General features: G+C 37.9%; 5 protein-coding genes across 6 annotated transcripts; 1 reads left to right on the top strand and 4 right to left on the bottom strand.

Annotated features, from left to right (window-relative positions):
- Nucleotides 1–1940: 1940 nt before the first annotated feature.
- LOC128244368 (uncharacterized) lies at nt 1941–37938 on the bottom strand. The gene is made up of 44 exons (XM_052962382.1): nt 37850–37938; nt 36367–36553; nt 35729–35870; nt 34317–34544; nt 33361–33592; nt 33032–33150; nt 32621–32833; nt 31701–32051; nt 30645–30902; nt 30209–30431; nt 29702–29786; nt 29086–29229; nt 28560–28707; nt 27916–28062; nt 27170–27304; nt 24400–24435; nt 24046–24163; nt 23398–23537; nt 22717–22831; nt 22145–22284; nt 21504–21645; nt 20843–20849; nt 20513–20540; nt 19715–19829; nt 19248–19450; nt 19017–19131; nt 17409–17560; nt 16930–17037; nt 16424–16538; nt 15944–16092; nt 15575–15689; nt 14924–15117; nt 13897–14011; nt 13422–13636; nt 13049–13201; nt 12408–12419; nt 11030–11053; nt 10669–10770; nt 7291–7416; nt 6956–7066; nt 6442–6559; nt 4406–4518; nt 3476–3599; nt 1941–2129 (listed from the first exon to the last, which is right to left on the bottom strand). The coding sequence occupies exons 1-44, from the start codon at nt 37936–37938 to the stop codon at nt 2003–2005; spliced, it is 6033 nt and encodes a 2010-aa protein (XP_052818342.1). The 3' UTR covers nt 1941–2002.
- Nucleotides 37939–40476: 2538 nt separating this feature from the next.
- Nucleotides 40477–76198, bottom strand: LOC128244835 (uncharacterized). The gene is made up of 42 exons (XM_052962928.1): nt 76117–76198; nt 75384–75618; nt 73167–73353; nt 72521–72662; nt 71109–71336; nt 70153–70384; nt 69821–69939; nt 69410–69622; nt 68490–68840; nt 67434–67691; nt 66998–67220; nt 66491–66575; nt 65875–66018; nt 65349–65496; nt 64696–64851; nt 63950–64084; nt 62820–62855; nt 62466–62583; nt 61818–61957; nt 61137–61251; nt 60566–60705; nt 59929–60066; nt 58935–58961; nt 58113–58227; nt 57646–57848; nt 57415–57529; nt 55809–55960; nt 55330–55437; nt 54825–54939; nt 54345–54493; nt 53976–54090; nt 53325–53518; nt 52298–52412; nt 51823–52037; nt 51450–51602; nt 49070–49171; nt 45185–45310; nt 44883–44960; nt 44336–44453; nt 43029–43141; nt 42099–42222; nt 40477–40749 (listed from the first exon to the last, which is right to left on the bottom strand). The coding sequence occupies exons 1-42, from the start codon at nt 76196–76198 to the stop codon at nt 40623–40625; spliced, it is 6189 nt and encodes a 2062-aa protein (XP_052818888.1). The 3' UTR covers nt 40477–40622.
- Nucleotides 76199–83189: 6991 nt separating this feature from the next.
- Nucleotides 83190–88389, bottom strand: LOC128243166 (probable malonyl-CoA-acyl carrier protein transacylase, mitochondrial). The gene is made up of 5 exons (XM_052960751.1): nt 87644–88389; nt 87281–87368; nt 86461–86681; nt 83954–84156; nt 83190–83505 (listed from the first exon to the last, which is right to left on the bottom strand). The coding sequence occupies exons 1-5, from the start codon at nt 88307–88309 to the stop codon at nt 83283–83285; spliced, it is 1401 nt and encodes a 466-aa protein (XP_052816711.1). The 5' UTR covers nt 88310–88389; the 3' UTR covers nt 83190–83282.
- Nucleotides 88390–88609: 220 nt separating this feature from the next.
- LOC128243167 (transmembrane protein 143-like) lies at nt 88610–101696 on the top strand. 2 transcript variants are annotated; one of them, XM_052960754.1, is made up of 7 exons: nt 88610–88689; nt 90399–90553; nt 91145–91300; nt 92007–92166; nt 92688–92882; nt 96322–96943; nt 98076–101696. In XM_052960754.1, exons 1-7 carry the CDS (start codon nt 88624–88626, stop codon nt 98396–98398), a joined length of 1677 nt encoding a protein of 558 aa, XP_052816714.1. In that variant the 5' UTR covers nt 88610–88623; the 3' UTR covers nt 98399–101696. The 2 variants fall into 2 exon arrangements, with proteins under 2 accessions (XP_052816714.1, XP_052816715.1); XM_052960755.1 differs by having other exon boundaries at nt 90399–90541.
- A 1730-nt stretch (nt 101697–103426) lies between these two features.
- On the bottom strand, nt 103427–106048 carry LOC128243887 (cytochrome P450 2U1-like). The gene has a single exon (XM_052961873.1). The coding sequence runs from the start codon at nt 105951–105953 to the stop codon at nt 104424–104426; it is 1530 nt and encodes a 509-aa protein (XP_052817833.1). The 5' UTR covers nt 105954–106048; the 3' UTR covers nt 103427–104423.
- Between the last annotated feature and the right edge of the window lie 6629 nt (nt 106049–112677).

A 112677-nucleotide genomic window follows, 5' to 3' on the forward strand; every position in this document is an offset into this window, starting at 1 on the left:
TGCTGACAAAAAATCAGATCGCAGATCTTCATATTTCCATTCCAAATTTAATGTTTTATGGCTTAAACCGTTACTAAGAAAAATGCATAAAACATCAATTTTGGGACGGATCTTTAGTCAGCAGTCTTTTACCATTAGTTTGCAGATATTTACGCAAAGAAAATTCTCGTTCCAAGACAAAAAAGGTGTCAAAACGTTCAATCTGTGAGAGTACAGCTTTAAAGCTTAGCTTCAGATTTGAAAGGTAGGGTGTTTCTAGCACAGTTTCGAATTTAAATTGGCCCTATATAAGAAACAGTCGTAACATAGTACCTGTTTAACAAAAACAATAGCTTTATATTTTTTAGAGACAGATATTGCCGAAATTTACCTTCAATGCCTTATAGATAGAAATTTGGGATCCCCGATTCGCATCTTACGATGAACAATCGAATGATGACTAAACGATTGACTGCTACCGAACATCCGTATTAACGGAGGGTACACAGGGGTAGCATTTTGGATGGTATAAGAGGTGCAGGAGAGAAAACAGTGATTACTTACAGGGGAAAAGAGGGCTTTTCGTTTAGCAGTGTTGTTGAGTATCCAATATGTTTACTTTTAGATAAAGATAAGTAGCATTATCTTTATGTTTAGGTCTATAAACGTATGCTACATATATACAATATATTTCTTGAAAGAATTATATTTAAAAATATGGTAACATTTTGTAAACTTATGAATGTGTTAGTATCCTTTCCTGAATGTGGCCATTTGAAGCGGTAATTTATCAAAGCCTGTCATTAATAAGCATACTTTCGAAGTTAAAAAATGCGCCAAAACTGCGAAAGATGCAAGTGTCGTTTGCGATGTGATAGATCAGTAAGTTAGATTCAATACGATGTTTAAACGATGTCAATGTTATGTAAGTGTTCGACTATTTTCTTTTCTTCTTGCAATTGTATCATCTGGTGTCTAGTCCCTTTAATCTTATTTTTAAAAAATGCGTACGAACCTTTGACCTACAATGACCGACATTTACTGACAGTGTACAACATAGAAATCCTTTGTGTTTTCGCTTATTCGCCTGTTTCTTTTGCTCCCCCACCACCCGCCCCAACCCCACCCAGGACCCAGGACCCCGTCTCTCATGTACGGAGACATTGTTGTTGTTGTGAAACTGAGTTTAAAATATAATGTTGCAAACCGTTTAAACACCTCTTAAGTATAAACTTAACTATGCGTCATCTCATAGCGTTTTGTCTATTTGGGAGCCTAACATTTGCAAATAACTACTGTGTTGTTCCCTAAAAAATAATTATCAGTATACAAATAACTTACAGAGTTTGCGCTTAGAAGCCTATTTTATAGATGTATGTGAAGTAAAAAAGATATCGATGAAATCTATGCATTTGGTAGCATTATTCCGCAACTGGAGTTGTTCAGTCTCGTTAAAGAAGCACTCTTACACCCAAATAAGATTTACCCTAGTTAATACAATTGATTAAGTAAACCAAAAATGATGAATACATGTGAAAAAACAAAAACAATGGTTCTTATGAAGGATATTGAGTTTAATTTGAAAGAAAGATGCAGAAAACACGGTATTCTACCTTATGAGATGATAGAATTTCATGGTAAATCTTTGATCACTCATTATTTTTGCCTTTGTTAGCTTTCAAATACACGGTTACAATCTTGTTATCAGTAAGTTATATTTTCCATAGAAGAATTATTAATTAAGTAGATAAAGGTTTATCTCTCATGTTTGTTATACATGTATATGTATTGATTTTTAACAAGAGTGTCGCTTTAATCGAACCAACACCCAACGCAAAGTAACATTATTAAAAGAATAAACAAACAAACAGAACAGGAACATTTCAACATCTTGTAATTTATTTACAAAACACAATGAACAAATATTTCAAGAAAAATCTCAGACAATTAAAACCCATAACTTTTGTACAAGAAAAACTTTATAAAGGTGACCGAACGTCTTGAAAACGTCGTGAAGCGTTTCTTATTCCACCGTATAGCCTGGTGGGTAACTTAGGACGACATCTGAAGGGCAGTTGGGAGTCTGGCAGCACTTTCCGGGGGCTGGAGCGTCCAAGTGGCAGGTCGGGGGAAGGTTCCACACCACACATCTGTTAAGAGAAAAATGTTCATTTAGCAAACTGAAGGACGTTAATGATATAAGACTTGAAGAACAGACATATCCATGGCTTACAATACACCCAAGCACGTGTAAAGAGACATAAAATAAATAATAGGAGTCCAGGAAACTTGGGATAATATTCAAAGATATGATCTACCGTGAAAGTAAAGTTTCTAGCACTTATCAAAATGACACAGGGGTTGTATTCATTATGCATATCAAATCAATCTTACAGTCATTCATATTTGACATAATTCACTCTATTGGTTAGTTATTAATAATCATTAATCCGATTAGCTACATCGTTCTTAGATCCAACATTGAATACCAGCCTGATCTACATGTGTATTTAAGCATGTCAGTAAAGGTTCTTGTTACACGTTAATGGTGAAGAAATAAATATTAAATTTGGTCAATCATTTTTGCATTTGGAAAGTTCACGCGATTAAGATCAGATTTAATCCATGTATGCCGCAAATAATGATACTAGAAGGGCAAGAACGACGACACAATTGTTCATGGATTTTGCGGTGCGACATTCATAGGAGAACATAATGTCATGGATAAGTAGTTAATTCGAGTTGTCTTTCTTGTGTAAATAGTGCCGGATATGGCGGAACAATGGTCGTTTATGTTAAATTTTGAACTAAATGGAAAGTTGTCCTTTTTTCAACTTGCATTTTAAGGAAAAGAAACTAACAATGTTTGTATACAAAATATGGACACGAATAGATGCATATGCATAAAGTTCATAAAAATATACCCTTTCTTAAAATAACATTCTAATATTATATTGATTTTCTTACAATTACTCACTAATATGCTTTGTAAATACAGCCCGAGGGGATCGTATGCATAATGCATCTTAGTGACAATTTTTAAATTAGTGAAAAATAGCCTTTTTGTTGAATTGAAAGAAAACAGACAACATTTGTACATGAAAATATGAAAATAAGCAAGAAAATGGTTTAAACAATATAATGTATATGAATAAATTTCATGTAAAGTAGAGTGTGTTTTAAATAATCGTTGTCAAATACTACGAAATGTTCACTAACTTCGAAATATTCACAAATTTGCTTGATCAATGCGGCCCCAGGCCCTAATGTTTCGAAACTTCTTAAGTCCCTTATATCTAAGTATGTATATTGGCATATTGATATAAGCTATTTAATCCTGTTAAGCTTAAGAAGTTTCATGAAATTGGGGCGGTCTTCATTTCTTAAATTTTAATGGCGGAATTACTTAAATTCTCATATACTTTGTATTAAGACTTGGGTTCTATAAAAGTGCTGCATTGCCATTGCCTTTGAAACCAGCAGGTGACCAACTTACAGAGCAGTGCATCTGTAGCGTCCCATCGAGGCGTCGACACATTCACATTTATAGTCGCACCCGTCCCTCCACGTCTGGCTCTGCGTATACACGTTGTTCTTGTAGTAACAGCCGGTCGTCTGACCTGTAAGACCACAGGCCAACTCAAAATACAAACTACACAGGTGGTGTGTAAGCTTATTTATTCTCACACTTGGGCAAGGCCCATTCGGCGAGTGCTCCGATAAGATTGTTAGTCATATTAGGTTTTTGGAGCAAAGTGCACTGACAGAATGTAGCCCTGGTTCTTTAACGTGCACCAGTGTATAGCACTGCCACACGTGACCTCCATTGAACGTCCCTGGCGGAAGACGATTAGAAATATTCTTAGTGGTGCGGCGGGGAATCGAACCTACGACCTCTGGATTGACAGTCGAGTGTGTTACAACTAGACCCCGGATCTGCCACATTCCGTAATTTCTTATACATGTTCTACATACGTGCAATAAACACTATCAATAAAATGCAAGATTTAAATATAAAGTAAATGCGAAAGATAATGTTATGACGTTAAACTACACAGCTTTTAAAGGTATTACGGAGTGATTCTTCTTTTCCGTGCAAAATCGTTCAAACTGCATAAAGGAAAAAAGAATAAGCATCGATGCTTATATTTACATTTCCCCTTTTCACAAATTTATCATTTTATTTCTCCGCGATTTAATTACAATAAAGGAAAGAATACTTTCGAGAGTGTTTTTAATTTGTGTTTTACATATGCATGCCCCAGGTCAGTAAGAGGTCACGAAAGGTCGAACGGATCATGCAAAAAGAACGCAAAATTTATCGTTCAAAAAATCGAGTGCGAATGTAGATATTTTCCTATATATGGTGCTCATAGTACAAAAGTAATAGTACGTATCCAAATTCCGGTAATGTTGCAACACGTACCGGTCATGGTGCCTGTCCCTGTGCCCGTGGCTCCCGTGCAGTCCGGTACACCGCAACACTGTTCAGCAACCGTCCTCAATACGCAGCCCGCCGCCAAATTATACGTGGGACACCTGATTGTGATAAAGCATGTCAATATTGGGGTTTAAAAAGTCATTGGCTTAATTGTACATACAAGACGAAACATGTTTTGTCCGTCTGCCAAATTGCATTAACATATAAACATATTTAAGAAGCATGAACAAAACTTGCTTTAAAATCTCCTTAGTAATAACTACCAAGCCCTCACGGTTACTAACGCAATTGAATTTCACCAACTACCATTTATTATGCCAATATTGTAATCTGATTCTATTGGAGCAACCTAGCCTGAACCACATCAAACAGGAACTTGTTTTAGGAATCCCTATTCAAGACAAGCCCCTCCCGATGACCCAGTCTGTACTAGTTATACATTCCCTATTGAATACAAGCCTCTCCCGATGGCTAAGTCTGCACAATTAATACATTCTATATTCAAGACAAGCCCCTCCCGATGGCTCAGCCTGAACTATTTATACATACTAGCCTGAATTAGTTAAAACACATTCCTTTTTCAAGGCAAGCCTCTCCCGATGGCCCAGACTGTACCAGTCATACATTCTCCATTCTAAACAAGCCTCTCCCGATGGCTCAGCCTGTACAAGTAATTCATTCCCTATTCAAAACAAGCGCCTCCCGATGGCTCAGTCTGTACTAGTAATGCATTCCCGATTCAAGACAGACCTCTCACGATGGCTCAGCTTGTACAGGTATTACATTCCCGATTCAAGACAGACCTCTCCCGATTGCTCAGCCTGTACAGGTATTACATTCACTATTTAAGACAAACCTTTCAGGTAATACATTCCCTATACAAGACAAACCCCTCCCGATGGCTCAGCCTGTACAGGTAATACATTCCCTATTCAAGACAGGCCTCTCCCGATGGCTCAGCCTGTACATGTAATAGATTCCCTATTCAAGACAGGCCTCTCCCGATGGCTCAGCCTGTACAGGTAATACATTCCCGATTCAAGACAGACCTCTCCCGATTGCTCAGCCTGTACAGGTATTACATTCACTATTTAAGACAAACCTTTCAGGTAATACATTCCCTATACAAGACAAACCCCTCCCGATGGCTCAGCCTGTACAGGTAATACATTCCCTATTCAAGACAGGCCTATCCCGATGGCTCAGCCTGTACATGTAATAGATTCCCTATTCAAGACAGGCCTCTCCCGATGGCTCAGCCTGTACAGGTAATACATTCCCTATTCAAGACAGGCCTCTCCCGATGGCTCAGCCTGTACAGGTAATACATTCCCTTTTCAAGACAGGCCTCTCCCGATGGCTCAGCCTGAACTATTTATACATACTAGCCTGAATTAGTTAAAACACATTCCTTTTTCAAGGCAAGCCTCTCCCGATGACCCAGACTGTACCAGTCATACATTCTCCATTCTAAACAAGCCTCTCCCGATGGCTCAGCCTGTACAAGTAATTCATTCCCTATTCAAAACAAGCGCCTCCCCATGGCTCAGTCTGTACTAGTAATGCATTCCCGATTCAAGACAGACCTCTCACGATGGCTCAGCCTGTACAGGTATTACATTCCCTATTCAAGACAACCCTCTCCCGATTGCTCAGCCTGTAAGGTATTACATTCACTATTTAAGACAAACCTTTCAGGTAATACATTCCCTATACAAGACAAACCCCTCCCGATGGCTCAGCCTGTACAGGTAATACATTCCCTATTCAAGACAGGCCTCTCCCGATGGCTCAGCCTGTACATGTAATAGATTCCCTATTCAAGACAGGCCTCTCCCGATGGCTCAGCCTGTACAGGTAATACATTCCCTTTTCAAGACAGGCCTCTCCCTAACGACTCTTCAGCCTGTGCTAGTTATATATACATGTATCATATACATACCATATACATCTCCTATTTAAGACAAGCCGCTCCCGAATGGGACAAATTAAAAAGAACCTATCCCTTGGTTTTCTCTTACCTATCTCCACACCTGTAGAAGCCCGTCTGTCCGTTCTCACATGTACAGTTGTAGTCACAGCCGTCATACCAATGGTCACCAGCTCCGTAATACCGACCCTTATATACGCAACCGCCACCTGAAAATACAACAAAACACTGCTGACTCTGTCCAAATGTCATTAAAATCAGATCCCAAGTAATCGTTTTACGGCGGCTATGGCCTCCAAAGTCATGTTCTCTGATCGCATACTTCGTAGTGAAATAAAGCGAACATCACGATATGATTTTAAAGAAATTGATATTGTCTGAGAATATCATTGAATGACCTCGGGCGAATAACTGCAATGGTGAAGATATTGTCGCTTTAACAATTACTCTCAATGAACAGTCAGAAATTTAGACTGCTTTTGTAATACTTTAGATATAGTTTATGTTTTATAATCATGCCATTAGAATGTATAAAATGTCAGGAAGTTTCAGCCTTATTGATATAAGAAGTCTATTAAAATGAAGGAGGAGTTTAAAATACTCACTGTATCCCACATATCCAGAGCCAGTGCCGGTGCCGGTTCCCGTTCCCGTCCCTGTCCCAGTGCCCGGTGCCGCGGTACCGGATCCGGTTATTACACCACCAGAACCTGTCGCTGAAACAGCGGTTACAACAAATGTTTTGTCAATTACTTTACATCATATGCAGAGAACAGAATATAACACATTTTCTTAACTTAAAACACCTCTTAATTTCTTAACGACGACGCCAACGACGGGCGACGGACAATGACTAATTGTCTACAGTAACAGTGGGTGTTTGGAAGATGGTTCTCACGAGGTCTTAAAGCAAGTGTATGTACAAACAGGTACCAATTACCTGGACAGAGGTTACAGTAGTGTGCGCAGTTGTCACGTGCCCATTGCTCGTACAATCCCGTGCACGCATCTTGAGTGTAGGCAGCGCAGTTGGATAACTTGTCCATACAGCTACCAGACCCAGTTCCTAAGAAGAGTAAGATTACAGTTCCAAGTTAATTTGCAATATCGGCAATACATAAGCCTTTGGCCATAAACATACACATAGGATGAAATGTACACAAATTTAAAAGGTGACAAATACAAAATAAACTAACAAAAAACATTTCACACGTACATAGTATAGACACAATAACAATTTACTTGATTGTACTATCTAACTATGAAGCAACTGCGTCAATACTGGCAGAACGTCGTTGAAAAGCATTGTAAATGTATTAAGATACATGTCTTATATTGTTTGTGCTTTTGAGGATATTAAAACCCTAAATTTATTCAAGGTATTCCACGAATTGAAAACATTGAATTGTAGACGTAAGTCATAAAAAAGGACAAGCAAGCAAAAAATTAAATTCAGATTGTAACTTCCAACTTCAATTTCAAGAATGTGAGAACATAGTCGCAACCCCGTTAATGCAATTCTATATTTCTATGAAATCGAGATTCTTTTCAAATTCAAAATTTAACTTGAGTTGTTTATAATAATTTAACTTCGGTAGTGAATGAATGGTGTCAGTCCAGTGTTTTACATATTGATCGTGGCGGCGTTGTCTTAACGATATAAAACAACAATTTGATATATGATCAGAAGACCAAACATTACTAAAACCGAGGGTGTCTAACACATTCTTCATATATTTAGACCAGTTATCCTTAGCATTGCAGTAAACAAAACTAACATCATTAACTTTTCACAATATATATTATTTATAAGCGAGGTTGGGGAAGATTTCATATTGCACCAAACTTTAAGTGCTCTGAATCGTCCTTGCTCTCTTAGTAGAGCAGCATTAGAAGTTTGAGAGCGAACTCCAAGAATGTTTTTACAATATTTAAGGTGGAGTTTATCCACCTATTTCATGTCACATATACCCCAAACCTCACAACCATACATAAGAATAGGAGCAATCATAGAGTCGAACAATAAGAGTTTAGTCTAAACGTCGTGTTTAACTCTACCAAAAATTGATACAATGTGATTATATGCTTTCAAAGCTTGATCTTTCAGCGCTTTAACTGCATTTACAAAAAGTTCCATTGTAATTGAATTTAATACCCAAATAACAGAAGATATCCATTGTTTCGACAACATTATTATCAATGGACCAAACAAAGCGATTCAATGTTTTTCATTTTTCAAAAATACATATTTTAGTTTTTTAGATTAATTTTCAAGACCCAACTTGCATAAATATCTATGTATTGCATCAAGTTGTGCTTGAAGACTATTAGGGTCAGTTGTGAACAGAGCAATGTCGTCAGCAATTAGTAACGTGTATAGAAACAGCTTAATTATATCGTTCTGGGTTAGATTTTCAAAATCTAAATACTCCCGAATGTCATTAATAAACAAAATAAATAAAAGAGGAGAAAGAGGTTCCCCTTGTTTCACTCCAAGAGATATATCGAACAGTTCTGAATAAAACATATGTTTTTTTTTATAATTTTATCACCACTTTTTCTTCCATGTATAATGATGGTTTTTAATGAGATAAAATAAGTTGGTAAATGATCCATCTTAAGTTCTATGAAGGGTTTTTAAATAATTCAGACTGCACGAATTGGTGTATATTTCGTGACTTTTTAAATGTAATATAAAAACAACGTTTTTACAAAAATGATAGGTTACACAGAGTGCTTAAACAAATAAAGTTATGTCATTTCGCTTGATAAAAAGGTATGTTATATTCTAAATACGTATTACACAATTTCATCAAAATTTCCTTAAACTTCCTTATGATTGCACAGATAATGCGTGTGTAATCTACGTAGCTTACAATTGTATTTTGCACAACAACGATTCATCCTGATAAAGCACTAATACTTTTTACAAATTAAACACTGTAGTTATACGCTGTTTTATTCCTAATTTAAACCACTAGTATAACTTACGTAACCATGATTTTGTTACTAAAACAAAAGTGTTGAATGTTAAAAATTATGTAAAAAACGGGTTAGATCAAATAGAATAGCAAACTATTAAATGTAAAAACACAATTACATAAAATATATGTATTTGTTCAACAGAAATTGTAAAATGGCATATAAAAGAGATATATTTTATTCATACTCTATACAGCGTCCATATTTATTACTACAATTTACAGATGCAATGTTATATCCGTTTAAAATGTAATTGTGATATTTCTATTCCATTAACATAAAACATTTAGAAGTGTTGTGTTATCTAGTCAACATGTCAAGTGATGTGAAAGAAATTTGAAGTAACGTATTTAATATGAAAATTGGTGTTTTTTGTCGTATGTCTTTAAATTTTAGAGTCGCTCATTTTTTGCAACTAAAACTTGCATAATAGAATATAACATGATGAGAAAAGTGTTAAGTCAATAAATTTTGTCCTGTTAACATTAAAGTTGTTTGTAAAGTTGTTTTTTTACAAAGTAATGTATTCTACATGCACATTTATCACAATATGTGATTGGTTTTCTTTATTATTTGTGCACTTTGCTTTTATGCCATGAACAAGGAGCATTGTATAGATAGCATTGCAAAGTGACATCAAATGCTCACTGCAGGCCTTATTTGTAAAATATGTATAAACAGGTAGTTTTCTTTTCTTATGATGTGACGTCATACACGTAAATTTATTACAGTGAAACCATACTTGAGTTTATGTCTTATTCATCAGTTATGTCTGAAGTTTAATGTTGAATTAGTCTTCTCCGAAAAATCGATGCAGATTATTTTGTAGTTTATTGTTCATCATAAAAAATTGCAAGTTTGGAAGTAACGTAAATAACAGTTTTTTCAGACATGAAACATCTTTTTTCGCTGAAAAAAAAATATGATGTTTTATTACGTCATGTATAATTAAATTAAAACAGTTTTCTATACGTTTTCTTTCATAGTTTTTTTACAAGTAAACATTATGTTCAAAAGCTGATAATTATTTAGTAACGATTTTTTAACATGGTGCTTTAGTTTCCAGACGCCCCAACGGCCAAGGCGTAAACATGTCTTAAAATGTTTATATGATGATACACTTTCATAAAATCATGTTCTACAAAATTGCCCTTGGTGGGGAGCAAAACAAGTTTCCCTTATAATCTAATACAACTCCATTGGATACAATACTCTGCAGAGTCATAGAAATAGCAGAGCGCGGAATTCGACAATGTTTTATTGATAATTCCAAGGAACTATCGTGTAAAATGTCCCAACAACCATTTGGTACGCTCCAAATCCCTTGTATCATTACCTGTGATAGTGCCAGTTCCTGTACCGGTACCAGTTCCCGTACCTGTACCAGTGCTAGTTCCCGTACCAGTACCAGTGCCAGTTCCCGTACCAGTACCAGTGCCTGTTCCAAAAATCAAATAAGTATAGTCTATATATTCATTATATCCTTATTAACAACAAAATATGTGGAACGACAGCGTTTTGGTATAAAGTCAAACATACATACAGATAATTCTGAATAAATCATCAATCCCGGCGTTTATCCATAAGCAAGCTGGTCGTCCCCGGCTTAAAGATTTAAGGCAAAGCCCGAACTAAACCTAAGATAAGCAAACGCACATATCAATAATAAAAGCCTTGCAAACTATGAACATGCTTACCAGTGATTATCCCCGTCCCTGCGCCTATGGACATCAATGTTCATCCTCGTTATTAACTTTCAAAACGATTATGCATTACTTTGGTTTACAACTGTTTTCAAATCGGAATCATAGGGGCAAGGTGCGATGTTTTGACAACCCCCTATGACCACGCCCCCATTGTTTTGAAACAATCCAAGGCTTATAGGTAATGCTGGGAGAACTGTTACTAATGATAAATTACAAATCAAAGATTATAGAATAAAAAATTTAAAAAAAATGTAACAGATCTCCCATCATTATCAATAAGCTTGGGATTAATTCAGAACAGTGGGGTGCGTGGTCATAGGTTTGTGTCAAAACAATGCACCCTGTCCCTGTGATCGGAATTGATTATTCATATCATTAATTTTAACTTTTAAAATTCAAAAAAAAAGTTTACTTTAACCTACAAATCTGACTAAAACCTTATCCTGAATATACTCTCTGTATCATTCGGAACTCCTCGGCCATTTTTATCGAAAACAACCTCGGATGTATTTGGACGGTTTACATACTCAAAAAGTGGTACGTTAATGTCCGCTGCAAGTAGATCGCGTAGTAATTTTATTTAGCAGTTAAACTTTCTGACTTAACTCTTGGGAATCTTAATTATGTTTTCAATAATACACTTCACTGACAATCAATTTAAACTTAGATCAATAAATACAACTCTAAAACACTACATTTAATTAACGATATAATTAAAAAAAATACGAACTACTTCAACTGATGTACCGGCATACATCCGAGGTTGTTTTCGATAAAAATGGCCGAGTAGCTCCGAATGTCTCTGTATAAGGTTCTGAAGTCCACACAGAGGAGGTCATCTTCAGGCGACCTTTTCGTCAGCCTATCAGAGGCTCACTTCCGATATAGTGTAAGTCAGCGGGAAGTTGAAATTGACCGATATATTGTAATTCGGTTCAAATTTCAATGATATGAGCTTTGCATTCGGAACTCATCGGCCATCGAAAACAACCTCGGATGTATATGGACGGTTTGCAATGAAAGAAATCTTAACATTTAACTACGCTGCAAGTAGATCGCGTAGAAATTTCAATTTAGCAGTTATACTCAATGATATTACTATTTCGAATCTAAATTTTATATGCAATAGTTCACATCACTGGCAATCAATTAAAACTAAGATATACAAAATACACGTTAAACACTTTAATTAATTTATACTTTTACTTAAAAGTTTACGAACTACTTCCCGGAAACATCCGAAGTTGTTTTCAAGGAAAATGGCCGAGGACTTCCGAATGAAGATTTTTTTGAAGTTTAAGTAGACTGTTTTCATCAGAAACTCGCGCAAGCAAGATCGAGCAATAGTTAGATAGTAAAACCTACGTACCAGTCATGCTCCCTGAAATAGAATACGAACTGGTGAAAAATACACTGAACGATGAATACAACTTATTTATCTAAAATATGTCAAACTCGAATAAATGTTTAATAGTAAATAATGGGAATAAATATCTTAACAAAATAAAATATATCATTGTCTTATGGGAAAACCTATACATAACTTGTTCGTACTTGTACTAGTATTCTTGACTAGAAATGCTTGCAAGGGGGTGGATTTCAATAAGCATCTTAGAAACACTTTTCAACTTAGAGAAACTTGCTATTTTCTTATTTGAATTATAAGAAAAAGAACAATCTATGTACACCAAAACTATGAAAATAAGCAAGAAAACGGTCGGAACAATATATGCACATGAATAGATCTGATCAAAAGTAGCGGATATTTAAAAAAAATTGTCGTGAAAAATTACGAAAATCTAACTAAGTTGAAAATATTCACTAAGACGCTTATTGAATACGACCCCAGGTAAACATAGATGCTTTGCCCGTGACTAGAAAAAAGGTGTCAAAAATTGACGTGGAATTGAATGAACATTGATATATTTTTCATTTTATGCATTAATCATATTTTCTTGGCGCTAGCAAAAAACAAGTATGCATTCCATTGCTTAAATTGTTTCCACATACCTCCACACATGTTGCAGTGTTTTGGGCAATTGGCGACGGCCCATGGACGGTACTGGGCGTCCGTGCACACACTGACATCGTATTGGGCACAGTTCGGGATCGCGTCCACGCATGCGCCGCTAGGTGGCGCCGTCGCCAAGTACGGGTTGGTACCTATACGTAAAAATAAACAAAAGAAAGTTGACGGTCACAATCTAGCGCTTGGAAACCACTATTACATCCAACAATAAAGTTGAATAGTATAGAAGAAATACAAAACCTCCATTAATACACCATACGCGACAACGTGTTTAAAATTCGGAAATTAGCAGCCGCAAATCTATCTATAGCCTCATGAATAACCAATTTAAAAAACAAACAAGGCAGCCCGTACCGCCACCGCAGTAGCCACAGAATTTTCCGCAGTTCTCCCTCGCCCATCCTTCATACTGCTGTCCACATACGTAACTGCCGTACGATTGGCAGTTGACCTTGTCCTGGCACGTGCCGAACGTCTGGGCCGCGTCACACTTCAGTACCTGGCAACACGCGTCGCGTGGGTCCTGGCCGAAAGAACAGCCAGTTGGTACGGACGCGATTCTTGCGCATCTGCGTAAAAGGAAACGTATTGAGTCGAACGGCGTACATGAAATAGTTAAAGTAATTTCATAGTTCCAAAGGCAATAGCGATTAAAAGCTTTCGTTATAAACGATGGAGTTGTTCTAATTTCATATTTTCATGAAGCGTTCTTTCAGTATTTTCATTTTATAACTAAATATGTCAAAATCTTTCCTGCGTGAGGTATTGCACTAACTATCTCACTGCGTGAGGAAATGGATCCCCTCACACTGGAAATGACGTCACTCACCTCTCATTACACCTGTACATTCCCTTGCTGGCGTCAACACATTCACAGTCGTAGTCGCAGCCGTCCTGCCACGTGGCGCCCTGGGCGTACACCTGACCCTTGTACAGACATTTGCCTGAAGGATAAAAAACATATGTACAGGACTGAGCAATTTAGCAGTATTCGATGCCGTGAACTGGGAATTGCAGACCAGATCGAGGTCCTTGAATGTCATACTACTGCGATATTGATATGTGTCTAGTGTTATGTAACAAGATAAGATAAATCCATAATAATATGGAATGTGTCCACAATCCATAATAATATGGAATGTGTGAACAGTCAACATTCGGGCTGATATTATTTTTTAACTACTTAAATGACAATCGGATCACCTCGGCCAGTATCCAATAGGAATTGGCTCGAAGCTTGCCGGAGATGGCCGAGTTGTTACGATTGCTTAAATAAACATATTTTAAAGAGGAGCTGTTTTTTGTCGGCACTTTTCTTTATTCAATTTGAAAGTTTGAAAGGGGGCTTATGAAACTCATTATTCATTATCCATGCCTATATACACATACACTGGCCGAAGTCACAGAGAGTTTGGCTTCATAAATAGGATGCAAATATGTGTTGGTGCATTTGGGCATATTTTATTCATTTTTGCCATAAAAAACCCGGACGATGGACGTTTTTAGCTCCCCCCCCCCACCCTTAAGGTGTTAACTGAGGCAGGTGTTAAGGTATATTGAAAATCATCATATCATTTTTTGCATGAACTTCATTTTTGAGTAACACCAGAATGATGCTACGATTATGATATATAAATATATAAGAGAAGTAATGAAATATAATATCACTATGATTATAAAGCAATTGTGTTAATTTATTTCTTAAATAGCACAATATCTATATAAAACAGCACTCGGTTAAAACATTAACAATATTCAAATTTAACATTTTGTAACTTAAAACTATACCACATCTGTGTTTGAATTAATGATTGGTTGATCACCTTACACAGCGATAAAAAGAACTCCGTTCTTACTGTTGTAACTGGTATGGCTGATCTGCCCAGATATGATGCTGGTTGGGTGGCCATATCCGGTGAAGGCGCCAACAAATCCCGTTGTTCCTACATTTCCGCCGGCGTTCTGACACTGTGGTACCCGGCAACACTGTGGGTCCTTGGGGTCGGCGACGAATGTGCACGTGGAAGGCACGTTGGTGTACTTGGGGCACCTGTAGAGGGTTATATTTAGAAGTGAATCTGATTTTTGGACACAAATCAATCTAAAGACTAAAAACTCCATAATAGGGTTACAACGAATAGGGCAGGGAAAAAAGAATAAGGGAATCCAAATGAAAACAAATAAAGTTACTTGTAAGGTCATGGTCGTGTCCATCGTAATATACGACTACAATAGATCCCCGCTGGCTCAAACTCACAGGAACCGGCAAAAATACCACGAAATTCGAGCCAAGCGGTATTGCTTAACTACAGTTTAATGAAATCGGTCCTTTACATCCAGTTCGAGCCAACGAGGAATTCGAGCTAAGCGAGTTCGACCAAACGGGGTTCGACTGAAGTTCAAACGATGTCTACATGTTTTTCCGAACATCATCCCGTTTACTACTTAATAGATATTTTACGACGGTTAAACAATCATTGCCATCATGGTTGGGTGTCCATGTTTACCTGTCCGTGCACTGGTAGTAGTGGTTCAGGGCGTCCTCACAGCGGCACTGGAGTCCACATCCGTCATACCAGGACTCGCCCTGTCGGTAATACAGGCCCTTGTAGTGACACAGGGCTGAAACAGTTATTTAAGCAACGTAATATTAAAGCATGATAATAATGTAATAAAATCATACTTTCAGACCTAGTCACACGTTCAATACATTGAAGTACAAGGCAGCAATGGAGGCAAGCATCACAATGTATACTACTTCAGGTTCATTATAATAAATAAAAGAAAATCCGTCGGAAAAAAATGCAGCCTTTTCCAGATCGTTGCAAGATGGAAACATAAAATAAAAGTAACATGTCTAAAATGCAGAATGTTACCATCTCCAGTGGGCGGTGTGGTGACGGCGAAGATGGGGGCGGGCGTGGTGACGACCATATTGTAGTCACAGTGGACTGTCTTGCAGCAGTGGTCGTGTGGATCCGTCTGTAGGCTGCACTGGGGAGGCAGGTTCACGTACGCCGGGCACCTGCGCAGGAGTACAAACTAGGTCATGAAAGTCTCATTCTAAACACATTATACTACATGAAATATAAAATTTCCATTTCAAAACAATGTCATGTTCACAAAATTATGGCCAAACTTCAATGTGTGTACGTCACAAATGTAGCCGCTACCCAGGACGACGACTTTACCAAGGTTAAAACGCTACCTCCATTGTAATTTAATGTGGGGAAAAACTGCGCAAATGCCGCCTTAAAGTTAGTATAGTTTTAATGTCAACATAAATGCAACTCATCAATTTACAGTTCTTGTAAATGGAAGAAATAAAATTGCAGAATCGCCTATGTGTTTCTCACCTTTCGGTACACCTGTACTGTCCGGCGGTAGCGTCAAGACACTCACATCGATACTGACAGCCATCGTCCCAGGTGGCGCCTTGTCCGTACGTGTTACTCTTGTACACACATCCGCCTGGATATTTAAAGAAAATTGGTAGAACTCGTTTTTAGAGCGTATGTGTCTTAAATGAAGTAATCATGGCAAAAATAAGATTTATTAAAATCTTCAAAACAAAACAGAGACGGGTTAACTAGCTGCTGATGCATTCATTAATCTTCAGAGATCTTCAGATCTTATCCCATGCCACTTTTTTCAGATGGAACGACTTCTATGGTGACTGATTAATGCCATTTCATGTTTTCGCATTTTCGCAACGAAAGGCGAAAATACGCCCCATGACGAATTGTCACCGTATGTATGCATACCAATGCAGGTTCATATAAGACCATAAAATCGCCCGAAATGGCAGAAATCAGCCAAAATGACTTCATGTCCTCGGGTTTATGTGTCATTAGATACTTACGACCACTTCCGGTAATGACGGTGCCTGTGCCGCCGCTACCTGGGGCGGGGGTAGTGTTCATACCGGAAGTCTGGGTGCCGGCTTGGGGCATCACCGGCTGACCATATCCTGCAAGTTATTCAAATAAGAAAGTGTAGACTTTTTTCTTCAAGTTTCGATAAATATTGCATTTGTAAAAATCAATTATTAAAATTAAAACACATATCTAACATTACGGCAGTGTATTATTATTTTTCACACAATAAAACTTAAAAATTTTAAGTTCAGATATAAGTTCCTATTTTATTATCTGTTTAGTCATATGAAATAAAAAGTAAAGGATTTCCAAAATACATTTTTCCTATTGACGTTTTTGCAAAAACATACTTTTATGTTAAAACACTTAAACATTTCTGTTCATTTGACAAAGAAAAAATTAAGAAATGTGATAAAGTAAGGAAATGACTTAAGAAGTTTTATGAATACCGCCCCAGTCCTACCTGTGAATGCATTGCCATAGGTAGGCACGATGACCACGGGCTGACCATTGGAGGTGACAGTTCCGACGGGACAGACGGGCTGCTGACAGCACGGGTCATTCGGGTTAGACCGAAGGGAGCATCCCGTGGGAAGTGTGCCGAATGTAGGGCACCTGCGGAAAATACCGGCGATCATAGTATACTAGTATCACACCTGTCACCAAAGATCTCAGTGAATTTGAATTTATATTTCGAGTTGTAGGTAACCGAACATGACGTAACCTTTTGCTTATGTTGTAATTACTTGTGTCCTGACCCATGTGTGATATGAACGAGTAATACACCAGTCAATTGTAACCACGCCCCCCCCCCCCTCCAAGCTCGGGGGAATAGCGGGGACTTTGACTTCCGGTTCAGCCAAGCCCGGGTAAAATATCTCCCCTGCGGGAAACGAACTATTGGTAAAATCCCCCACCGAATGCCCCCGAACTCCAGGGACCCTAGGTAAGGCCCAATCTCCGCTTAATTTGGCGCTATGACAAAACCACTGCGGTCACCCGGCCCTGCGGGGCCACCTGGAAAGTAAAAGCACGGCCAGGGTAAAATATCTGCCCTGCGGGAACGAACTATTGGTAAAATCCCCCACCGAATGCCCCCGAACTCCAGGGACCCTAGGTAAGGCCCATTCCCCGCTATATTTGACGCGAAGACAAAACCACCGCATTAACCCGTCACTCTGTGAGGCCACCTGGAAGGTAAAAACACGGCCCATGTCCCCAGCTATCCCCGGTATACCCCCGGACCTGGGGAGGCCATGGTTACAATTGACTTGTGCATAACGGTATAATTTATACAATGAAATATGGTTAAATCAACTTGACGTAGCGGAACGTTATAAATAAATCCCAAGTCCCCGGATGTTGTCCGCGACCAAAGCGTGCATAAATGTATACGTCTATATAATATATAGATTGTGAATGTAACTTCACACTGAGGTTTTGTAAAATCGTGAGTATTTAATGCACAGAATTTATAAATGTTATACTTTGAATTCATTCCTTTATCTGCAATCAGATAAAGAAAAAATCATGAATATCTTAGAGAATATATTTTTTGGCTGGAAAAAGAACATGGAAAAAATCCGGTCTTCGAAAATTAGCGGTGCCTTACTTCAAAGTAAGCGAATTTTCTTAAGAGAAATGTCACAAACCTTTTTGTATTGTTTAAATAATTTGACTTTGAACTGAATTTTAAGAAAATGCATGGTTGTCATATACGTGAAACCCTACACATAGCATCTTTATCCGATCTGAAGTTTTGCCCGTTAACACTGAAAAGTATAGGGAAATAGTAGTGTGTAACCATTAACCCCGGTTTGAGTGAAAATATCATTCGGAACCCCTCGGCCATTTTTATCGAAAAAAATATAATGCGTAATAGGCCACTACCGTATTCAACTAGCTATCATTCATATTAATCAAGCAATTGTGATTTAACATCACTTCGGGTACCTTGTTTTATTCTTTACTATTGTCTTTTCAAACTCACGATACATGTACAAGCAACCCCCATTCTAAAATGTGTATAGCATAATATATCAATATGATTATCTAAAACGGATTTACTTACTTGGGTGAACATTTATACTGCCCGGTAGATCCATCCGCGCACACACACGTGTAAGAGCATCCGTCGTCCCAGCGACGACCAACCTGGTACAACGCTCCCTTGTACAGACAACCGCCTGATAAAAAGTATAGATGATTATTTCACCTGTTTGGTGTTAAATATTCACTGCTATTCATTGGTATATGTATGAAACATAATTTAAATGCAACAAAATCCAATGAAAATTCTTACTGAGCGCTCCAGTTATCATGCTTCCTGGGTTTCCGGTCGCCGTGCCTCCTGGCTGCGGGGCCGGGTTGCCACCGATGGTTCCGGTGATGGTTTGGGAGCTCGTGAACGTGCCGGTGTTACCCGTGCACTGGATCGTGGAGCAACAGTCGCCGGTGTTCTTCACCAGCGAGCATCCCAGGGGAAGATTGACGACATCAGCGCACCTGAGATGAACAGCAAGAGTGGTGTTTAACCTTCAGTTCTGCCACAATCATGCGCAAAGTGGTCCGAAAATTGGTTTAAGGAGAACAATATTTAATAAGCATATAGAGAGCTTTTAGAGCGATTTTTCGACCGTCTGTACCCTGTGCGTAGGAGTGCAAACAGCATTTAACTAAAGGTAAATAAAATATTTTCATACAACAAGTAAGCATGCTTCGTAAATTTGTCCTCAGTTGCATACCTTAGCAATGGTCAAATAATCTTACTTTTTCTGACATCTGTAGAATCCATAGGCGGCGTTATCGCATACACATTCCAGTTCACATCCGTCGTCCCATCGCTGGCCTTGGTGGTAGGCCACGCCGTTGTATATGCACACGTCTGTACAGAAAATACAGCGAGACGTCAACCGTAAGTACAATAAACGTCAACCGTAAGTACAGTAAACGTCAACCGTAAGTACAATAAACGTCAACCGTAAGTACAGTAAACGTCAACCGTAAGTACAGTAAACGTCAACCGTAAGTACAGTAAACGTCAACCGTAAGTACAGTAAAAGTCAACCGTAAGTACAGTAAAAGTCAACCGTAAGTACAGTAAACGTCAACCGTAAGTACAGTAAACCGTAAGTACAGTAAACGTCAACCGTAAGTACAGTAAACGTCAACCGTAAGTACAGTAAACGTCAACCGTAAGTACAGTAAACGTTTTAAATGGTAATATTTAATTCCATGTCATTTTTGGCATGAAAGTTGCAATTGAAATTACTCCTCACTTCAAAATGGTGAAATGTATAAATAACCATATAGATATGCCGGCGTTTTCACAGGGGCAGGGTGCGCTGCTTTGACACAACCCTTTGACCACGCCCCTCCCCCTATTTTTTATAAAAAATCCCAGGCTTATCAATAATGATTTGGGAACTGTTACTAATGATATTTTTATAACTTTTTATTCGATTATCTTTGTAAAAGAGCCACGTTTTAAAAGGGATGTTATTATTGAAATATAAGTCCACAGCAATAACACCAAGTTTATTAACTTAACAAACGGTTTACACTCACCGTTTGGTCCCGGGGTCGGTTGTTCCATCTGGAAATCAAGACGTTAAACGTTAAACACAGACCACGCCGTCGATACAGTCTCAAGTCAAGGGTGTAAACACTCTCTCAAACGAATTGTCGTGTATCTTTTACGATATGTTGATCAAATCATAGCGTATGGATTCGCCAAAACTCATACAAATTTTACTATGGATTCTCTATGGCATTGCATCTCAACGTAACCTGGCCCAAGTCGCCAATGCTTCTTGTTTATATGAATAAGTTCACTACAGTTAATTGTACAATAGTGTTGTGTGTATATAAGAAGGACATTATCATCGTAAACAATACCTTTATACTGCCAAAAGAAAACAGCAACTGTCAATAACTTCGACAATATTTGTGTTTGTGTTAGTGATCAAAATTATATTCAGCCAAAAGAGAAGAAGGTTTTTCTCAAGTTTTTCAATTCATTTATTTCAGAAATCTGCGGTCAGCCGTTAATGATTTTCAGGAGGTGAAGCGGTAAATATAAACAGAGGCTGGCCCAGTATTATTAGTATATACATTCACAAAATATATGGCAATGTAACTGCGACGCACCAAACTGTTTTTGTTAGTACATAGTTTTAAGCATAAACCATAAATTGGTTTCAATATACCAACCATTCAGAACTCCACGGCCATTTTTATCGAAACCGACGGTGCCTCGGATGTATGCCGGTAAATCAGTAAAAGTAACTGTAGTTCGTTACATTTTGAATTTAATCATTAATTAAATGTAGTGTTATACCTTGTATGTGTTGGTCTTAATTTAAACCGATTGTCCGTGAAGTGTATAATTGCAAATATTATATAGATTTCTAAGAGTTAAGTCATTAAGTTTAACTGCTAAATTAAATTACTACGTGATCTACTTGCAGCGGACTGAAACCCCCCGGATTTCTGACATTGTTAACCGTCCATATACATCCGAGGTTGTTTTCCGATAATAATGACTCCAAATGTATACCAACCACAGAATCCGCAGTAATGGGTACACTGATCATGTGCCCAGGCCACATAGTTCGCATCGGCGCATGTTGCCTGGCCATAGGACGCACAGTTAGGAATCTTATCGGTACATGGCACCGGCGTTGTCACTTGAAGGGCCCCTGGAAAAGAAACATGTGATATAAAGTAAGTTGCATCAAATTGAAACTCTTATTCAAAATCAATACAAACACATGTCTAGCAAACATAAATTTTGACTGATTAACCTCAAACTACTTACTAAATAATGCATTTATGGAAATTATTAATTACAGGTAACAAGATTGTAACCGTGTATTAAATAGCAGAAAGCGCAAAAATATTAAATGATTGGTGAATGCTTACTGAGGTCTACTTAAGTTTTATAAGGTAGAAGTTTTGCGTTTTAGGCTCATTGCTTTCAAATTCAGGTATCCTTCATAAGAACCATTGTTTTTGACATTTATTCATCCTTTTTAAATATTAAAACAATATTATTTATTGTGGTAACTCTTGATTGGGAGTAAGAGTGCATCTTTAATGTTTTATCAACAAACAAACTATTTTCTATCAATAAAGCGCTGAGGGTATGAACGATTACATTGCAGATGCATTCCTTGCATTTATTATGGAAATATATACCTGTTCCCTTGCCGGAAACCGTTCCTGTTCCAATGAAGTGGCCATATTGTTTGTTGAAGGTGCAAACCGGTTCCGCACAGCACTTGCCGGCCTGTGTCTCCAAGTGGCATTCCGATGGCACAGAGTCGTAGTGGGCGCAGCTAGATAAAGGCAAATCATTTAAAGAACTTTCTAGGTGGTGTCGAAGTGGCATTGAGTATATAGAAAAAAGATTTATATTTACAGCATAAGCGAGACGGTTCGGTTTCCTTTTAGATAATAAATTTTGATAAAATTTAATAAGTATCAAGGGAGAGTATTCTTCTTAGCTTTACTTAAAAATTGAATTACCTAACCTTGGCTTTCTTTGTTGTTGTTTTAGTTTTAATCCGGAACTGTCAGCCGTTTTTTTTCGCCCCAATTAAACATTATATTTACATTTGTTAATTATTTCTTATAAAAAAGTCATGTTATTTTCGGACATCTCTCGGTTTTCCCGCCTTTCAATCAGAACAATCTATTCTGACGGGTTTTGCCTAAATTGATCTGCAAAGCGGTTAATGGCAAGTATACCAACATTATGCTATACATACACCGACTGGCAGGTGTACAGTCCGACCTCGGCGTCCTGGCAGTAGCAGGTCTTGTCACAGCCGTCCTGCCATGTCTGGCCCTGGTAGTATGGAATGCTTTTGTACATACATACAGCTGCAATAAAAAAATGAAACATAATGAAACCAAATGGCATTTGCTCGGCGTGCCGTCAGTGATTACTTTAAGAAAGGTCAAGTTGAGTATTAGAATGATTTCTAACTGATAAATTTAAATATTCCTTTAATAAAATGCCAATTGTTTATGTGTGTAATTGCTACCAATCTAATTTAGGGACATTATATTGCAGTAATTTCAGAAATATAATGAAACAAATTAGAATATAAAGAATGTGTTTAAGGACATAATTTTCAAGGTATCAGCTGAAATAGGAGGTCATATCTTTGAACGAAATGTTTTGGTTTTTTTAAAGAAAAGCCTCCATGTTGATTTGCCTCGTCTAGTCCCGTTGGCATTTGCGTTTATATGCACATATTTTCCCCTAGTGTTCATTATCCGCGGGTACAACTTTGCCCCCAGGGTAAACTTTTGTCATATAAAAAGAGCTTAAGTAACCTGGAAGAATAACAATAATCCGCACACGTTGCTTGTAAAGTTTGCAGTATGTAACGGAGGTGAGCGTTCCCGTATATAATTTTTATCAACATTAAGAACCAACGCACCCATTCCATTGTATGTTCCGGTTGACTGGCCGTTGGTTGTGAGGTGGGTTCCCTTGAACTGGCAGACGGGCTCTAAACAACAGCCGCCGCTCTTCTTCACCAGCGTACACTGGGGTGGCATATTGTAGTAAATAGGACACCTGTTGAGGCAGGGGGGAGTGTTAATATTAAATACAGAGTCTTATTTTCCCTAATATGAACAGAATACAGAAGAATAGCACAAAGCCGAAGCCAGGTCGACCGCTTAAGCGGACAAGGACAATTTCGTAACTCCGGAGTACATTTTAAGATATGACTTTGTCATCGGACTGGGTCGAGAATGTATGCTTATAAACAATTATTTTAGTTTGACAAACATTGTTCTTCGATAGTTTTACCACCGCGTTGCGTTGCCTTTACCAAATTTTGATGAATACAAATGATGATAATGGTCTTGTGGAAGAGTTGACCGCCTGTCATAGAGGAGGTGGTTGGATCCTCACTCGGGTTGTTTAAAAAATGGTATATGAAAAATGGACACTAGTACTTGTTCTTACCAGGTAACTAGAGTTTGTTACCAAAAGCTATCAGCTTTCGTCACAATCGAGCTTAAATAAATTCGTATTCACTAGAAAATTGCGTCCCGCACGGGAACACTGCGAAACGTACTTGTTGTAGCAGCTATATTTGCCCATAGTTGCATCGTCACAGGTACATTCGTACATACAACCGTCGTCCCAGGTCTGGCCTTGAGTGTACGACTTCCCATTGTAGTAGCATCCTCCGACTGGAAACAATAAACGACGCGTTTAGGCCCACAGCCTTTAAACTATATACTAAAATAGGTTAAAGAAGTATGTTAAGTTTAATTAGGAGATATAGCAATTACGTTTTGTAACATATGGAGCACTTTGGTAAACAGAAATAAAGAATTTCTTTATGTAGACGTGTAATTTCATGCCACGGACCAAACCATGTTAAACGCTGAATCTCAAAGCTCGAAAGGAACGAATGAGTACTCACAAAACCCTGTAGTGACGACCTGTTGATTGTTGATCTCTGCAAAACCGAAAACACACGTTATAATAAAACAAAGCAAAGCATCTGGCCCCGATTTCTCGAAACTTCTTAAGTCCCTTATAACAGGATAAAGCTAAGCTAACTATTTTTGGTTTTCAATAAATTGCGTAACATTCACTTCTTAAGGAGTTCTTATACTTTAGAATTACTTACTTATAGGAATTATCATTATAATAATCACAATAAACCATTTTCCATTTATCAAAATTCAATTAAAGTATGTATTTTGGCTAATTGAAATAACCAACTTAAGCCTGTTAAGCTTAAGAAGTTTCGAGAAATTGGGGCCTGACTGTCAGTATGTGCATCTGACTAGTTTAAAGGTAAAACTACCATTGAATTGTAATAAATGTTTCAGACTCAAAGGAACCCGCATTATTTGATGTATTTATTTAGATCATATGAAAATTGTAAGTTGTAGGTACCTTCGCATCGACAAGACTTTCAAAACAGATAGATAGATAGATTTATTTCGGCATAGGAAGCATATACATAGTTAACAACATAACATAGGATAAAATAATGAGCATTATTAAATACTATATCACATACGAGAAAACTATGACATACACACCAACACCAAGGATAACACAAAAAAGGGCAAGCCCTTATTTCCATTGTGGTCCTTTGTATTGGCGGCATGACACAGAGAGGCGAACCTAAATATAATCATGTGTAAAAGTACTATTGAGTCATAAAAATGTATATCACAGTCAAATCTTGATTTAGTGACACTCCTGTTTGCAGCTAGGATTTAAAACACATTTCTAAAATTGTAAAAAGATATTAGCAAACAATTTAAAATCCTGAGCCGAAATAGGTAAAAACAAATTTAAATACTGTTCATAAGATGCCTTTTGATGGCAACCTTAAAACTTTGTAACCTGTTGATCTCCGTTAACTCTACAGGTAAATCATTCCATAGTTTAATTCCAGAGAAAGCAAAGGACTTAGAACCATGACTTTTGACTTTAGGTAGACAATACCCACCCTTTTGACTAAGTCTTGTACTATAATTATGTACGGAATCTTGCGAAATAAAGTGTTCACCCATGTAATCCGGAGACAGGCCATTTTTTATCTTAAAAACATGACACAACATTATCTGTTCAACTCTTCTGTGGACCGGTAACCAGCTAAGGGACTTAAAGTGGGATGGGTCAATATGGGCTCTGGAATCTAAGTCAAGTACAAATCTCATTATTTTATTTTGACAAGTTTGTAACTTATTTTTTAAAGACTGTGTCAAGCTATTATACCAAACAGAGCATGCGTACTCATAGTGACACTGAATTAGAGACATAACCAGAAGTTTCTTGGTATGCTGAGTAAGAAACTCTTTCTTGCGGTAAAGAAATTTTAACCGAGAGTTGGCCTTCTTAAGAACAGACTCGGCCATGGAGCAAAATGACAGATTTTGGTCTATAGTAATCCCAAGATACTTGATAGATGAAGTTGATTCAATGGATGTACCAGAACAGGTTATATGCAGGTTAGATTGTGACCTAAGCTTTTGCTTGGACCCAAATAAAATTGACTCGGTTTTACCCAAGTGCAGTGACAACTTATTGTCCACTAACCATTGGCTGACCAAATCCATATCATCTGTCAGCGCCTTTTCAACAACAGATAAACTTTTACCAGATACCAGGATACCAGAATCATCAGCATATAAAAGCAATTTATTTTTTACCACAGCTGACATATCATTTACATAAATTAAAAAGAGAAGGGGTCCAAGGATTGAGCCCTGAGGAACCCCACATGTTATTTTGGAATTGGAAGAATAAGTACCAGAGACATCTACAAGCTGCTGTCTATCTGATAAATATGATTTGAACCAATTTAGGACGTCAATACTAAGACCTGATGCTTGTAGTTTCATTAAAAGAATGGAATGGTCGACTGTGTCAAACGCTTTCTGCAAATCCAGCAGCACCATACCAACAACATTACCTTTATCGTTTTCATACCTGATAAAGTCTGTAAGGTGAACTAGACAAGTATGTCTTATGACAAATTCCCGGCGGGCAATCATTGGAGCCATAACATTTTGTTTTGCAATGAAAATGCTCTAACGCGTCTAGTGTTTCTTAATTTTATGTTTTGGATGAAATTAAAAAAATGGGGAATGAAATTCCGCATATGATAAACTATGTGGTTCCACAAAGCATTGCCGTGACCATGTCTTGTGTAAAATGTTAAAATTCTGAACAAAAATCAAAATCTACCCTAAAACGTAACGTGATTCGTAAACGAAATCAGTTAAAGATGCACTCTTACTCCCAAATAAGATTAACCACAATTAATAATTTTGTTTTAATATTCAAAAAAAAGAGAGAATATATATATATATATATATATATATATATTTATATATATATATATATATAATGGTTCTTATGAAGGATAACGGGCTTAATTAATAAAACACGGTATTTCAACCTTATGAGACTATAGTAGATCACAGTAAATCTTTTAGCATTCACCAATCATTTAATATTTTTTTGCGGTTTCTGCTATTAAGTACACGGTTAGAATCTTATTATAAGTAGTTAACATTTTCCATAAATGTATAATTTAGTAAGTAGTCAAAGGTTTATCAGTCAAAATTGATGTTTGTTATACATGTGATTGTATTGATTTTGAATAAAAATGTCACTTTCATATGATGTCTTATGTTTTCATCGACATCGACTATTGGAATACTCACGACAGTATCCGCAGTATCGCTTGCAGTTTTCGCGCGCCCAGGGCTCATACTGGCCAGTACAGGAAGTGACTGGGTATTGGTTACAGTCCACCAGCTTGTCAAGACACGGCGGGGGAGCCGTCACCCCAACCTGGGCTACAATACACATTTCAAATTTTGGTATTACTTATAATACAGTGTAAATACGCGTGTTTATTTTATCAAAAATAAAAGTGAATCTAGTCTTAGTGATGTTCCCTACATGATATTAGCTAGTATATATACAAGAATGTATTAAAAACAACCTGCTCGATGGCGGTGCACTTCATTTGTGTAATCTTGGACATCGGCATTGAGCTTTAAAGCTGCACTCCCACAGATTAAACGTTTTGACATTAATTTTATTTTATGTTTGTCTTGGAACGAGCCCATTTTTGCGAAAATCCATTGACACCAGTTATATAAGACTGCTGATAAAAAATCAGATCGCAGATTTTTATATTTAATTTCAAAAAAATGATGTTTTATGCATTTTTGTTTAACCGTTAAGCCATAATATATTAATTTTCGAACTGATTTTTGTCAGCTATCTTATATCATTGGTTTGCAGATATTTACGCATAAAATTACAAGACAAAAAATAAAAAAAATAATTCTAAAATGGTCAGTCTGTGAGAGTGCAGCTTTAAAGTGTACGCAAAAGGTCTAAATTAAACACAATGACTCTAAATGTACATATTAACATGATATAGTCATTTATTACTTACGACAAAAGCCACAGCTTGCAGCGCAGTTGCTGTGCGACCACTCGGCGTAGCTCGTGCACACCCCGGGTAATTCATACGCTTTGCAGTTTGGCAAGTTGTCCTGGCATGCGTGCGGAGGAATCGTTGTCTGGCCAGTTGGGGGGATCGCTAATAATTTGATAGTATTGAGTCAGTCACCCATCCGCCAAAATTTAGTGTCGAGTTTAAACAGTTGTTATTTTTCTTCTATTTTTGTCATTCGAATACTTTAATACCATTTATATAATCTTTGGATTTGTAAAAGATATCAACACGGTTAATTCTTCTTCATAAGTAATAGTTAAATGACACGAATTAAAATCCTTGTGATTAAGAATCGGCGGAACGAGCGTCGCGAACGAGCCCTTCTTAATCATTTAGATTTTAATTCAGGCTATCTATGTGACTTAGACTACAACCTCGTTGGCTGATACATTTTAAACGCAAAATCTGACGCAGGGAGAGTGTATCGGATGAGCGGCAGTAGGCGGACATTTAAACACCCGCGAAAGTTGAAATTCTTAATGATTAAGCCTAGAACTAAATGATTGCCTATCTTAAATTCCATTGGCTGAAAATGTAGGTTATATTCTAATGATTTTAACAAACTGGCACCCAAAACCTACCGGCGCATGCCTGGCTGTTGAGGGAGGCGGTGATCGAGGCAAGCTGGCTGAAATCCTGCACGGTAAGCACATGGGAACTGTCCGGGTCGCTCGCGATTGCGTTTAGCTCCGACGTATCCACACCGCCACCTACACCGACAGCAAACACCTGTATCATAGAAAATAAGATGTTTTAGGTTCCCAATACACTTTTTACAACATCAACGAAGTTCACCTACATCAATGTTAAAAGGACGATGCACGTGCTTTGATGCCCGTCTATCATATTACATGTTCTTCGAGATACAGGGATCGATTAATCAAATAATATGAGAGGATATTTGACAATACATATGGAATGGAGTATAGTGAAATCTTATGTAATCCGTCTTCAGAATTACCCCATAAATAACTGCCTACAGGTGGAGTATAAAAATCGTACCTACTCGCGATATAGAATAAATCAAAACGCATCAAAGCTGAGTATCTTCAATAAACAAAACATTCAGGTTACACGAAGAATACTGTTTCCACAAAACTGCTGTACCTGAACGCCAGAGTTGCGAAGTTTCTGTGCCTCAGCCAGAGTGTTAGGTCGGTTTGTCGACCGTCCGTCTGTAACTACGATGGCGATGTTGGGTATGCCAGGACGGTCACCGTTGTTCTGGTTGAATATCGTGGTGTAGGCGTCCTGTTACACAAAAGGCGAACGGGTGTGAAATAACAACAACAACCTCTACTACTACAACTACAGCAACAGCAATGATATAATTATCACCATAATTACCGGAATGGTCTTCAAATTACAGAGCTTTGTCCCTATCTCGTCAACACCGTTATGCCAACGCCATTTTATGTGATTGTTTATATTAAGGCCGATGTCCCATAGTAACTTTTAAATGACATAAAAATTAATACTTTTACGATAACCGTGCGTGATGGTATATTGTGAAAAAAGAAGGCAGCAAGTCATGTTAATTATATAACTTCTTTCGTGTCAATCAGAGTCCAATCAGAACGAATTGCTGAAATAAACAATAGCGTCATTATCGCTAGCGGGATATACAATATGACCCTGTATTTTCTATACAAAATATTAGGCGAAGGTAAATATATGACTTTAAACACTGAACATGGACGTGTTAATACTAATATACGCGTACATGGAGAGCCTGTCCCGTGTTGGTGGTTCCCTGCTTGTACGGGATGTTGGCGATGGCCTGGTCCACCTGCTGCTGGGTCGTATACCTGGACAAATGGGAACGAGGGTTGAGTTATTTCCCATTGATGCCAGGTAATTTGTGTTCATAAAACATAGATGCCACTAAATATAAGTGTCGTTAGTTCTTACCCGGGCTGTAGTAAACGCCCCTTACACATTTTTATTGAATACGAGAGTACCAGCTAGACAGACTCAAGGTTTTATAGGCACAAAATACCAGACAAAGTGTTCACGTTATAATGTGTTCTCTATCAATTCAGTCCGTGCAAGGAATTCATTTTACTCGTGCAATAAAATCGCGGTTATCAAAACTTACCCATATTTACGAAGACGAGTGCATATAATTCGGATATTCTTATCGGACATACTTTTTTCGGACTGTCGAGGTGAATGTAAACATCTGAACAAGGCACATACGGGCAAATATGTTTCAAATCTCAATATTTACCTGTTCAGATTAAATTGTGGGAATGTTCTGTCGCTGAAAATCTCCGTTGCAATGCGCACCTTGTCTGGACCGACGTCAAACTTAGATGTGACGTCACGAACGAACTGGAGCATTTTTTGGTAGTTGGTGGCACCAATACTTCCGGAAGAATCGAGAATGAAAGCGACGTCGGCCTTGGCCGCACAGTTAGGGGCGGTATGCGGCTGTGCATGAGGTTTCGATACTGTATTGAACAAAAGAAAATTGATATGAAAATATAAGAAAAACGGCTAGAGAAAACCTTGGAATTCAATACCATTCAAAAATACACAACCATTATACAAACTATTCTTCAATCACCAAGAGATAGAAAGGTAGTGAACATGGCAAACACTTGTTAACCGAAGACTCATTATACAGTGTGTTTATGTGTTTAGACTTATGTTTAGATCGTCACCTTCACACGCTTTTGTAGACAGGAGGGCATTCAAGGAGCTCAGGGCAGAAAACGAGTCGGCAGTAAAAACGTGGGTACTGTCTGGGTCAGAAGCGATCTCGTTGAGCTCCGACCGCTCCACACCGTGGCCGACACCGATGGCAAGGATGGTTATGCCGGCGTCCCTGGCCGCCTTCGCTTCCGCAGCCGTGAGGGTCGGGTTGTTTGACTGTCCGTCAGTGACCACGATGGCGATGTTGGGTACATTGGCTCTGTCACCTTGATGTGGGAACATGTTATATTGTAATGTACTATCGTTTTCAGATGATTTTTTTTTCGGTTACCTAAACATTAACTAATGCCGATAGTTTAATAATGAGTTCCTCGTTTAGTGCATGTATGGTATTGATTGATGTGCTTTTAAAGCTGCACTTTCACAGATATACCATTTTTACTACTTTTTTTTTATTTTATGTCTGACATGGAAAGAGCATTTTAGCGTAAATATCTGCAAACGAATGATAAAAGATTGCCGACAAAAAATCAGATCGATCGTAGATTTTCATATTTCCGTTCGAAAATTAATGTTTTATGGCTTAAACCGTTACCAACGTTTTTTTTTTGAAAAATGCATAAAACATCATTTTTTTAATTGAAATATAAAAATCTGCAATCTAATTTTTGCCAGTAGTCTTATATAACTGGTTTCCATGGACTTTCGCAAAAATTGGTTCGTTCCAAGACAAAAAAAAATATAAAAAATGTCAAAACGTTCAATCTGTGAGAGTGCAGCTTTAAAAGGGATCTTAATTACTTGTATATTTGGCTTCAGCGATCATAGAGTTTCCATTATTTTTCTTAATCTCAGTGTTTATGATTTTATTTTTTTAACAGACTGCAAAATCAAAAAAAGTATAGATATTAATGCACGCAGTATCGTCCAGTATGCATGCTAACATGACACAGTGTTTACATTCGAAATACACAAACTGTCATTGTGTGAAAAGCCAAACTTTTTATACTGTTGTCTGAGAGGACAATACAATTAACTTGCATAAAAACGTTCAACTGGCATACCGTGCGCGGCGGAGAAACTGTCAGTGTGCATGAATCGGAGAGCCTCGCCAGTGTGGGTCAAGCCGGAGTGATAAGCGATGTTGTTGATGGCCTGTTGGACGCTCGTGCGGTCTTGGTACGTGTTCATGTAGAACTCTGCCTTGACGCTCGTCTGGAACGTGTCCACGCCCACCTGGACGGCGTTAGGCCCGATGTTGAAGCTGTTCATCATGTCGTGGACAAAGCCCTTCATTGTCTGGAAGTTGGGGGAGCCCACGGAACCGGAAGAGTCCAGCAGGAACATAATGTCCGCCTGGGCTTGGCAGTCCGCCTTCGGAGCAGGCGTCGTCGGCGGCAACGTTACCACTTTGACTATTTAAAAAAATCTATATTAATAAAAACATTAGATGTATATGTGAGCGTACCTACTGTGACGTTGACGTTAACTGTCACCCAAAAAGGTAAATACTTCATAGCTTAAGTATCATCAATTAAAAGGTGATGCAATGGTTATAATTAAAGTGGCATTCTTATTCAAAATCAATTTATACACATGTATAACAAAAATAATTTTTGATTGATAAACATTAGACTTCTTACTAAATAATGCATTTATGGGAAATATTAACTACTGAAAACAAGCTTGTAACCGTGAATTTAATATCAGAAAGCACACAAATATTAAATGATTGGTGAGTGCTAAAAGATTTACCGTGGTTTACTATAGTCTCATAAGGTAGAGAGAGCGTCTTTTATGCTCATTTCTTTCAAATTAAACTCGATATCCTTCATAGGAAACCACTGTTTTTGACATTTATTCATCCTTTTTGGAATGTTAAAACACAATATTATTACTGGTAGTAAATCTTATTTGGGAGTGAGAGTGCATCTTTAAGATAACACACAGAATAAGCCAATTCGGATTGTTGAACGCTACAAACCTTCACACGCCTGGTGTGACAGCGAGGCCTTGATGTTGGCGAGGTTGTTGAAATTGTCCACTTGGAACACGTGGGAGCTGTCCGGGTCCGTTGCCATTGAATTCAGCTCGCTCTGTTGGGCGCCAGCCCCAACACCTACCGCAAACACGGTGATACCATGTGCGCGCAGGCTGGCTGCCTCTGAAGCGGTGGCAGCGGCGTTGTTGGATTTGCCTGCGTATGAAGATCATCAGTATAAAAGTGCTGGATATGTTAACGCAGCAACATATATCGATTGGTAGACAAATACCTTCTCTATTTTTACATTATGGACAAACGCTCGTTTTAAGTAAATGAAGAAATACTCCTTTTAAACTCAATCGAAACCCACAAGTTTTAAGCCATAGATCAGTGTAATCAGATGTCACGAACCGTCAGTGACGATGATAGCGACCTTGGCGACATTGGCCCTCATGCCGTTGGCGGCGGAGAAGGACGTCTCCCGGGCGTACTTGATCGCCTCAGCCGTGTGCGTTGTGCCAGATGTGTACCTGGTGAATTAATGATGAATATTATTCAGACGAAATCTCAAGGATCATCATCATCATCATCATCATCATCATCATCATCATCATCACCATCATCACCATCATCATCATCATCATCATCATCATCATCATCATCATCATCATTTTTTTTGGTTGCATATTAAAGTGTGACGTCATTTTAACGTTTAATACAAATGTATGAGTAAAACATACTGAGTGCTTGTAACTGCGTTCTTGATGGCGGTCTTGTCGTTGTACTTGTTAAGATGGAACTGGTTGTAGACCTTCGTGTCAAAGGTCAGCAGTCCGATGTGAGTCTGGGTGGGGCCGATCGGGAACCCGTCTACCAGGGTGTTGACAAAGCCCAGCATTTTCTGGAAGTTCGAAGCCCCGACGCTCCCGGAAGCGTCCAAGATGAACACAATGTCCGCGGGCTCAACACAACCTAAAATGAGCAATGTGTGAGATTGTCTATTGTTTATGGTATACTAACCAGCGTTTTTGAGGAACTTTGTCAACAACTTAAGATTCACAAACGAGTTCGTATACGTGTATTGTTTATGGTCTTATTGCCATCGTGTTAAAGGATTTTCGAAGACAACTGTAAGATGTACAATGCACTTTTTCGTATACATGAATTGTTTATGGTTAAAACTTTTATTGCCTTGATGTTTAAGGAACTTTGCCAACAACCATATAAAAATAGTTATGTCCTGCTAAAAATAAAACGCCGGGATACAGAAATACAGCGCGGAAATAGCCAAACAACCAAGAACTCATACTCGGAACGCAATACAACTAATCTATTTTTATGATTTTGTCGTCTTTCTGCTAAACATAGAGCGCATTGAGAGAAAAAAATGGGTTAACATGAATAGAAGTAGTTCTTTGGAATTTGCGGTCTTAAGACTACCTGCGCGCATGCGCAGATAGTCTAAAAATGAGCAATGCATGAGAGTGTCTACTGTTTATAATGATCATTGAGTTTTTGGAACTTCGTCTTCATAACATCAGTTAGAATCGATATTTGAATATCCCTGTCGATCAAGGGAAGCACGTGTCTTTATTTTCAACGAATATGCAACTCGTAAGACCGTTAATAAAGGTTAAGCATCGAGTATCAGGATGCATGCCTACACGTATGCAGAGAACTTTGAACAGATGCGTACCAGTAGCCATTGTGGCTGGAGGGAGCGTCTGAACCGTGGTTGTCGGTGGAGGTGCCGTTGGGCAGGCGGCCGTGTTACACGCGTGATTCTCTCTGGCGTTTCCGGTACAGTCTGCTCCGCCGTTAGCCGGGCGCGGGTTGGTGCAGGAGCGCTCACGGAACTGAGTGCCGCTTCCGCAGGACTTTGTGCACGGGGAGTATGATCCCCACGTTGTCCAAGCTCCGTCAACTGAAATATGTTTATCAATACTAGAACACTATGATTAACGGGCAATTTTAATATATAATTTTACTACCTTATTAAGTACTGTCGAACCGTTCCCGTTGGCTATAACTGAATGTTAAGGACCGATTTCTTAATAATGAACGTAAGCATTCCCGGTTGGCTCAAACTTTCTGAGGCTCGAGGTATTTTCGCCGGTCCCGGGGAGTTCCGAATTGTTTATAATATACGTAAACGATATATTATAAAAACGGTAGGAGCACAGTGCCGCGTTAGCTTGCACGACTACTGTACTTTCAAAGGTCATTGAGTCTCTATATCGCTCAACTGTATATACAAACACACCATCAATGTTATTTCTCATTAATATGAACAAGACTGAAGCAGAAAATATGGCATTTAAAACGTTAACAAGATTGTTCTAAACACGACATTGTGACCTACTGTTTACTCAGCATGACATCTGCCCTGGTTAACAAGCGCTCACGTTTGTTAACTGTTTTGTTTTGTATTCCAGGTATATGTATATTTGTTTGTTTATCCATTGCAGCCCATACACTAAAACCGCGGAACCAACTCGCAAACATTAGGACCATGTAGTAAGCCTTCACTGAACCAAGGGGTAACCTTGAACTTTGTATAGTCAGCTAACCTTGAACTTTGTATAGTCAGCTTACCTTGAACTTTGTATGGTCCGCTAACCTTGAATTTTGTATAGTCAGCTAACCTTGAACTTTGTATAGTCAGCTAACCTTGAACTTTGTATGGTCCGCTTACCTTGAACTTTGTATAGTCAGCTAACCTTGAACTTTGTATGGTCCGCTAACCTTGAACTTTGTATAGTCATCTAACCTTTAACTTTATATAGTCCTTCAATGTTTAATTGAATAGAAATGTGGCATCTAAAATTAACGTGGTGTTCAATGTGCAACGATTGAGTATGTGATCAGATATAACCAATAACCACACTTAATCTTCTGGTCAAGTGTTAAGTAAGATCGGTTTGACACTTGAGTATATACTGTAGAGTGCAAACCCGGTTGTTGTTTGTATGATTTCACCTAGTGACCTACTTTTTACCCCAACACAGTTCATACTCGTACTTGACCTAGATTCAATTAATACACACATTCCGACCAAGTTCCGTGAAGAGTGTGTGTTGAGGTTATCTTAAGGTAGACGATACGTACTTCTGCACGCTGTTCTCTTCAACTCGGCCTGTAGGGTGTTGAGGGCATCGAAACTGCTCACTTCGAACACGTGATGGCTGTCCGTGGCGATCGTCTGCAACTCTGCTTTGTCCACGCCGGATCCAATACCGATCGCGAAAATCTGAAATCCGCGATCTAACAGTTAAAGCATAAGTTTTTAGAATACTTATTTATATTTTGATGTCTTTAACAATGTCGAGTTAAATGTGAATGTTTTTATAACTTGGAGCTGCAAAGTAAAGACCCAAAATGTAAAGTTCTTTATGCACCAGCCAATTGTACCCCCCCCCCACACACACACACCACCACCACCACCACCAAGTCCGGGGAACAACGGGGACTTTGACTTTCGGTCCAGTCAATCCCGGGTCAAATCCCCGCCCTGCGGGAACAAACTGCTGCTGCCCGCCAAATGCCCCCGCACCTCGGGGACATCCTAGGTTAGGCCGATTCCCCGCTATATTCGGCGTAAAACCAAAATTACCGCCTTCGATCGGCTCTGCGGAGCCACCTGGAAGGTAAAAACACGCCCCCGCTAACCCCGGTATACCCCCGGACCTTTGGGGGCCGTGGTTACAACTGACTGATGAATAACAAGATTGTATCCATGTGCATACCTTAGCGTTCAAGTGACTATGAATGCTTGCAGCCTCTTTGACGGTTTCCACCGGCACGTTCGACTTGCCGTCTGTCATAACAATGAGGATGTTGGCGACTCCCGCTCTGTCGCCGGCGGCGTGGGTGAAACTGTTCGCCTCCACATACTTGAGGGCGCGGTCAGTGCGGGTTCCGCCAGATATGTAGCTGAAAGGTGGAATAAAATAGTTCACATGAGTAACCAAAACACTCAAGTCATGTATGAAACAGGGGCGGGTCCAGAAATTTACGTTAGAGGAGGCGTTACTTAGTGGCACAACCTTTTGACATTCGCCCCTCTCTCAGAACCGAACTTGAAATAGTTTAATACGATGGGAGGGGGAGGGGGGGGCGATATGGTGCTTTTGAGCTTTTTTTTTTCTCCTTCAAATTCAAAAATATTACAGTATAGAGAATTTTTAATTTTGTCAAATCTCGTTTTATGTTTATGGCAATGTATTATTTTGGTGATATACATGTTTAAGTGTGTATAAAATATAATTTTGGCTAGTTGAAATTATTTATTGTGACTTAAATGAGCCTTTGTCATCAAGCCACTGTGATTCAGATAAGGCTAAGGTCCGCACTATTTTTATATTGACGTAATTTCGTGATAAAGGTAACTCGTATATCTGTCATAATTTTGTACATAAAACAAAGAAGGAGTGAAGCTAAGGCTCGCCTCGCCCCAGCCGCCCCACCACACACACACGCACACCATTACAAAATCGGAAACAACCCTACATTTAAGACTTCTCTCCTTATTTATATCATTTAAACATGTGCGTGAAGTTAGCACCGTAGCACCGTATCCCCGTATCACCGCGGTGATGCGGTGCTAGCACCGTATCACCATCAAAATCTATACAATAAGAGGACATGCAATATTCTCGAAGAAACATGTAAGGCTCGTTCTCGCAGAAACGAGCAAGGGGACCATAGGGGCCTATGTCACTGTGTAGCCGAGACCTGGCCCTAGGTGATGGCACATGTGAATACCTTAGGATTTTAGGCAGGCTATGCGGGACAGGGACATGAACTCGATCCCCCATGCCAATTTGGCCCATATTCAGACACTGTTATGGTGCGGATGCCTTAAAAACGAGCAAGGGGACCAATGGCACTGTGTCCAAGGGTTACCTGGCGGTGTGATACATTCGGGGAAACTGTTAATACTACGAGGATTTTAGTCTGGCCCCGTCCTTAGCCCAACATTGTGCGTATATGGGCAATATAAGCCCTACTGACCCCTACCATACATGTAAGGCTCGTTCTCGCAGAAACGAGCAAGGGGACCATAGGGGCCTATGTCACTGTGTAGCCGAGACCTGGCCCTAGGTGATGGCACATGTGAATACCCTAGGATTTAAGGCAGGCTATGCGGGATAGGGACAAACTGACCCAAAAATTTTACCTCGGGGACATAACGATAAGTGTAGGGATGAACTAGGCCACGAGGCTTACTTTATGATCAATTTTATTTCGCTGGAGCTGCTGTACTGAATAGCCGAAAATAGAGCTCGAAAATTGAACTTTGCTGCTGCAAAAGCCATTTTTGGGACGAACTGACCCGATTATTCGACTAAGAGGTCCTTAACAGAAAGTGTAATGATAACTAGGTTCAGGGCCTATAATGTGAACTATAGATAATAATGATACTCTTTCATGGCTCATGTTCTAGGCATTGACACGTTTGCTTAAAATTATCATGGCTATTGCCACTATGCAAGAGTGGTCGGCATTTGGAATCTCTTCAACCTCAAATATACCATTGTATTCGGAAAAGTCTGGTTTGAGCACATTAACATGTGAGCATTGCCTTATACCTCAATATGCTGTGATGGCTCATGTTCGAGGCATTCACGAGTTTATGTTCAATTAACATGAATATTGCCAGAGTGGTAGGAATTTGGAATCACTTCAACCTCACATAGGCCATTGATCTGGGGAAACTCTGGTCTGAGCATAATGAACGAACACATGAATATACATCGCTAAGGTGTTTGAGCACACAACATGAAAATCCCGTGTCAATAGAAAAAAACGTTATTTTGGTAAATGAAATGTAAATTATTGAGAACACTGCGTTGGAGATTGATTAACACCGGGTTGCAGACATCAGGTTTAAAACTGCCCTCTCACAGATTTACCGTTTTTTCCATTTTTTTTAAAAAAAAAAATTGTCTTGGAATTGGAAAATATTGCGAAAATATCTGCTTACCAGTGATTAAAGACTGCTGACAAAAAATCAGATCGCAGATCTTCATATTTCCATTCCAAATTTAATGTTTTATGGCTTAAACCGTTACTAAGAAAAATGCATAAAACATCAATTTTGGGACGGATCTTTAGTCAGCAGTCTTTTACCATTAGTTTGCAGATATTTACGCAAAGAAAATTCTCGTTCCAAGACAAAAAAGGTGTCAAAACGTTCAATCTGTGAGAGTACAGCTTTAAAGCTTAGCTTCAGATTTGAAAGGTAGGGTGTTTCTAGCACAGTTTCGAATTTAAATTGGCCCTATATAAGAAACAGTCGTAACATAGTACCTGTTTAACAAAAACAATAGCTTTATATTTTTTAGAGACAGATATTGCCGAAATTTACCTTCAATGCCTTATAGATAGAAATTTGGGATCCCCGATTCGCATCTTACGATGAACAATCGAATGATGACTAAACGATTGACTGCTACCGAACATCCGTATTAACGGAGGGTACACAGGGGTAGCATTTTGGATGGTATAAGAGGTGCAGGAGAGAAAACAGTGATTACTTACAGGGGAAAAGAGGGCTTTTCGTTTAGCAGTGTTGTTGAGTATCCAATATGTTTACTTTTAGATAAAGATAAGTAGCATTATCTTTATGTTTAGGTCTATAAACGTATGCTACATATATACAATATATTTCTTGAAAGAATTATATTTAAAAATATGGTAACATTTTGTAAACTTATGAATGTGTTAGTATCCTTTCCTGAATGTGGCCATTTGAAGCGGTAATTTATCAAAGCCTGTCATTAATAAGCATACTTTCGAAGTTAAAAAATGCGCCAAAACTGCGAAAGATGCAAGTGTCGTTTGCGATGTGATAGATCAGTAAGTTAGATTCAATACGATGTTTAAACGATGTCAATGTTATGTAAGTGTTCGACTATTTTCTTTTCTTCTTGCAATTGTATCATCTGGTGTCTAGTCCCTTTAATCTTATTTTTAAAAAATGCGTACGAACCTTTGACCTACAATGACCGACATTTACTGACAGTGTACAACATAGAAATCCTTTGTGTTTTCGCTTATTCGCCTGTTTCTTTTGCTCCCCCACCACCCGCCCCAACCCCACCCAGGACCCAGGACCCCGTCTCTCATGTACGGAGACATTGTTGTTGTTGTGAAACTGAGTTTAAAATATAATGTTGCAAACCGTTTAAACACCTCTTAAGTATAAACTTAACTATGCGTCATCTCATAGCGTTTTGTCTATTTGGGAGCCTAACATTTGCAAATAACTACTGTGTTGTTCCCTAAAAAATAATTATCAGTATACAAATAACTTACAGAGTTTGCGCTTAGAAGCCTATTTTATAGATGTATGTGAAGTAAAAAAGATATCGATGAAATCTATGCATTTGGTAGCATTATTCCGCAACTGGAGTTGTTCAGTCTCGTTAAAGAAGCACTCTTACACCCAAATAAGATTTACCCTAGTTAATACAATTGATTAAGTAAACCAAAAATGATGAATACATGTGAAAAAACAAAAACAATGGTTCTTATGAAGGATATTGAGTTTAATTTGAAAGAAAGATGCAGAAAACACGGTATTCTACCTTATGAGATGATAGAATTTCATGGTAAATCTTTGATCACTCATTATTTTTGCCTTTGTTAGCTTTCAAATACACGGTTACAATCTTGTTATCAGTAAGTTATATTTTCCATAGAAGAATTATTAATTAAGTAGATAAAGGTTTATCTCTCATGTTTGTTATACATGTATATGTATTGATTTTTAACAAGAGTGTCGCTTTAATCGAACCAACACCCAACGCAAAGTAACATTATTAAAAGAATAAACAAACAAACAGAACAGGAACATTTCAACATCTTGTAATTTATTTACAAAACACAATGAACAAATATTTCAAGAAAAATCTCAGACAATTAAAACTCATAACTTTTGTACAAGAAAAACTTTATAAAGGTGACCGAACGTCTTGAAAACGTCGTGAAGCGTTTCTTATTCCACCGTATAGCCTGGTGGGTAACTTAGGACGACATCTGAAGGGCAGTTGGGAGTCTGGCAGCACTTTCCGGGGGCTGGAGCGTCCAAGTGGCAGGTCGGGGGAAGGTTCCACACCACACATCTGTTAAGAGAAAAATGTTCATTTAGCAAACTGAAGGACGTTAATGATATAAGACTTGAAGAACAGACATATCCATGGCTTACAATACACCCAAGCACGTGTAAAGAGACATAAAATAAATAATAGGAGTCCAGGAAACTTGGGATAATATTCAAAGATATGATCTACCGTGAAAGTAAAGTTTCTAGCACTTATCAAAATGACACAGGGGTTGTATTCATTATGCATATCAAATCAATCTTACAGTCATTCATATTTGACATAATTCACTCTATTGGTTAGTTATTAATAATCATTAATCCGATTAGCTACATCGTTCTTAGATCCAACATTGAATACCAGCCTGATCTACATGTGTATTTAAGCATGTCAGTAAAGGTTCTTGTTACACGTTAATGGTGAAGAAATAAATATTAAATTTGGTCAATCATTTTTGCATTTGGAAAGTTCACGCGATTAAGATCAGATTTAATCCATGTATGCCGCAAATAATGATACTAGAAGGGCAAGAACGACGACACAATTGTTCATGGATTTTGCGGTGCGACATTCATAGGAGAACATAATGTCATGGATAAGTAGTTAATTCGAGTTGTCTTTCTTGTGTAAATAGTGCCGGATATGGCGGAACAATGGTCGTTTATGTTAAATTTTGAACTAAATGGAAAGTTGTCCTTTTTTCAACTTGCATTTTAAGGAAAAGAAACTAACAATGTTTGTATACAAAATATGGACACGAATAGATGCATATGCATAAAGTTCATAAAAATATACCCTTTCTTAAAATAACATTCTAATATTATATTGATTTTCTTACAATTACTCACTAATATGCTTTGTAAATACAGCCCGAGGGGATCGTATGCATAATGCATCTTAGTGACAATTTTTAAATTAGTGAAAAATAGCCTTTTTGTTGAATTGAAAGAAAACAGACAACATTTGTACATGAAAATATGAAAATAAGCAAGAAAATGGTTTAAACAATATAATGTATATGAATAAATTTCATGTAAAGTAGAGTGTGTTTTAAATAATCGTTGTCAAATACTACGAAATGTTCACTAACTTCGAAATATTCACAAATTTGCTTGATCAATGCGGCCCCAGGCCCTAATGTTTCGAAACTTCTTAAGTCCCTTATATCTAAGTATGTATATTGGCATATTGATATAAGCTATTTAATCCTGTTATAGAGCTTAAGAAGTTTCATGAAATTGGGGCGGTCTTCATTTCTTAAATTTTAATGGCGGAATTACTTAAATTCTCATATACTTTGTATTAAGACTTGGGTTCTATAAAAGTGCTGCATTGCCATTGCCTTTGAAACCAGCAGGTGACCAACTTACAGAGCAGTGCATCTGTATCGTCCCATCGAGGCGTCGACACATTCACATTTATAGTCGCACCCGTCCCTCCACGTCTGGCTCTGCGTATACACGTTGTTCTTGTAGTAACAGCCGGTCGTCTGACCTGTAAGACCACAGGCAAACTCAAAATTCAAACTACACAGGTGGTGTGTAAGCTTATTTATTCTCACACTTGGGCAAGGCCCATTCGGCGAGTGCTCCGATAAGATTGTTAGTCATATTAGGTTTTTGGAGCAAAGTGCACTGACAGAATGTAGCCCTGGTTCTTTAACGTGCACCAGTGTATAGCACTGCCACACGTGACCTCCATTGAACGTCCCTGGCGGAAGACGATTAGAAATATTCTTAGTGGTGCGGCGGGGAATCGAACCTACGACCTCTGGATTGACAGTCGAGTGTGTTACAACTAGACCCCGGATCCGCCACATTCCGTAATTTCTTATACATGTTCTACATACGTGCAATAAACACTATCAATAAAATGCAAGATTTAAATATAAAGTAAATGCGAAAGATAATGTTATGACGTTAAACTACACAGCTTTTAAAGGTATTACGGAGTGATTCTTCTTTTCCGTGCAAAATCGTTCAAACTGCATAAAGGAAAAAAGAATAAGCATCGATGCTTATATTTACATTTCCCCTTTTCACAAATTTATCATTTTATTTCTCCGCGATTTAATTACAATAAAGGAAAGAATACTTTCGAGAGTGTTTTTAATTCGTGTTTTACATATGCATGCCCCAGGTCAGTAAGAGGTCACGAAAGGTCGAACGGATCATGCAAAAAGAACGCAAAATTTATCGTTCAAAAAATCGAGTGCGAATGTAGATATTTTCCTATATATGGTGCTCATAGTACAAAAGTAATAGTACGTATCCAAATTCCGGTAATGTTGCAACACGTACCGGTCATGGTGCCTGTCCCTGTGCCCGTGGCTCCCGTGCAGTCCGGTACACCGCAACACTGTTCAGCAACCGTCCTCAATACGCAGCCCGCCGCCAAATTATACGTGGGACACCTGATTGTGATAAAGCATGTCAATATTGGGGTTTAAAAAGTCATTGGCTTAATTGTACATACAAGACGAAACATGTTTTGTCCGTCTGCCAAATTGCATTAACATATAAACATATTTAAGAAGCATGAACAAAACTTGCTTTAAAATCTCCTTAGTAATAACTACCAAGCCCTCACGGTTACTAACGCAATTGAATTTCACCAACTACCATTTATTATGCCAATATTGTAATCTGATTCTATTGGAGCAACCTAGCCTGAACCACATCAAACAGGAACTTGTTTTAGGAATCCCTATTCAAGACAAGCCCCTCCCGATGACCCAGTCTGTACTAGTTATACATTCCCTATTGAATACAAGCCTCTCCCGATGGCTAAGTCTGCACAAATAATACATTCTATATTCAAGACAAGCCCCTCCCGATGGCTCAGCCTGAACTATTTATACATACTAGCCTGAATTAGTTAAAACACATTCCTTTTTCAAGGCAAGCCTCTCCCGATGGCCCAGACTGTACCAGTCATACATTCTCCATTCTAAACAAGCCTCTCCCGATGGCTCAGCCTGTACAAGTAATTCATTCCCTATTCAAAACAAGCGCCTCCCGATGGCTCAGTCTGTACTAGTAATGCATTCCCGATTCAAGACAGACCTCTCACGATGGCTCAGCTTGCACAGGTATTACATTCCCGATTCAAGACAGACCTCTCCCGATTGCTCAGCCTGTACAGGTATTACATTCACTATTTAAGACAAACCTTTCAGGTAATACATTCCCTATACAAGACAAACCCCTCCCGATGGCTCAGCCTGTACAGGTAATACATTCCCTATTCAAAACAGGCCTCTCCCGATGGCTCAGCCTGTACATGTAATAGATTCCCTATTCAAGACAGGCCTCTCCCGATGGCTCAGCCTGTACAGGTAATACATTCCCTATTCAAGACAGGCCTCTCCCGATGGCTCAGCCTGTACAGGTAATACATTCCCTTTTCAAGACAGGCCTCTCCCGATGGCTCAGCCTGTACAGGTAATACATTCCCTTTTCAAGACAGGCCTCTCCCTAACGACTCTTCAGCCTGTGCTAGTTATATATACATGTATCATATACATACCATATACATCTCCTATTTAAGACAAGCCGCTCCCGAATGGAACAAATTAAAAAGAACCTATCCCTTGGTTTTCTCATACCTATCTCCACACCTGTAGAAGCCCGTCTGTCCGTTCTCACATGTACAGTTGTAGTCACAGCCGTCATACCAATGGTCACCAGCTCCGTAATACCGACCCTTAAATACGCAACCGCCAACTGAAAATACAACAAAACACTGCTGACTCTGTCCAAATGTCATTAAAATCAGATCCCAAGTAATCGTTTTACGGCGGCTATGGCCTCCAAAGTCATGTTCTCTGATCGCATACTGCGTAGTGAAATAAAGCGAACATCACGATATGATTTTAAAGAGATTGATATTGTCTGAGAATATCATTGAATGACCTCGGGCGAATAACTGCAATGGTGAAGATATTGTCGCTTTAACAATTACTCTCAATGAACAGTCAGAAATTTAGACTGCTTTTGTAATACTTTAGATATAGTTTATGTTTTAGAATCACAGCGTTAGAATGTATAAAATGTCAGGAAGTTTCAGCCTTATTGATATAAGAAGTCTATTAAAATAAAGGAGGAGTTTAAAATACTCACTGTATTCCCCAAATCCAGAGCCAGTGCCGGTGCCGGTTCCCGTTCCCGTCCCTGTCCCAGTGCCCGGTGCCGCGGTACCGGATCCGGTTATTACACCACCAGAACCCGTCGCTGAAACAGCGGTTACAACAAATGTTTTGTCAATTACTTTACATCATATGCAGAGAACAGAATATAACACATTTTCTTACCTTAAAACACCTCTTAATTTCTTAACGACGACGCCAACGACGGGCGACGGACAATGACTAATTGTCTACAGTAACAGTGGGTGTTTGGAAGATGGTTCTCACGAGGTCTTAAAGCAAGTGTATGTACAAACAGGTACCAATTACCTGGACAGAGGTTACAGTAGTGTGCGCAGTTTTCACGTGCCCAATCCTCGTACAATCCCGTGCACGCATCTTGAGTGAAGGCAGCGCAGTTGGATAACTTGTCCATACAGCTACCAGACCCAGTTCCTAAGAAGAGTAAGATTACAGTTCCAAGTTAATTTGCAATATCGGCAATACATAAGCCTTTGGCCATAAACATACACATAGGATGAAATGTACACAAATTTAAAAGGTGACAAATACAAAATAAACTAACAAAAAACATTTCACACGTACATAGTATAGACACAATAACAATATACTTGATTGTACTATCTAACTATGAAGCAACTGCGTCAATACTGGCAGAACGTCGTTGAAAAGCATTGTAAATGTATTAAGATACATGTCTTATATTGTTTGTGCTTTTGAGGATATTAATACCCTAAATTTATTCAAGGTATTCCACGAATTGAAAACATTGAATTGTAGACGTAAGTCATAAAAAAGGACAAGCAAGCAAAAAATAAAATTCAGATTGTAACTTCCAACTCCAATTTCAAGAATGTGAGAACATAGTCGCAACCCCGTTAATGCAATTCTATATTTCTATGAAATCGAGATTCTTTTCAAATTCAAAATTTAACTTGAGTTGTTTATAATAATTTAACTTCGGTAGTGAATGAATGGTGTCAGTCCAGTGTTTTACATATTGATCGTGGCGGCGTTGTCTTAACGATATAAAACAACAATTTGATATATGATCAGAAGACCAAACATAACAAAAACCGAGGGTGTCTAACACATTCTTCATATATTTAGACCAGTTATCCTTAGCATTGCAGTAAACAAAACTAACATCATTAACTTTTCACAATATATATTACTTATAAGCGAGGTTGGGGAAGATTTGATATTGCACCAAACTTTAAGTGCTCTGAATCGTCCTTGCTCTCTTAGTAGAGCAGCATTAGAAGTTTGAGAGCGAACTCCAAGAATGTTTTTACAATATTTAAGGTGGAGTTTATCCACCTATTTCATGTCACATATACCCCAAACCTCACAACCATACATAAGAATAGGAGCAATCATAGAGTCGAACAATAAGAGTTTAGTCTAAACGTCGTGTTTAACTCTACCAAAAATTGATACAATGTGATTATATGCTTTCAAAGCTTGATCTTTCAGCGCTTTAACTGCATTTACAAAAAGTTCCATTGTAATTGAATTTAATACCCAAATAACAGAAGATATCCATTGTTTCGACAACATTATTATCAATGGACCAAACAAAGCGATTCAATGTTTTTCATTTTTCAAAAATACATATTTTAGTTTTTTAGATTAATTTTCAAGACCCAACTTGCATAAATATCTATGTATTGCATCAAGTTGTGCTTGAAGACTAATAGGGTCAGTTGTGAACAGAGCAATGTCGTCAGCAATTAGTAACGTGTATAGAAACAGCTTAATTATATCGTTCTGGGTTAGATTTTCAAAATCTAAATACTCCCGAATGTCATTAATAAACAAAATAAATAAAAGAGGAGAAAGAGGTTCCCCTTGTTTCACTACAAGAGATATATCGAACAGTTCTGAATATAACATATGTTTAACACACGCCTCAACATTTGCATATAGGGACATAAGCATGGTTATCATTTAACTACTTGTACCAGACGGAACTAATTTAATCCGCAAAGCATCGTGTATAACAGGGTCAAAAGCATTTTCATAATCAATAAAAGCACAGTACAATTTCTGTTTTGCGCTGAAACCTTCTAAATAATAGTATGAAGTAAAGGATTTTCACCAAGCATGTTCTTATTAAATGCATTTTTATACATTCATACTTTGTCTGCTGCATCTTTAATTTCCTTTACATGTGTCCCTTCACTTTACAATTTCTAGTCCTCTGCATCCTCGGTACCCGATCCATCCATAATAGATAGACCTTAAGCTGCCAGTTGACCCTGCTCCCCAGCCCCAGGGGCAATTATGAAGGATATAATTTTCCCAAAGCTTAAGCAAAACGCCACAAAATGAGATATGTTTACGCTCTGAGGGAGGGGGCATAAGTGAGCAACGGACATTTAAACTACGTTACCCTACGGTTTTTTTATAAATTTTATCTCCACTTTTTCTTCCATGTATAATGATGGTTTTTAATGAGATAAAATAAGTTGGTAAATGATCCATCTTAAGTTCTATGAAGGGTTTTTAAATAATTCAGACTGCACGAATTGGTGTATATTACGTGACTTTTTAAATGTAATATAAAAACAACGTTTTTACAAAAATGACAGGTTACACAGAGTGCTTAAACAAATAAAGTTATGCCATTTCGCTTGATAAAAAGGTAGGTCATATTCTAAATACGTATTACACAATTTCATCAAAATTCCTTAAACTTCCTTATGAGTGCACAGATAATGCGTGTGTAATCTACGTAGCTTACAATTGTATTTTGCACAACAACGATTCATCCTGATAAATCACTAATACTTTTTACAAATTAAACACTGTAGTTATACACTGTTTTATTCCTAATTTAAACCACTAGTATAACTTACGTAACCATGATTTCGTTACTAAAAGATAAGTGTTGAATGTTAAAAATTCTGTAAAAAACGGGTAAGATCAAATAGAATAGCAAACTATTAAATGTAAAAACACAATTATATAAAAAACAACAACATGTATTTGTTCAACAGAAATTGTAAAATGGCATATAAAAGAGATATATTTTATTCATACTCAATACAGCGTCCATATTTATTACTACAATTTACAGATGCAATGTTATATCCGTTTAAAAGATAATTGTGATATTTCTATTCCATTAACATAAATCATTTGGGAGTGTTGTGTTATCTAGTCAACATGTCAAGTGATGTGAAAGAAATTTGAAGTAACGTATTTAATATGAAAATTGGTGTTTTTTGTCGTATGTCTTTAAATTTTAGAGTCGCTCATTTTTTGCAACTAAAACTTGCATAATAGAATATAACATGATGAGAAAAGTGTTAAGTCAATAAATTTTGTCCTGTTAACATTAAAGTTGTTTGTAAAGTTGTTTTTTTACAAAGTAATGTATTCTACATGCACATTTATCACAATATGTGATTGGTTTTCTTTATTATTTGTGCACTTTGCTTTTATGCCATGAACAAGGAGCATTGTATAGATAGCATTGCAAAGTGACATCAAATGCTCACTGCAGGCCTTATTTGTAAAATATGTATAAACAGGTAGTTTTCTTTTCTTATGATGTGACGTCATACACGTAAATTTATTACAGTGAAACCATACTTGAGTTTATGTCTTATTCATCAGTTATGTCTGAAGTTTAATGTTGAATTAGTCTTCTCCGAAAAATCGATGCAGATTATTTTGTAGTTTATTGTTCATCATAAAAAATTGCAAGTTTGGAAGTAACGTAAATAACAGTTTTTTCAGACATGAAACATCTTTTTTCGCTGAAAAAAAAATATGATGTTTTATTACGTCATGTATAATTAAATTAAAACAGTTTTCTATACGTTTTCTTTTATAGTTTTTTTACAAGTAAACATTATGTTCAAAAGCTGATAATTATTTAGTAACGATTTTTTAACATGGTGCTTTAGTTTCCAGACGCCCCAACGGCCAAGGCGTAAACATGTCTTAAAATGTTTATATGATGATACACTTTCATAAAATCATGTTCTACAAAATTGCCCTTGGTGGGGAGCAAAACAAGTTTCCCTTATAATCTAATACAACTCCATTGGATACAATACTCTGCAGAGTCATAGAAATAGCAGAGCGCGGAATTCGACAATGTTTTATTGATAATTCCAAGGAACTATCGTGTAAAATGTCCCAACAACCATTTGGTACGCTCCAAATCCCTTGTATCATTACCTGTGATAGTGCCAGTTCCTGTACCGGTACCAGTTCCCGTACCTGTACCAGTGCTAGTTCCCGTACCAGTACCAGTGCCAGTTCCCGTACCAGTACCAGTGCCTGTTCCAAAAATCAAATAAGTATAGTCTATATATTCATTATATCCTTATTAACAACAAAATATGTGGAACGACAGCGTTTTGGTATAAAGTCAAACATACATACAGATAATTCTGAATAAATCATCAATCCCGGCGTTTATCCATAAGCAAGCTGGTCGTCCCCGGCTTAAAGATTTAAGGCAAAGCCCGAACTAAACCTAAGATAAGCAAACGCACATATCAATAATAAAAGCCTTGCAAACTATGAACATGCTTACCAGTGATTATCCCCGTCCCTGCGCCTATGGACATCAATGTTCATCCTCGTTATTAACTTTCAAAACGATTATGCATTACTTTGGTTTACAACTGTTTTCAAATCGGAATCATAGGGGCAAGGTGCGATGTTTTGACAACCCCCTATGACCACGCCCCCATTGTTTTGAAACAATCCAAGGCTTATAGGTAATGCTGGGAGAACTGTTACTAATGATAAATTACAAATCAAAGATTATAGAATAAAAAATTTAAAAAAAATGTAACAGATCTCCCATCATTATCAATAAGCTTGGGATTAATTCAGAACAGTGGGGTGCGTGGTCATAGGTTTGTGTCAAAACAATGCACCCTGTCCCTGTGATCGGAATTGATTATTCATATCATTAATTTTAACTTTTAAAATTCAAAAAAAAAGTTTACTTTAACCTACAAATCTGACTAAAACCTTATCCTGAATATACTCTCTGTATCATTCGGAACTCCTCGGCCATTTTTATCGAAAACAACCTCGGATGTATTTGGACGGTTTACATACTCAAAAAGTGGTACGTTAATGTCCGCTGCAAGTAGATCGCGTAGTAATTTTATTTAGCAGTTAAACTTTCTGACTTAACTCTTAGGAATCTTAATTATGTTTTCAATAATACACTTCACTGACAATCAATTTAAACTTAGATCAATAAATACAACTCTAAAACACTACATTTAATTAACGATATAATTAAAAAAAATACGAACTACTTCAACTGATGTACCGGCATACATCCGAGGTTGTTTTCGATAAAAATGGCCGAGTAGCTCCGAATGTCTCTGTATAAGGTTCTGAAGTCCACACAGAGGAGGTCATCTTCAGGCGACCTTTTCGTCAGCCTATCAGAGGCTCACTTCCGATATAGTGAAAGTCAGCGGGAAGTTGAAATTGACCGATATATTGTAATTCGGTTCAAATTTCAATGATATGAGCTTTGCATTCGGAACTCATCGGCCATCGAAAACAACCTCGGATGTATATGGACGGTTTGCAATGAAAGAAATCTTAACATTTAACTACGCTGCAAGTAGATCGCGTAGAAATTTCAATTTAGCAGTTATACTCAATGATATTACTATTTCGAATCTAAATTTTATATGCAATAGTTCACATCACTGGCAATCAATTAAAACTAAGATATACAAAATACACGTTAAACACTTTAATTAATTTATACTTTTACTTAAAAGTTTACGAACTACTTCCCGGAAACATCCGAAGTTGTTTTCAAGGAAAATGGCCGAGGACTTCCGAATGAAGATTTTTTTGAAGTTTAAGTAGACTGTTTTCATGAGAAACTCGCGCAAGCAAGATCGAGCAATAGTTAGATAGTAAAACCTACGTACCAGTCATGCTCCCTGAAATAGAATACGAACTGGTGAAAAATACACTGAACGATGAATACAACTTCTTTATCTAAAATATGTCAAACTCGAATAAATGTTTAATAGTAAATAATGGGAATAAATATCTTAACAAAATAAAATATATCATTGTCTTATGGGAAAACCTATACATAACTTGTTCGTACTTGTACTAGTATTCTTGACTAGAAATGCTTGCAAGGGGGTGGATTTCAATAAGCATCTTAGAAACACTTTTCAACTTAGAGAAACTTGCTATTTTCTTATTTGAATTATAAGAAAAAGAACAATCTATGTACACCAAAACTATGAAAATAAGCAAGAAAACGGTCGGAACAATATATGCACATGAATAGATCTGATCAAAAGTAGCGGATATTTAAAAAAAATTGTCGTGAAAAATTACGAAAATCTAACTAAGTTGAAAATATTCACTAAGACGCTTATTGAATACGACCCCAGGTAAACATAGATGCTTTGCCCGTGACTAGAAAAAAGGTGTCAAAAATTGACGTGGAATTGAATGAACATTGATATATTTTTCATTTTATGCATTAATCATATTTTCTTGGCGCTAGCAAAAAACAAGTATGCATTCCATTGCTTAAATTGTTTCCACATACCTCCACACATGTTGCAGTGTTTTGGGCAATTGGCGACGGCCCATGGACGGTACTGGGCGTCCGTGCACACACTGACATCGTATTGGGCACAGTTCGGGATCGCGTCCACGCATGCGCCGCTAGGTGGCGCCGTCGCCAAGTATGGGTTGGTACCTATACGTAAAAATAAACAAAAGAAAGTTGACGGTCACAATCTAGCGCTTGGAAACCACTATTACATCCAACAATAAAGTTGAATAGTATAGAAGAAATACAAAACCTCCATTAATACACCATACGCGACAACGTGTTTAAAATTCGGAAATTAGCAGCCGCAAATCTATCTATAGCCTCATGAATAACCAATTTAAAAAACAAACAAGGCAGCCCGTACCGCCACCGCAGTAGCCACAGAATTTTCCGCAGTTCTCCCTCGCCCATCCTTCATACTGCTGTCCACATACGTAACTGCCGTACGATTGGCAGTTGACCTTGTCCTGGCACGTGCCGAACGTCTGGGCCGCGTCACACTTCAGTACCTGGCAACACGCGTCGCGTGGGTCCTGGCCGAAAGAACAGCCAGTTGGTACGGACGCGATTCTTGCGCATCTGCGTAAAAGGAAACGTATTGAGTCGAACGGCGTACATGAAATAGTTAAAGTAATTTCATAGTTCCAAAGGCAATAGCGATTAAAAGCTTTCGTTATAAACGATGGAGTTGTTCTAATTTCATATTTTCATGAAGCGTTCTTTCAGTATTTTCATTTTATAACTAAATATGTCAAAATCTTTCCTGCGTGAGGTATTGCACCAACTATCTCACTGCGTGAGGAAATGGATCCCCTCACACTGGAAATGACGTCACTCACCTCTCATTACACCTGTACATTCCCTTGCTGGCGTCAACACATTCACAGTCGTAGTCGCAGCCGTCCTGCCACGTGGCGCCCTGGGCGTACACCTGACCCTTGTACAGACATTTGCCTGAAGGATAAAAAACATATGTACAGGACTGAGCAATTTAGCAGTATTCGATGCCGTGAACTGGGAATTGCAGACCAGATCGAGGTCCTTGAATGTCATACTACTGCGATATTGATATGTGTCTAGTGTTATGTAACAAGATAAGATAAATCCATAATAATATGGAATGTGTCCACAATCCATAATAATATGGAATGTGTGAACAGTCAACATTCGGGCTGATATTATTTTTTAACTACTTAAATGACAATCGGATCACCTCGGCCAGTATCCAATAGGAATTGGCTCGAAGCTTGCCGGAGATGGCCGAGTTGTTACGATTGCTTAAATAAACATATTTTAAAGAGGAGCTGTTTTTTGTCGGCACTTTTCTTTATTCAATTTGAAAGTTTGAAAGGGGGCTTATGAAACTCATTATTCATTATCCATGCCTATATACACATACACTGGCCGAAGTCACAGAGAGTTTGGCTTCATAAATAGGATGCAAATATGTGTTGGTGCATTTGGGCATATTTTATTCATTTTTGCCATAAAAAACCCGGACGATGGACGTTTTTAGCTCCCCCCCCCCACCCTTAAGGTGTTAACTGAGGCAGGTGTTAAGGTATATTGAAAATCATCATATCATTTTTTGCATGAACTTCATTTTTGAGTAACACCAGAATGATGCTACGATTATGATATATAAATATATAAGAGAAGTAATGAAATATAATATCACTATGATTATAAAGCAATTGTGTTAATTTATTTCTTAAATAGCACAATATCTATATAAAACAGCACTCGGTTAAAACATTAACAATATTCAAATTTAACATTTTGTAACTTAAAACTATACCACATCTGTGTTTGAATTAATGATTGGTTGATCACCTTGCACAGCGATAAAAAGAACTCCGTTCTTACTGTTGTAACTGGTATGGCTGATCTGCCCAGATATGATGCTGGTTGGGTGGCCATATCCGGTGAAGGCGCCAACAAATCCCGTTGTTCCTACATTTCCGCCGGCGTTCTGACACTGTGGTACCCGGCAACACTGTGGGTCCTTGGGGTCGGCGACGAATGTGCACGTGGAAGGCACGTTGGTGTACTTGGGGCACCTGTAGAGGGTTATATTTAGAAGTGAATCTGATTTTTGGACACAAATCAATCTAAAGACTAAAAACTCCATAATAGGGTTACAACGAATAGGGCAGGGAAAAAAGAATAAGGGAATCCAAATGAAAACAAATAAAGTTACTTGTAAGGTCATGGTCGTGTCCATCGTAATATACGACTACAATAGATCCCCGCTGGCTCAAACTCACAGGAACCGGCAAAAATACCACGAAATTCGAGCCAAGCGGTATTGCTTAACTACAGTTTAATGAAATCGGTCCTTTACATCCAGTTCGAGCCAACGAGGAATTCGAGCTAAGCGAGTTCGACCAAACGGGGTTCGACTGAAGTTCAAACGATGTCTACATGTTTTTCCGAACATCATCCCGTTTACTACTTAATAGATATTTTACGACGGTTAAACAATCATTGCCATCATGGTTGGGTGTCCATGTTTACCTGTCCGTGCACTGGTAGTAGTGGTTCAGGGCGTCCTCACAGCGGCACTGGAGTCCACATCCGTCATACCAGGACTCGCCCTGTCGGTAATACAGGCCCTTGTAGTGACACAGGGCTGAAACAGTTATTTAAGCAACGTAATATTAAAGCATGATAATAATGTAATAAAATCATACTTTCAGACCTAGTCACACGTTCAATACATTGAAGTACAAGGCAGCAATGGAGGCAAGCATCACAATGTATACTACTTCAGGTTCATTATAATAAATAAAAGAAAATCCGTCGGAAAAAAATGCAGCCTTTTCCAGATCGTTGCAAGATGGAAACATTAAATAAAAGTAACATGTCTAAAATGCAGAATGTTACCATCTCCAGTGGGCGGTGTGGTGACGGCGAAGATGGGGGCGGGCGTGGTGACGACCATATTGTAGTCACAGTGGACTGTCTTGCAGCAGTGGTCGTGTGGATCCGTCTGTAGGCTGCACTGGGGAGGCAGGTTCACGTACGCCGGGCACCTGCGCAGGAGTACAAACTAGGTCATGAAAGTCTCATTCTAAACACATTATACTACATGAAATATAAAATTTCCATTTCAAAACAATGTCATGTTCACAAAATTATGGCCAAACTTCAATGTGTGTACGTCACAAATGTAGCCGCTACCCAGGACGACGACTTTACCAAGGTTAAAACGCTACCTCCATTGTAATTTAATGTGGGGAAAAACTGCGCAAATGCCGCCTTAAAGTTAGTATAGTTTTAATGTCAACATAAATGCAACTCATCAATTTACAGTTCTTGTAAATGGAAGAAATAAAATTGCAGAATCGCCTATGTGTTTCTCACCTTTCGGTACACCTGTACTGTCCGGCGGTAGCGTCAAGACACTCACATCGATACTGACAGCCATCGTCCCAGGTGGCGCCTTGTCCGTACGTGTTACTCTTGTACACACATCCGCCTGGATATTTAAAGAAAATTGGTAGAACTCGTTTTTAGAGCGTATGTGTCTTAAATGAAGTAATCATGGCAAAAATAAGATTTATTAAATGTTCAAAACAAAACAGAGACGGGTTAACTAGCTGCTGATGCATTCATTAATCTTCAGAGATCTTCAGATCTTATCCCATGCCACTTTTTTCAGATGGAACGACTTCTATGGTGACTGATGAATGCCATTTCATGTTTTCGCATTTTCGCAACGAAAGGCGAAAATACGCCCCATGACGAATTGTCACCGTATGTATGCATACCAATGCAGGTTCATATAAGACCATAAAATCGCCCGAAATGGCAGAAATCAGCCAAAATGACTTCATGTCCTCGGGTTTATGTGTCATTAGATACTTACGACCACTTCCGGTAATGACGGTGCCTGTGCCGCCGCTACCTGGGGCGGGGGTAGTGTTCATACCGGAAGTCTGGGTGCCGGCTTGGGGCATCACCGGCTGACCATATCCTGCAAGTTATTCAAATAAGAAAGTGTAGACTTTTTTCTTCGAGTTTCGATAAATACTGCATTTGTAAAAATCAATTATTAAAATTAAAACACATATCTAACATTACGGCAGTGTATTATTATTTTTCACACAATAAAACTTGAAAATTTTAAGTTCAGATATAAGTTCCTATTTTATTATCTGTTTAGTCATATGAAATAAAAAGTAAAGGATTTCCAAAATACATTTTTCCTATTGACGTTTTTGCAAAAACATACTTTTATGTTAAAACACTTAAACATTTCTGTTCATTTGACAATGAAAAAATTAAGAAATTTGATAAAGTTAAGAAATGACTTAAGAAGTTTTATGAATACCGCCCCAGTCCTACCTGTGAATGCATTGCCATAGGTAGGCACGATGACCACGGGCTGACCATTGGAGGTGACAGTTCCGACGGGACAGACGGGCTGCTGACAGCACGGGTCATTCGGGTTAGACCGAAGGGAGCATCCCGTGGGAAGTGTGCCGAATGTAGGGCACCTGCGGAAAATACCGGCGATCATAGTATACTAGTATCACACCTGTCACCAAAGATCTCAGTGAATTTGAATTTATATTTCGAGTTGTAGGTAACCGAACATGACGTAACCTTTTGCTTATGTTGTAATTACTTGTGTCCTGACCCATGTGTGATATGAACGAGTAATACACCAGTCAATTGTAACCACGCCCCCCCCCCCCTCCAAGCTCGGGGGAATAGCGGGGACTTTGACTTCCGGTTCAGCCAAGCCCGGGTAAAATATCTGCCCTGCGGGAACGAACTATTGGTAAAATCCCCCACCGAATGCCCCCGAACTCCAGGGACCCTAGGTAAGGCCCAATCTCCGCTTAATTTGGCGCTATGACAAAACCACTGCGGTCACCCGGCCCTGCGGGGCCACCTGGAAAGTAAAAGCACGGCCAGGGTAAAATATCTGCCCTGCGGGAACGAACTATTGGTAAAATCCCCCACCGAATGCCCCCGAACTCCAGGGACCCTAGGTAAGGCCCATTCCCCGCTATATTTGACGCGAAGACAAAACCACCGCATTAACCCGTCACTCTGTGAGGCCACCTGGAAGGTAAAAACACGGCCCATGTCCCCAGCTATCCCCGGTATACCCCCGGACCTGGGGAGGCCATGGTTACAATTGACTTGTGCATAACGGTATAATTTATACAATGAAATATGGTTAAATCAACTTGACGTAGCGGAACGTTATAAATAAATCCCAAGTCCCCGGATGTTGTCCGCGACCAAAGCGTGCATAAATGTATACGTCTATATAATATATAGATTGTGAATGTAACTTCACACTGAGGTTTTGTAAAATCGTGAGTATTTAATGCACAGAATTTATAAATGTTATACTTTGAATTCATTCCTTTATCTGCAATCAGATAAAGAAAAAATCATGAATATCTTAGAGAATATATTTTTTGGCTGGAAAAGAACATGGAAAAAATCCGGTCTTCGAAAATTAGCGGTGCCTTACTTCAAAGTAAGCGAATTTTCTTAAGAGAAATGTCACAAACCTTTTTGTATTGTTTAAATAATTTGACTTTGAACTGAATTTTAAGAAAATGCATGGTTGTCATATACGTGAAACCCTACACATAGCATCTTTATCCGATCTGAAGTTTTGCCCGTTAACACTGAAAAGTATAGGGAAATAGTAGTGTGTAACCATTAACCCCGGTTTGAGTGAAAATATCATTCGGAACCCCTCGGCCATTTTTATCGAAAAAAATATAATGCGTAATAGGCCACTACCGTATTCAACTAGCTATCATTCATATTAATCAAGCAATTGTGATTTAACATCACTTCGGGTACCTTGTTTTATTCTTTACTATTGTCTTTTCAAACTCACGATACATGTACAAGCAACCCCCATTCTAAAATGTGTATAGCATAATATATCAATATGATTATCTAAAACGGATTTACTTACTTGGGTGAACATTTATACTGCCCGGTAGATCCATCCGCGCACACACACGTGTAAGAGCATCCGTCGTCCCAGCGACGACCAACCTGGTACAACGCTCCCTTGTACAGACAACCGCCTGATAAAAAGTATAGATGATTATTTCACCTGTTTGGTGTTAAATATTCACTGCTATTCATTGGTATATGTATGAAACATAATTTAAATGCAACAAAATCCAATGAAAATTCTTACTGAGCGCTCCAGTTATCATGCTTCCTGGGTTTCCGGTCGCCGTGCCTCCTGGCTGCGGGGCCGGGTTGCCACCGATGGTTCCGGTGATGGTTTGGGAGCTCGTGAACGTGCCGGTGTTACCCGTGCACTGGATCGTGGAGCAACAGTCGCCGGTGTTCTTCACCAGCGAGCATCCCAGGGGAAGATTGACGACATCAGCGCACCTGAGATGAACAGCAAGAGTGGTGTTTAACCTTCAGTTCTGCCACAATCATGCGCAAAGTGGTCCGAAAATTGGTTTAAGGAGAACAATATTTAATAAGCATATAGAGAGCTTTTAGAGCGATTTTTCGACCGTCTGTACCCTGTGCGTAGGAGTGCAAACAGCATTTAACTAAAGGTAAATAAAATATTTTCATACAACAAGTAAGCATGCTTCGTAAATTTGTCCTCAGTTGCATACCTTAGCAATGGTCAAATAATCTTACTTTTTCTGACATCTGTAGAATCCATAGGCGGCGTTATCGCATACACATTCCAGTTCACATCCGTCGTCCCATCGCTGGCCTTGGTGGTAGGCCACGCCGTTGTATATGCACACGTCTGTACAGAAAATACAGCGAGACGTCAACCGTAAGTACAATAAACGTCAACCGTAAGTACAGTAAACGTCAACCGTAAGTACAATAAACGTCAACCGTAAGTACAGTAAACGTCAACCGTAAGTACAGTAAACGTCAACCGTAAGTACAGTAAACGTCAACCGTAAGTACAGTAAAAGTCAACCGTAAGTACAGTAAAAGTCAACCGTAAGTACAGTAAACGTCAACCGTAAGTACAGTAAACGTCAACCGTAAGTACAGTAAACGTCAACCGTAAGTACAGTAAACGTCAACCGTAAGTACAGTAAACGTCAACCGTAAGTACAGTAAACGTCAACCGTAAGTACAGTAAACGTTTGAATGGTAATATTTAATTCCATGTCATTTTTGGCATGAAAGTTGCAATTGAAATTACTCCTCACTTCAAAATGGTGAAATGTATAAATAACCATATAGATATGCCGGCGTTTTCACAGGGGCAGGGTGCGCTGCTTTGACACAACCCTTTGACCACGCCCCTCCCCCTATTTTTTATAAAAAATCCCAGGCTTATCAATAATGATTTGGGAACTGTTACTAATGATATTTTTATAACTTTTATTCGATTATCTTTGTAAAAGAGCCACGTTTAAAAGGGATGTTATTATTGAAATATAAGTCCACAGCAATAACACCAAGTTTGTTAACTTAACAAACGGTTACACTCACCGTTTGGTCCCGGGGTCGGTGTTCCATCTGGAAATCAAGACGTTAAACGTTAAACACAGACCACGCCGTCGATACAGTCTCACGTCAAGGGTGTAAACACTCTCTCAAACGAATTGTCGTGTATCTTTTACGATATGTTGATCAAATCATAGCGTATGGATTCGCCAAAACTCATACAAATTTTACTATGGATTCTCTATGGCATTGCATCTCAACGTAACCTGGCCCAAGTCGCCAATGCTTCTTGTTTATATGAATAAGTTCACTACAGTTAATTGTACAATAGTGTTGTGTGTATATAAGAAGGACATTATCATCGTAAACAATACCTTTATACTGCCAAAAGAAAACAGCAACTGTCAATAACTTCGACAATATTTGTGTTTGTGTTAGTGATCAAAATTATATTCAGCCAAAAGAGAAGAAGGTTTTTCTCAAGTTTTTCAATTCATTTATTTCAGAAATCTGCGGTCAGCCGTTAATGATTTTCAGGAGGTGAAGCGGTAAATATAAACAGAGGCTGGCCCAGTATTATTAGTATATACATTCACAAAATATATGGCAATGTAACTGCGACGCACCAAACTGTTTTTGTTAGTACATAGTTTTAAGCATAAACCATAAATTGGTTTCAATATACCAACCATTCAGAACTCCACGGCCATTTTTATCGAAAACGACGGTGCCTCGGATGTATGCCGGTAAATCAGTAAAAGTAACTGTAGTTCGTTACATTTTGAATTTAATCATTAATTAAATGTAGTGTTATACCTTGTATGTGTTGGTCTTAATTTAAACCGATTGTCCGTGAAGTGTATAATTGCAAATATTATATAGATTTCTAAGAGTTAAGTCATTAAGTTTAACTGCTAAATTAAATTACTACGTGATCTACTTGCAGCGGACTGAAACCCCCCGGATTTCTGACATTGTTAACCGTCCATATACATCCGAGGTTGTTTTCCGATAATAATGACTCCAAATGTATACCAACCACAGAATCCGCAGTAATGGGTACACTGATCATGTGCCCAGGCCACATAGTTCGCATCGGCGCATGTTGCCTGGCCATAGGACGCACAGTTAGGAATCTTATCGGTACATGGCACCGGCGTTGTCACTTGAAGGGCCCCTGGAAAAGAAACATGTGATATAAAGTAAGTTGCATCAAATTGAAACTCTTATTCAAAATCAATACAAACACATGTCTAGCAAACATAAATTTTGACTGATTAACCTCAAACTACTTACTAAATAATGCATTTATGGAAATTATTAATTACAGGTAACAAGATTGTAACCGTGTATTAAATAGCAGAAAGCGCAAAAATATTAAATGATTGGTGAATGCTTACTGAGGTCTACTTAAGTTTTATAAGGTAGAAGTTTTGCGTTTTAGGCTCATTGCTTTCAAATTCAGGTATCCTTCATAAGAACCATTGTTTTTGACATTTATTCATCCTTTTTAAATATTAAAACAATATTATTTATTGTGGTAACTCTTGATTGGGAGTAAGAGTGCATCTTTAATGTTTTATCAACAAACAAACTATTTTCTATCAATAAAGCGCTGAGGGTATGAACGATTACATTGCAGATGCATTCCTTGCATTTATTATGGAAATATATACCTGTTCCCTTGCCGGAAACCGTTCCTGTTCCAATGAAGTGGCCATATTGTTTGTTGAAGGTGCAAACCGGTTCCGCACAGCACTTGCCGGCCTGTGTCTCCAAGTGGCATTCCGATGGCACAGAGTCGTAGTGGGCGCAGCTAGATAAAGGCAAATCATTTAAAGAACTTTCTAGGTGGTGTCGAAGTGGCATTGAGTATATAGAAAAAAGATTTATATTTACAGCATAAGCGAGAGGGTTCGGTTTCCTTTTAGATAATAAATTTTGATAAAATTTAATAAGTATCAAGGGAGAGTATTCTTCTTAGCTTTACTTAAAAATTGAATTACCTAACCTTGGCTTTCTTTGTTGTTGTTTTAGTTTTAATCCGGAACTGTCAGCCGTTTTTTTCGCCCCAATTAAACATTATATTTACATTTGTTAATTATTTCTTATAAAAAAGTCATGTTATTTTCGGACATCTCTCGGTTTTCCCGCCTTTCAATCAGAACAATCTATTCTGACGGGTTTTGCCTAAATTGATCTGCAAAGCGGTTAATGGCAAGTATACCAACATTATGCTATACATACACCGACTGGCAGGTGTACAGTCCGACCTCGGCGTCCTGGCAGTAGCAGGTCTTGTCACAGCCGTCCTGCCATGTCTGGCCCTGGTAGTATGGAATGCTTTTGTACATACATACAGCTGCAATAAAAAAATGAAACATAATGAAACCAAATGGCATTTGCTCGGCGTGCCGTCAGTGATTACTTTAAGAAAGGTCAAGTTGAGTATTAGAATGATTTCTAACTGATAAATTTAAATATTCCTTTAATAAAATGCCAATTGTTTATGTGTGTAATTGCTACCAATCTAATTTAGGGACATTATATTGCAGTAATTTCAGAAAAATAATGAAACAAATTAGAATATAAAGAATGTGTTTAAGGACATAATTTTCAAGGTATCAGCTGAAATAGGAGGTCATATCTTTGAACGAAATGTTTTGGTTTTTTTAAAGAAAAGCCTCCATGTTGATTTGCCTCGTCTAGTCCCGTTGGCATTTGCGTTTATATGCACATATTTTCCCCTAGTGTTCATTATCCGCGGGTACAACTTTGCCCCCAGGGTAAACTTTTGTCATATAAAAAGAGCTTAAGTAACCTGGAAGAATAACAATAATCCGCACACGTTGCTTGTAAAGTTTGCAGTATGTAACGGAGGTGAGCGTTCCCGTATATAATTTTTATCAACATTAAGAACCAACGCACCCATTCCATTGTATGTTCCGGTTGACTGGCCGTTGGTTGTAAGGTGGGTTCCCTTGAACTGGCAGACGGGCTCTAAACAACAGCCGCCGCTCTTCTTCACCAGCGTACACTGGGGTGGCATATTGTAGTAAATAGGACACCTGTTGAGGCAGGGGGGAGTGTTAATATTGAATGCAGAGTCTTATTTTCCCTAATAAACACAGAATACAGAAGAATAGCACAAAGCCGAAGCCAGGTCGACCGCTTAAGCGGACAAGGACAATTTCGTAACTCCGGAGTACATTTTAAGATATGACTTTGTCATCGGACTGGGTCGAGAATGTATGCTTATAAACAATTATTTTAGTTTGACAAACATTGTTCTTCGATAGTTTTACCACCGCGTTGCGTTGCCTTTACCTAATTTTGATGAATACAAATGATGATAATGGTCTTGTGGAAGAGTTGACCGCCTGTCATAGAGGAGGTGGTTGGATCCTCACTCGGGTTGTTTAAAAACTGGTATATGAAAAATGGACACTAGTACTTGTTCTTACCAGGTAACTAGAGTTTGTTACCAAAAGCTATCAGCTTTCGTCACAATCGAGCTTAAATTAATTCGTATTCACTAGAAAATTGCGTCCCGCACGGGAACACTGCGAAACGTACTTGTTGTAGCAGCTATATTTGCCCATAGTTGCATCGTCACAGGTACATTCGTACATACAACCGTCGTCCCAGGTCTGGCCTTGAGTGTACGACTTCCCATTGTAGTAGCATCCTCCGACTGGAAACAATAAACAACGCGTTTAAGCCCACAGCCATTAAACTATATACTAAAATAGGTTAAAGAAGTATGTTAAGTTTAATTAGGAGATATAGCAATTACGTTTTGTAACATATGGAGCACTTAGGTAAACAGAAATAAAGAATTTCTTTATGTAGACGTGTAATTTCATGCCACGGATCAAACCATGTTAAACGCTGAATCTCAAAGCTCGAAAGGAACGAATGAGTACTCACAGAACCCTGTAGTGACGACCTGTTGATTGTTGATCTCTGCAAAACCGAAAACACACGTTATAATAAAACAAAGCAAAGCATCTGGCCCCGATTTCTCGAAACTTCTTAAGTCCCTTATAACAGGATAAAGCTAAGCTAACTATTTTTGTTTTTCAATAAATTGCGTAACATTCACTTCTTAAGGAGTTCTTATACATTAGATAGGAATTATCATTATAATAACCACGATAAACTATTTTCCATTTATCAAAATTCAATTCAAGTATGTATTTTGGCTAATTGAAATGAGCTACTTAAGTCTGTTAAGCTTAAGAACTTTCGAGAAATTCGGGCCTGACTGTCAATCTGTACATCTGACTAGTTTAAAGGTAAAACTACCATTGAATTGTAATAAATGTTTCAGACTCAAAGGAACCCGCATTAATTTGATGTATTTATTTAGATCATATGAAAATTGTAAGTTGTAGGTACATTCGCATCGACAAGACTTTCAAAACGGTATGTCTTATGACAAATTCCCGGCGAGCAATAATTGGAGCCATAACATTTTGTTTTGCAATGAAAATGCTCTAATGCGTTTAGTGTTTCTTAATTTTATGTTCTGGATGAAATTAAAAAATGGGGAATGAAGTTCCGCATATGATAAACTATGTGGTTCCACAAAGCATTGCCGTGACCATGTATTGTGTTAAATGTTAAACTTCTGAACAAAAATCAAAATCTACCCTACTCCCAAATAAGATTAACCACAATTAATAATATTGTTTTAATATTCAAAAAAGAGAGAATATATATATAATGGTTCTTATGAAGGATATCGGGCTTAATTAATAAAACACGGTATTTCAACCTTATGAGACCCTATGAGACTATAGTAGATCACAGTAAATCTTTTAGCATTCACCAATCATTTAATATTTTTTTGCGGTTTCTGCTATTAAATACACGGTTAGAATCTTATTATAAGTAGTTAACATTTTCCATAAATGTATATAATTTAGTAAGTAGTCAAAGGTTTATCAGTCAAAATTGATGTTTGTTATACATGTGATTGTATTGATTTTGAATAAAAATGTCACTTTCATAAGATGTCTAATGTTTTCATCGACATCGACTATTGGAATACTCACGGCAGTATCCGCAGTATCGCTTGCAGTTTTCGCGCGCCCAGGGCTCATACTGGCCAGTACAGGAAGTGACTGGGTATTGGTTACAGTCCACCAGCTTGTCCAGACACGGCGGGGGAGCCGTCACCCCAACCTGGGCTACAATACACATTTCAAATTTTGGTATTACTTATAATACAGTGTAAATACGCGTGTTTATTTTATCAAAAATAAAAGTGAATCTAGTCTTAGTGATGTTCCCTACATGATATTAGCTAGTATATATACAAGAATGTATTAAATACAACCTGCTCGATGGCGGTGCACTTCATTTGTGTAATCTTGGACATCGGCATTGAGCTTTAAAGCTGCACTCCCACAGATTAAACGTTTTGACATTAATTTTATTTTATGTTTGTCTTGGAACGAGCCCATTTTTGCGAAAATCCATTGACACCAGTTATATAAGACTGCTGATAAAAAATCAGATCGCAGATTTTTATATTTAATTTCAAAAAAATGATGTTTTATGCATTTTTGTTTAACCGTTAAGCCATAATATATTAATTTTCGAACTGATTTTTGTCAGCTATCTTATATCATTGGTTTGCAGATATTTACGCATAAAATTACAAGACAAAAAATAAAAAAAATAATTCTAAAATGGTCAGTCTGTGAGAGTGCAGCTTTAAAGTGTACGCAAAAGGTCTAAATTAAACACAATGACTCTAAATGTACATATTAACATGATATAGTCATTTATTACTTACGACAAAAGCCACAGCTTGCAGCGCAGTTGCTGTGCGACCACTCGGCGTAGCTCGTGCACACCCCGGGTAAGTCATACGCTTTGCAGTTTGGCAAGTTGTCCTGGCATGCGTGCGGAGGAATCGTTGTCATCACTGTCTGGCCAGTTGGGGGGATCGCTAATAATTTGATAGTATTGAGTCAGTCACCCATCCGCCAAAATTTAGTGTCGAGTTTAAACAGTTGTTATTTTTCTTCTATTTTTGTCATTCGAATACTTTAATACCATTTATATAATCTTTGGATTTGTAAAAGATATCAACACGGTTAATTCTTCTTCATAAGTAATAGTTAAATGACACGAATTAAAATCCTTGTGATTAAGAATCGGCGGAACGAGCGTCGCGAACGAGCCCTTCTTAATCATTTAGATTTTAATTCAGGCTATCTATGTGACTTAGACTACAACCTCGTTGGCTGATACATTTTAAACGCAAAATCTGACGCAGGGAGAGTGTATCGGATGAGCGGCAGTAGGCGGACCTTTAAACACCCGCGAAAGTTGAAATTCTTAATGATTAAGCCTAGAACTAAATGATTGCCTATCTTAAATTCCATTGGCTGAAAATGTAGGTTATATTCTAATGATTTTAACAAACTGGCACCCAAAACCTACCGGCGCATGCCTGGCTGTTGAGGGAGGCGGTGATCGAGGCAAGCTGGCTGAAATCCTGCACGGTAAGCACATGGGAACTGTCCGGGTCGCTCGCGATTGCGTTTAGCTCCGACGTATCCACACCGCCACCTACACCGACAGCAAACACCTGTATCATAGAAAATAAGATGTTTTAGGTTCCCAATACACTTTTTACAACATCAACGAAGTTCACCTACATCAATGTTAAAAGGACGATGCACGTGCTTTGATGCCCGTCTATCATATTACATGTTCTTCGAGATACAGGGATCGATTAATCAAATAATATGAGAGGATATTTGACAATACATATGGAATGGAGTATAGTGAAATCTTATGTTATCCGTCTTCAGAATTACCCCATAAATAACTGCCTACAGGTGGAGTATAAAAATCGTACCTACTCGCGATATAGAATAAATCAAAACGCATCAAAGCTGAGTATCTTCAATAAACAAAACATTCAGGTTACACGAAGAATACTGTATCCACAAAACTGCTGTACCTGAACGCCAGAGTTGCGAAGTTTCTGTGCCTCAGCCAGAGTGTTAGGTCGGTTTGTCGACCGTCCGTCTGTAACTACGATGGCGATGTTGGGTATGCCAGGACGGTCACCGTTGTTCTGGTTGAATATCGTGGTGTAGGCGTCCTGTTACACAAAAGGCGAACGGGTGTGAAATAACAACAACAACCTCTACTACTACAACTACAGCAACAGCAATGATATAATTATCACCATAATTACCGGAATGGTCTTCAAATTACAGAGCTTTGTCCCTATCTCGTCAACACCGTTATGCCAACGCCATTTTATGTGATTGTTTATATTAAGGCCGATGTCCCATAGTAACTTTTAAATGACATAAAAATTAATACTTTTACGATAACCGTGCGTGATGGTATATTGTGAAAAAAGAAGGCAGCAAGTCATGTTAATTATATAACTTCTTTCGTGTCAATCAGAGTCCAATCAGAACGAATTGCTGAAATAAACAATAGCGTCATTATCGCTAGCGGGATATACAATATGACCCTGTATTTTCTATACAAAATATTAGGCGAAGGTAAATATATGACTTTAAACACTGAACATGGACGTGTTAATACTAATATACGCGTACATGGAGAGCCTGTCCCGTGTTGGTGGTTCCCTGCTTGTACGGGATGTTGGCGATGGCCTGGTCCACCTGCTGCTGGGTCGTATACCTGGACAAATGGGAACGAGGGTTGAGTTATTTCCCATTGATGCCAGGTAATTTGTGTTCATAAAACATAGATGCCACTAAATATAAGTGTCGTTAGTTCTTACCCGGGCTGTAGTAAACGCCCCTTACACATTTTTATTGAATACGAGAGTACCAGCTAGACAGACTCAAGGTTTTATAGGCACAAAATACCAGACAAAGTGTTCACGTTATAATGTGTTCTCTATCAATTCAGTCCGTGCAAGGAATTCATTTTACTCGTGCAATAAAATCGCGGTTATCAAAACTTACCCATATTTACGAAGACGAGTGCATATAATTCGGATATTCTTATCGGACATACTTTTTTCGGACTGTCGAGGTGAATGTAAACATCTGAACAAGGCACATACGGGCAAATATGTTTCAAATCTCAATATTTACCTGTTCAGATTAAATTGTGGGAATGTTCTGTCGCTGAAAATCTCCGTTGCAATGCGCACCTTGTCTGGACCGACGTCAAACTTAGATGTGACGTCACGAACGAACTGGAGCATTTTTTGGTAGTTGGTGGCACCAATACTTCCGGAAGAATCGAGAATGAAAGCGACGTCGGCCTTGGCCGCACAGTTAGGGGCGGTATGCGGCTGTGCATGAGGTTTCGATACTGTATTGAACAAAAGAAAATTGATATGAAAATATAAGAAAAACGGCTAGAGAAAACCTTGGAATTCAATACCATTCAAAAATACACAACCATTATACAAACTATTCTTCAATCACCAAGAGATAGAAAGGTAGTGAACATGGCAAACACTTGTTAACCGAAGACTCATTATACAGTGTGTTTATGTGTTTAGACTTATGTTTAGATCGTCACCTTCACACGCTTTTGTAGACAGGAGGGCATTCAAGGAGCTCAGGGCAGAAAACGAGTCGGCAGTAAAAACGTGGGTACTGTCTGGGTCAGAAGCGATCTCGTTGAGCTCCGACCGCTCCACACCGTGGCCGACACCGATGGCAAGGATGGTTATGCCGGCGTCCCTGGCCGCCTTCGCTTCCGCAGCCGTGAGGGTCGGGTTGTTTGACTGTCCGTCAGTGACCACGATGGCGATGTTGGGTACATTGGCTCTGTCACCTTGATGTGGGAACATGTTATATTGTAATGTACTATCGTTTTCAGATGATTTTTTTTTCGGTTACCTAAACATTAACTAATGCCGATAGTTTAATAATGAGTTCCTCGTTTAGTGCATGTATGGTATTGATTGATGTGCTTTTAAAGCTGCACTTTCACAGATATACCATTTTTACTACTTTTTTTTTATTTTATGTCTGACATGGAAAGAGCATTTTAGCGTAAATATCTGCAAACGAATGATAAAAGATTGCCGACAAAAAATCAGATCGATCGTAGATTTTCATATTTCCGTTCGAAAATTAATGTTTTATGGCTTAAACCGTTACCAACGTTTTTTTTTTGAAAAATGCATAAAACATCATTTTTTTAATTGAAATATAAAAATCTGCAATCTAATTTTTGCCAGTAGTCTTATATAACTGGTTTCCATGGACTTTCGCAAAAATTGGTTCGTTCCAAGACAAAAAAAAATATAAAAAATGTCAAAACGTTCAATCTGTGAGAGTGCAGCTTTAAAAGGGATCTTAATTACTTGTATATTTGGCTTCAGCGATCATAGAGTTTCCATTATTTTTCTTAATCTCAGTGTTTATGATTTTATTTTTTTAACAGACTGCAAAATCAAAAAAAGTATAGATATTAATGCACGCAGTATCGTCCAGTATGCATGCTAACATGACACAGTGTTTACATTCGAAATACACAAACTGTCATTGTGTGAAAAGCCAAACTTTTTATACTGTTGTCTGAGAGGACAATACAATTAACTTGCATAAAAACGTTCAACTGGCATACCGTGCGCGGCGGAGAAACTGTCAGTGTGCATGAATCGGAGAGCCTCGCCAGTGTGGGTCAAGCCGGAGTGATAAGCGATGTTGTTGATGGCCTGTTGGACGCTCGTGCGGTCTTGGTACGTGTTCATGTAGAACTCTGCCTTGACGCTCGTCTGGAACGTGTCCACGCCCACCTGGACGGCGTTAGGCCCGATGTTGAAGCTGTTCATCATGTCGTGGACAAAGCCCTTCATTGTCTGGAAGTTGGGGGAGCCCACGGAACCGGAAGAGTCCAGCAGGAACATAATGTCCGCCTGGGCTTGGCAGTCCGCCTTCGGAGCAGGCGTCGTCGGCGGCAACGTTACCACTTTGACTATTTAAAAAAATCTATATTAATAAAAACATTAGATGTATATGTGAGCGTACCTACTGTGACGTTGACGTTAACTGTCACCCAAAAAGGTAAATACTTCATAGCTTAAGTATCATCAATTAAAAGGTGATGCAATGGTTATAATTAAAGTGGCATTCTTATTCAAAATCAATTTATACACATGTATAACAAAAATAATTTTTGATTGATAAACATTAGACTTCTTACTAAATAATGCATTTATGGGAAATATTAACTACTGAAAACAAGCTTGTAACCGTGAATTTAATATCAGAAAGCACACAAATATTAAATGATTGGTGAGTGCTAAAAGATTTACTGTGGTTTACTATAGTCTCATAAGGTAGAGAGAGCGTCTTTTATGCTCATTTCTTTCAAATTAAACTCGATATCCTTCATAGGAAACCACTGTTTTTGACATTTATTCATCCTTTTTGGAATGTTAAAACACAATATTATTACTGGTAGTAAATCTTATTTGGGAGTGAGAGTGCATCTTTAAGATAACACACAGAATAAGCCAATTCGGATTGTTGAACGCTACAAACCTTCACACGCCTGGTGTGACAGCGAGGCCTTGATGTTGGCGAGGTTGTTGAAATTGTCCACTTGGAACACGTGGGAGCTGTCCGGGTCCGTTGCCATTGAATTCAGCTCGCTCTGTTGGGCGCCAGCCCCAACACCTACCGCAAACACGGTGATACCATGTGCGCGCAGGCTGGCTGCCTCTGAAGCGGTGGCAGCGGCGTTGTTGGATTTGCCTGCGTATGAAGATCATCAGTATAAAAGTGCTGGATATGTTAACGCAGCAACATATATCGATTGGTAGACAAATACCTTCTCTATTTTTACATTATGGACAAACGCTCGTTTTAAGTAAATGAAGAAATACTCCTTTTAAACTCAATCGAAACCCACAAGTTTTAAGCCATAGATCAGTGTAATCAGATGTCACGAACCGTCAGTGACGATGATAGCGACCTTGGCGACATTGGCCCTCATGCCGTTGGCGGCGGAGAAGGACGTCTCCCGGGCGTACTTGATCGCCTCAGCCGTGTGCGTTGTGCCAGATGTGTACCTGGTGAATTAATGATGAATATTATTCAGACGAAATCTCAAGGATCATCATCATCATCATCATCATCATCATCATCATCATCATCATCATCACCATCATCGCCATCATCATCATCATCATCATCATCATCATCATCATCATCATTTTTTTTGGTTGCATATTAAAGTGTGACGTCATTTTAACGTTTAATACAAATGTATGAGTAAAACATACTGAGTGCTTGTAACTGCGTTCTTGATGGCGGTCTTGTCGTTGTACTTGTTAAGATGGAACTGGTTGTAGACCTTCGTGTCAAAGGTCAGCAGTCCGATGTGAGTCTGGGTGGGGCCGATCGGGAACCCGTCTACCAGGGTGTTGACAAAGCCCAGCATTTTCTGGAAGTTCGAAGCCCCGACGCTCCCGGAAGCGTCCAAGATGAACACAATGTCCGCGGGCTCAACACAACCTAAAATGAGCAATGTGTGAGATTGTCTATTGTTTATGGTATACTAACCAGCGTTTTTGAGGAACTTTGTCAACAACTTAAGATTCACAAACGAGTTCGTATACGTGTATTGTTTATGGTCTTATTGCCATCGTGTTAAAGGATTTTCGAAGACAACTGTAAGATGTACAATGCACTTTTTCGTATACATGAATTGTTTATGGTTAAAACTTTTATTGCCTTGATGTTTAAGGAACTTTGCCAACAACCATATAAAAATAGTTATGTCCTGCTAAAAATAAAACGCCGGGATACAGAAATACAGCGCGGAAATAGCCAAACAACCAAGAACTCATACTCGGAACGCAATACAACTAATCTATTTTTATGATTTTGTCGTCTTTCTGCTAAACATAGAGCGCATTGAGAGAAAAAAATGGGTTAAAATGAATAGAAGTAGTTCTTTGGAATTTGCGGTCTTAAGACTACCTGCGCGCATGCGCAGATAGTCTAAAAATGAGCAATGCATGAGAGTGTCTACCGTTTATAATGATCATTGAGTTTTTGGAACTTCGTCTTCATAACATCAGTTAGAATCGATATTTGAATATCCCTGTCGATCAAGGGAAGCACGTGTCTTTATTTTCAACGAATATGCAACTCGTAAGACCGTTAATAAAGGTTAAGCAGCGAGTATCAGGATGCGTGCCTACACGTATGCAGAGAACTTTGAACAGATGCGTACCAGTAGCCATTGTGGCTGGAGGGAGCGTCTGAACCGTGGTTGTCGGTGGAGGTGCCGTTGGGCAGGCGGCCGTGTTACACGCGTGATTCTCTCTGGCGTTTCCGGTACAGTCTGCTCCGCCGTTAGCCGGGCGCGGGTTGGTGCAGGAGCGCTCACGGAACTGAGTGCCGCTTCCGCAGGACTTTGTGCACGGGGAGTATGATCCCCACGTTGTCCAAGCTCCGTCAACTGAAATATGTTTATCAATACTAGAACACTATGATTAACGGGCAATTTTAATATATAATTTTACTACCTTATTAAGTACTGTCGAACCGTTCCCGTTGGCTATAACTGAATGTTAAGGACCGATTTCTTAATAATGAACGTAAGCATTCCCGGTTGGCTCAAACTTTCTGAGGCTCGAGGTATTTTCGCCGGTCCCGGGGAGTTCCGAATTGTTTATAATATACGTAAACGATATATTATAAAAACGGTAGGAGCACAGTGCCGCGTTAGCTTGCACGACTACTGTACTTTCAAAGGTCATTGAGTCTCTATATCGCTCAACTGTATATACAAACACACCATCAATGTTATTTCTCATTAATATGAACAAGACTGAAGCAGAAAATATGGCATTTAAAACGTTAACAAGATTGTTCTAAACACGACATTGTGACCTACTGTTTACTCAGCATGACATCTGCCCTGGTTAACAAGCGCTCACGTTTGTTAACTGTTTTGTTTTGTATTCCAGGTATATGTATATTTGTTTGTTTATCCATTGCAGCCCATACACTAAAACCGCGGAACCAACTCGCAAACATTAGGACCATGTAGTAAGCCTTCACTGAACCAAGGGGTAACCTTGAACTTTGTATAGTCAGCTAACCTTGAACTTTGTATAGTCAGCTTACCTTGAACTTTGTATGGTCCGCTAACCTTGAATTTTGTATAGTCAGCTAACCTTGAACTTTGTATAGTCAGCTAACCTTGAACTTTGTATGGTCCGCTTACCTTGAACTTTGTATAGTCAGGTAACCTTGAACTTTGTATGGTCCGCTAACCTTGAACTTTGTATAGTCATCTAACCTTTAACTTTATATAGTCCTTCAATGTTTAATTGAATAGAAATGTGGCATCTAAAATTAACGTGGTGTTCAATGTGCAACGATTGAGTATGTGATCAGATATAACCAATAACCACACTTAATCTTCTGGTCAAGTGTTAAGTAAGATCGGTTTGACACTTGAGTATATACTGTAGAGTGCAAACCCGGTTGTTGTTTGTATGATTTCACCTAGTGACCTACTTTTTACCCCAACACAGTTCATACTCGTACTTGACCTAGATTCCATTAATACACACATTCCGACCAAGTTCCGTGAAGAGTGTGTGTTGAGGTTAGCTTAAGGTAGACGATACGTACTTCTGCACGCTGTTCTCTTCAACTCGGCCTGTAGGGTGTTGAGGGCATCGAAACTGCTCACTTCGAACACGTGATGGCTGTCCGTGGCGATCGTCTGCAACTCTGCTTTGTCCACGCCGGATCCAATACCGATCGCGAAAATCTGAAATCCGCGATCTAACAGTTAAAGCATAAGTTTTTAGAATACTTATTTATATTTTGATGTCTTTAACAATGTCGAGTTAAATGTGAATGTTTTTATAACTTGGAGCTGCAAAGTAAAGACCCAAAATGTAAAGTTCTTTATGCACCAGCCAATTGTACCCCCCCCCCCCCCCACACACACACACCACCACCACCACCACCACCAAGTCCGGGGAACAACGGGGACTTTGACTTTCGGTCCAGTCAATCCCGGGTCAAATCCCCGCCCTGCGGGAACAAACTGCTGCTGCCCGCCAAATGCCCCCGCACCTCGGGGACATCCTAGGTTAGGCCGATTCCCCGCTATATTCGGCGTAAAACCAAAATTACCGCCTTCGATCGGCTCTGCGGAGCCACCTGGAAGGTAAAAACACGCCCCCGCTAACCCCGGTATACCCCCGGACCTTTGGGGGCCGTGGTTACAACTGACTGATGAATAACAAGATTGTATCCATGTGCATACCTTAGCGTTCAAGTGACTATGAATGCTTGCAGCCTCTTTGACGGTTTCCACCGGCACGTTCGACTTGCCGTCTGTCATAACAATGAGGATGTTGGCGACTCCCGCTCTGTCGCCGGCGGCGTGGGTGAAACTGTTCGCCTCCACATACTTGAGGGCGCGGTCAGTGCGGGTTCCGCCAGATATGTAGCTGAAAGGTGGAATAAAATAGTTCACATGAGTAACCAAAACACTCAAGTCATGTATGAAACAGGGGCGGGTCCAGAAATTTACGTTAGAGGAGGCGTTACTTAGTGGCACAACCTTTTGACATTCGCCCCTCTCTCAGAACCGAACTTGAAATAGTTTAATACGATGGGAGGGGGAGGGGGGGGGGGGGGCGATATGGTGCTTTTGAGCTTATTTTTTTCTCCTTCAAATTCAAAAATATTACAGTATAGAGAATTTTTAATTTTGTCAAATCTCGTTTTATGTTTATGGCAATGTATTATTTTGGTGATATACATGTTCAAGTATGTATAAAATATAATTTTGGCTAGTTGAAATTATTTATTGTGACTTTAATGAGTCTTTGTCATCAAGCCACTGTGATTCAGATAAGGCTAAGGTCCGCACTATTTTTATATTGACGTAATTTCGTGATAAAGGTAACTCGTATATCTGTCATAATTTTGTACATAAAACAAAAAAGGAGTGAAGCTAAGGCCCGCCCCGCCCCAGCCGCCACCCCCCCACACGCACACCATTACAAAATCGGAAACAACCCTACATTTAAGACTTCTCTCCTTATTTATATCATTTAAACGTCGATATATATGAATAGACAACTTAATAGCAATACAGACAAAGATACATTTTTGTCAAGCGATTTTCTAAAGATTCTTTATGGTGTTTATGAGCATAAATGTTGTAACATGTACTAATATGAAATATTATACATTTAAGTAAATAACGTGGCAAGAAAAGCTAGGTAATATGGGTATGTAAGATTTTGTCCGACTATGCAAAAAATGGACGAGGAGATCTGGGAGTGGGGGTGGTCCCGGTCTGAATACGCAAAGTCAGTTAACAGAACATTCGTTATTGGGTGTAGATGTGGATCACGGACCATTAAAACAAAGCGCATCACGAATAAATAAATAGTGGCTCCGATAACTATATTCAAAACAAGAGAACGTAACGTCCTTCACCCCTTTAGTACATTTCCTATTTGTAAATACATTTCTGCACGTGCAGGAGATATGCGAGCAAGCACGAAATCAATGCACAAACGTATAACCTAAAATTGTAACATTGACCTTGGACTGGCAAGGATACAACATCGGCCCTCTGTGTCGGTCTGAGGGGACCAACACGTGACCAAAGTTCCGGGGGGGGGGGGGGGCGTTCACTATAATTTAATGAGCTTAACTATTGGAATATTGTGCACTAAGACAGAGTTCCTTGCATCGTTTTTAAATGTTTATGCCTTATCGTGTTTTCCTCATTTGACTTTAATGATAAAAAATGAATATGATTTAGATACAGATTTTTTGTTTTTACCTTTTACGTCAAATGAGTTAAACATGATAAGTATTGGGCCCTTATTCGCTAACGTATCAGAATAATGCTCAGAAAACTGAATACTTAAATGTTTCAAAATACATGTATCTATAATGCCACCAATGTGTGCTTGTAGAACAGATTGGTTGTGAAAGATACAGAATTTTGAATCTTCTTTGTTCATATTTACTAAATCTGAGTCTCAAAACGTTAGTGAATAAGATGATATACGATACAGTCGAACCCCGTTGGCTCGAACTCGTTTGGCTCGAATTCCTCCTTGGCTCGAACTGGATATTAAGGACTCATTTCATTATACGCTTGGTTGGAACTTTCCGAGGCTCGAGGTATTTTCGCCGACCCCTAGGAGTTCGAGCCAACGGGGTTCGACTGTATGTTGTTTAACGTGTATCCATAAGAGACCCCAAAAATGAAAACAGAGCAGCGAAGAACAGAACAGAACAGAACAGAACAAAGCAGAACAAAGCAGAACAGAACACAGTAGGGAAGCAAAACATAATAGAACAGAGCAGAGCAGAACAAAACATTGAATAACAGAATATAATAAAGCAGGGCAGAACAGAGCAGACCATATAGTATACTGGTATATATATATATATATATATATATAGTTAATCGTTTTACACAAATATATATATAATCATTTCATGAACTTACTGGATACCATGGATGGCTTGCGTGAGGTCATGTTTGTCACTGTAGGTATTGAGGTTGAACTCGTTGTGTGGGTTCGTAGCGAACGTTACCACGCCGATCTGGGTGTTCCGGGGCCCGATGTCAAACGTCTGGGCAAAATGCCCCACAAAGTCTAGCTGCTTCTTAAAGTTCGCGTCCCCGACGGATCCAGATGAATCCAGCAAAAACACTATGTCGGCGGGGTTCGAGCCACAATCTGAATTAAATCAACATAATATCACAGGTTTGACGAAGATTGTATTCTATAACAAATACATGATATTAGGTTTGATGACAAGTTTTGTTTAAACCAAAAAATTGTCATTTTAACATTTTTTTTGAGCGACTATTTTTTTACGGCCAAATAATTATAGAAATGGAAAATCCTAGGAAGTACTAAATCAGTCAATATTATAGTACTAAAAACCTGAGTCGATATAAGTGGTTAATTGAAAATATTTTAGTGTCATAGTTTCATTATTTTGCTACGAATTGAGTGAATTGAACTTTTATCCAGGATCATAAATGAACACAAAGTTGAGGCAATAAAAAATAGGTCTTACAATTATAAAAATAGAATTACAATTAATAAAGAAAAACCTTCATGGAAACAGATCCCCTGCATGGCAGATACACAGAAGTTCAAATTCATTCGGTCTGATATTTAAAAATGTTAACGGATTAAAAAGATGATTATTAAATAAATAAAGCTTACTGGAGGGCGGTTGTGTGGCCGCTCCGTCCGTCCTTCCGTTCACAAGAAATGCCACGAAGGCCAGAATGTAAAGTCTGTTCATTGTTTTGACCTGAGTGTTTAACAAGATCTCTGAAGGTCCTTATATAGTGGTCTCGCAATGTGAATGAGTGGTTTAAAGGGACACCACATACACCTGGGGCTTGTGCGTCTCAATTCTGGATTATTATTTTTTTGCATTTATAATTACGTACTCTACAATTCTAAATGAATGTGGTTGAGTAATTAAATAGTCTGTTCAAATCAAAAGCTCGCCAATCAAGAGGTTGTGGAACACTACTTGTACGGGTACGTGCATGTGTGGACTACTTTTTGTGCGCTACGTCACCCATGTATGTGTACATTGTACACGTTTAACAGTACATGTACGATAGCACGAGAAAAGTTATTTGTGTGTTAACAGCGGGTCTGCAAATACAAGTTTTAAGATAAATTTAATAAGCTACACGTTCAAGTCCACATACACATCGTATGTCGCGCCGCAACCTCTCTGATATTTTCCCTTGCTTCATCAGTTTCTTTCTTGTGCTATATCTTCTATAGTTCATGTAAAAATAGTGTAAACTAATCCAATTTTTTATGTTATAAAAATAAAACACTGTGTCAAAATGGTAATACGTATTTCAACACTTCTGAATTAGATACATTCGATATATATTTTTTTAAGACTTACTTGCTAGTTCAAAAGACAGTTAAAACAACAGTAATTATAGTTTAGTTTTTTATGTATTTAAGTCCGATTTGAACGAACGCTATGGTGACTATGTGATCCATTTCCAAGCTATGGTGGACATTTAGATTGATCTCAACATGCAAGACTTCTTTGAATGGTTTACATAATATCATGACCTTGATGTTATGGCGGCGAAGATCCAACATTTGTTGATTTAGTAAAATGTGGCACAAGCATCACGAGTAACGTTCAATGTGTAGAAGCTATGAAGCGCACACGATGTGCAAGGCTACAACACTGCCGGGATCTAAAAAAGTGACCTTGGCCTTGTTGTGTCGAAGATATGAAGCGCACGATGTGCAAGGCTACAACACTGTCGGAATAAAACAATGTGACCTTGACCTTGGTTTGTTGAAGCTATAAAGCGCTCACGAGGTGCAAGGGTGCAACACTGCCGGAATCTAACAATGTGACCTTGACCTTGGTGTGTTAAAGCCGTGAAGCGCATACGATGTGCAAGGCTACAACACTGTCGGAATAAAACAATGTGACCTTGACCTTGGTTTGTTGAAGCTATAAAGCGCTCACGAGGTGCAAGGGTGCAACACTGCCGGAATCTAACAATGTGACCTTGACCTTGGTGTGTTAAAGCCGTGAAGCGCATACGATGTGCAAGGCTACAACACTGCCGGAATCTAAAAGGTGACCTTAGTTTAATCAGTTTATTTTAATGGTTGTCGTATATTTTTAGCGGATGCGATATGCTAGGTAACAACCAGATCTTGTATTGCGACCTTGACCTCGAATCGACGCGGAATCACCACATCGCCTTGATGGAATAGAACCGGCAAACCAAGTTTATAAGTGCATATCACTCAATGGACAGTTTATAAGTAGGAGCCTGAGAGATGGAGGGCACTTAGCCCTGATTGGTGACAAATGTTTCATCAACTGGTATGTGTCTTCGGATAAATGAAGCGTACACGAACAAAATAGTTTAGAGCTGACAACAATTAATCCGAGGGCATTCCTATTTTAAAACCGCTTCAGAGAACGCATCGGAGATTCGCATTATCAGCTAACGGTTTGAATGTCCCTTTAATAAAGGCTCGGACAAAACGCACTTTGCTATCGCGCGATGTAGGCCACTATTTGTCCTTGCATACGTCATAATTAAATTGGAGCATCAAAACAAATATTTTCCGATATGCATTAAAATAGTCAAAGTCAGTAAAATATGTATATTAGTAAAAGGTGACGGTTAAAACATAGTTATTTAAACCAGGCACTGATAAATAAGTTTTTTTTTTGTTTCTTTAAGCTCGTTTATTACGAAAGTTGATAGCTTATAAAATAGCGCTCTCGAGAGTCCGTTTCCTGGGTAGAAACCAATACTGTTGTCAGCATTGAGAAGGCATGAAAAGGTACCCCTGGTGTGGATCAAGCCCATAACCTATTTGACACATCACTAGATAACTCTTTACCCCATTTTTTGATAAATTGAACTGTGGTCTTCTGCAGTGTGTTATATTACAGTATGTGCATGATAATTCCAATACAGTTGAGATAAAGTGTGCTTCACAGTAATAGAATATATCACAAGTCTCAAGTTGTGTCATATCAAGTGAGGGAATGGACAAATATATCACGAGTCTCAAGTTGTGTTATATCAAGTGAGGGAATGGACAAATATATCACGAGTCTCAAGTTGTGTCATATCAATGGAGGGAATGGACAAATATATCACGATTCTCAAGTTGTGTCATATCAAGTGAGAGAATGGACAAATATATCACGAGTCTCAAGTTGTGTCATATCAATGGAGGGAATGGACAAATATATTACGAGTCTCAAGTTGTGTCATATCAAGTGAGGGAATGGACAAATATATCACGAGTCTCAAGTTGTGTCATATCAATGGAGGGAATGGACAAATATATCACGAGTCTCAAGTTGTGTTATATCAAGTGAGGGAATGGACAAATATATCACGAGTCTCAAGTTGTGTCATATCAAGTGAGGGAATGGACAAATATATCACGAGTCTCAAGATGTGGCATATCAAGTGAGGGAATGGGCAAATATATCACGAGTCTCAAGTTGTGTTATATCAAGTGAGGGAATGGACAAATATATCACGAGTCTCAAGTTGTGTCATATCAAGTGAGGGAATGGACAAATATATCACGAGTCTCAAGTTGTGTCATATCAATGGAGGGAATGGACAAATATATCACGAGTCTCAAGTTGTGTCATATCAATGGAGGGAATGGACAAATATATCACGAGTCTCAAGTTGTGTCATATCAATGGAGGGAATGGACAAATATATCACGAGTCTCAAGTTGTGTTATATCAAGTGAGGGAATGAACAAATATATCACGAGTCTCAAGTTGTGTTATAGCAAGTGATGGAATGGACAAATATATCACGAGTCTCAAGTTGTGTTATATCAAGTGAGGGTATGGACAAATATATCACGAGTCTCAAGTTGTGTTATATCAATGGAGGGAATGGATCAATATATCACGAGTCTCGGGTTATTTCATGTCAAGTGAGGGAATGGACCAATATATCACGAGTCTAGGGTTATTTCATGTCAAGGGAGGGAATGGACCAATATATCACGAGTCTCAAGTTGTGTTATATCAATGGAGGGAATGGATCAATATATCACGAGTCTCGGGTTATTTCATGTCAACGGAGGAAATGGACCAATATATCACGAGTCTCAGACTGTTTAATATCAATGGCGGAAATAAACCAATATATCACGAGTCACAGGCTGTTTAATATCAATAGCGGAAATGGACCAATATATCACGAGTCTCAGACTGTTTAATATCAATGGCGGAAATGGACCAATATCATGAGTCTCATGCTGTTTAATATCAATGTCGGGAGTGGACCAATATATCGCGCAGTCGACAGTATATGAAATGGAAGGTAAGATTTAATTAACTGGCAGTTTACTAGACTTAAAGCCGAATGAAACAAAAAACATTAAAATAGCAATTTGAGACAAGGAATTATACTAAGCGTCAGAGACAAATCTAGAGAGGCTTGAGGTTGCACTCAGACGTTACGGTGCAAAACTGGTATGGTGTCAATCATAATTTTGAATGACTAAATGCAAAAAGTTATATAATATACTAAGTAGTAATCTTTTGGCCCCATATAAGTTCATTTAGGTACAAGATAAATGAAAGTGGAACGAGTCAAGGGAGAAACATCAAGGTGCGGTGCTGACAGAGTTCATAATAAATCGCATCAGGTCACTACACTAGAATTTTCTGATTTTGAATTTCACTGCATTAAACACGTCTGGTTCGGTGATAAGTCGCATACTTTTGGCCCGAGTGTACGCGCATTGCAGGTTCAAACAGGAGTGGCATTAATTACTTATAATTAAGTCCAACAATAGCCTGACCTTCGCAGGTGAAATCAGTACATAACAGACTAGTGTGATTGTCAGATACCACAAAAATCACTAATATTCAGAAAAGAGCGATTAAGCTAATAATGAAGTCGGGAACTAGCCACTGTGGAAACATGTTCAAACAGTCAGGGTTGCTATCTTTTGAAGACAGGTGCTATTATCATCTTTCATTACTTGTTATCAAAAGCATGAAATGTTTGACTCCTTCGTACTTCACAGAATTGTTAACATTTGCCAAAAATGAGCCCTATAACTTGCGTTCTTCAGAAAACAAGGATCTTTTTGTTGTAAAACCTAGAACAAACTATATCAAAAATACATTTGCCTATAAAGCAATGAAAATTTGGAATAATCTTCCTACATACATTAAATGTCAAGATAAGCTATCAGCCTTTAAACATGTATTAAAAGGCTACTTATTGGCAGAATAATTTTATCACATGAACAAAAAATCTTGGCACTTTATTTACTTCACATTATAATAAATAGTTCATTGTTTACATGAATTGTGTTAATGTATGTATATGACATTCTTGCAACAACTTGTAATGGATACTACCAAATATGTAAATATATTGATTGAATGTGGTTTTACTGAATATATCTACATTATTTACAGTATGAAATTATTGTAATTTATAATCATCATATTAAACTGAGTTGTGTTTGTCGAAGAAATGTATGATAGTGATAGTGTGATTGTATGTTTTGTATGTTGCTTAATATGTAACTTAGTACATGTGTTTTTGTAATACTTTTTGTGTGAAGGCCATGCTGGAAATAAGTAGTATGTCTGTAATGATTGTACACTTAGTATGTAACCTTCGTTAAATAAAGTTGTTATTATTATTATTCCCAAACAAGGGCGCCGAACTCAAATGCCAACGCTCGTCCGGTTGTTTTTTTCACCGGTAACTGTAATTAGTGAAGGTGCGTAACTCAACAAGCATTCAAGTCAGCGTAATGGGACTCGATCCGGCCCATACATGTTTGCTGTTGTTAATCATTGATTATAACATAGTCGTTGAACACATCGCCAGAACATTGTGGCCCTTGCAATTAAAACTATGTTAAATACTTTTACCGGCACGCATCGAAACCTACAAGCATTTCTTAAAATGGAAATATGCACACGCTTATAAGCGTGGTGGCGCTGTGGCTCTAGCAATGGCTACCACCAATGGTGTATGTAGTCGAAGTTTGATTTTAACATTTAACTTTGTTGTAACATAATTTGCAAGGCAGTCCCCGGCAAATGGATTAGTCTCCTGACTTCGAATCATGGGGATGTTATCGATCTTTGATTCAAAACACAACTGTTGTACGTGATGTACCGAATCAGGTCCCGTGGCCTGACGGAGCACTGTTAAATATTATTTTGGAATCAGGTTTGTCGAAGTGTTCGATAAAACTAATTACCTTATCAAACTTCGGTAATTAAACAAATGCGGTGCTCTTTAAGCGGCATAGACTGCCCTTAGGTATAAGTGAAAATCCCAACTTGCCCTAAAACTTTAACCGGACGCGGACACCGACGGCTGGGCGAGTAGTATAGCCCTCCTTATTCTTTGAATAATCAAGCTAAAAAGTATCCATAATGCTTTATTCACATAATGTCAACGTATTGGCTTAGTGTTAACAAGACTTGGCATTCATAAAGACCATCACATGACCAAGTATACAAAATGTTATGAGGAATATTCTTCATTGATGAAAATACATGCATTACCATGATCGAGGTTTAGTGTACATTGTAAAAAGGAAAACAACATGGTAACCAATGGGGTGTAGCGTCCACAAGCTCTTTCTGATACATTACACTCAAAACGGGAGACAGACGGAATCCCCCAGAAAGGTTTGCAAAGGTGGACAAAATCCCCAACCAATATTTGCAAAAGTGGACAAAATCCCCATCCAATATTTGTAAAGGTGTACAACATTCCCAATCAATATTAGCAAAAGTGGACAAATCTCTCCGCCAATATATGCAAAGGGAGACCCCCCCCCCCCAATAAATATCCATCAAGATTTGCAAAGGTGGACAAATCTCTCCACCAATATATGCACAGGTAGACCCCCCCCCCAATAAATATCCATCAAGATTCGCAAAGGTGGACAAATTCCTCCACCAATATATGCACAGGTAGATACCCCCCCCCCCCCCCAAATAATATCCATCAATATTTGCAAAGGTGGACAAATCTCTCCACCAATATATGCAAAGGTAGACAACCCCCATCCCCAATAAATATTCATCAATATTTGCAATAGTGGAGAAATCCCTCCATCAAGATTTGCAAAGGTGGACAAATTCCTCCACCAATATATGCAATGGTAGACCCCCCCCCCCCCCCCCCAAAAAAAAAATCCATCAATATTTGCAAAGGTGGACGAATCCCTCCACTAATATATGCAAAGGGAGACACACACCCCCCCCCCCCCATAAATATCCATCAATATTTGCAAAGGTGGACGAATCCCTCCACTAATATATGCAAAGGTAGACCCCCCCCCCCCCCCCCCCCCAATAATATCCATCAATATTTGCAAAGGTGGACAAATCCCTACATCAATATTTGCAAAGATGGACAAATTCCTCCATCAATATTTGCAAAGGTGGACAAATCCCTCCATCAATATTTGCAAAGGTGGACAAATTCCTCCATCAATATTTGCAAAGGTGGACAAATCCCTCCATCAATATTTGCAAAGGTGGACAATTTTTTCCAACAATGTTTGCAAAGGTGGACTTATCCCACCATCAATATTTGCAAAGGGGGATCACAGCCCACCTAAATGATATTCAACTTTTTGATAGAGAGTTTAAAGAGAGGGGGTGATTGTCTATCTTTATGTGGAAGGATTTTGTCCAGGTTTTCTTTTTGTTAGACTTTGGGATAAGCATCAAAAACAAATATAACTAGGTTTCATGTAGGTTTATTTTTATTGTCCTGAACAATAGGTATTAGTAAGCCTCATTCAATAAAAAAACTCAAAGATAAAGACACAGTACATCAAACTTCAACATTCTTGTACCCCTGATAAGCCAAATTATTAACATTCTTCAACAAGACCCCAAGCTGCTTCCCTGGCCCAACTTCGTATGTGCGCGGGAAGCCAGTTTCCTTCGGCCTCGTGTACAGGATGTGCAAGGTTTGTTCCCACTTCACAGGTGTTCTGTACTGCTTCAATAACATATTCACCTCCTTCTGCTGTAAATGTTCGTCTGCTTGAATTCTGTTCAAATTACAAAATAATGGTAATTTAAAAAAAAATGTGGTGAAATAATTTTTAGTCAATATTCCTTAGATATTGTAGATAGATCTTTATCTAAGGACGAAACCGGAAAAGCTATTTTCATTGGACAGTTTGATTAATTGGTCAACACAGTAAATGGGATTGCTGTAGATTTCTAACTATGTAATGCTGTACCATGATTCTAAAGAAGACCCTCATCAGTGTTACATGTTATCTAATCCAATGAAGTAGTTAAGTGTTTAAACTTAATACTGAAAAATAGTTCATATATCAATATATATAGTCAGCATCAATAAAGGTCACTAATCAATATATATATATATAGTCAGCATCATTAAAGTACACTTATCAATATATATATAGTCAGCATCGTTTATCAATTTGTATGATATTTCATGCATTTTCAAAGCAGGAAACAGCTTCTTACATTTTGCCGTCATAATTGCGGTGCACAGGAAATTTGGGCTTGTTTAACTGAAGATTCCAGAACATCTTCTTAAATCTTTTCCCTTCTCGGGATCCTTCAATACCCTGTCGCATCATGTCAGTGTGAAATGCCCCAGACACAGGCAGCCGCTTCATGCGTACGATATCAAACTCCTTGCCATACTGCTCCAGAAAAGTAAGGGCCTACAATACAAACAATCGAGACATACTACTATAACAATCTATAATAATAAATCACTTGACAAATTATATTCAACAGTACTGCTAAAAACCTTCAGACATAATGCAGGCAATAGTTGCAAAAAGAAATACACCATACATACCTTTAAATACAGTTAGGCCAGAGTTTTTTTATCTTTAGATTTACGGGAGATTTTTCAAAAAGTTGGGTAAGGAGGAGGAAATAAAAATAAAAATAAAATGCATAAAATGTCCCGAAGGAGAAATAAATGAAAATAAAATAGATTTTTCTCCGATTTTTTTTATTTTTTAAACCTTCTTATATCATGAAGACCAAACACACCTTACTTGTGTCAGCTATTTCATAGGCTGAACAAAGGGTGAAAGATCACCATAAAGTTTCAAAAGCATAATTAAAAGGTCCTTTATTATTGACCTCAACACTGTCAGTTCAAACGCTTATTGAAATTAGTTGTATATATTTGTTCGAATGCATCTATGCATATGTGGTGCATATATTATCAACCCATAGATTTTATGAAACATGTCAGTGTAATAAAGAAGTTAAAATGGCCATTTGTAACCTTTTGCCCACAATATAAGCATATCCTTTCCATTGTGAAGTATTCAAACATTGAACAAAGTTTCAGACACGGTATTAAAGGAGGTCAAATGTGTTTTTCTCTCTTTAACGAAATAGCACCGTGACAATTTACCGTGATGTGGTTTTTATATAGAAAATATTACCAAATAAAGTCCAAGCCCTGATGGAAATTCCTCTTCACTTCAAAGTTTGACAGGGCTTACCGATGCACAGACATTCAAAATCTACATTTATGTACTTCACCAAAGAAAATTCGGGAGCATTAAGATAAATTTGACAAGTGTTATATGTTTCAAAAAACCGGGTCTAAGAACTGATTTTAGAATCAGTCCTGAACAATATCCTTCCTATTCCAGCTATGCCCGTTGGCAATGAGCAATGTCTTATCGGAAACACACACTATGTTATTATTACATCATTTTCAGTATTCTTTAACGATTTAAATTCTAGATCATTATTAAACTAATTAACAACTACGAACGTATCACGATACCTTGTGTTTTTCTCTTCAAATATGTGATCGTGAAGCAGTGTGTTCAATGCTCCTTAGGGTCAAATTTAGAAAAAAATATCCATTTTGACTATGATGAACACGATATCATTTTGCAGTTAATGTTTGTCAGAAGCTACACATTTTTGCGCTGTAATCCAATTCATTCTTGTTAATATACGACGTGCGCCAATGACTTTAAATGGACAATACAACCCACGAATTTCTGTCTCCTTATTTTGCCCGGAAGTTGCGCAATCATTCCACGAATCGCGAACAACATACTGAATCTACAAAAAAACCCACAATAAACGCGCTTTAAGTTCTCCCCGGTTTGATTTAAATAAAGAAACATTAACATCGGAACGTCTTTGTAGTAAAACCTTTCAATATAGCTGCAGAAATTGCGAGAAATAAGGGGTATGACATTAACTACTTTCACTTTTGACAGGACGTTGTTATGGTAACGGGTACCTGTTCTATTTCCCCAGCGTATTTCCGACTGGTTAACGTGGTTTGTGCAGTAAAAAGACCGATAATGAATGACAATTAATACACCAGTTGGTTCTGAGATATGGGTTATAGAACACTAATTTTATTTTATTTTTAACATTGGAACAACGTTCGTCGGAAAAAATAAAAATAAAACTACGAAAATGAATTTTATTTTTATTTGGGTTTTGCAATATTTAGGTACGGCGCTCCCGTAAATCTAAAGATATAAAAACTCTGGCCTTAGTCAGTTACAAATATATTTTTGTCTAAATTATTTTATTGAGAACTTTCAAAACAAGCTGCATGACTTTGAAACCACATTTTTACCATGATGCTTTATACTATTTTAAGTATATAGTACTATTTTCCCTCAAGTTCATTTACAATAAATATTGAAACCTTTTATTATAAGTTTGTTTTATGCAAAGTGTGTGTTTCAAGCCATCTTAAATTGATGAGCATAAATTATAATATATATAATGATTAATAGTTAGAAAAGAAGCCTAACTTGAACATATATTGAGACAACAATGCTTGGAATATAAAAGTGTTTTAATTGTAGGAGGCAAATTGTATATGAAATGTAAGATGACTGACAATGTGACCACATGAAAAGTAAGAGACCGGCAGAGTAAGAAGTTATCAGAAAGGCCCTCAGGCCCCCTTCCCTAAGTGGCGAAAAAACACTGATTGTGAGGCTATTGCAATTTCTACTCACAGCATCGTCTCCTGCCACAACTTTCACATTGAGGCAGAGAAAGTTGGCTATACTACAGGTGGGATCCTCAATGCCCAACTTAGTCCTACAATACTCCTTGGCAGCCACCATTGCCGTCTTCAGCTTTGTCTTGTGGTTACATATCACAGTTAACATCCCACCCGCTGCCTTGTCAGAGGCAACCTGCATGGCCTCAGCTCTAAATTTTACGAGTTGTATTGCTGAAAATGTATTATTGTTTATGTTTCATATTAACTGAAAGACATACCAAACATAATAAGAATTCTTTAATACCTACACTTAAGACTTTTAATTGTTCAGAATTTCTGCTATTTTGAATGTTCATATAGTACAGTGATTTCACATCTAATCATTTAGTAACTTTTTTTTCCTTTATTGGAAATTAAAAAAATAAGTGTGAAGATTGAAATATACATGTATACATGGTGACGTTCAAGAAAAGATAGATTTATTTGATTATCACTTTATTGATTGCTTTAATTTTAACTATGTGTAACTTAAATGGGCACAATATAAGCTAATGTTTTTTTTTCATCTTTTTAATACATTATTATGTTTAATTCATTTGGCTTTATCGATGAAAAAGCATATGATTTGTAGATGAAAAGAATGTTAGCCTTTATAAATGCCTTTTTTCAATGAAAAGCTGCCTGGTCACAAATCCCCAGTTAAAAAGGTGCCAAAATTGCGCTAACAAGTTTTAATCTGTACACAATTGTTTGCATTTTGCATCAACCTTTTACTTTTAAACTTAAAATTAATCATTTTTCTTAAATGAAATGGGAATTAAAATACAAACCATCATCAAAGGAAATCATTTCACTGGCTGCAAGTGCTGTTATCTCTCCTACACTGAATCCTGCTGAACCAACTACATGTTCCAAGGCCTGAAGATCATAAAAAATGCCAATGCATGTAGATTGTATCCTGCTACATGTACAAATGTAGCAGTATAGACAAGATAATTTCAAATTATTAAAAGGAAAGAAAGAAGCTAATATTGAATGTTTTCCAAAATAACTATTCCACCGAAACTTCACAAGTTTGTCTTCTATGAGGATGTTGACACTAGTTACAGCTACAAATGTAAAGATGACCTTTTACTTAATTTTGTAATAAGCTTATTTGTATCAAAGTGATGTTTAATTTGGCAACAATGTACCTTTGGATTTTCTTCTCTTAGTTTTTCGATAGCTGCCAATGATGTCACTACAACAGCTGGCTGGCAGAACAAAGTTTTGTCTAATGTCTCTTTGGGTCCATTGATACACACATTGAGTAAATCATAACCAAGAATAGAACTAGCCCTGTGATATATTTCTTCAACTCCTGGGTATTTCAAAAGTTTCTTGCCCATTCCAACAAACTGACTACCTTGACCTGGGAAAAACAATATAGAAGTATCCTCAGGATCAATAGATGTTGGTCGGTAAGCATGCTTCTCCTGTCTGCGGCGTTCTTGTCTATATTTATCAAATTCTGAAGGAAACTGGTAATCTGATGGTTCTGTGGTTGTTGAGGAGAAATCTTCCGGAAAGCTTTGTGTGTTAAGAAAGTCTGGAGATGATGCAGATGTTTTCTCACCTCTGTAAATTTCAACATCATCCAAACTTAATCCCTTTTGTTCAATTCGTTTCTTTATTCTGTTTGGAATAAAAAGGTCAGCTTTATTTAATGACTTCTTACTTTCATTATCACTTGGTCCTTTTCCATTGTCACTGTTTGAGGAACACAGTCTTTTGAAAAGGTTTAGCTTGAAAAACTGTCTGTGAAAATGAACAGCTCGATATGTGAACATAGTAGGTCTTATGGCCGTTTTTAATGACATGATGACAGACTTAATGTAAGTATTCTCTAAATAACAAAAATAACCACAATTTCATCAAAGTCTTTGGAAGGCTTGCCATAGGATTGCATTAATAAGCGCTTCAAGACCCTGATGAATGTTTGCTTGATTAAAAAAAATAATGAATTTATTTAGTTCTTAAATATACTGGAGCATCATTGGCTTACTATTTATATCAATTATTTAAAAAAAAATCCTATTCACGAAAAACAACTGACACTTTTAACTAATGCGAAAATAAATAATCGATTTATTTAAACAAATTTAATCGAATGCGGATAAGGTCGTCAACAAAAATGGCGAATCTAGTCCGCAGAGCCGGCGAAGTTTCTCACAAAATAAAAGCTGTTGCAAAAGATAAGGTAATGACAACAATTAAAAAATGTAAACAGTGATCGGCCGTTTCAAAACTTTTCTTCAATTTTTTTGTTGCCATAACGGAAAATTCGTTAACCGTTCGGATCAAAGGATTTCAAATTTCATATGCATATAACATCTCTGTTATTCTGGTCAGCCCAGCCCATTTTCCATTCAAATTGGTCCTAGGTTCACTAAGGCTTGCTTTAGGATTTTGATATTTGGTTTGGGAAGCAATGTGTTTATGCACCAGTCAATTGTAACCATGGCCCTGAGTTCCGGGGTATAAAGGGGATAGCGGGGGAAATGGGACTTTTTAAGTTTCAGGATGCCCACAGTGTCTAGTGAATGGTTGGTTTTTTTCTGGCACCGGAAATGGTGGGAAATATATGGGCCTTACCTAGGATGTCCCCAGGATACGGGGGCATTTGGGAGGGATTTTACCATTAAGTTGTCTCCGCTGGGCGAGGATTTTACCTGGGATTGGCTATACCAAATGTCAAAGTCGCCGCGATTTACCGGACCTGAGGCTCTGTAGAGCTCGAAAGCCAAAGTTCTATTAAATTGTATGTGACAAACTTCGTAATTCCCAATCATGAAGTGAGAAAATGCATAGTACAGCCTCCATTTTCTACTGAAAAAGTATTATAAGTTACTACTGGGACCAAAAACAAATGAATCTGTACTCCAAAGTCGCTTTCAAGGACGAATGTTATACTTGCTTTTATTTTGTCAAGCCTCGGATTGTAATCACTTAAGTCACTTAAAACAAAAACACAAATATGTACACTAGTGAATTTCTTGAGTGCAAAGGGGGTGGTCACCTTGCAAGCCCCGTCACCACTCCTTGAAAAAAAATAACATCCATGTCTACATTTTTATGTAATTATTCAAGAGAAAGAAGGAGAAAACCACAACATTAATTGTTTGGCCTATGGTGCATTCCTTAAGTAATTTGCTCAGAAGCGCATACATGCCATATCCCACGGCGCAGGGAAAAATTTGCTTGAATTCTGACCCATCCCCTGGTCCCCTGCTAGGTGATCCATATCCCATGGAATATAAAAAAAAATAATATAATATTATGAGTGTGAAATGCCATGAAGGACCATGATGATTAAGTCCAAATTATTGTAATTAGAATGTGTTTCTGTATTTATTCTTATATTATAAATGTAAATATTGCGCAAAATTTCGCAGCATAAAAATCCCCTGGTGTAATATCAAAATCCCCTGGAATTCATCCCAAAATCCTGTGGGAAGCCTCTCAGAAATATGGCATGTATGGTAGCGCTTTGTAGTTGACAGAAACATTAAATTCTGGATTGATACGATTTATGTTTATTTGTTAATTTTTGCATGATTAATAATTTTTTAAAGGGATATAACTGGTTTTGAAAAAAAAGGTGTCTAAGCCTTATTCATTGTCTGTTATCATCTCTGAGCTGTAATTTTGATATGCAACCTAATATTGTAAAAAAGCATTTCATATTTCTTCATGGTGACTACTACTGGACTAACTGATTTCACAAAGTAGGAAACAAGGTCAATCTGGGTACTCTTGGACTACTGATTATTTCGCACTCTGCATGCAAATGATAACTTTACAACTAGCGATAAGCAAATGTTTTCTCAAATTTATCTTATTATGTCAAAGTTTCTGTGTTTATAAAACAAAATGAAAGTATAAATGTCAGGTCATTTGTATTTTAAGGTTATTCCAACGTCAAAGACCATATATGCCAAGGTAAAACCAAAGGTTGTGAGCACATCTAAATATGTTGCGAAAGAGCTTGGACCACCTCTGCGACGTACATCAAAATACCTGCTAAGTGCCGCCAGACCTCACGTACAGAGGTATGAAAATCTGTAAGTGGTTGACTCATGTTGTGAGTGATTTTGTCATTTGTATCATTTCTAACACTGCACAATCTCATATCAATTCATGACTGCTCTATATTGGGAAATCTAATTTAGATACACAGCATTATGTGCAATTTGCCCCACTGCATAAATATTCTCGCCTTGATGTTTAACTGTGGCGCTTGAAAGTTAACTGTAAAATGTTAAATTGTAAAGAGATGTCTACATACCAGTTCCCGAGTACAGATAGTTATGTCAGTGAAACTTTTTGTTATTTATTTAAACTAATTATATATGTTAAAAATGAATATGTAAAAAAGGATTTCATGAACCAGGCGATTTTTCTGGGTATCCCATTGGTCAGATATTATAATTTTGACAAGTTAATCAACGAATTCAGATTGAATTACTTTAACAACAGTTGTCTTAAATAAAGTACAAAAACTTGTTTGAATTGCCTAGAAAAAGCTGTGTACATTAAGCAGTGTTAAAACTTAGTCCACTGGTTGCAGGGCTGCATTTTATATCAGGTCATGCATGTTCAGATGAAAACCATTTCAATTTTCTACAAGAAACTAAACACCAATCCTTTTGCAGGACTACATCAGCAGTCTCCACAAAACTTCAGCCCCATGTGGATGCAGCCCGTGCCAGCTTGCAGCGTACCCTTGCCTCCGTTGCTCCAGGCCTCGCCGCATCACAGAACAAGGATGCCCTGCCGGAGGGGCAGCCTCAGGGTGAGAGTGACTATAGGTAAGATATGGCATGCGTGTATGTTGGTAATGGAATGTGTATTGAAACTTGCTTTTTTGTGATGGTAAAAAAAAAAGTAGGTTTTATTTTGGATATGAAAAAAATTAAAAAGGAGAACACTATCCAAAATATTTGCATTAAATGGTCAGCAAAATGTGTCTCACATGTCCTAATACATGTTTGAACCATTGACAAGCGTCTGCCATTAGAAGGTATCAAGTGTTATTCGTAGCCAAACGAAGCAGCTGGTTGCGTAAATCAGATGGTTATCATGTCACTTTTGTTGGGCAATTATTTTTTGGAGGGGATGAATGACAAGCCAGGTTTCCATATAACAGTAAGAATTTTTCTATACAGAGCGGTTTTGGGCCAAAAATATAAATAATTTGAACAGATTTCAGACCAATTTTTAACCATTTTCTGTTAGTGAAATCAGTCTGGCTTGGTCAAAATTGGTCCAGACCAGCAAATAGTTGATTTTTTGAAGCCCTGGGTAAGATATTACATATGTTTATAAATTATAATGTACATGTACAGCATAGGTCAGCATGTCTATTGGGTGTTGACTGTTGTCCTTCATACGATGTCATCAGAATTTTTATTCTAATCACTCTAGTTGACATATTCTGCTTATTTTTCATGAAACTTGGTCAGAATGGTCTTTGATGTGTAGTCCAATGATAACGTTTCTATAATCATATTGCAGAGAGCGGTTTATTCCATTGACCCGTAAGTCAGTGATTTTCCAACTGATGCAGAAAGATAAATTCCTGACTGCGGAAGAGAAGAAAAGTTATGAGAATTTCGCCCTGGCATTAGACTCTGCTATTAGGAACAAATACCATGGAGTTCTGCAAGATTTGAAGGTAAACCGTTTGGTCATTAACATTTGTATGTGAAATTTTAAAGTTGGATTCACTATTGCAGAAATAATTATGCTGCCTATAGTTTGTTCAATGGTTCTGTCTAATTAGTATAACAGTTTGGCTGAGTGTACAATTATCATGCATTATATTTCTTTTAAAGTTTTCTGAATAAAAAAGTTTCATTCTAGCCTTGGTGTATCAGATTTGTCATTGACATGGAACAAGATAACTTGAGGGCAATAATCTGTTAAAAGATATTGATATGAAAGTTTGTGGATGTTTACTTTGATAAATTGACAAATGTGTAGCAAGAATCATATCACTGTTTAAAGTTATTTAGTTATGTAATGTTCACTTGTGCAAAAGTAGAGATTTTTGGGGGCATATAACAAGCGATATTTAGAATTTTGTTTGTGATGTATATAGAAAAGTAAAAACATATTGAAAGCTCCTTGATTTAAACTTTAAACTAAGAACAGTGTCATAGAAATTAGACTCTATCAAACATTTCTACACTCCAGGCATTGTTTGACCCATTGAACCCGGACACCGACACTGTTGAAACAAGAAGCTGGAATCCCCGGGAGCGCTCGGAGAATGAGTTCTGGCTGCTAGAACGACTTGATGATGTCATGGAGCGTGCAAACTTCCACGAGATTCCGACTGCTGTCATGGAACAGGCACTAAGGGAACATGATGTCAGCCATGCTGTAAAGGTGGGTGTAGGATGGTCCAAAATGTTCTACTCTGTGTAATTTTGTTACATCTTCCTTCCTTGCTTCAATTTCATATGGTAATTTGTCAATTCTCTTAATGTAAAATCTGTGTCTGTAAAATAGTTGATTTCATCACGTCATTAAAATACTCAAAATCTAACCACCTTTAATCAGTTTAGGCGAGGGAGATGACAAAAGGATTATTGATCTCTTGGTTTGAATTTTAAAACAGATTATTTTTTATTTAATGTACATTCATTTAAATCTTAGATTATATTTCATGATTGGATAATCATGAAGAGAGAACTTTTTTATGCCCCCTAAGGTGGGCATATTAAAATCGCACCGTCCTTCCATCCGCTCGTCCGTCCGTCTGTCCATCTGTTCAGCTCAATAACTCATGTCTGTAACTTTCCCTTGTATGGACCGATTTTAAAATAACTTGTTCTACATACCAATACAACGTGTCGCGTGCATGACCCGTGTCCCTACCTCTAAGGTCAAGGTCACACTTAGTGTTTATTCACAATGAAGTGCTGCATATAAGGACATAGAGCATAGGTTGTCGTGTCCAGGCTGTAACTTTCCCTTGTATAGACAGATTTTAAGATAATTTGCCACATGTGTTCCACATACCAATACAACGTGTCGAGTGCATGACCCGTGTCCCTACCTTAAAGGTTACAGTAACACTAAGTGTTTATTCACAATGGAGTGCTGCTTATAAAGACATAGAGTATAGGTTGTCGTGTCTGGGCTGTAACTTTTTCTTGTATGATCAGATTTTAAAATAACTTGCCACATGTGTTCGACATACAAAGACGACGTGTCACATGCAAGACCCATGTCCCTGCCTCTAAGGTTAAAGATACACTTAGTGTTTATTCACAATGGAATGATGAATATAAGGTCATAAGAGTGTAGGTTGTCAAATATTGGTGTTATTTTTAGCTCGACTTTTCGAAGAATAAGGAGAGCTATACTACTCACCCTGGCGTTGGCGTCGGCGGTGGCGTCGGCGTTGGCGTCACACCTTGGTTAAGGTTTTGCATGTATGCACCTTTAAGTCATTATCTCAGTAAATACATCAGTTATTGCATTGAAACTTTAAATATGTATTCCCAACTATCTTACATACTAAATTAATGAAGATAACAATTATTTGAATATAATGCAAATAATAGGCCTTTATTATTCGACTTAGAAATTCTGGTTAAGGTTTTGCGTGTAAGCACACATAGGTTAATATCTCAGCAACTACTTGAGGTATTGCATTGATACTTGATACAATGTTACTCAACCATCCAACCTACTAAATTAACCAAGTTAGATAACTCTAGTTTGCATTTAATGCAAAATAATTGCCCTTTATTATTCGACTTAGAAATTCTGGTTAAGGTTTTGCATGTAGCCACATTTAAGTCAATATCTCAGCAAATATATCATGTATTGCATTGAAACATTAGATATGTTTTCCCAGATAACACTTTTTTTAAATTAATGCAAATTATGGGCCTTTATTATTTGACTTAGAAATTCTGGTTAAGGTTTTACATGTAAGCACACATAGGTTAATATCTCAGCAATTACTTGATGGATTGCATTGAGACTTTATACAATGGTACTCAACTATCTACTTAAATAACCAAGTAAGATAACTCCAGTTTGCATTAAATTAAAATAATGGCCCCTTTTTTATTCGACATAGAATTTCTGGTTAAGGTTTTGCATGTAACCACTATAAAGTCAATACCTCAGCGAATACATCATGTATTGCATTGAAACTTTACACACAGGCTCCCATCTATTTAACCTTCTTATTTAATCAAGTAAGATAACTCTATCTTTTATAATATATAATTTTTGCCCCTTTATTATGCGACTTAGAAATTCTGGTTAAGGTCTTGCATGTTAGCACACATAGGATAATATCTCAGCAACTATTTGATGTATTGCATTGAGACTTTATACAATGGTATTCAACCACCCAACTTACTTGAATAACCAAGTTAGATAACTGTGTTTTGCAAATAATGGCCCTTTATTATTAGACTTAGAAACTCTGTGCACATATTTTGCATGAAACTACATTTATGTTTATATCTCAGCACACCATGTATTGCATTGAAATCTAATCTGACAGTGATCCATGCATGTTTCGCCAAAACTTTTCAATCCTTACATTGAAAAGCGGCGGAATAGTTGAGCGCGCTGTCTCTGTGACAGCTCTTGTTTATGTTCAGAGGCAATTTAAAATACCTTGCCACCTTGTTCATAGGTCAATGTCACATTTAGGGGATTCGTCACATACTGTGACAGCTCTTGTTAGCTCTACTGGCCAAAGGCCAGAAGAGCTTATGCGATGGTAATGTGTACGTAGTATGTGCGTCCATGCGTCTGTAAACAATTTCTTGTTAACGTGATACAGTCTTCAGTTTTGATTGTATCTCGATGAAACTTGTACAGTATTTAGATATCAAGTACAGCTTGGTTCCTTTTGAAAACCAGCCATATCTGCCTATGCATGCCTAGATTATGGGCCTTGAAAGTTTTAAATTAATGAAATGCTATTTTTAGTTAACTTATTTTTAGGCATTCAGGTCTGCATGAGCGAATTCTATTTTTAGCTAAGTTTACATGTACATGTAAATTCAAGTCAAGGACAAAGGGAGAGAATTTGCTTTTTGTACTGCAGCTGATTTTGTGAATTACTCTGCCCTGTTCTTGTTGAAAGCCCAATTTTTTTTAAGCTCTAAGTGTCTGTAGTTTGCACATTCATCTTAACAAAATTGGTTGTGAATGTTTGTTCAAGTAATGCACCTGGGGTCATTACTGGCCGCACCCAGGGTTCACAGGTTTGGTAAAATTAAATTGGGATAGGTTTGAAAATCTTTTTGTGTGTTTTTGCATCCATCTCAGCACAATTGCTTGTGAATGTTTGTTCAAATTGATTAATGTTGTCCTCCGATGCCCTTGACTTTGACCTTTTGACCAAATTTTTTAAATTTTTAAAACTACAGAAATTTTTACCATGAGTACAGTTTTGAAAGTATTTTTTTTTGTCAGATGATTTTAACTAGGCACATATTAAAATAGTTCATGCAATTAATCTGCTTACAATACTTTCTGGGCTCAGATGTTGAACGTGCTACATTTTCAGGTAACCCAAACACAAAATGTGAACTTTATGTCTGTTGCCTTTTACCCATACGTACATGCTCTGAATTAAAAATGACCACAAGTGCCATGCCAGTAGAGCATAGGCCCTTTTGGGCCTCTTGTTTTTAATATCATTCATAAAAATTTCTTGCTAATGTTCGTTGAAAAACTCTTACTTTGAAATAAAAAAGATGTTAATGAGGTGAGAATATACTAGAATGTACTGGTATGCTTAAATTAAATAACCACTATCCAATAAAGCTACAACACCTTTTTTCAGGTTACTATTGACACCTCCAAGTATGACGTGCTGAAGTTCTGGGCCCTGGGCAAGGAACAGATTCCAGATAGACTTCCATGGTACAAATCCTGGTTTACCAAGCCCCAGGACCTTCCCAAGCCTAAACTTTACTACAAGCGACTTGTGGTCGCCCTGCGCTTTAAACGAGATCAAAAACTCACTCTCAAGTGCTTTAAAGAAATTCCTGTTAATAGATTAGAAATGGTGTTACCGGATGGGAAAATAGACTACAGTAAGAAAGCACAAGGACTTGTTGCAACATCTGTGGCATTAGCTGGTACAGGAGTTATTGCTAAAATAGTGACCACCCTAGCTGATATCCAAGTAGACTGGCCTGTGATATTCACTGGAGTTACAGGACTTATGGGTGCATACGGTGTATACGAATATCAGAGTCAGAGAAATAATTACCTAGCTGATCTTTCAAGACTTTTGTACTTTAAGACAATAGCAAATAACCGAGGGTTGTTGTCATTATTGGTTGATCGGGCAGAAGACGAGACATTAAAGGAGGCCCTTCTAGTCTATTCCTTCCTCCTAGCGAAGAGGTCAGCCATAACGTATGACCAGAGAAGCATTGAAATGTCACCTGAGGAACTGGGTATGTGGATTTTCTGTTTTCTTTGCTTGTATAGTAATATAATTTGTGTCTCTTGAGTTAAGGGATGATTGTTAATTTTTTTCAGGGTTGGGTTAAGTTGTCTGTCTTATAGGGGCTGTCTCACGTATGATAAAATAGCGGAAAAAAAAGAAAATTGTCGAAAACTGACATAAACTTGGCATCGATCTGTACAATGCATTGAAACTTACTAACTGAAGTACCACATAGTTTACAATTTATTTAAGTTTAGCAGTTATTTCGTATTTTTCCATTAAAAAAGATTACTGGGTATGTCTATCAGGTAGAATTCATTCCTTATGCGTGATTGGCTAGTCAGTGTTATCACGTGATATTACCGAGGTAGGTGTATAGCTTAACTATGTCACCCGCTTAGTATAAGCCTTTGTAGCTCCATAAGTAAGACGCTGGACTTCAATTTTGGCGACGCGGGTTCGAACCCGGTCTCCGACACAATTTTTTTTTTACATTTTGGTAACTTTTTTTACAATTATGATATCAAAGCGTAACACATTCTATTAGATAATTGTCCTGAGATTTGTTACAGAAATTTTTTTTTTTTATGCCAATCTGTGACACAGTCCCTTTAACAATCACATGTATTTGTATTGACCATAATTATTTTCTGCTTTTTGGGAAATGAAAATTTCCAATATCAATTTGCGTATGACAGTTATCTTTTCTCATTATGCAATGTTTTTAATCCAAAATAAAACCTAAAAGCAGTCATATTATTAATAAAGTAAATTTGGGTAAATACTGTATATATCTGTCATTCTAATAGACTGTTTTTGCAGAACTTCTTAAGTTCAGGATTGAGAGCTTTTAATTAAGACTATAGGTACAGTTGTAAAGATTGTTTTGTATGGGACAGGAGAAAGATAATTTTTAAATGAATATAAATGACTTTAGAAACAATTTGAAAAGGGTTCTAAGCCTCTTTACCCTACTTTTGGCATGAATCTTATACTCACAGACGCTCGACTTATTCACAAGACTGACATTTTTTTTAAAGTAAGGTACATGTTCCCCTCATTAAGAGGTTTTGTGGTATTATGTAGTGTTATGATTTCCTTACAATCGTAGCCTTACGAATACTTAAAATACTTTACAGGTGGAATGACCCCGATCCAGCTGGAGGGTCGTATAGAGAAGTGGATTCGGGAGACTTCACATGTTGATGTTGAGGTGGATTGCCGCGAGGCAATGGAACTCCTCAAAGGCTTTGGCATCCTCACTGACATTGACAACCGCTTGTACGTGCTTCCCCTGCATGCGGCCTTGCGAAACCTCCCCCAGCAGCTGCCCTCTGTGATCGCACGGGCGTCGTCTGCATCAGGTGATATTGCGGAGGGGTATGATCGGGACACTTTCGCGGAGACAGAGGATCAGTATACAAGAGAGGACAAGTTGCAAAGACGTATCGGCTGGTTCTGAGTGTTTAGATAATACAATTGGCTGATTGTGCAGAACTTAGTTAACAACATGATTAACAAGATTGTTGCTTACTTTTAAATGTGAAATAGTCGATGATGTGTTAATATATTTCAATAAAACAACTCCAGCTGAAACAGTTATCTGAAATCTTGGTAGAAATACTGCAGATCACATGCGTATCCACTAAAAGGCGATGGCAGTAAAGGTTTGACAGCATTAAAACATTGTTAACATAAACAAAGCTCTGAAGAATTGTCCCAATGTATGTTTTGCTGATGGAAGCCAATTATTTATTTTCTCTGTGTGCGGAAAATGATAGGAATCATTGCTCATCATTTCTCTTACCATGGGTTGTACTCATACTATGAAACGGGGTGAGAAATATGAAAGTTAGTGCGATATTATTTAACCTGGTAACTCCAATGGCCTCAGAAATTAATTTATAATTTTTTGTCCATAAAGAAGTTTTATCACTAAGGAAGAATTGAAATGATGAACCTTAGTAAAATAAAATAATGGAACAGAGATATTTTAACATCTTTTGAGCAATAAATTACTTGGTTCAGTTAAAGATTGATCATGAACATGAAAGGGCTTAATATTAGTTTTCTATTCATCAGTTAGGAAAAAGACAAAGTAAGATCTGTCATTAATTTCATTTTTCTTATATATATATATATCACTCTATTCACATGTATATGTGTTGAGTGTTAATGAAACTTGGAGCTTGAGTAATCATGTTGTGATTTTTTATAATGATCATGACTTTTGTTATATCTTGTGTTATGTACTACATAGACATATGTTTTTTCTATTCCTCCCAATAGAAAATTCTCTTACAGTAATTTTGTACATGTGTCTTTAAAATTATTATATACATGAAATGATGAATGCAAATGCGCTGAATTATTTTTACACTTTAAACTATGCATCTCTTTCTGTTGATTTTAAATTTAATTCAAGAGTGTTAATTGTGTCGTAAGAAAGGTGTGTTGTCATTTTACTGATGTTTTGATCTTATTAATTTGAAAAAATTCCCCTGTCGTTATTCTTGCATTTTGCATTGTCCTTGTACTGTCTTTTAAGACATACTTAAATAATGAAGGTTGTTAACAAGCAAGGAGGTTCCTTGATTACTCCACAACAGCTTGACACAGATGTTTGACATGATAAATTTAATATGACCTTGTATAAGTAATTACTGCTTGTTGCCTTCTTAAACTTGCAAAACAGGAAACAATAAAAAGGCAATAACAATTACTTTGAGCTGTTGACACAAATACAGATCTAGGTCACCGAGCGATACTGTGTCTTGTTTCGATATTGTGTCTTATTTCGTTTGCTTAACTGTACCTTGAGTTGAAAGTCATCATATGTACAATTATGTGACTTTGAGAGGCCTGGTGACCCCAGTTTATGAAGGTGTCATTTGATAGCATTTAGTTTTACCATAGTTATTTACAATTATTGTGAAACAGGTTATTACAACACTATATTAACAACTCTCGTTGGCCCAATGATGTGGAGAGTGAGGTCTTGTGTTGTGGGTGGGGGAAACTGGAGTACCCGAAGGACACCCATTTGTCCAGGTGTTGGTGACTGTAAACCAAACTTGCATGTACCCAGCAAGTGTACTTACCTCTGCGCTTACCAGTGCACCTACCAGAGAACCTAGTATTAATTGAAAGAATTTGATTTGTAGAGAAAGAGTATGTGGAAATTATACTGAAAAAAATTTATATGACAAGCAACCATTTCTTTCAAATTGCAAAATATGTCATTTCAGGTCTGACAAAACAGGAATTAATTATAGAAACTAATAACCCACAAGCATTGCTCTTCTATTAATACCAATGTTATCTATGGGTCATCAGGCATACAAATTAAACCTTATAGCCAATGGCTTGTTGAAATGATATGCTTAATTGTATATCAGATACAATAATGTCAACAATAGTTCATTACATTGTATTTTTCTACGAAGCTAGGTTTTTGGTATGCTAGGGATTTTATGTCTTTAGAACATTTTCATAGGCACCTTTCTGAGCATGTCCTGTTTTGTTTTGTTTGAAATAGTACACATGATCATATCTGGGAGTAGAATTGAATTGTTATTGGTCCCTAGATTATATGCAATGTATTCTATACATGTTGTTACTAAGAATAAGACCATTTGGTTGTGTGTGTCTTCTATATACTTGAGTTCAAACGTTTTGTTGAGTTTTGTGAACATTAATTTACCAGAAGAAATATTCATTTGGAATTGATTCTAGTCAGGGCTTTTTCTTTGAGGGTTGGGAGGAGACCTGGCCCTTTTCATTTGTGGAAATTTTCCAATGTAAATGCTTCAAATTGAAAAAAATTAAAGTGACACTCTTATTCATAACCAATACATACACATATATAACAAACATAAATTTTAAGTGATAAACCTTTAACTTCTTCCTAAATTATGCATTAATGGAAAATATAAATTACTGATAACAAGATTGTAACTGTGTATTTAATAGATGAATATGCGAAAATATTAAATAATTGGTGAGTGCTAAAAGATTTACTGCAATCTACTCATAATGTAGAAATGCCATGTGTTATGCAAATTTAACTTGATATCCTTCATAAAAACCAAGGATTTCGACATTTATTCATCTTTTTCAGTATTTTAAAACAATTGTATTATTGTGGTAAATCTTATTTGGGAGTTAGAGTGAATCTTTAATGCTTTATGCTTCAAGCCCATGTATATACAAAAATGGGGAAATTCCATACAATTACAAACATATAAAACTGCAGATCCAGTACAAACAATGATTCCAGTATTATTTTTTTAGATTTTTGGGGAAACTTATGTCTAAAAAATAAATATATTTTTTTCATTTGATAAAAGCTGAATGCTGACCTCTTGAAAGTGAGAAAGCCCTGCTACCCTATGAACATGAAAATCAGTTTTATAATATATCTTCAAATACAAGCTGTATTCAAATATATGTCATTCCCAAATAAGAATGTGTAATTATTGTATGTAAAATTACATTAAAAGGTATGAAGTATATATCAAGTTCATAATGTATTACTACTATTAAGCATTTAATTCCCATCAACATTGTCATAATGAACTGCTAGAGGTCTTAGTTGATGAGCATCAGGCCTTTATACTTTCAGAACATTAAGGCATGATTGATAGGCATTATTTTTGTATAAGAATGGTATTGATTTGCTTTGGATAAAATATGTTGTTAAATATTGTTATGATATGACTATTGATGCTTTAGAGTTATAAATAAATGAAAGATATTGAGTCAATAGAATGTATATATATCCCAAACGAGCGGACCAAACCCCCACTTCAACAACCCATTTCAACTTTACTTAGTCTTCATCAGGTGCAAGCAACTCATTATAATAAACAAGTCTAATGTATACATGTACATGTAGAAGATGAACAAGATTTCTACATGCTACAATAAACATGTTTAACAGTACATACCAATTCGAAAGCACATATTGTTACGAGGGGCGTAGCTAGCCCTCCATTGATGTGAATTCATAATTGTGCTAGAGGGGTTCGGGGGCATGCTCCCCTTGGAAAATTTGAAAACCATGGTGCATTCTGGGCGTTCTAAGGAGCTTTATTTAGTACCAGAAAATGAACAGTTTTTGATCATGAAGTCAAGTATGCATATACTGCAACTTTTGCTGATTTTTGGGTATTTAGTCAAAATCATGTTGATTCAGCCGCGTACTCCTGTATAGGCAGCTACGCGCCTGGTTACATAACAATTTCCAACAGCGGCCAACAGCCTTCAAACTAGACAGTCCTGCACGCACGCACGCGCGCATGCACACAAACATACAAAAATAATCGAATTATTGGATGACATATGCACAATAAAGACTAAACTATACTATAGTTGAATGATTTTATGTAGAAATGTTGGAAAACATGATAGCGAAATCGGTGTACTTTATAGAAATGATAGTTATTGTCCATGCTTCAGTGATACAGCTAAACATAACATAATATTTATTTAGCATTAAATGACATATCATCTATAGCCAAAATGCAAAACATATGAAACAAATCATCGTAAATAACTTGACTGTCTGTACGGTAAATACACTTCAGATGAAACTGATCTCCATATCAATTACATTCACAAGAGCCATCCAAACTGTTATCAGAACAATGAATTACAAAGTATTGGTAATCAGACACCAGTTTGTCTGTCTTGCTTATCTAAACGTCAGTTTACAATTCGAGGGGTGAAAGCGAAAAGGTTCTATCTTCTTCTTTATTTAATGTCACTTAGAACCTTTTCGCATTCACCCCTCGAATTATACTTGATAAATATTCATTTCGCGTTTATCGACTGATCAAAAACATATGCGACCCAAGGTACATTTAGCCCCTCCGATTTTAATATTTGTTTCTCAGATATATATAGGGGGCTATATAGGAGTTTCATGGTTGCGTTCGGCGAGTCGCGTCCCGTCACTTCGCATATTGCACCTACACACCTGAAACTTCAAAGTATGTGCACCTGTCATTTATTTCACTTTTTTCCATTTCTAAAGAGTGATGGCCCTTGAGAGTGATCTGTAAAAGCTTGTGTCGTATGAAGCACTTAAAGTGTTTCACCTACACTTATGGAACTTCGTAGGAGTGTTGGTCAGCATAGACTGTCGTAGACCTGCCATTTCTATCTTATTTTACTCGATCTGACAAAAGTTACAGCCCTTAAATCAATAAACATATGTCTGATACAATGAATTTACGCAAAAGTAGTTACTTCCAAAACACGACATTGAACCATTCCTGGGTCCAGTTGGCTTTTCTTGGGGTATTCATCCCGACTGCCACCGCATGTGATAGCTCTAGAAATGTATGTATTATTTTACTACAGAGAAGGGACAACCATGAACTTAATCAACGTAACAGAAAAATGTCTTCAGATCTGCCTGTGTACTTTTGGTGAGTAATGCACTTTTATGATCACCTTATAATCACTTATGATACGGGTCCCGGGCACGGAAATTAAATTAGTTTTTTGGCTTAATCATTCAGCAAAAAATAACTTCGTATAAAAGTGCCTTGATTCTTACATGAATTTTAATAAATCAAACTCTGTTTTTACACTCAAAATATGAAAATCATCCAAAAAGTGGTAAATGTAATATATATAAATATGATATTAAAAAAAGGAGACATGAAATACAATAATATTTTTCAAAAAGGTTAAGCTCTCTCACTAAGTTGCTTTGTGTATACGTCCTCGGATCCACATACTTTTATACCTTTACATCATATCTTACACATTCACAACAATGCATTGTCATTTATTATAATTGGATGATTCAATCGAGTACCCTTGTTAGTAGATTGGCATTTGTAACATTATTATATCAAAACTCATTAAAAACAAACATAAATTTGCATCTAAAAACATATTTATTATCACAAAAGACACATGTAATTTCCTCCCAATGTCCATAACAGACGTAATTAAGCTAAAAAATGCAGTTGTGAGATCAAACTGATCTAGCGTAAGCTGTTCGTTTAATTTTATTATATATACGAGTACACTGTGTTTGAGTTTTCCCTGCATCCATACGAGTTCGACTGTTTTTTCGTTCTAACCTATCTCAGGTCAATATACAAATATTATGATCTCCCTTGTTGAAATATTGCGCGATTTACTTGTCCGTCCGTTCGTCCCTCGCGTGTGTCGGTCCATACAAGCAGTTGTTGTGTAACCTTTTAAGAAAATTGTCGTTATACATGTTTAAATTCTTTGTTTTCCTTCTATTCCGGTAACGCATACAAAAACTTATATTTTGCTGTTTTTCTGTGTGTGTTATTATTACCATTATTTTATGTTCTAAATGAATGCATTCTAATTGATCTACCTCTAATTTATGCACACTTATTTATACACCACCTATACAAAATGTCGTTGGGCTAAACCCACAAACTGATGTTATTCATGTTCGATCAATGGCCGTCACACACATCAGTTTCTGACAGCTATAATGCAATATCGCGCTTTTGAAATCGCATTTCAAAAGGCTGAGGTCTAAAGGTAATACCCATTTCGCCTCTCGTCTCCGGAAGACGACCGTCAGATTTTGGAACCAGTTTAAATGTCATCACTAGGGCTGAGATCACATCAAACACTTCCATTTTCGCCACTATGTCACCGAGACACGACCGAGGCCCTGTTAGAAATGGAATAAACTCCTTTGGCACTAATACTTCTGATCTGTCATGATTTAAAAACCTTTCCGGGTCAAAACGTTCTGGCTCGTTCCAGATATCTGGATCTTTCAATACTGATTCTAAGTTGAATATCACAGTTGAGTCTTTTGGGAAAACGTAGCCATTGAACGCTGTTTCCGTTATAACGCTATGCGGAAGCGCAAGCGCGGTCGTTTCACCAATTCTTAGTCCTTCCAATATCACAGCCTCCGTGTACGGCAAGCTCTTACGTTCGCTGTACGAAGGTTTGTGGCCGTATCCAAGAACATTGACAATCTCTTTGTACATGTTTTCCTGGACAGAAGGATTTCGTACTAGATGGACAATAGTCCACATTATGGCAGTTGCGGTTGTGTCACCTCCGGCGGCGATGAAGTCGGTTAATGTGTCTTCTCTTTGATCTTCCGTGAAAGTATTCTCGCCTTTTACGGACGTTTGTTTATGAATGTGCTCATTAAATGCGTCTGCGAGATTGGTATGTTCGCGATCGGCCTGGTATGGGCCTACAAACTGTCTTGTGTAATCGTGTGTCTTCTTCACAAGTTCTAGTCTTCTTTTGGACTCTAGCAGATCCCACGGAAGTTTTACCAGAAATGGAAAACAGTTTGCAAGTAACTGCATTTTGGCGACGTGTTTTGCGATCGCTTGAATATCAAGAGCAAATTCCTTTAAGTCCTTGACATCGGTTGAAAACCTGCGTCCATGCGTGATCTGAAACATTACATTCAACGCACAAGTGTGGACACATTCGGCAGGATCGAGGTCACCGTCGCCAGCGAGTTCTATCTCGTTGAGTAGAACATCAACTTCATTGCCTATGATAAATTCCATATTTTGTGCCCCGTTTTTGATAAATAGGGCGTGTAAGTTCTTCTGCACAAAGGATTTCTGTTCTTTCCATAGATTCCCGTTGCTATATATGATACCCGTTCTATTCATCCCGATCTTCTGCAAGACGGACGGAGGTCTATGCAGGAACTGCCCGCCTCTCTTAACCGCCGCATTGTAGATGGCCTCATAGCCGTTCAAAAATATTACAATTTCATTCCCTATGTACAGACTATAAATATCACCATACCTTTCACGAAATCCCCTTAAAGTCTGGATCATTTTCGTCGGAGAAAGACTCAACAAATTCCCAACGATCGGAAACAAACGAGGTCCCGGCGGCAATCCCGGTCGTCGGCGGATATTAAGAATAACTAAAACCGACGTCAGTGCAAGCAGGATAGTCGTTAAGTTTAATTCATAAATAATGTACTTCCAAACAAACAGAATTAGATCTGAAATATTATCCATTGTCCTATATTAAACCTCTCACTCTTAGCCGCACAGCTTGAACAGCAATAACAATCATTTATATTTATCAAAAAATGCACAACCTTTAAACAGGTCTTGACTTTGTCTTCCATGTCGTGAAGTAATTTAAATATAATATTACGAAGATTTTATGAATGGATTGTAGTTATTTTTACTGCATGTATACCTTCCCTCACGGTCTAGTTATTCGATTACCTAAATGTACTATTATGAATGAGTTACCCATGTTCAGCCTTGCACTTCTTACCTAAATGCCCTGGGACTACTTACACCAGTGTTGTTTGTATTAATGAGGGCAGCTGTAACATATTTGCCTTAATGATGTGTATGAATGATTGCTATGTTGGTTTTAACCACATGTCACAAAGTAAGAAGGCCAGTTGCGCAATGTAATATTGTTGTGGCCCATTTGGGCTCCAGAAAAGGGCAGAGATTCATGATGATACATTTCTTTTTAAATCGTTCAAGGTCGGGCCCCAATATCAAGAAAATACTTAAGTAATATCTTAATCTCAACTGATTTTACAACTTGAAATCGCAAGCTATTAAAATTCATATATGCTTTGACATCTAATAAGAGCACGTTCTATCATAGCATATACTGATTTAAACCTTTGGTGAAGATTCCAAAGGAAAAAAAAAAATAGCCGAAACAGTATTTGTCTGCATAATTCATTTTTTATTAACAATTGTTCAAGTATATTTTTTTGCGGTGTATTTATTATTTCTTTGAAAGATTGACAATTTTTTAAACCAACACGTTTCATTAAAAAGTATAAAAACATGCAATATTTTGAATCATACTTTGCTTTTATGTGTAAAATGAGTTGCGTCCGATATTGAGATTAAAGGAATATGAGCAACTTGCCTTGAATAATTCACTTCCAACGGATTACTGAGAAATGAATTAATGAATGGCCGGAAACTACTTTAAGCTTTAAGAGCAAAACTCAAATTCGTGCATCGTTATCCGTGGGCAGACATCTCAACAAACGTCGTACGTGATCATGCAGTGCGTTCAATAAGGCGAGCGTTTACAAAACGCTCGCAAACGTTTTGTTTTGTATCTCTGTTGCAACGCAGCGCATACACGTTAAGCGGGAAACCAAACAGCAAACGTTCGCCTATCTTTACTGAACGCGTTGATGATGTCATTAAAAAACGTCATAAATATCTTGTAGATTCGTCATGACGTCGTTCCCTTAGCTACGACTATTACTGCGTGACGTTTTCCTCAGCAACATTAAAAACATAGATAACAATCTTGGAAATTTAAAATAATTTGTTGAAAATGTAGTTTTTATAAGTGTGTAAATATGGCTGAACATCAGGGCAATGGACGTTCAACGTTACGACGTCTTAACGACGTAAACGAGCTCTTGGAACAGGAAAATACAGCATTACATAAGCACATTCAGCTGCTGGCAGACAACTCGGGTGTACAGACAGCAAACGTGTTTGGAGCAGTTCTAACCTTGATCGATGACAAGTTGCAGCGTTATGCAATCGGTAAGTATAGATGTATAATTCAGCGAAATATCACCGTACTTTCCACGAGATCCCCTTAAATATTTATTATTAGTATTATAAGTATTATGGTATCGTGTTTCAAATATACTGGAATATTAATTTGTCTAATGGCACCGTGTTCAACATACAAGAAATATCAATGATTCTAATGGATACGTCCTCAACAAACATGTAATATTGGTTATCATAATGGCATCGTGTTCAACAAACATGTCATATTTATCATTATTATGACATAGTGTTCGACATGCATGTCATATTAATAATTCTAATCGCCACGTCTTCAACATACATGTTATATTGTTTTCTTCTAATTTTTAGAACGGGTCTGTCATATATAGTATATTTGATAACTGTGTGTATTCTTTAGATATATGATTGGACTGGACTTTTCTGACACTTTGGCTGTGTTCAAACAGAGGTCGATTATGTATCTTAACCACCACCTCACCCCACAATGTACTTATACATCGGGTACCTTAAATACACTGGCTATGACACCATTTGAGATGTGAGTCTACAGTAATGGTTTTTGAGGGTTCAAGTCATAAACGAGGCACACATTGACGCAAGCATATTTTGGAAATATTAAAATATTCCTTCGTCCTTGCAGAAAATGAATCTACACACAAGCGCGCGCCCCAGTCAACTAAAACAAACACTGAAGACGTTGATGACAGCCAAGGGCCAGGATTTTCTACCATAACTCATCACGGCGAACACAATGCAGGGAGACCTAAATCTGCCAATTATGGACCAAAATCTCCAAGTAATAGACCGGTCTCTTCCAGTTATGGACAGGTCTCTCCCAGTTATGGACCAAAATCTCCCAGTTATAGACCGGTCTCTCCCAGTCATGGGCCAAAATCTCCCAGTTATGGACCGGTCTCTCCAAGTTATGGACCGGTCACTCCCAGTCATAGACCGGTCTCTACCAGTTATGGACCGGAATCTCATAGTTATGGACCGGTCACTCCCAGTTATGGACCGGTCTCTTCATGTTTTGGACCAAATTCTACCAGTAATGGACCGGTCTCTCCCAGTTATGGACCTTCCTTTCAGCAATTCAACTACACTGATATCGCCTCCTTGTCGAACCCTTCTCCTTTCAAACATGACGCTTCGAGAATTCATCCGAAAACCATCAACTTTACACCAACCCCGAAATCCTCTAGTCAACCCAGCGAGGTAAACCGTTATTCGCCAAGCTATGGTCAGTCTTTTAAGAACATGTCCTATCGTGATATCGCTTCCATCGTGCGGCCAAACCATATCAACTTCAGCTCACAAACTATCGACCATAGCGATTCTGCGACAGGGTCTCAGCATCTGAGCTATGGAAAGGAATTCGAAGAAGTTGGTCTTAGTGAACTGGACGGTCCAAGCTACGAAACCGAGCGCAACAGAACGCCAAAAGAGCTAGCAGGAAAACATTCTCCGAGCTATGGAAGGGAATTCGAAGAAGTAGGTATTAGTGAACTGGGCGGTCCAAGCTACGAAACCGAGCGCAACAAAACGCCAAGAGAGCTTCCAGGAAAACATTCTCCGAGCTATGAAAGGGAATTTGAAAAAGTTGGTCTTAGTGAGCTGAACGGTCCAAGCTATGACACCGAGCGCAACAGAACGCCAAGAGAGCTAGCAGGAAAAGATTCTCCGAGCTATGGAAGGGAATTTGAAAAAGTTGGTCTTAGTAAGCTGAACGGTCCAAGCTATGACACCGAGCGCAACAAAACGCCTACAAGGTCAGTTGAACAAGACATGCCGCTCTCCAAGGAATGTACGACATATGAACTAGCTGGAATGAAGCAAGAAACATGCAGAGAGGACGCTGGCGTTACCTCCAAGGTCTATTTCAAAACGCGGCTAAGTACCATGGTACAAACTGCGGGTATAGTTGCTGACAACAGCTTACCAACTAGGTCTTCTCAAAATAAAGCTCAACGACCTGGCCCGAAAAACACCTCAGATACCATCAATCAACCACCGATGAGATTTGGTACCAATCCAAGCCCATTTCAAGGGAGCCCCCAATCCAAAAAGGATTCAATAAAGTCAGTAACAAACCATTCTAGTAATGATCTAAAGGGTTCTCTTCAAAATAAAAGTCCTCACAGTCAAGCCACAAATGACATTTCGAACAGAACGGAAATCACAGAACCTAATACCAGTATACATATTGCTGACCAGATGGCGGAAAGTGTAAATGGCCAAAAGAAGTCTTTCTCTCCGAAAGAATTCCCTACGACGCCCTCTCCAACAGAACGCAGCAAAACTGTTGGGACCTTTTGCAGTTTTTGCGGGTGTCTTCTGAATGGACCATGCATGTGTACCAGAGATAGTGTCGACATACCTGAGACATCCACTCCGCGACAAAGACCAAACCATGGTGGACAAATTTTCACCAGCGACAACAAAGACACATCTACAGATTTGAATGAAACTCGGATACGATTGATAAATAAACATGATCTCAACAACACTCGGTCGACTGTGACCGATTTTACTGACAGGCTGGATCGGGTAAGTGGTCGGTCGTCGATGAAAGGTAATGGTATGATTCCGGTTGACTCTTCCCACCTTGGACACAGCGAACCTGAAACAAGCGATGTGTCATACGGTCGGGGCATGGTCAAGTCACAACAAATCTTAGACAGGTGGAATCCAAGAGCGTTACAAGCCAGTGTAGGTCCTGGAATTCAAGGCGGTGTTCGATCCTCGGCGTCATACACGATTGCTAATGACAGGAACTTTGAAAATGAAAGAAAGAATAAATCATTTCTACAGACCAGATACCTCACAACGGAGCGGAATACTCGGCATCAGTTACCGAGGCCATCACCTGATTTCTCTGCCTTTCAACAAAAGGACGCCACTCCGCAATCATCTACGACAGACAACGGGTTTCGGGGGAAGTACGTGGTGACTGCAGCAAATGCTCAACCGGAAGGCTATGACCAGCAAATCGGCCAACCACGCGCAACATCCACCCCAAAAGCGTCCCCGCGAAACGCTCTAAATTACCATGGTAAGGCGTTGCAATACAACTCTGCAGTTCGTTCTGATGAAGGGTTTAATACGGAATTTACGATATAATTATTACTTTGAATAAACAAATAAAACAAGCAAAATCTACTTGAAAAACTTTATTTAAATAGATTAGATCATGAATATGTACGTTTTTCTGTAGTGAATATTTGTTTAAGGGCAATGGTATTTGTTTCATATCTATGTCGCAACTTTATCTTTATTGTAAATGTATTAATTCCTTATCCAGATATCAAAATACTGGATTCATTTGCACACATGTTAAAATTTGCATATGTAATAATATATTCGGAATGATTGAATATTTGTTGGCGTAGATATATACCGCCGGAGTACATACATAATTATATTCATTAAGCTTTAACGCATATCTATTCAGGGTTATGAACTGTATTATCCATCATGATTGATGGCAAACCTCCCTAAGCATGTCGGTGTTTTACCCCTTGTGTACAATTGTTTAAAAGTCCCTGTTAAATCTCATTGAAAATATGGAGTCATGGTCAAATAATATTTAATTATAAAGAAATAGGACAAGGCACAGCTGATCATTATTTATCGGTGCCAGCGATCAAAACTAAGCCCAAAACGTCACAAAAGCTACATTAAGGTCAACAGTTCTTATAGTTAATTGTTAATTTCATACCACACATAGGCCCATCATATGCCCATCTTAATTATTCAAGACAAATCTGTATTTTTTTCCTTTGTGAACTGCACTTCACCATTGTTTTATCACGGCACAAACAGCAAAGTCCGTTTACCAGAGCCTCAAACACATACATAATATATATGAAATATTTATAATATACTTATTTCCTCTAGGGAACCAGGTCAATCAAGATGACAGTGTCCGTTGGACGCATGATGGAACACTGAACAGTTCACAAGGTATGCAGCAATAATCGTATTCATTGCATGACAAGCATTTTAGAAATAGGCTTGAAATGACGAAATTGGCATGTCTTCATCTACTAGGTTTCAATATGAGACGTCATCTGCGAAAGGAATCGTGCGTTGGAAAGTGACACGTTTTCATTTTAAGGGGTTGGGTGCATCATAAGCAGGCAATCATAACTATTAAATCTAGTTTTGAAAAGTCTTTAACATAATGTTAGAATTTTGTATTGTTATCTCTTGATTTATATTTAGTTTAACTATTGCGTCAATACCTCAACAAGTTAATCAAAATATATGCTGGATATATCATAATGGTATTTCAGGCAATATCCTAAGCGGATGGGTTTTTACTATTTAGGGTTTTAAAACATGACCCCGCCTTGTAAGAACTGTGAAAAGGTGTTTACAGTCTGGTGTTGGAGTTTCTGTTATTTATAAGTGGTCTACATAGGTCTACATGTTCAATATAGGTAATTATCAGTTTTCAATGCGTACTTAAGTTTTTGTTAACAATGTCACGGTGAAACTGCTATCGAGCATTCTTTGACCATACACGCAAAGCAAGATCTGACACATGAGTCTGACCAGCGGTCGTGTCCATTTCAGGCAACTCGAGCGACACCCTTGCCAGGCTGATGGACATGGATGAAGACGATGCCAGAGAGAGGGGTATGCCGGACAGTCTTTTGTATTTGAAATAATTTTGCTTCAACGCCGTGTAGCCTTGTCATGTATTTTTTAAACTATTCTTAAATATGGTTCAATGAGTATGAGCAGTTGGATTATAAATTAACAATGCATCGTTCTTCATCACGCATTTTTTCAAAGATTGGGATGTGTTGTTATTCATCTAATCGTATAAGAAAAAAAATGTGACTAGAACACTTCTTTAAGGCTTGAAATTTTGTGTTCAAAACAATTTGCTATATATACTCTGGCAATTAATTTTGTCTGCATTTTATTGCAGCGAAATACGTTTTCTACCGACCCGTCGATGTGTTGACTGGTTACGTCCCCAGTTTGAGTCTTGACGCTGAAATGCTTGTGGACCAGCCTATAAGCCATCGTCTGCTCGGGGAGATCGCCTTTCAGCTGGACAGACGAATACTGGAGCAAGTGTTCGCCGTGGCACACGGCAGCAAGCAACGAAGCAGACGATCGAGGTAGCAGGCGTAGTAACCATTTGAAATAATTATTTTGGATAAATCGTTCTCCAAATTGTATACAG

Source organism: Mya arenaria, chromosome 8 (genome assembly GCF_026914265.1).
Source record: "Mya arenaria isolate MELC-2E11 chromosome 8, ASM2691426v1".
Lineage (NCBI taxonomy): Eukaryota > Metazoa > Mollusca > Bivalvia > Myida > Myidae > Mya > Mya arenaria.

Bases quoted from the DNA above. Each gene is read 5' to 3' on its own strand.
- LOC128244368 (XM_052962382.1), bottom strand. From the start codon at position 37,938: ATGGCTTTTGCAGCAGCAAAGTTCAATTTTCGAGCTCTATTTTCGGCT. The intron at 21,646-22,144 runs GTATATATTTCC...TTTCTTTTCCAG, and splicing joins GGTTTCCGGCAAGGGAACAG to GGGCCCTTCAAGTGACAACG. The intron at 14,012-14,923 runs GTAAGAACGGAG...TTTATCCTTCAG, and splicing joins CAGCCATACCAGTTACAACA to GCAAATGTCTGTACAAGGGT.
- LOC128244835 (XM_052962928.1), bottom strand. From the start codon at position 76,198: ATGAACAGACTTTACATTCTGGCCTTCGTGGCATTTCTTGTGAACGGA. The intron at 69,940-70,152 runs GTATGTTTTACT...TTAATTCACCAG, and splicing joins AACGCAGTTACAAGCACTCA to GTACACATCTGGCACAACGC. The intron at 55,961-57,414 runs GTAAGTAAATCC...TATTTTCCGCAG, and splicing joins CAGTATAAATGTTCACCCAA to GTGCCCTACATTCGGCACAC.
- LOC128243166 (XM_052960751.1), bottom strand. From the start codon at position 88,309: ATGTCATTAAAAACGGCCATAAGACCTACTATGTTCACATATCGAGCT. The intron at 87,369-87,643 runs GTACATTGTTGC...TATGATCTTCAG, and splicing joins TAAGAGAAGAAAATCCAAAG to GCCTTGGAACATGTAGTTGG. The intron at 84,157-86,460 runs GTGAGTAGAAAT...TTTGTATTGTAG, and splicing joins TTGTGGCAGGAGACGATGCT to GCCCTTACTTTTCTGGAGCA.
- LOC128243167 (XM_052960754.1), top strand. From the start codon at position 88,624: ATGGCGAATCTAGTCCGCAGAGCCGGCGAAGTTTCTCACAAAATAAAA. The intron at 88,690-90,398 runs GTAATGACAACA...TTGTATTTTAAG, and splicing joins AAGCTGTTGCAAAAGATAAG to GTTATTCCAACGTCAAAGAC. The intron at 92,883-96,321 runs GTGGGTGTAGGA...ACCTTTTTTCAG, and splicing joins ATGTCAGCCATGCTGTAAAG to GTTACTATTGACACCTCCAA.
- LOC128243887 (XM_052961873.1), bottom strand. From the start codon at position 105,953: ATGGATAATATTTCAGATCTAATTCTGTTTGTTTGGAAGTACATTATT.